Below are 124,416 nucleotides of genomic sequence, written 5' to 3'. Positions count from 1 at the left end.
AATATATTAGCTATAGAAAGATCAGCATAAAATACCTGAATACACTGCCAGAGAGGAAAGTAACATGGAAAGATTTACTTAGAATAGAAGTGAAATATAAAGAGAAAAACATCCCCTTGTGTAAGTACCAGGATCTCTGCTAGATGAGCATTGCTTTATATCGTGTCCAGAAAAAATTAATATTATTTCAAAAGAAAATTGTGTACCAACATCACCCCTGAGTGGTGATACTGACATAGCTGAGAGCTGTGCAGCCCATGAGCCTGAAGGAGCCCACTCACAGTGAGGAACCCTTGACCCTTTCACTCCAGCAGAGCCAGGTTCCTGAATAGTGATTTAAAAGCTGCAGGGTGTTTTAGCTTTTTTCCCTGATCAAATTTATGGCTATTTTCTATTGGAAAGCAATTCCATTGCCATTTGCAGGATTAGCCAGATGGTTTAGTGTGTAAATCCACTTTCATTATTGATACACTGAATGTTTCTGGAGAGAATCCCAAAAATCCACTTTTGGCCAAGACTAACTCTGGAATTACCTTGTCATGACATAGGCAGCATAAGAAATCCTGCCTCACCGTTGTATGTATAACTAAATGCTGTTTAAATCTGAAACTGGTTTCAATTTATGGTACTTTTATGATCTTTTAGTGTTCTTACTGCTGCTTTATATTCCAGCCATGGGTGGATATTATGCCTTAGAAACAGCTCAGGAAATGAAGGGACTGTCCAGAAAGCTGAACCAACAAAACCAGGCTGTCTCCAGGCTTTTTTTTCTGTGTAGGAGACATTTATCACTGCCTCAAATGTGCATATTTTTCATTGCTTCTAAGTGAATATTAATCTTCTGGATTTCCCCTTTCCAGAGCAGTTTTTATTTACTTCCCATACAGAAACAGGAATTTCCTTGTGGGTCAGATTTCAGGGTGTTTGTATTTCTACATGGACTATAAGAGGGCAGTCACAGTGCAGGGCAAGGACTCATCGTGTTTTGCTGCAGGAGGCAGTACAGGGAAACTGGATTTACTTGAAGGTGCACTTCTCTAATAACCTTCTTCATCATGAAGACATTTTGCTTGTAAGTATTAACACAGTTTGTTTTCCTTATCTTGGAAATTTTTGAAGTTTTGTAATAGCTTTCATCGTAATGATTTGAGGCATTTTATTTGCATTTTGACTGAAATGTCTCATTGCATTTCAAAAGGTTTGAAGCAATCAAATCCCTTAATGCCTGGCATACAAAAATCTGAGGGGGTATAATCATGGAATTGGCATTTTCTGTTTTGAATTAGATGTAACCTGTTTACAATGTTGCTTTCTGTTGAAAAGACAATTAGATGTAACAATTAAAAAGTTTTTCCCAAAAGGCAGAGTGAGATAGCACAACTAATCTCACATTTGTCTTCCCACATGCAAATCTTGACTTTTGCTGACATCCAGAAGAGACTTTTATCCTGTCAGGGACTCTTGGAACATTGTTCTGTAGTAATTGCACCGTTTGCCAGTTGAGGTGGCTGTCAGTCATTGAACAGAACAATACATTACCTTTCATTGCAACCCCAGGTGGGTGTCCCTACTATTGACTTTGTGTAAAGTCATTTTTAGTTTTGGAAATTACTTTTTTGTCCTTTTCTTTTTCTGGTAGGCAACAGATGAAAACTCTAGAAGCAAAATTTATAACAGTTTATCATGGCATTTGTACAACAAATCTTTCTTCCCAAAAGGCAAAAATTGCAAAGATTTCCCTAAAAAAAAAACTTAAAAAAAATGCAGACAGAAATGTACAGAAACCTCTGATGAACCTAAGCTTGCAGTGGTTCATTCCCATTTACAGCCTGGAACAGGAGGAATGAAGGTCTGTAGCTTTAATTGTGTCTCAGGAGTAAAATTCGGTGTATGACCCACCCATTCCTGACCACCCTACTCCTGACTGGACCATGTTTACTTTTGGCAGCATGGAGTGAATCACTGAAGAAAGAGAAGCAGAGGAAAGCCCTTAAATCTCTCACTGCAGCCAGGGTTCTCAGTTAAGAACCAGAGAGCAGCACTTGTAATCCTCCAGATTTTCCCAGGAGAGGCACTGTGGCTTCAGGTGGCACAAGAGGGTCTGTGTAACCTCCTTGTAGGTACAACAACCTCCAGCCAAGATCTGGTTTTGCAGGGAATGAGAGTTTTGAGATAAGGCAAAGGAAAACTTTTGAAAAGGCATTGCATTAATACGACAAACTTGCAAATTATTAAAATTGCCATAGTTTTATAATTCAATTTTCTACATATATTTTAAACTCTTTAGACCAAGTTATGCCAGTTTTATACAGGACTGATCATACTGGCAAAGCAGTGTCAGAAACCTACATGGAGGCAGTATTCCTAGGTTACAGGTATTGTGACTAGTGCAAAAGGAAGGGCCAAATGAATTTCTCTTGGCAGCCCTCATCACTTCTAGGCACATCATCTTTTTGGCCTATAAAAGTGGATAATATTTGTTATTTCTAATTTTGTGATTGTATTATAAAATAACAAATGTAGCATATAGTGTATAATTTAATATGATATAAAATTATATATAAATCAATTTAAATTAATAGTTATGGCTCTTTTATGTATTTTGATCATCAGTATGAAAATTAACAGTTGTAAGATTTTTGTTATTTTCTCAACAGCAATTGTGTGTGCAGTGAAATGCTGCTCAGCAGCAAGCAAACTGAAAGGAATTAGCTTCCACATTTTTGCTCTTTTTGTTATCTGGGTGGAAGAAACAATCAGGATGGCTTCTACAAGTAAAAGAAATTCTGCAGGTACAAAACTTCTTATACTAAAATTTGTCAGTAGTAAAGTTGTGAGATGATCTGTCCTTACCTGACTGAGTGCCATCTATGAATTTCTTTCGGGGTGCATTTCAGATCTCTAATTATGACGCTTGAGGAAACCAGACCCCAAAAGTTAAATAAGATCAGTTAAATAAGACAGCAGCTCATGATATCTTCTGAGCCCCTACATTTTCACTACCATTACTTTGCATTTTGGGCCAGCTGTCAGCATTAACACCAGGGAAGCAGGGCCTGGGTCTATATTTTATAGCCTTGATTTATGTTTGTCTTATGGCCATTTAAGCACAGAAACCCAGTGCTAAGCAACAATTTCCAGTTCAAAGAGGTCTTTTTAAAGAGATTAATTGGCAGCAAGTTAAGTAATGGTGCTCTTCATTTCTCTTTGATTAGTGAGAATTCAAAATACATTTTGCCCTGAAGGTGGAGTCTGCAAGCATGGATTCCTCATCAAATCACCACCTCTTCAACTCTTCAGCTCACAGGTATACTAGCTCAGATTAGTCATATTTCAGCAATCCCTCATATCTGCTATCCTGAATTTTAATGAGAGACAAATTGTTTTCTCTTTGGCAGAATTCCTGGAAAAGGCGTCTTTTTGTCCTGTCCAAATCCAGCACAGGGAATTACATCCTCAAGTATCTAAAAGGCCAACATGTGAAAGGCTCCATAGCTGTTGATCAGTATGTAGCTCAAATGCATCATCTTTTTTATTTTAAGTCATGTATCAGCACTCTTCAATGACCACTGATTGTACAAGCACTTGTTCCTGACTGAACAAGTCAATTGGGTTCTTGATTCAAACCCAATGAACTCCACAAAAGAGTCCCTTGGGATTTGTCAGCTTTGGGTGCAACTATGATACATACAGAAGTGAAAATACAGAATAGCTTTATTATAATTTACTTTTGTGTGAGTGATTGTTGTGATGTGTCTCCCAGCGAGATACCTGGCTTGGCTCCACGATCCCACAGGCTGTGTTCCTGCAGTAGAACACATTTTACCGTGAGAACAGTGCCATGCTTTCATTCACATGTGAATAAGGACAGGCTGTGCCTCTCTCACCTGTGGCACACACCCTTTCCCAGCTTGCAGCTTCACAAAGCGCTTTGCAGGTTTGTGCAAAGGTCTCCTGACTTTCTCATAGACTTTTGGACTGATTTTGGTTGCTCACTGCTTCTTATTCTGCCAGGAGATTGCCCTGCTTGGCTCGTTTGGGTTGGTCATTTCCTTCCTGTCAGCACATGTCTACTGCAGCAAGACTGAGTGTCCCTGGCTTTGGACTGGTACCTTTACCAGGCCATGGGTGGTATGAGATATGTGCAAAGGAAACAGAAGATGTAATGGGAAATGTAAATATTTTCAAGTCAGATCTAGAGGTTAATACTCCAGCCTCCTGGAGTATTGTTAGGCAAGGAGGTCACTCACCACATTGCTATTGTGCTTCTTCCATTAAAAGGATTTACATTGTGAAGCTTTCAAAAATGCAGTTTGCTCAGTGGTCTGTGGTTACATTATTACCATAATTATTGTTGTCATTACTTTTATTAATTTGGCTTCTTGGAAGTTAATGGAAGTAGTGCTTCAAGTATACATTAAGAGTACTTCTGTCCTCTTCCCCTCCATTAAAACACTATTAATATACAATTAGTTTCAAATCAAATCTATTGTTTTATAGTGGTTAAAAAACTTCCACAATAAATTTTTCTTATTTTTGTTTCTTTTCAAGATTCTGAATTAAACAAAAAAACCCTTTTTCCAGAAATGAGGATCCATAGTCTGGGCACTTTGGAAAAGTTAATTTTATATAATTTGCCTGGAAATTTTCTTTGTTGAAAGACCATCTCTTGTGAATGTGTGCATTTATTTTCTTGAGCAATTTTTTCTGTGGAAAAATATCTAACTCTTCCCTTGCAGATCTCATCATATTATGCTGTGCTCAGAGTAAAGTATGGACATGCACACCTACATGTGTGTGTCTATTTGTATGTAACTGTGTAGAGTTATATAGGATGTTTCATATGGTTATCTTCACAGAATCATAAGTATTCAAGCTGGCATAAGTAATGCTGAAATTATGGAAACTGTGAGGAAGATGTTCAAATGCCTTCCTGAGCGGGTGATGTCCATCAGCACTGGAAACAGGCGTTACTTCCTCATTGGGGACAGCAGGTGGGCATAGCACGATGTGCAGAAGCAGTGACAGTGCTGTTAAACTAATGTAGCACTAAGCTGTGCCCCAAGGAAGGGTCCTGCTCCTCTACCCACTCCCTCCCTTTTGTGTCTCAGCTCCTGATGGCACAGCTCTGGGATGAGGTGATTCAGCTGCCTGATCCAATGGAAAACACCTTTTTCTATGGCATTGCCTCCCCTTATTCATGGCTGGGTTCATTTTTTGCTGGTCCAGGCAGGTGAGCTCACCTTCCCTGCAGCCACCCAGTCACAGCACCCAGCATGTGAAAGCAGAGGGAGCACAGGGATGGCAGTGGGGATGGCAGTGGCAGTGCCTCAGCGTGGCAGTGCCATTTCAGACTGTGCTGGTTAGGGGACAGGAAAGAGCAGAGACCTTTGCCTTTTCACCCAGCAGCTCCTGGGAGTTAGAGAAGGTTCTGCTCCTCATGGATAAACCACAATATTGCCTGCAAACTAGGTTGTTAATCAAGGGAAGTAGACTGAAGGCAAAAATTCTCCTGAAGGAAAACAGATCCCAGAAGTGCTGACTGGGGCTTTTGCTGCAGCAGAGGGGTGCAGTCCATACTTTTCCAGGCTAGAATTGAGTCCTGAACAGGGGCAGAAGCTGTTTCTGTGGAGGTGATCAGCCAAAGCTCGGTTAGGTGAGGGAGGAGGACGTTTGTCACAGTGCTCCTGTACTGCTGGTTCCCAGCACCTCCTCTTCAGTTTTCTAGTCACGAGCATGTCAGGGGGAATTTTTTTGTTTTTGCAGAAGAGCAGCTGATGTGTGAAATCCTGATAAGAAGAAAAACACATACCTGAGTGCTACTTGAGCGTGCCACCCAACGCCTTCCCCTGGTGTGTGGCTCTCACGGCCCAAACTCGGTGGGAAGCATTCCAGAATTAATCCAACTAAATCCACTGCAAGCATGAAAAACAGTCCTTCCATGGCATATTTCTCATCCTGACAGTCCAAATGCCTTCCCAAGCCTTGTTAACTCTCTGAGCCAGACTTTGCATCTGGTTATGACCACACAAGCACTCTTTCCTGAAAGGCAGGTGCAGGGTTTTCCCTTGATCTCACAAATTTTTGTTTTGGGCCCCATAGGAAGTAGGTAGGCAAAAGAAGTGCCCTTGTGTGTTACCTGTCAGTAAGTTTTCACTCCTCTTGTTCCAACTTCAGGCAGGAAATAGACGATTGGGTCACTCTGATATCTTCAGTCTGCAGGGAGGACAAAAGAAGTGGATGCTGCCCTCAGGTGACATATTACTGTACTTTATTTAAAAAAAAAAAAAGCCATTTCTTTTTTTCATTACAAAACTGTGCAAAAGAATTTTCCTGATCTTCACCTTGCCAGTTGCCTCTGACCTTGGTTATTCAGAATTTCATTTTCATATAAATCCTGTACCTTGGCTTTATGCATCGAGCAGGCATTGCACAGTCTGTCTGCACTGGGATTGATTTTACATTGAAGAAATCCCTTTGGAGAGTAAGCTATATGGAAATGAGGAGAAGATTGATATCATGCTGCAATGAACAACACCTGTGATGCATCAGAGTGAAAACTTGTGTGTTATACTTAGTGGGTGCATTTCGGATATATTTACATGTTGTTTTACATCAGTCTGTCAATGTTATAAATCAGCTGGAAGCCCTGGTAGTTCAAGATCAAGCCCAAGTTTCTGCACCTTGTCAGCCAGCCAGACCTACCAGTTTAGACTCAGCACTAAGTACTCACATCCCTGCAGCTTCCAGACTGCTCAAAATGCAAGCAAGGCAAATTTATGTCTGCCTGAAAAATGCTATGCAGACAATGCCTCTGAGCCATTAGAAATAAAATTTGCTCTAGTGATTTGTGTCAGTACATTTTAGCCCACACCCAACAGGTGCCTGTTTTCTTATACTGCTTTTCCCTTATTTCTAGAACCAAGATCTTCCAAATCCAGAAGTCAGAAGCCGGACTTCCTCTTTGCCATTATTCCTGAGTTCTGTAGATATGACCAGCCTTCCAGACAGGCAAAGCTACCAAAAGGTAAACAAATTAATAATGTCCTTATTAATGAGCCTGCGCCTAGGCATGACTGTGACATTTCTTTTGCATAGTTGTTTTTTTTCCATCAAAAGATATTCAGAGTTTCTGCAGTGGGTACCTGGGTGGTCCGTTCTGGTGGGGCTCCTGAGTAGCACCTGGATGGTAACCACAGAGCCCCCCACAAGGGAAATACTTTTGAGCCAGGTCTGCTTGTAATAAAGGCAATGAGAGACAATACTCATTGGTTCTCTCAACTGACTGGCAAATTTTAGTGAACATTAAGTAAACTCCTGAAGATTTGCTTTGACATGCCTTGGCAGAGGCATGTGATGATTGTTTTGGCAGCTGCTAGCCACATTCCTCCTGATTTGTGATTGTGCTATTATTTCTCTCTCTCTTTTTAGGCTGTAAAGCTTAGAGGAGAGTTCAGATCCAATTCCTCCCTGCCTTACTGACTTTCCCCTCAATATTTAAATAGAAGGGAGGGAAAGCATTGCTGTTGTCCCATAGCAATTGCAGTCCAGTGTCAGAGTGAAATAGCAGCCAAGGAATTGCTGGGTTTCTGCAGTCACAAAGCTCTGTGCAACTGACCTGGGAGAGGAAGCTGAATGTGGGTCAAGCACCTCCAGTGTATCTTTATGAGGAGTCACCTTTTTTCCTTTGTATACAGGAGAATGGTTCCTCAGAAGACAAGAACAGGCCTTATTCAGATCCTGGCCCCCATCAGGTTCAGTGTGACTCACCAAGAGGAGTTTTTCCAAGCCTGGTGAGCAGAACAAATCAAACAGCTCTTTCCTTGTTCCATCTGCAAAAGTGAATATTGGATTTTTATCTCACCTGGGTATCTGTGACTATAGATTATTCACCTACTTTCCTAGCACATCGAGTTGATTTCCACTTTGAAAGCTTCCTAAGTATTTAGTCTGTTTTCTTGTTTACCACTGAAAATTATCTACAACTTGCTTGAAATACCTGTGTTCAGGGGTTTTGGAGTCAGAGCCTCAGAGTTTCTCTGCAGCAACTGCAACTTGTGGCAGCTCTCACAAACTTGATGAAGAAAGTTCTGCATTTGCACTGGCTGAGGATTTGTCCCTCCCTGCACGTTTCTCAGCTGTGCCACAGTTGTTCCTAAATGCTTTTAGTTCTTCAGCCTTTGCCAGTAGCAATCGAGTCAATATAACTAAATTACAGAGCAAGAGCTTGTTAAATTGAGGCACGTCTTAGAACTGACCTTCTGTCAGCATTAATATGTCTTCAAGTAATTTCACTTCCATATCCAGCGGGAGTGATTTGGAAAGATGAAAAGATGAATGTTATCTTGTATTAGTGGCTAAGTGTTCTGACCTGTGTTCCCTAAACTAGTGCCTGCAGTAGTTTTGCTCTGCCGTGGATTGCTGCCTTTGCAGCAGAGTCAAGAGGACAGAAGGCACAACCAAGGCTCTACCACACCACTCTGCAGCTTAAACCCATCTTTACTGACAGTTTATGCATTGAACTCTGACCTCGAGTGGCTGAGATACAGGGCAAAGAATCTGTTCTGCTATCACAGCTACCAGGGTGGTAAATCACATGCTGCAATCACCATCCTTGTATATAGGCTGACAGCAAGTATGAGATAATTCAGCTAAATTTAGTGGAAAGAAGTGAATAGTTGAAACTACATTGCAATGCCGTGGGCAGTCAGCATAGCTCAGCTGATGCACAGTACTTTATAAAGTTGCAGTAATTCAATTGTGAGTCTGAGCTCTGAAATGCACTGAGGAACCCTTGGTCGGATTTTAACCAGTCCTGCTCTGGGTGTATGTCAAGAATTTCTTTGTGTCTCTTCCTTGTGCATACCTTTTCTGTCTTATTCTTTAATTCTTCTCATACTTACAATGCCTCAGAGAGCAGGTATTATATGCAGCTGTTCAGGCTAGGACAGGCTGACCATGAGGGTTAGAAGATAAGGAATTTGGATTTTAGCTTTTTAGACTGAAGCAGAAGGAAGAGCACAAAGCTCATGTTTCTGTTTTGGCATGTGTGAAAATAAATAACCTTGCTGTATAGAGAACAAGAAACAACAATATTTGTCCACTGGATAAAAATATTTCTCTTGCCTCATAAGTTTAACATCTGCTGACATCTCCAGACCTATTCTCTGCTCAGTGATATGCAGACAACTGACATCCTAACTAATCCCTTGTATTTACATCCTTGTAGCAGTGTGAGTCCCCATTTCAAGCTTCTGATGTGTTTTGCTTTTTATTGGTGGCTCCCTCATCCAGGCCCAGATCTTGAAAAGCCTTTGTTACGTAGCTGTCACTCATGCAAACAGGATTCTCCATGTCAGTGAGTCTAGTCATGCTGGCAGGGACCCTACAGGGATCTGGGGACCTGGTTCCTTTTCAACCCACCTTTTGGAGCTACCAAAAGGTAGCTCATCTGACTCAGGAATTCAGTATCAGCTGTTTTGATACACAGCTTTCAACATCTGAAATACATCAAAATTAGGAGCCCTGCCTTGCATCACCCTATGCTGTGCATTACTGTGTTGCAGGCAGCAAGGCACCCTTGGGATCTGTTACACACCTGATTTTTTCAAAGAGGGATTACTCTCTCTAAGGGCAACACGTAATTTTCCTTAAGAAACTTAGAGGTAACAATGACTCAGTTGTTCTCCAGGTGTCATTTCTATCTTTTGCTACAGCCAATTTTCTCCAGAGTCTACTTTCTCTCCATAAATCCATATTATGGTTCCACAGACACTTGAAGTTTGTCCTGCCTCCCATGGCATGAGTTGATTTTAATGCCATCTATACCAATAAGGAAAAAAAAATACAATAATCATCCTTAATTAAAATTCATTGCCAGTTTTTTCTTGTTACATGTAAGAAAGTAAATAGTTTCATTTACTTTACCTTGAAAACGATAATATATTTATGGCATATTTAGCAACTTTTCAAATGTTCACCATGGAAATCAAGGATGCAAGTGCAGAGATTAAAAAAAGTTGCATCACAAACATGGCTCAGAGAATTTAACTGGGAGGCAGCTAAATACAAATTACCATACTCTTCACTATAGTGAAGTCAACAAAGAGACATAAATATAAATAATTTCTCTTTGCGACTTGAAAAGGTAGACTAACTTGGTGGAGGGATTTTTTTCTCCTTGGCTTACCAAATTGCTTCAAACTTAATGTTTCAGGTATTTATGAAGGCAGAATATCACTCAGGACACAAAGGATTCTATGTCAAAGCTCCAGTCTTCTGAAGTATCTTTTTGTTCAGAGAGAAGTATGAGATAACAAATTTCTCATTAGTCAGGGAAATCCCAAATTCATTCTTTATTTGATAGCAGTTAAAAGCTGCTTTAAAAGGACAAATATGTCCCAATTCACCTCTAGATTTCCTACAGAATTTTTTCCTAATGTAAGGACTTCAGAACTGATTGCAAAAAGAAAATATTTTCCACACAATAGACCCTAAATTCAAGGAGATTCATATGCAAAGTGTTCAAAACACTTGATTTTTACACAAAATAACAGGTTGTGATCATGAAATCAATTGCAACAGCCTGGTTAGCACTAATCCATCTGTGAGAGATACTAATACCAGTGGCTGGATTTTTTGTGTGCATTGAATTTCAAAAATACAGGCAGGAGCACAGATATAGAAACCTTGTTTCTAAACTAGGCTGGCTCTGAGCATATCTCACTTCAAGGAGAAATGTATCTTACCATGTTTTCTGTGAATATTTGCTGATTCTGTTACTTCTCCACAAAAAGGAAAAATGCATGTTAATCTGTTAAATACAAACCCATTCTTTCAGCAGGATACAGTTCTGGGAAGAAGTGAGGAAAACCTGCTGTTGTCAGATCCAGAGGAAAACATCAAAAAGGATGAAGAAGATTATTACCAAACTCCCAGCAATGTTTTAGCTAAGGTAGTTTATCAGCTGTGAGTTCTGCTGGTCTGTTAACAGCTCCAAGGACACAGGAGGCATTTAATGAGCCAAAGAGGAACTGGTGGGAGGAACCACTTGTACCTTGCAAAAGGAATACATAGATAAAGCAATAGGTAATAGAGTTTATATTTATACAAGAAAAAAAATACACTAGACTAATTCAAAGGATCTTCCTGCTGCAAAGTGGCATTTTGACAAAAACATTGCTGATTTTGTTGAAATCCCCCAAACTACTTCATTGTTAATGACTTTTGCCTATTGTATAATGGGGTAGGGTTGTTTTTTTTTTTTCTGAAATTGGAAGCTTCATTTAGAGAATGTAACAGTACATTAGTTTTATGTATCTTGAAATGTAATTCTGTTGAAACACCAGTAAGCTGCATAAAAACAGTACTTTTAAAACACTGCGGTACATTTTGGTATCTACATTTCACTGTGAAACAAGGCAGCAGGAGAAATCATGCTGTTAATTTAATGTAAATTTTGACACACAATTTGGGAGGCTAATTTCAGGAGAAGGTATGTGGTCAGGAGAGGTGGTCAGTTTTCTGCAGAAGTCACAGACTGTACATCTGACTGAAGGACATTAACAATGGTGATGTGGTCATATAATCTAAGTGCTCTAAATCAAGCACACCCAAAGTACAAGTCTCCTTTTTCAGCCTGCTTGAATTAAAAGACAACAATTTTTTTTTTTTTTTGGTGGTAATACTTCAGAATATAGCTGGTCATGTCCCAGTCTGGCTGTGCCAATAGTTCCAGCATTAACTTTTAAGTTTCAAGCACCTTTCTAGCTCCCAGTTTCTAGGAATTGGCTGATTTGAGGAAACCCAGGCTATATTAGCCAATATGTTTAAACAGCATGAGGACTGAACAAAATAAGGAAATTAATGAGGGTTTCTTCTGCAGGCAGGGCAATCACATTAATGTCATGTATTGCTGTGTTTCTGACAGTGCACTACTGAAGTATCAAAGCCTGACCCTACAGCTGAGTCTGATGTCCCTGTGCAAGAGAAGCCAGTGCAGAGCAGCCCAGTAAAGGAGAACATTTATATGTCAATGAAGTCACTGTAAGTAACAACTTCATTAAGGTTTTGGAAATTAAATGCGGCACAGCAATAGAGATAGAGCTGACATCTCTGGTATTTGCATAACAAGATCTAGAGGCTGCATCTTGTTTGAATGAGTCCTTGTTGGGTCTTAGTTCACAAAGTTCAGCATTCATGGGAACACTGGAGTCAAATTCAAGCTCATCAATATGAAATTTAAGCTCACACTGCAGACTCCTGCACTTACACAGGCTCTGACTGTACAATGCGGCACCTTTTGGTGACTCATACTTTTTCTGGATTTTCATGACAACAGCTCACCACTTTACTGAGTCACTGCAGCCAAACTCCAACAGCCTTTCAGACAGGTGCTCTCCAAAGCAGGCAGCATTGTCTAGAGGTTAAAAGAGAAAGGTAGAAATGGGGCATTAGCTCCCAACTTTTCCATTAAGAAGTTGTGTGGGTTAGGACACATCCTCCCTTTCATTTTGCCATGCAGAGAACAGCTCTGTTGCTGTGTGTTTTGAAGGTACAGTGTTTGCCACGTCAGAAAGAAGGACCTGAACTTTGTGTCACAGTTCTAGGTCCACAAGGAAACTTTACAACCTCCACAATATAGCACTGAATACTGAATGGAATTGTGCCTGCAGGGTAAAGCTCCTCCTGAGCCAGAGGAGTGGTCAGTAGCTGGTAGCTGTGGCTTGACACTTACAGACACTCAGATCTCAGGCCACATGGAGAGAGGCAACTGGAAATACAGACCCACTAACCAGACAATCCCCATAGATTAATTCAAGCTTGTCTCTGTCTTTGGGACCCCCCCCCCCCACCCCAGAGGGAATAATTATAAAACTAGTTATAGTAATATAACTATATAAACTAGTTATTCCTAGAGGGAATAACTATAAAAACCTCACAAGGTTATGCCATCTGAGTTAAAATATACCAAGAGCAGCTTCTGCTACTAACCCCAGAAGTCTTGTTTGGGGCACAATGAGGAGTCAGCTCCAGGCAATATAATGTTTATCAAATAAAACTAAAATGAGTTCAAGTAGTTCTCAGTTATCACATCTCCCAAGGGACAGCTTTACATCCCTGCAGAACCCAGTACAGCCAAGGCCAACAATCTGTACTCAGTTTCTTTGTCAAGGCATGCTGTTAGCTGAAATGTTTCCAGGCTTAATAAATAGTTTTTGCATACTGAAAACGTTTATTTTGAGATTTATGGTCCATTTTTAGAAGGGCTGTTTATTTTACTTAGGTTTTATTTTGTCCACTGGATATTCTACAAGAACTTGTTATTCTTTGCTTTATTGAGGGCTGCTTGATCCAGCTTCAAACACAGCAAGAGTGCCTGGAATTGTCAAACCCCTTAATTTTTTATCATCATTCCTCTTTAGTAAGCTGCTGGATGAGACATGCCAGCTCACGTGCAGACGTGATGGGCTCCCATCCCCTCCCAAATGCCAGAACAACAGTGCATGTCCAAGAGGCTTGGAAGCAGACAAAGGCACAAAACTCCCAGAAAGCAGCACCAGCATGCAGCCAACCCTCCAGAGAAGGCAAAACTCATTACCCCTCTCAGTGGTTCACTTGTCTATACTGCTCAGGTAAGTGTCTTCTCCAGCTGGTTGCAAAGAAGACAGACATGTTCATGGGTTTCCTCTTGCCAAGCCTGTCAGCATTCCAGAGGCATTTTAGTCATGCTTTTAGTCATAGCATTTAGTTTTAGGGAGTCTGCAAGGAGCAGGGAGTTGGACTCAACAATCCTTATGAGTCCCTTCCAATTTGAGCTCTTCTGTGATTCTGTGGTCTCTGATGTTTTTCTCTCACAGTCAAGTTACAGATGAGATGCAGCTGCAGAAACTGGATATTTTCGTACCCCTGGCTGATATTAACAATTACCTAAAACTTACTGAAGCAGCAGGACGAATATGGTAAGTGTAGATTCTTGTGGCAGTGCCTGTGAGATGGGAATGAGTGACAGGCACAGAAATGTTGAACTGCAGACACCCATGTGTAGTTTGGGCAGGGCAGAACAAGGCAGGGGCAGTGCTTGCTGGCACTTCAGTGATTCCTTCTGCTCTCCCCAGTTCTTTGTGAATTTGAGTTTGTATTTCACATGCTGTTGTAAAGGCCTCCAAAGAATCCAGCATGCTGTGTAATAATTAGTGATGTTTTCAACCAGAACTAGATCAAGAATTTACAAAGTCATTGAACATGTCTCATTTCCAGAGGGCAGCCCCATAAATGCATAAATGCAACTGCCTGCATATCCTGTGTGTTTTCTTTATTGTCTGCCCTCCACAGCATTTCACAGTGGGCTGGTCCTCTCAGGCTGGGGTGTTTGTTTAACCATGGAGACCACGTGGTGGCTGTGAATGATCTACAGCCCCAGGGTGTGGAGGAAGCTTTCTTCTTCATCAGCAGGTCCACGAGAAAGGAGGTAAGCTTGACTAACCTTGACTGAAATGGATCGAGCCAAATGACAAAGCAATTCCCTTTTTTGCATTTCAATTCAAACCAGTTTACTCTGGTCTAAGTTTGGCATGAATAACTCCAGCACCAGTTATCTCCTTAGCATCATTCTGATGTGGTGTCTGAGCTCTGTGGGGAACACAAGGTCAGCACTGCAGAGTTTGAAGAAGAGTTTGAGCAACACCAAGAGATGTTACTGGGCAACCATAAACTAGAGTTACTTGAGGTCTTTTTGCCTAATGCATATAAAAAATTGCAAGTTTTGGGAAATAAACCATTGCCTCCAGTGGATGTGTGGTTGCTTATAATGGTTTGGGTACTGCAGGCAGAGCCCTGGACTCCTACGTCCTATTGCTTATCAAGCACTACACATCTCCTTGTGTGACACTGTGTTTTTTGAAGAACATGGGACATTTCTAAGATGTTCTTTAACCCAGCTGTGATCCACAACGTGTTTCTGAACTCATATTTCAGTATTCAGGTTCATGACCCATTTCCAAACACATTCAAATTTGAATTCTGCTGAGATTGTTGGGGTCATGAGTTGCTATTGCCATCTAAAGAAAGGAAAGCCAGTCTCAGCAAGGAAAAGAAAATACTCATCTCTCTTAATGGAGAATTTTTATTTAGCTAGTTCAAATACAAGTCAGATAATTGCACAGATATTGACCAAATATAACAAGTTATAAAAATGTCCCTTTTTTTCTTTTTAAGGTGAAACTTACTGTGTGTAGGATTCCACATTCAGATATCTTCCATGCTAAAGGCTGCTCATGTTCCTGAAAAAAACAAAGACCTCAATGATTAAGTAAGTGCCAAAACTCAAAGGAAAAGATCAGGGAGGAGAAGGTGATATCTTGTATGTAGAGATAATCATCTTCTTGAGCTGCCAGACATCTTTTGTTGCTGAAGTACAAAGAACGGAGAATGCAGATTTCATTTTATGTCCTCATAACTTATGTATTTGGCTTATATTTCATGTTGCCATGTTTTTCTGTTACATGAAAGAAAATGAGGGTCAGATTTTTTACGTGATCTTTGCACTGTGCATACTTTTCATTTCAGCAGAAAATACTGGTTTGTGCCTCTGCTCACCTCTTTACACTGAATTACAATGGTTTATTAGTGAACTCCTAATCACTTAGAGGTGGGCAAACAACCAGCATTTGGACTAAAGCCGTGTTTTCCCTGGATTCCCCTGAGCTACAGAAAGGCTCAAGTGAGCCAAGAGCTGCAGTGTTGGAGGAGAGGCTGGTGTATAAAATGTTGTGTAGTGATTCAGTGGGGCCTCCTTTTGTGTTATGCCCCTCTTATGATACAGCCACAAAAACACATCCAAGGGATAACAGGTAGAAGAGCTGGCTGGAGAAAGAATATGTCTGGAGCACCTTTGGGTTCACTGACAGCCACGATAAGCCCTAAATGAAAAAGGAATGAATGGATTTGGGAGAGAGAAGGGCTGGCCTGCTCTGTGAAAGGGTTCCTGGTAAAGACAGCTGGGAAAACCACAGAGAGGAATGATGTATCTGAAGGCATGTGCCCTCACCCCAATGCAAACAGAGTTCACTGTTTCTCACAGAGAATGTTTTGATGCTACCAAGTAGTACCACAGGGATGTCACCAGTGCAGCAGGATTTCCAGAGCAAGTGCTTATTTGTTTCCCAAACAAGGATGTTTCCTGTAAATATTTATTTCTGGATATGCCTTCCTCGCATTGCTACCATAGAAGCATGACCAATTTTCAGCTGATAGCACACCAAAAGGAAATTGATAAGGGATTGCCTTCAGGAGTGCTCCAGTGGATGCCAAAAGGAAGTTTTGTCCTGTCCTAGAGTGACCTCTGTTGCTTACAGCACCATGGTTTGACATGGCAGAACACATACCTGTGCCCTGCATGAACACAGACACTTTGTGTGGGAATTTTTACACACCCACACTGCTGTAAAACAGATAGAGTCAATATACAGTGATGTGGCAACAGACAGAATCACCGGGTTTGAGTACTGAACATTTTATCCTGCCAGACACAACCAAAATAACTACTGGGTTTAGCAGGCACAAAATTACTCATATTAAGAGATTTATATAAGCATTGATTAAGGTGGATTTGGCTCAAAGGAGGTATTTATCCAGCCTACAACTGAATAAAGCCAAGTTGGCTACTATGGTAAGGAACTACACTTACTAAAAATCAGCATTGGTGCAACTTATTTTGGTAGCAAATTTGACAAATTTGCTGGACTTAAAAAAATCGTTATAAAATTTTATTCAGATGAAGATGAAAATAGCATAATGGAATCCAAAACTGGCAAACAAAAATATGTATATAATCTATTCAGACTCAGCTCCTGTTCAAAAGATTAATTTCCAGACTGAATGTTTCCACAGCCTGTCACTTCTGCTTTTGAGATAAGAGTGTTTGGGACATGCTTGTTTCTCAAGGTAGAAAGGATCACATTTTGATTTTTCTGTTTCAGTGGTGTTCAAAGGCCTGTTTGTGCTGAATTCTGCATAAAAACAGAGGGAACTCCCAGTTCTGGAACTACAGAGGCTGAAAATGGAAGAAAACATTCCTTGGGAGCTCTGCTCCAAAGCTGCTATGGGATTCCTTTGCTCTGCACTGCTGCTTTGGGCACAGCAAATCCATTTCTGCCTAAGGAGCCCCTGAGGGATGGGTTGGCTGGCTATCACTGTCCAGGGCTTCTTCCAGCCCTGTAACTCTGTCAGTCTGCTAGGACAGTCCTCATGGCCTGAATCCTAAAATCACAGATCACCTACTTCAAGAGCATCTACTGAGGATGTAGTCCTCAGCCTTTCCTGGCCAAAGTTTGCCTCAGCTCTTCTGAACTTTGGAAAAGGAAAGTCCAAACTTTTCTGTGTTGTTCTAAGACTGATCTCTTTAAAGATCTCTTTTTAAAAATCAGGAAATTATTTTCAAATATTTATCCTAGACAATTTTTTCAGAAAATTAACATGATTTTTTCTTGCCCTGTTCTCAGTGGGCATAGGGAACATTTGGATTGCCACTGTCTGCAGAAAAATCTTCATTATGGAAGATTCTCCCTTCTCTTAGACCAAACATCCTGCATTCTTCCATCATTTTTTCAAACATTTCCTGAAAATGGTAATGCGAGACAAATAACTTGTGTTTCCAGTTACGCATGAAAGAAGGAGGTGAGAAACTGAAATTTAAAGAATTCAATTAAAATTGAATTCAAAGAATTCAAATTTTTTTTTAATTTCATCAAAAAGAAATCCAAAGCCATGAAGCAATTTCCTAGGACTTCATAAAGAAACATTTCTCCAAAGAGGTGAATTAGTGAGGAAGATCCCCCATGGTGGTGGGAGAAGAGCCACCTCCATGGAACCTGCTGCTGAAGCAGATGTTGAGCACTGCATGCTGCACCTCTCAGCCATGGAAGAATGGTACTTTTGGACAAAACCAGGAATTGGTTAGATATAGCATGTGCAGAATAATTCCAGAATATTTTAGAGAACTGGGGGATTACTTCTGTACTTCAGTAAACAGTTACAGATGTGTTACTCCATAATTGATCATTATGTCAGTTTGCACAACGCTAAATGCAGATAATTAATGTCACATATTGCCTGACTCATAACACTTACAGAGATACAATATGGAAATGACATTGGTACAGTAAATTCTGGTAGGGTGTGTGAAGTTGCCCACATATAATTAATAAATGTCCTAACAATTTACAACACATTGTATGCTGCAAAATACCTCATTTTCTCCAAACATGGCCCCTCCTTGTCGTGCAAAGATTACCTGTAACTTCCCAGTATCTGCAGCTGAGTCACTTAACAGCCCATTTTAAAAAAGCTCCACTTAAATAAAGATTTAGGTTGTTTCCCTGGCTGTTAATTTGTGGCATGATCCTATGCTGCTCTCACTCATTAGTGGCTGCTAATATTTCCCTGTGGGTTCCCAAACTTGAATCATGCTCTTTCTGCTCCAGCATCTAGCTAGGAAGATGGCAATTGCCCAGGAGAAAAGCAAGTCCTGGAAGAGAGAGAGAAAGTAATGGTAAGGGAAGTCTCTGTATTGATGTGAGGTAATTGAAGTTAAGAAAAATAAAAAGCCCTTTGAACAGAAAGCACAAACCAGACCACACAACCTCCACACTTCCTCCCAAGGGCAACACTCCTGAGAACTGGGCTTGGAGTCATAAAGTGATCAACACAGCACAAGTCCTGCAGGAGAATGAGTCCAGCCAGGAAAGGTTATCTGTGTCCACCCTGAAGTGAGCCAGAGACAAGCTCTGTGTAATGCTTAATTCTCTTATTAGAGCCCCTCCAGCCAGGGGATTGGAAGGATACCTATATATGTAATAGGGATATCTAAATAAATGCCTACATATATAACAGGAATATCTAAATAACAACCAGACATACTTCAGCGTGGCTGGAGTTTCTGCAAAGGGATGCAAAGAGGAGCAGCTGCAATAAAGGAGAGTGATGATACCCTGCACACTGCAGAGAGAGTGGATCCGTGGTGAGCTGGGGACACCAGGTGCTTCATCTGTGTTTTGCCCCAGATATTCTGGTGACCTCAGGAGAGCCATTCCCTCTCACACACTGAGTAAGATTCAAGGAGTGGTTTCAGACACATTTGCATCGTGCTGTCTCTTACCATGGATGTGATCTCCAGCACCACATTCTATAGTAGGAATTGCTTTATCTCCCAGAAAATTCCTGGAAAAGCCTCCATCAGACCTGTATGTGACAGGCATGAGGGCGGGTTCATCGATGCCCGGTGCTATGGGGAGATGCTGGTTCCATGCCAAGGGAGAAGCCAGCCTTGATGTCCTGCAGAAACTGGCTTACCTGAGTCCCTTCAGGGGCTCTGTCCTGCGGGAACACTGGGTGATGTTCCCACTTCCCTGCAAGGAATTCCTCACAGCATCTGTGCTGCTCTTGGAAAGCTGCACAGCAGGGACTGTGGAAATCTTCTCAACCACATGGATTCCTCCAGCACTTCAGGCCCTTTAAGGGACACACTAATATTTACAAAGGTGTTTCCCTGCTGGCGCTCCCTTGGTCAGAGCAGGGGCTAGAAAGTGCATGTACTGACTGTCTGCCCTTGGGTCTCTGGAGATGACAAGGGAATCTGAGATGCTCTAAGGGCTTTTTTGGTTTGTTTCCCAGGGATGAACACTCCTTCCACGTACATACCTTGCTGTAGCCAGCCACTTCCCTCCTGCAGGCTGGCCAACAAGTCACCGTGAGGAACTTGGGGCATGCCAGGCAGTTCCTAGAAATGCCACTGTAATTTTGGATGTTCCTTTTGGCCCGTTACCACCTTCTAATTTATTGCATCCCTTAAAGAAGTGGAGAAGCCAGACAAGGTTGATAGAAATCTTTCATTCAGGAAAATCACTTTAAATGAAACCATTCCTTCACTGCGAGGACCCTCAGCGACCAGGAGCCCTTTGCTTGCTGCTGACAGCTCCTTGGTGGCTCCTTCTTACAGCAGGACCAGAACTTTGGGGGGCACCAAGCTGCTCTGGGGGCAGCAGGACTGGACTTGCCACAGCAAGTGTCTGGCCATGTTCAGTTTTTTCAGCCTGGTGTGCCTGAGTTGATCTGTGCCTGAGAATTTGTTTTGTTTGTAACCCAGCAGTGGAGGATGAAATTGAAGCATTGGTGGGAGCATTAAGATCAGGGCTATCAGTGATGCTAATCTCCTTTTAAAATGTTGGGTGTTTGTGATGTTCATCAGTAGGGACATTGCTGAGCTACATCCTTTTTTTATTTCCTGCCTCTAAGTTTTCCCAAGAAATCTGTTTCTGTCTGTGCCTATAAAACACAGCATAAAGCCATGGTCTATGCCTCAGGGCTGTTGGAAGGATACAACCTCCATCAGGGATGAGGGTTGCACAATTTTTTTAACCAGGAGAAGCCAATGTTTTCAAGTAGTTGCTCTCAGCAGCATCTACTGATCAGTCACATATTCTACACCAGGACACTTTTTGCCAAAATAACCTCATTTATATGCTAAATGTCCTGAAACTAAGTGCCCTACAGGAATTCTGGCCTTCTGTCCTCCAATTTGCCCCTCTTCTATTTTATTCAATGTCCAAAGTCATTCTTCACAGATGTCATTTTGCTTCCAAGCAATTGCCCTTGTGCTCCAGTTTCTAAGAATAAAAGTGAATTCTGGCAGCATAACATTTCTGAGAAATCCCCAGTAGTGGAAAAGCAGCTGGGGGGAGAACAAAGAGGAAGGAAAACTCAGTCATGAGGAACAACTATGAACAGCAAGAGGGACTGTGGATAGGAAAAAAAAAATATGTCAAGGATGGTAAAACAGGAGTTCTGTGCTGTAAGTACATTTTTGTTATATTAAGTCTGTTTCAGGTTATTTCCCATCAGACAAGTGGCTGTAAGTAGCACCTTCCCTCAAGGTCAGCTAAAACACTGAAATAACCCAGAGTAAATACGTGTCCAGTCTCTCTGGCACCTGGATGAAACATCTCCTGCACAGTGGTCTGGTCACCCTGGGACCTCTCCATCCATTTGTCTTTTCAAGTTCTGCCAGTGGCACAATGCTGATGATCACAAGGCTGGGAGCAGTGCAGGGGTGTTTTGGCATTGCAGCCAGGACACAGGAGGGTGTCTGTGCCTGCAGGAGGGGGTGGTCACTGCTGTCATTGCTGAAGGGGACCCACACATGTCAGTGGGCTGTGGCACCACGTGGTGATGTTAGCTGTCCCTTTGGCTGTGTTTGGTGTGAAAATTGGGTGAATGAGGCCCATTGGAGTTCCTGCCCTGCCCCGTTCAGAGCCCTCGCAGAGCTCAGGGACTCGAGAGCTGCTGCCACATCTTGAACTGAACCTCTCTGAAGCAGGAGAAGTTCATGGCAGGTTCCTGCCCTGGTCCTTAGGTGGGACAAAGCCCTGATGACACTGTCAGGGAATGGTGCCCAGCAAGGAGGTTTAGAAATGTTTAGAATGACAACATTTCCCTGAGTCACTCCAGATGGAGTGTGGGGGGCTCTGCCGGTGGTGCTGGTGTGGGCAGGAGGATGCAGACCCCCAGCTCCCCCTGATAGCATCTCCAGAGCCATTCCTGCTTGCCTCCCACCCTGCTGTTCTCAGCCTGACTTTTCCCGAGTCATCCTTTGCCAAATGAGCCCAGGGGACATCCCTGCTGCCCCCCCCACACCCCGATCTGCTAAGGCAGTTGGTAGTTCATCATTTCCTAATGAGCTGTCACTAACTGCACCACTGTCCTGCTGCATTCACCCCTCTCCCTGCCACTCCTTTGTCAGATACAGAATACTTTGGGTTTATATGGCAGAAAATCAGGAACCTTCACACACTTCTGGAAATGTTTGCCATGTCCTGGAAGGCACCAATAGTCCCTGACAGCCCTGCCATGGCCCACTGCCCCCCAGGGCTGTCAGTCCGTGCCCCAGCCCTTCTGTGGGATGCCAGCTGCCCTGCCTGGCTGTTGGCCCCACAGATGAGCTCCAAGGAACGAGCTGGGCTGCGACCACGAAGGTGTTAGTGGAAAACCAGGCTCCTGCTGTGCTGCAGAGCTCAGTTCCTCAGATGGTCGCTGGGTAGCAGCACAAAGAACAGAATTTCAGCTTTACCTCCCTTGTTCAGGCAATAGATGTGACCAAGAGCAGGGCAGAGAGCCAAGTAAATAACAAGGTCTCATAACAAGAGAAATCCAGCCTGCCTTTCTCTGATTGAAGAAGCCCTGCTGAGATAAATGCTCCAATCCATCTCTTCTCTGAAACAGGAGCTGAAAAGTGGGTCAGATCTTGCTGCTGGCAGTGCTGTATTTCAGGAGGTCTCTGCCAGGAGCTGACAAATGACTGGAGTGATCAGAAAAAAATCAACTTTGCTTCTCACAACAGAGTTCACTGAAATCATGGCTTCTGCAGGGAGGAAGATTGTGGTGGACAAGCAGGGGGGGTGGGAGGCAGCAGGAGGCAGCACATGTAGAACCCACAGCCAGCCCTGGTCTTGCTCAACTCGGCTCCAAAGTCACTGCTGTTGGCATTTGTGTCCTCGTGTCACCTTTTCCTCCAGTGCATTGCTTGTATCTTTTTCCCTGAAGTGGTGAACTTCCTTCCTCTTCCACCCCTAATAAGCAAGACAACGTACAGAAGGAAAGGTGAGCAAAGTTTAACTGAAATGCCAGATGGGGAAGCTTGGAGGTTTTTAAAACTGTTTGGTTTATATAAGAACTTATTGGAAACTGGCACAAACAAGTGCCTATCTGCTCTGAGATACCAGAGCAGATGTGACAGAGTGGAAAAGCCTTTTCCCTGCCAAAGTATTTGCTGGAGATTTGATAACAAGGTGCCATTGTACAACAGTGGGTAAAGGTCCAGGGAAGAAAGGAGAAAGAGAAGAGGCCTCCAGGCAGTGCAGGGCTCTGCCTTTGTGGGCTGCAGCTCCTCTACCAATCCTCCTACCTGCAGACAGCAGGTAGAGCTGGTTGGATTCAGTGGGAAGGCAGCAGTCAGCTCTCCTGTGCTGTTTTCCTTCTCTGCAAACAGACTCTCATCCCTTCATTTCTGTTAGAGGCTGAAATCTCCTAGATTTCTCTGCACTGCTGGGGAGAACATTAAATTCAGCACTCCAAATGCACATTTATAATCTGTACCACGATGTGAAACTTAAGTGCCAGATCTTCAATTTTTAATATTGGTACTGACAAGCTTTCAGTATTTCCTGTGAATTTCATTAATGCCGGTCATAATTCCCACTAGATACTAATACTGTGTGTGATTTACAAACATTAATACAGAATGTTTTGCAAACACACTTGGTTTAGAATGGTGGTTATTGAATAAAATTTCAAATTGCATCATTTCACTATAAATCCTTAACACATAAAGCAGCCTGTGACCCACCCTTAAAAGTAATGGCCTTATTTGTTTTGGTTCTGAAAAGAGAAGTAGCTGGTTTTCTGTAGCCAAAGGAGGATGGAAATGTTTGGGCTGCATTCTCTTGTTTTCAAAACTCACCTGCTGCTTTTTTTTTCTCTACCAAAGAGAACTCAACAAAAATCAGTCAGACACAGAAAACACACCAAAGCAATCTTTACCCTGACATGGAAATAAGTCTCCCACAATCCCCCCAAAGCAGTGTTCAAATTCAAAAGTCACGTTCAGTCAAAATCGATCCCTAATTGCGTGAAGGATGTATCTGAAATCACACTTCCTTAAAAAGAAAACAAACTTAAATGGCAATTTATCCTAACAACCTTTACGAAGCTCATGACAGGTTTGATCAAATAAGAGAAATCCATTAGCCATGCCAATGGCATCTCAGTTCCTCTCTCCACTCCAAGTTGCTCTCAATTGTTATTTCACATCAAAGTTTAGAGAGATACCAGCACCTTGAAACTCCCTTTAGCTGCCCATATGCTTTTATTCTGCAGTGTTTCTCATGTGCCTTCCCAGCAGCCTCCCCAGTGGTGGCCACAGGTCCTGGGTGCTTTCATTTATCACAGCCAGCCTGAAACCCAGTGCCAGAGTCAGCACAGCCAGGAGCTGCTCTCCTCATCTCCCCTCTCTCCTCCTGCTACCCTTTTCCAGAGTTGCTTTTAGCTCATTTATCTGCCTATTGGGGTGATATGTAATCAGAGCAGGAGTCCTGATGGGAAATACAAAGTGATCCTTCAGAGGGGCTGGCTTTGGAAGTCACTCTGGGCACCGATCAAGCCAGTGCTACAGCTGCCCCTTTCATTTGCTGTGCCTCCTGCCCTGAGCCTGTCAGCACCAGACAAACAGCAAGAGCCTCTGGGATGTTCACAGGCCCATCTTGCTTCAGTGAAATCTGGTAGTGTTTGTGTCAGTACAGGCTGACTTCTCCACCCCACTGTCCAGGGGACCCTGGTCTAGTGTTTCTATAGCAGAACAGAGGTCTAAGTCCCCATCCACTGACTGTGAAAAGGTGGCACCTTTGCTGTAGTCAGAACCCCCACACTCAAGCAAAATAATAAATGCCTTAATTCATCCATCTCTAATGACAGCACTGCCCAAAGACTGAAAAAAAAATCCAATTCTCCATTAGGAAAAGTAGAGCCAGACTCAAAGTCCTAATTAATGACATCTGTACAATAACACTGGAACTTGGTTTATCCCAGGTCTGCATTCCCCAAAGGACTTAAACTGCTGAGATCAGAAAGATGCCCCTTGGAACCACCAAGACAAGGGAAAAAGTCTTGCCACACATCTTCCCACAAAATTCTTGTTTGTTATATTCAGTTTTCCACATCTGTTTGTATGTCCTCCCACACAACCTAATCCTGTTATTAATCTCCTTATTATAAAGAGAACAAAAATAATTTATTCCTGAGTTTGGATTCTGAAAACACACTTTTTCCATAAAAAGGAGGCCAAGTAAGCAGGTAAGATGGAGATCACTCCTACCATGAAGGTGGATGAAACACTGCAGAATTCATCTACACACAAAAACCGGCTGGTGGAAGTGCAAATACAAACCAGAGAGGGAGGACTAAAAGCACCCAGTGGGCCAATGCAGGAATACCTACAGCAGAGCAGGGAACTGGAAAAAGCCTCCAGCACTAAAGCCCTTCTGCTGTGCTGACTGAAATGAGCCCCTGACCATCTGCTCCACATCAGGGCAGGATTAACTGGGTCAGTCCAGCAGATGCCAGTGCCAGTTTCTTCCAAGATATACCATTCCTGGGGTTAGTTTCAGAAATCAGTTTTAAAAGAAAAAAAGACCCAACCCCTCATTCTGGGTAACAGGATAGAAACTGATAGCAGATCAAGAGCCACAGAGAGCTAACAGGTGCCTCACACTCATCAGGCTCCACTGAAAGTTGAATGTTTTGGGTTCTGAGTTACCAGTGGTACAAACTGAGGGAACTGCAAAACCAGGAACAGCATCAGCTTGGTGGGAGCCTCCCCCCCACACACACACACTCATTCTCTGTAGGAACAGTCATTTTTGAAAAGACAACTATGGAAGCAAGAAGATGTTCAAGTTGTGACTAAGATTTGACTCTGAGATGCTTGTTCCAGCCTCTCATACAAAATTAGACAGGAAAAAGATTGAAGGCCAAAAAAAAACCATGCATAATTCCTTAATGATTCAACTGGTAAAAACAATTGCCTGCCAAATAGAATCCTCAAATTTGCTCTGATTTGTACAAGGCATTCATTCAGGTTAGGTACTTGCAAAAGTTCATAAAAGATACTTCTTCATACACCTTCAAAAAGGAGTGGAAGCCCAGGAATGAGCACTCCAATCCAAGACAGTTACCAGTTCTTGTGACAGCCAGCTAGCACTATGCATGATGTAAAACAAAAACTTCAGATTCTTTTAAATGCTTAATGTAAAAGGAAGCATTTAACAATGCCCTATGTCAGTGAAATACTCATTCACACTTCTTTTAGTACATAGAATCTTTTTGCCGTCAGTTCCTCAGTTATTTCTCTCACAAGACAAATAAAACGAGTGACTTCACATTACAGAGCTCGTCACTCAGAGACAAAGATCGGTTTATACTTGCATTGATCATTAAAAAATGTTTTTACAACACAAAATAGCACTGAGGATTCCAGACAAGCTAGTCTGAGGGAGTGGAGAATGGTTCTTTACATGTGATTCCATCCTGGAACTTTTGAACAGTTTTAATTTTAGTGATAAAATTTTACTAGTGTGCCTGCATATACCCACAGACCTCAGTACATAAACACCAGGCAGATGCAGAAAAAGCAGCACTGGATCTGGTAGGAATCAGGACAAAAAATGCAAAGTGAAATTTACCTTTTTGCTGCCAGTGCTAGTATTTGCCTTTCTTGTTTTTCCAGAATTCAGGTGACAAATCTGTATGTAAACAACCCTGCAAACCCCAATGCAGATTACATGGTGAGGAACCACTTCTGTGCTTTGAACACCTGATGAGAACTGGCACTACAAAGGACACAAGAGCAACTTTATACAAGCAACATACACAGCACATTCACCAAAGATAGCGCAGACAGGTTGTTCAGGTTAGCAACTCTGGCACTGAAAGGAAATGCATTTTGCTCAGAAAGAACACATAGGCATAAGATACATTCTTTATTTTAAAAAATATCACTAAAAAAGGAGCAAAAAATCTTGAGCAGAATGTAGAAGTGCCTTTTGTAAACAATTGTCTAAAGTACATATGCTGCAGGAGCCCAAGTCAATACTGTCTCACAAGGTAAGTTTTTTTTTTTTTTAACAAGATTTAAATCACAATAGTCAGTTCTGCCTCATGAAATGAGCTTCTCTGAAGCTTGAGTTGACAACATGTGACATAAGCTTAGTATTATCTCATTTATTACAATAACTTATTTTCAGAAATTATCCTTGAGACTGTTTAATCCCCAGCATTATATATCTGAGCATCTCCACAACCTGAGGAAAATTAAAAACAGGGGAAAAGGAGTAAGATGAAAATAACCTAAAATATAAACTTGCAAAAATGGTATATTATGGGGAAAAAATAGTAGTAGATACACAAGAAAGCAAGGTGCCTTTTTTTCTTTTCCCAAATTTAGCTTTCTTCAAAGAATGGCAGTTTAGTCTTCCCTAAAGAAAGCTTCATGGAAAAGGGAGATAAATAAAACCCACAGGAACTCAATTCCCATTCCAGCCTACTTCCTTTGAAATATGCATCCTTACTTATATTTATTTATGCCTATTGCCCTTGGTCATCCAGTCTCTAAAATGCATTTCCATCAAGCTTCTGTCTCTCCAGTCACCAACGTTGACAGTGGGGATGATTTTCTGTGGCTTCAACCACTGAACAAAACGCTTCATTTCCAGGTAACTGCTGTGTTCACTGTAAGGAATTCCTGAAATGAAAACAAATCACAGCCATCTGTCAGGCTGCTAAGCTTCCTCCAAGCCTTCCAGCTAAGAAATACTTTAGATAAAAGGGTTTTTTTCAATTCCTGTTTGGGATCTAACATTTACAGCTAAGGTAAAACACCTCCCTCCTCCAATTTTCCCTTCTAGGAAAAATACCTTGCATTAAGTCACCAAGTCATTCATCAGTGCAAGCTAAGCAACATCAATGACCTGGTTAGAGGAATATTAAGGGTTTTAGCTCCACCCACCAATAAGAACTGAGAGGAAGACACTCTCTCAGAAACAAGTAAGACACAGAATGAAATCTTGGCTCTGGAACTACACTGCCACTAGCATCAGTCAGGCCAAGACTCCACCCTTGAAGTCTCTACCTGTATCAGGTTAAAGTCTTTATTTGCATGGCAAGGACAGGTACACAATGTATGTAAAAATCTGCATTTTTAGTGTTTTCAATTACTCATTTCACAGATCTCTCCTGAAGAGATCTGTTCAGTTTCTCAATGAGTTACCAGAAAAAGCAGCAGTCACAAAAATCAGCAGGAGTTTCCAGAATAAAAATAGGAAAAGCATCCACACAAAGCCAAATGCACTGAATCCTTGTCACTCTTATACCATATATAGTGATTTTTCCTCTTGTCTGAGGCTTGATATCCTCCAGAGAAAGGCATGAATCAGAGTAGGTCCACCCCGTAGGTTTGAAAGCCAGAACTTGATCAAAATTCTCAGAAAACTTATTCAAGTGATCTTGCAAGCCCTGTGGAAAAAAAAAAATAGCATATACTTAATCCCATTAAATAGCTAATTAGACTAAAAATTGGGCATTTCATGATGGAGAGGATTCAGACTACATTTTATTTTCATGTGCTGGTATTTTTTAATTTTAATGATCATCTGCCTTGCAATTCTTAATGACAAATATTGACACTTGCAAAACAACTTGTCCCTTAGGATCTCAGTTTCTTCATCTGAATTAGGAACATATGAACAGCTATGCACTACAGATTAGAACACATAAGGAATAATCACACCTTCTTATAAATCTTGCTCCACAAATCATTAATTTCCTCCTCTAAAGTAGAGGTCAGCAGCTGAGTGGAGATAGAAGATGGTGAAATGCTGCTTCAGTGCAAAAATCATCTGGTTAATTTGCAGTGCCACAGAGGTTCTGACACCTGCTTATGCCCAGAAATAACCAGATTTAATTAACCTACCCCAAAAAACTTACAGCAAGCTAGTGCAAGAGCTAAGTATTGCTCTGAACACCAAACCATGTTTTACCACCTCTCCAAGACAGGAAGGAAACCACCTCTCATCTTCTCACTCTAAAAATTACCTTGAAAAAGTTTCCAAGTATGTACAATCCTATGCCTGCATAAAGCAAAGTCAATATTGCTTCAAGTTAAAAATAGAAAATCAATTTCATATGTCCTGTATAAAATCTTACAGGCAAATTCCTAATCTGAAAGTCCTACAAGGTTACAGAAGTCAAAACCAAACTTTATATTAGCAGGAGAGAGAGAATACAAAATAAAGGCTTTTAAAAAATTTTATTCATATAAAATAAAAAGGAGGGTAGAGGGGAATAGATGGGCTGTGTTAGAAAATTATCTAACCTGTCAGACACTTGACAACTATAAAACAGGGCAGCAGAAAGCTGCCACATTTAACAACACCTTCAGTACAATGCCCAGTAGCAACATACAGAATCCATCAAACCAGGTACATAAAACAATTTTTAAAAGCCCTACCACAGAAGACATTTAATTCAGCAACAGGAATTATGGCTCACTGCTGTGACTTTGAACACACTGTGAATGTTCAAGCCTCACTTGATTAAAGGTATAACTGTAGCAGTATAATTCTTCTTCACACTTCATTTTGGGAGTATTAACATAGATTAAGGTAATTATTCACATATTTTTCCCCCCTTGCTCTAATGAAATCTAAATATAGTACTTCAAATGCAATGATTATTATATTAACAATGCTAATCCGCTTTTGAATTTTGTTATAAATCAAGTGTGCAACATTCACATTAAGGATGCAATTTCAAGCTTATAAAAAAACTGCTTGTGCATTTCAATCACAAGCACTTCTGAAAGTTTCACCTCAATGCCAGTACAAGGCCTTGCTGAGTTAAACAACATGAAAGAGTCACAGACCCACAGAACTCAGCTCCCTGGAAATTTTCCATCACACAGTCAAGTTAGGCAAAAGCCTCAATTTTTGAGTTACAAAAAAATTGTTTGTTGCAAAAGAACCTTGCATGCATTTTGGAAAATATGGCCTCTTTCCCCAAAACAAATTACTACAGTGTTTGCTCATAACAAGTCCATTTTAAATACACATTCCAATTTCTTCATTTATTGCTTTAGCCAACACTGTTCTAAACCTTCACCCTTTTAAAAGGAAAATGTATTTCACTGCTACACCAACCTCCTTCAATCACCATGACAGCCTGATATTCAGAGTGTCACTGAAGTCAGCAGTGTACACAAACATTCCATAAGTTAGGAAACTACTCAAACATGATTAAATATTTAATTTACCACCAGCCCTAACACTACTTAAACTCATCTGGCTTATTCAAGAACAGCCATTTGTCAGTACATACAGCAATCCCTGCATTTTACTGGGGTAAAACCAAATACTGCAGTGAAGTACCACATTTCTGGGTGTTTTTTTTTTTTAATTATTATTTTCTTAATATATCTCAAATCCAAAAGTAAGATAAATGATCTCATCTTCAAGCATTTAAAATTCTCCACATGTTACTGACAGTACATTCCACCCAGGCACTCCCCTAGCTGCAGCCTCATTGGCAGCCTGGCACTCTGGAAGTGTCCCCAGCATGCCCAGCTTACACAACATCACCAATGATGGCTCTCAACTCTGCCCCTGAGGGCACAGCCCCAGCACAGAGGGCCCTGCTGTCAGACCAGCACTCTGACCCACTAGATCATTGTGCCTTTCATCTTTCCTGGCCCCTTTCAGGGTCCAGGCATGGTTTTTGTCACACTGGAGATTTGTCTGGAGCCTGCTGATTTCAGAGGTGAGACCCTGCCTGACACAACTGCCTCCCTCGGGGAAGTAAAGCTGCCCTTGAGGGTTCCTTCACCCCCTGAAAGTCCAGCTGTGTGAGTATCCATCCATGCTGGGACAGGTGACTCAGCAACCCAGAAATCTGCAGAAGAAACTAAAATAAATTCCTGTTTAAAGACAGCACAACACACTAAAAATAAATCCATACATATTTCCATTACTCATTTTTTGCTCCACCACAGAAAAACATCATGGAACAAAGTTAAAGCATTAAGATACTAAGCTCCATCTCCTGCAGCTCTATCCAAACCATATAGCCTTTTTTACTCCTTTTTAGGTCAACTCTGACCTTGACTAGTCCTGCAGCTAAATACCATCTTGGTCTGAAGGATTTGCTTGAGATGGCACAGCAGGCCTGAAGCAAAACAGGAAAATGAATCCAAGCCTGTAAGGCATAAACAGCCACTGTTTTTTTTTTTCTTTCTTCCAGGTTACTTTGATCTAGAGCCTGCTGCTTTACCTTACTGCCCTTCAGTATTTTGTCTATTTAGAATAACCTTTCCAAACTAAGAAATTCCCAGAAAAAATGCTCAACAACAACTCAGGGTCTCAAATTTCAACCAAATGGGCATTTGAAATCAACTTAGATGAAATCATGTTTTAAAATTAACTGGTTACCTGCTTTTGTGACAAATACTAGAGAACTGGTAGTTGGCCATGTTCATGGGCTACCTCAAAACAGAGGCTCACGGGCAGAAAATCCTTTTAGACTTTTCCTACGCTGGACCAGGTAAAAGACAGGCTGAAAACAGGAACTCCATGTCACAATATATTAATTGCTAAGAGGACAGATCAGGCAGTCATTACATAAATCTACTTCAAAAAGGCCTGCAAAGAGCAGGTCTTTGAACAAGCCTCACCTTATCTTATACAAGTACGACATCATGTTTGAAGAAGTTATTAATGTTTAATTGCATTTCATTTTCAATGTATTGCTACATGTCAAAGCCCCACTAAATAAATATGATCTGACAAGAGGTTAAAAAGAACCAAACACAGCGCTGGTTGGGAAGAGCCAAGAGAATTTTACTAGCACATTCATCAACAGTCCATTTTCTGAACTTACCTTAAAATTAATTTGCATCATGGGAAGAACATGAAGCAAAGTACCCTTCCAGTCCACACTGATGAGGGAATTGACAGCTGCTGACTCCAAGCACTGCAGGGTTTTGTACTTGTCACGGGACATACTTGCCTTTGAGCCCAGAACTTCAGCAATTGCTTTAGGATTCATTAGGAAGCAATCAGATAAAGAAAATTGTAAGAGTTCTTTTTTTAGCTTGTTTTGGACATAGTCCTGATTATTCTACAAGATAATTTTTACTATTAGAAAAGAAATCCATATTCAACAGGATATAGTGTTTTGTATTCTAACATTAAGAAGAGAATCCTGTAATGGGTGTTAAAAACCTTTGTCCCCTACATTTTAGCAGCAGAATTTTTTATGATAATTGGAAAAAGAAGGAAGAGTATCTTGATAAATTCTAAGTCACATTTCTTTGGTAGAATGTTACGGAGGTGAACTGGTATTTATTCCAAAGATGACAGAAATGTGCAGTTTTTGGAATATGTGACAAACAGCCCACATTGAAGACAGACTAAATTTCAGTGAGAGTAAGTCTTGTATTGATGATTTTAAATATGCACAAGTAGTGCACATCTGCCTGCTCTGAAGCAGACATTTGGGCAATCATGCTGGTTCCTGGTGCTGTAACTGAGTGAAGCATAGCACACAAGATCTTAAAAAAGATATATAATATAAATTAAAAGGAAAAACTCAAAATAGAAGTCTAAGAATAATGTCCCATTGCTGTTTCTTGAAGTCATTAACAACAGAAATGTCATAAAGACCTAATTTATTTCTTTTTTTAATTGCCCTTAGCAATTTTCTCACCACAATCAATTAAAGAGGTTCATAGAGTTAGTATATAAACTGGCCACATGTATATGCAGTGTGGAGGGAAGGTTGTAAACATGGTAGAACACTATTTCTTTCAGAAAGTTAAAACTTATTGATTAGAAAACTAAAAAAAATAGCAGGAGGATTATTAAATACATTTAATTTACACAACATCTGAACATTCAGACTAAACAACCTTTTATATCTTCAAGAAAGCCATCTTGTAGCACTAAATTAATATCTTGTAGATATTACATTAGTTATTTGATCCACTACACTTCTTTTACATACCTAAAAAAACTTTTTCTTTTCCAATGGAGTAAGTGCCACAGACAACCAGAGTCCGTGGGTTTAAAGTCACTGTCTCAAAGGCAATGTTGACAGCAAACTGGATAACCTCTTGTTGTGCAGGAAAAGTGTACTCAGGGCTACAGTATCTGGGGCACGGAAACAAAATATATCACTTTGTTACAAAAGATAAAAGACATCTGAAATTACCATGAAGGCCCTCAAAACTCCATGTACACGGGAAGTGAAAAAGACATTACTCTTCTATATAATTGTAGTCTATTAGAAACACTGAGGTGCCCAGATGAAATGGTTGCAACAAAAATCACACTGAGCATATCAGTGTTTTCTCTACAGCTATTCACCCTCTGGAACTGAATTCTACATTTTCTTCTTCATAAATACCAAATGCTCTTGGCAAGCTAGATATTTGTATCTCGTCCTGATTATATGCTTATATCTTTTTTTGCCATACGCAAACCATAATATAAGTCATTACTCATTCACAGAAACATATGGCACAGAAATGAAAGTCTGCAGCTGGGCATTAGTCATCATTCACACAAAAACAATTTTTTATAAATGAATCAGAGAAAGGTCTAATGAAAATCCCCAAAACTGATCCAGCCTTTTGGCATTCTTTCACCTTTGAATTCCTTTGAGTTCTTTTTATAATAGAGTTGAATCCATTGGAAATTAGTGTTCCATAAACCTCTTGTTTTAAAGCTGAACACCTAGTGTAGGAGTTTTGACACCCTGAATTTAATACCACCTATAAATAATATGGTGATCTGAGCAAATACTTCAGCATCTTTTCCACCACCCACTTTCATGCTCTAATGTAACAGCATAATCAATGAAAAAGCTACACATACATGTACTTTTAATAAATCTCTGCTTTTATTCAACACTAAATAGAGCTAAAAAGTGTTATCACAGCAAAGTCATTTACACTTACATGTATGTGGTTCATATAAAGCCTTACTAAACTGAAAAGACAAAGAATAAATTTTTAAAAAAATCAATTTCCAGACAACTTACGTGGTATCAAGGTACAGGGTGTGGACTTGCTGGCCCATCAGAGCAGGGTAGCGCTCCATGGAAGGGTCTGCTCTGAAGTCCCCTGTGTGCAGAATAACAGCCCCACTTGGCAGGTAGAAAAGGATCATTGCTGCACCTGGACAACTGAAACAAACAAACAAAAAAAAACCACATTCAAATGATGTCAACTCTCTATACTGATAACTACTTTAAGAGATAGATCACCCTTCAGTAGTAGAAACGTGAAGAATAGCATTTTAGATCATAGCTACTATGCAGATTATTTTAGCTAGAAATTCCTGATTTCTAAAGGAATTCTGCAGCTAATCCTATGGCCACACACACAAGCTTGAGTTCTCACCTGAGATGGAAAGAAGAAACAAAAAACCCACAGCAACAATAAAGCAATCAAACATTAATTGCCTTTTTGGGATGCCCCACCTTCTAGGCATGGCACAGATCCTGCCTCAGCTGCAATCATTCTATTATTTGATTCAAAGGGGAAACAGCACACCAAAGAGAAGCAGCATTCTTGCTCAAGAGAAACCGAACTGTATTGCTGCAGATTCATCTTCCTTCCTGCAGGACTTACTGGAGCATTTTCTTTTAAATTCTATTTGCAGATTTTAAATGTTGTTCTAGATCCAGAAGTCCCTGGTTATAAATACAACTCCCTTACTGGTGACAGTGAATCCATTGTGCCTTCTGCAGTTGCTTGCCAAAGCTTTCTTAAGGGCAAGACTGGAAAACCTGAGTGGGACTGTTTTAGATATCAGTCACCTGCAAAGGGTAAATGAAATCTCAAAAAAAAAGAAAAACTGGCATGAAATGACGTTAAAAGGACAGAATTGGTGAACTCTTCAAGAAGCTGAACTTTGTAGCTAAGGTTTGTACAGCTTATAATTGGAGCAGAGAATCAGAGGGACAAACAAGAAAAATGAGAAGTATACAAATTATATAAGCAACAAGGCTTCCTTCATTCCTAGAGGGTTCTCAGAGGACTTACTGGAGTTTTATCTTTCCAAGTATAAACAAATCCTACACTAAGCAATGTTCAAACCAGCTGTGACACAGTCCTGGATTTCAATATATGTACTGCAGGGATGGGAGTCTTCCTCTAGCCCATGGCCAAAAGAAGTACCAGGAGGCAGAGCAACAAGAGCACAGGACTGAAAGTCGGGTGCTACTGAACTTTAAATCCAGCATTGCCACATAGTGCCAGTCTAAGAGACAAAATCTCACCCTTTATCACCAAATTCAGTAGAAATCTTGTCCAGATTTCAACAGCCTTTTCTTCAAAATCCAATTTTCAAAATGTTAGCTAGGTTATGTCTCTCACAGAATCCAAAGTTCCACATTTTTCTTTAGCTCAAGATTTCCCTATCATCAGTTCAAGCTACAGAAACTTAATGTATCTGATAATCAAATCTACTAGGTTCCCAACTAGACACCAAAATCAGGAAGTGTTCAGACCACTAGAAAAGCATTCAACCTCTCAAACAAAAATTATGGAGCTACATGTGGTTAACACAACATACAAAAAAAAAAGTTAAATTAAATATTAAAAAAACCCTGTTTCATTTTTGAAGATAACTCACCTATTTCAAAAGCTAACTACCTGTAAGAAATTTTTCACAAGAAATGCAGTGATACCTACTGATTGGCATCGAGCAACAGCACCTTGATCCCATTGACCACACACTGCGTGTCCATGGGCAGCACGTGGACATACTGCTCCTGGACTCGGAGCTTGCTCTTCACCAGATTGCCAGTTATCTGCAACACAGACAGGATTTAAAACAGGAACAAAGTCTAGAAGAAGCACTGTTTGTTTTAGAAACAAAAGCTCTCAAAGCCAGACTGGCTTACAGAGCAACTGTAAGGCCCTGGGCATAAGCAATCCTCTCAGCAGCATTTCAATTCTCAAAAAGCAACCTGAGAAAAGCTGTCTTCAGATAGCAAACTTTTAAAAGCCTGTCAACAGGGTATGGATTGGAATCAGAGAGGGAGCAAACAAGGGGGAAGAAGATCTCTTGCAGACTATCAAGTCAAGAGGAAGAGGTGGGTAAATGCTTCTTTGAACAAGTAAAGAACTTTACAGGTTATAGGCCCCTGGACCTTATCATGGAGGACTGCAGTCACTCCAACTGCAAGGGCAGGACACAAGCATTCCAGGAAACTTCCAGAATGAACCATAAATAGTTTTTTTTGATGCAAGCTCTGGATGTGTTGATTGGGCAAGGTGCCCTACCATGTTACAAGTAAAGAAGAGCTGGTTGGACATACAACAGCTAATGGCAGTCGTGGCCATTCAGCAGCCCAAAGAACAGGACACAAAGCATTAGTGTAAAATAATTTCACTTGCTTAATGTGGAAAAGAGATTGCTTATGCAGAATGTATTTCAGACTTTGATCACTGAAATAGTTCAGAGAAAATGGAGCCAGATTCTTCATGATGCACACACACCAAAAAAAAAAAAAAAGCTACAGTGTCAAGTTGTAAAACCAGAAATTTCAAATGTATTATTAGGAAAAAAAAAAAACAAACAAAAAAAAACCAGAAAAGGTAAGCACTGCAACAGGTTGCAAGGAGACATAGTAAAATCTGGCCAATGTTCAAAATTTGACTGACAAAAACACTTCCCACAGTCAGATCTAACTTTGAAGGTAGACCCACACTGTGCAGGAGATTGGTCTATGTGACATCTACAGATCCTTTTTAAACCGGATTTTTTTTCCATGGTATCTAGGGAGGGAAGTTTCACTAATCCTCTTGATCAGTCAAATCAAGGTAAGGATTTCTCACAAACAAAATGCACTTTCCCCTGTACATATCCACTGACCCAATAAAGGACCCTAACCACTGATCTTCTATTTACTTCTATCAGTGCAAAAGTGAGTACAGCTGCATATAGATACAATGGTATCCAGTAATCTTGAAAAGCCTTACCTTATTACAGTAGATTGGAAACCTGAAGTTTTTTGTTAGTCCACTGTAGTGGTCAGAGTGAAAATGAGTAAGGAAATAAGCTGTGCAGCCTTCAATTTCTCCATACTGGAAGGCATCAACTGTAAAACCAGTTCCTACAGCAAAGAGGGAAGAGAATCCAGCCAGTAAACATGCATAGCTCAGAACCAGTTTCTAATCAGATGTTGCTTTTGGTTTTTTTCTTCTTTCTTCCCATTTAAAAGGTAATAGTTACTTTACATACAATTGAAGGAGCCATTTAAAGATTAACACCTTTTGTGTATCAGTCAACAGTTGCAAAAAGATATTTTCACTCACTGAAATAAAAATTTCACAAATTGCTCACAAACACGCTTTCAAAGGCATCCCAAATATGTTGCTCAGCTGCTCTCTTATAGAGATGTCAACTGGTTAAGCAAGTAAGACATATTTATCTGCACTCAACTGGTATTTTTGGAACTTCACATAATATTTTAACACTGAACAGGTAACTGCAGCTTAACAGAATTGCATATTGCAATCAAACTGCAATTCTTCAATTATTCTAAATTTAATATTTCTCTTAAACCATGCAGTAACATAATTATTAAACAAGCAATCTGGGGTTTTCAAATTCTCTGCTGAGATGAAATCTGCCTAACTTGCCATTGTATGCTTTCAGTCTTCGTATAAAGATGTTGCATAAAGACAGATGTACAGAAGACAACCCTTCTCTTTGTCAATACTTCTTTTAAATTCAAACAGTCCTTTTCCTTTGGGTTATACCTTCTTAAAACCACCAAACAGTGCACAGAACTAATTCAGCTGGTGGCACTCATATTTTTCATTTTATGTTATACGAATTTCCCAGATCTTCTAGGAGAACAAGAAAGAGTTCCACTTAATTGAGGCTAGAACTTCAAGTCAAAAAACCATAGCAGTCTGATCTAATTAAAAATCCTTCAAGTGTTTGAGACTCAAAACTAACTTTAGTGGTGTGAGCATCTGAAGCTTTTTAAGATGCTGAACCATCACCCTTTAGTTTACATAAATGCTTGAGGAGACCCTAAGAAATTCTTGGCTATTTTCTTAACTAAACTCTTCGGCTCAGTTTTCTTTGAAAAGCTGGAATAGCTGAAATAAATCATATTCCTAATACTACTGAAGCTCAAATGCAAAATTAAACTCAATTCTTTTACCTTAGTGTTAAGGAAATGATTGCTATGGGCAACACTATTTTCAGGCACAATTGAAGCAATGCAAAAAATTAATTTCAGGAATTAAGACCGTGTATTAACCAGATATATTTTAAAAATAATTTAAGAAAGTAGCTATCAAGAATAAAATTACTGAAGTCTAAAATTAGGACAAAAACACAACACTCTATGAAAAATCAAGTTACCTCTCACCTGGTATTTTCTTGTAGAAGGGGCAGTGTTTTTTTCTTGGTTCTTCACCTGTAGTAGGTAATTCTTTAAATTTTTTTCTCCACCTTCGTTGGCCACCAGAACGTACATCTGCAATGGCTTCATTTTTACTTGAACTTTCTGTAACTGCTTCCACATCTTCCACAGACCCCTCAGCCTTCCTTTTTTGCTGTCTAGGCATCTTTCCATTAGGAGATACTGAAGCAGGTATCTGCTTTTTCTCATTCAAACACGCCTCTCCTTTGCGTTCCTCCTTTGCTTTGGGTTTTAACCCAAAGAAAACACCGATGTCCATTTGTTTAAGTTCTTTGGCAGGACTGGATTTTGTGTTCATAGTAGCTAATGAAAGAGATGGCACTGATTTAGAAGAGATGGGGCTGGGAAAGCACACAGCAGCTGTACTAAGATTTCCTTTTTTCTCCACTGCTGTCTGCAAACTCTCCTGGCGAACTGTTTTTCCAATTGCACCGGCAGTCATTTTGTCTGTACGAGTTAAAATGTTACTTGGCTCCCTCAAAACATTACTCTTCTGTGTCAGAAGAGAGCCAGCATCTTCTCTGTCTAGCAGTGATGACATCCCAGTAAAACTCACGTATGCAGAATCCAGAGCACAAGCACCAGCATCTTCTGACTCTGTGGTTCCTGCTTTGGCAGCAGAGGAAATCAATTCTGGCTGTTCAGCCTCCTTGTAACTACAATCAAAAGAGGATCCACTGGCCACCACCCCTTGCTGAGCATCTAGATGTTTCAGTGCATTTTCCTCTTCACAGGGTTTTTTTTTAGTTATGAAATTTTCCATTTTTACATGTTCATACTGAGGCTTCCTCTGTAAGAGAAGTCCATCAAATGTTTTAAACATAGAACTGGAGTCTTCTTCTGACTTCTGCACTTCTAACAATTTATTCTGTGACACTTTTACTTTCTCCTCCTCTTCCTCTTCACTTTCCTCAAATGTACTTAGTGGTGAATAAGAAATTTCACAGTCATTGAAGTCCACTCCTGACTGCAGCAGACTTGGCTGACTTGTATCTTTCTCCATACACAGATGTTTTCCTGTTTCACTTTCTTGAGAGGACGCAAAATCAAAAAATTCAAATTTACAATGATTATCTGCCCTCTGTGGGAGCTGAAGTGTCTGTTGAGGTTTTTCAACACCTGCAAAAAAGGAAGTACTTCCACTAATTGTATTTAGAGACATTTGTGGTGAATTCCGTACCATTGATGCACAGTCATAATTTGGGACGTGCTTTATTTCAGTAGAGGGTTTCTCATTCCCTGAGGTTTCCTCTGCATAACTTGGGGACCAGCTGGGCTTTGCAGCAGTAGAACATGTCATCTTCATCTCCACAGTGGTTCCCAAAGGGTTTACAATATACTCCCCTGCCCTGTTTGCTGCAAGCAGAAAATGGCTGTAACGCTTGTAGTGAGATGGAATGGTGGAGGTGCACTGTAAACCATCAGGACACTCTATGGAAAGAGTCAAACAAAGGAGCAATGTGAATACCTTTACAAGTATAGTTGGCACAGTTTAAATAAAAATTTAAGAGCTTTTTCTTGTAAATACAGCTGCTGGAGGACAGAAGGCACAAGTAAAAAGTAATTTCCAAGCTACCAAGGCCTCTTGCTCTGAGCTGAGGAATGAGAAGGTTCCACCCCAAAAACACACGGTTGCTGCTCATACAGTACTATGCCTGAATTATACAGCCCATTAACAAGAATACTTGACCCTGTTTCAATGCTGTGCCCCTGTAATCACATGGCTTCTGGTTTAGAACTGTCTCACATTCAAGCAACAAGCTCAGAGAAGTAGCACCAGAAAGAGCCAGTACACTTCAAGTATAAGCAACAAATAAATACGCCAAACCTCAATTCTGAATTAACCTGAAGTTCCACTTTAAATTGTCTGATATTACACACTAAGAAAAAAAAAAGAAAAAAAGTTGTGCATTTACCTAAAAGAAGAAAACATTCAGCATTGAGATGCTAGGGAAAAAAAAATCATAGGAAAAAAATTTCCTAGGCCTTTCCCAGTAACAAATTACCAGCCTAACTTTTCAAGCTTTTAAAGTGAATGCATAAACCCACCAGAAGGATTTTTCACCTGTTAATTAAGGGAGTAAGAAAGAAACACCTGCCTTAAATTAAAAGCACTGCCAAAATCAGCATGTAAGGACTTACATGTCATTGTTCTGAAGAAGAAACTCAAGGAAAGTTATCAAAATATAAAAAGAAGAATGGTTGCATTACCTAAAACAGCCTTTACTCACGTTTCCTGACTGTATGCTTTCTGTTTTACAAAAGTTATAAGGTGTATTAAGCACATAAATTGGATACCTGAATCTGTTTAGCTATGGTATTTCCCCATGAAACTAGAATTTGGAATGTGTCAGTTTTATTCCTATTGTACAGAGCTCAAAAGAAAATGGTTGTCTTACGATACAGGAATATTAGTCTCTATTTCTATTTAAAATTTCTAAACCATAGTGGGCCACAAGTTAACATTTCAAGTAAATTAGCATTATTTCAGCTTCCAAATGTCCGTAGACAACAAATCACATATCAACATGAATATAATAACGAGATAATAAAATTTATACCTAAGGAGATAGAGGCTTCATGTCAAAAGTAGCACCCTTGTGCCTGAAGGTTCTTTTCTGACACTGTCATTGTTACAAGTTTCATTATTTTAAATATGCACCTTCAGTTTGTTCAATGAAATACTAAAACTTGATAAACAGCCATGAAACTTTCTCAGAGGTTTGCAATTAGATTTTGAAATGAGATTTCCATGTTTTTCACAAAGAAGCAAAAATTTTGTATAAAAATAGGACTGATCAGTAACAACATAATAAAACATGATAAAAATCATACCAACTACCATTTCAGATTTTGAGCTGAATACAAAAAAGGTTTGCAGCAACATTTTGTGAGAAGTTTGTAAGTTTCCTCTGCAGGCTTTCTTCTTATTCTATTCATACCTTTTTCAATGGGCCCTGGAGTTTCCAGACATTCATAGACGTGCCACTGAGGTGTCTGGACCAACAGCAAAGAGAAGGGCATCTGGCAGCTGGGACAGAATCCATCGTGAACGGGCTTTGCGTTTTGCGAGCTCTGTTCTGCCAGGCTACCCACACTTTCCTGGGAGTGCTCACTACTGTCTTCTTTACATTGATCCACATCCTGACCTGGCCGCGAGCTCTGCTTGGTTTTCTGAGGTGTACTAGTTTTTTCTGTGGAGTTCTTTTTCCTATTTCTCTTTCTTTTTGGCCTGCCTTTGCCAACACTTACTTCCTGCACAGGAGTAGAGATGCTCTGTGAATTACTCCGATGCTTTCGCTTCCTAATGGATTTGTACTCCCAAATGTCCTCTTCCAATAAAGCATCTTCAGACATGTCAACGCATGAAATATTCCCCTTTCTTTTAAGCAACAGTTCACAAACCTGCCTTTCCTCCTGCTAATATATTTTCTCTTCCCTCCACTCTTCACTATCTGAGAAAAAGCTCCTGAAGTCCATATTAAAAAAGCAACGCTGGGCCACAAACCAAGCAGCAGTCCCTGATGGGACAGGAGCATGGTCGATCCTATCCCAAAAATAATTCAACGAGCGTGTCTTTGTAGATTTGCGATTTCTCCTGTTACACAGGGCCCGAGTCTGCAAAGCCTTCCAGGGTGAGCCATTTCCTTCAGCTTCCCCCTGGCATCGTCAGCTCCACCCGGCCTCGGCGGGGGCAGGAAGATTTTAAAAATTCCTGCCCAAGCAGAAAAAAATTTTAAAACAAAACGAGGAAGAATTCAGCTACGGGATCATCGTAGGGGTGTCCCGGGGTGCTCCTCCGGAGTGTCCCCTCGGAGTGCCCTGTGATGTTCCTCCAGAGGGTCCGGGTGCTGACCCACGGTGTGTCCCAGTACCTCCGAGTGCCCGGGATGCCCTCTGGGAAGTCCCGCTGCCCCTGAGTGTCCGGGATGCTCCGTGGGATGTCCCGGTGGCCCGGAGTGTCCGGGATGCCCGCAGGGACGTCTCAGTGTCCCGGGATGCTCCGTGGGATGTCCCGGTGGCCCGGAGTGTCCGGGATGCCCGCAGGGACGTCTCAGTGTCCCGGGATGCTCCCTGGGATGTCCCGGCTCCTGCCGGTCCCGCGGCTGGCGCCTCCCGTCCGTTTCCCGCCGTGGCCGCGCATTCGCTTCCGCAGGTTCGTCACCGCGGCTGTCGCTCAACTTCTCTTCTCCCATAGTATGCCCCCCCAAAAGAGCCCCAGATCCCACCGTTTAAATTATTGGAGTCTGGTTTCGACTTTTTCCAGTGCTGCTCAATTTTTACATCTTAGAAACGGTAAAGCAGCCGGGCGGGAAACACGGGCTGTGTTGAATCTGCTGCGCGGGAATCTCCACCGTGGGCTCCCTCTGGGAATGTGCTGCTGTGGATACCAAGGATACGTGAAAACAGGGAATAAGTGAGGAGGTCCGGCTTTAAGACAGACGAGTTATTGCGTGTCTGTACTTTGTGCTTTATTTTCTTTTTCAGTCGCGGTGTTCCGCCCTGGCGCCGCGGGCGGTGCCGAATGTGCGGCGGGGAAGCGCCAGGCCGGTAAACAGCGGCCGGGTGAGGCGATGGCGGCGGGCGGGCTGGCGGGGCTCCTGCCCGCCCAGACACAGCTCGAGTACGCGCTGCTGGACGCCGACACTGCCCAGGAGAAGGAGAACCTGGTCTACCAGTACCTGAAGAAAATGGACAGCCGCGAGCGGGACCTGACGGTGCCCGAGCTCGGCGGAGGTGGGTGGCGCGGCCCGGGCGGGGCCGGCGGTCTCCCGGCGGAGGCGGCGGAGCCCCGGCTCTCCCCGTGGGGGGTTTGCCTGGAGGTGCCGCTGCCTGCGAGGACCGGGCAGGGCCGCCCCATGAGCCGCTGTAAATGGCACTTGAAGCCACAGGAAATGTCTCTCCTGGACGCACCAGGAGCGACGGGCAAGGCAAAAGAAGCCCTTTAAACATCTACCTGGTACTGGCTGCAAAAACACGTTCTGTAAAGCCTCTCTTCTAAATCTGTTCCTGTCTGTACTGTATATCTGTCGCTTGTGGTCATAGGGAGAACCTCACTAACCCCTCCCTGCGTTCTCCTGAGCTCTCTTGGTTTCCCGAAGCATCCCTTAGGATGTTCCCCAGCTCTCTGCTCCATGACTTAGCTGCGCTTGTCAATTTTCATGTCCCCGGTAATACAAACTGTGCTGGAGATGTCATTCGTCCTCCTGCGGTGATTTGCACCTCTCACACATTTCTATGTCTCTCCTTGTGGCAAGGGGGAAATCAAAGGTTAAGCCTTGTAAGATCTTGCAAGTCTTGCTCAGGGTCTTTTTAACCTTTGAGAGGCTCTCTGCAGCTATGGGAGCTCACCTCACACCGCAAGACAGAGAGCTTAGGAAGTGAACTTCAGGGTTAAAATCACCCTGGGTGATTTTAAAATTCATATCATTGGAATTAATTACAGCTTTTAACCAGTGGAGCAAAAGGAATGCTCTCTCTGTCTAGATTTGGGGCCCTGAATTGAATTTTAGCTTTTGCCATTGGTATTGTTTCAGTGTTCTGTCAAGGCTTATTTTCTCCTCTAAAAAGAGGTCAAATAAGTAGCCAATATATATGAAAGGGAAAGAGTGAAAAGTGAAGAGGAAGAAATGCTGTAAAAGGGAAAGAGTGAAAAGGGGGAAGTGCTGTCAAATATATAAACTACCCTTTTCTTTTGAAAAGTGAACAGCAAAGCTCCTACGCTGTGGGAATAATGCATATACTTGAATCATTCTCATTATTCTCACCAAAGCTAAACGTGTGTGCATCCATTTATCTTTATAAATACATGGAGATAGAGAACAGCCCTTCTCTTATTGAAGCACAAAACAAGCCTCCTGCTGACTTGAGTAGGAATAACTTCTGGATCAGTAAGAACTTACTTTCTGAAACTGTCAAAGTGAAAGTTCAAAAACTAGTTAGCTTTGCATTTTATCATAACTATCTTTTCCCTCTATAATTTTCAGAAATGCTAAGAGATAATACTGGCAGACTACATTCTAGGATTTTTATTCCTTATCTTGGTACCTCTGATGGGATCAGAAGAGGAAAGAATGTTTTCATGTCTCATGTCAAGTTAAAATAAATGACCAGGTGTACTTTTATGCATATCTGAAAAAGTTGTATTTCTTCCCATGTGACAGAATTAATTGATACCTGTCATTTCAAACTTTGAAAATCAAGATCAAACTTATAAGAACAAGAATATTCCAATGATCTCTGAAATCAGTTCTTGAGAAAACTGTTGGAAAAAATCAATAAGAGTTTAACACTTTTAAACTTTTAGGAGCCTTTATATGAGTTTTAAATAATTGATTGTTACCCAAATGGCATTGTTGGGGGTTGAATAATGTAGAAAATGTTTTAAAATGTATGAAATTTGTTCTGAAGCTTACATGTTCTTTCAAGTTAAAAGTGCCTATATAAAGATATAAACAACACTTTTATAATGCAGTGAATCTTACTAATAGTATTTTAATTTACTAATTATGAAGAATTGCGGAACATAAGGATGAGTTGCATAAATAGAAAAGTTTTTGTTTGCTTTTCTACCTGCATAAAAAGGGATGTCAAACTCTTTTTTTTTTTTTTCTTTCTTTCTTTTTTTTAATTTTTTTTTAGGTTAAAAGTACCAGAAACAGTGTGTGGTGTTGGTGCCTTTCCCTACCCTTCCCCTAACTGGTTACCACTGTTCTCTGAATTCCAGATCTGCAATGGTTAAACACTGAAGGTCCTATTTCTCTTCACAAAGACCTTTGTGGAAAAGTTGTGGTGTTGGATTTCTTCACTTACTGCTGCATCAATTGCTTGCACCTGCTGCCTGACCTCCATGCCTTAGAGCACCAGTACTCTGATAAAGGTAAAAGTGCTTTGGCTGGCTTGGAATAGAATTTCCTGGCACTGTTGCAGGCTGAGGAGCTGAGTCACTTTGTTGCTGGTTACTAAACTGCTGGCAGTATTTCAGGGGTGTCTAAAAATGTCTTCTAATCTTTTAAGTAGCCTAAAAAAAGTCACTGTGTGTACTTCCATCACATTTTTAAATGGTTTAAATAAAGTGTCTGTTGTGTCTGTGTAATTGGGCAAACAGGATATGTGCTTAAAGACCAAATCTGATACCTCTGTAAATAAGGTGACTTTCAAAAAGCTACTCAAGAATGTGAGATACGGGCTCAAAATTAATATAAGTAGGTAACTTTCTACCCTTGCCTGAGGAACCAGCTCTGAGAAGAATATAGTAAAGGTGGTAGAGTGGATACAGACAGGTGGTAGAATAGGATATAGATTACTTTTTTTTCCCATTAGAACTGAAATAACAAAATATGTAAGCTTGATGTAGAATTTTTTTGGTGTTGGCATCATGTTGTATACCATTAATAGCCCTATATTCTAGAGAGGAAATTATGGTCTTTAAAATCACATCTGAAATGAGATCTGTCTCTCACTCTGACTGAATAAAAATGCAGGGTAATTTCTGTTTAGAATGCAGTGTCTTGTCATGATGGCTTGTCAGAGATAAGCTGTAGTCTTACTCAGTGTGTGTCAGCCACTCACTTATCTGGGATATTTTAATTGGCTGAACAGGGAGGTGAAGAACAGTGTTACTTTCAGTCCTAAAATATGGTATTAAATACAATATATATGTAGTAAATAACATTATAATGTCTGAGTCTCGATTGCTGTTTCTGATTGGTTTTAATTTTGGCAGTGTTTATTTTCATGTATTACCTTTTTCACTGGAGAAAGAAATTGCAGTAACTTTGAAATTTATGTTGTGCTTTAGATAGGTTACTTAGTACTTCACAGAAGATTCAAGCTAATTTTTCTACCTTGGAAAGCTTAGATGTTTGCTTTGGAGAAATTTGAGATGCAGTGTAATGTTTCAAACAATAGGAACTTTGTCCTATAGGGAAAGACCTTCATGGCATTTTTTGGGAGAGTGTCAGTTTTAAGTGGAAGGTGAATGGCAAATGATAAGTGGACTGTTGTGGATCAGGCATGTAAGGAAGAAGGTCTAGATACAGATTTTGGAAGATAATATTGGCATAAAATGAATAATATCTTTAAATGATAACTATTTTATAGTATACTGTGAGTGTAGTAATATAGCTGTCATATCCTTAATCCATTTTTTAATGCTAAGGTGTTAAATCAGGTGATAACAGAATACTCATTTTAACAACATCACAACCTCTCCCACAAGCTTTCTTCTAAAAGTGCTTGAATATCTTTATACTAGTGTAGAAGAGGCTGCAGCACTCTGAACTAAAGGTCCACTTGGAGACATATTTTTTCCTTTGACTTGTACTAAACTTCTGTCACAGGAGTTACTACTTTGCTGATGCATGATAAGTGATTTTTGTATTTGAACTACCCCTGTAAGTTTTCTTTGGATTTCAGCTATCCTGTTCCTGTAGAAACTGGAGTGAGAAAAGATGCTTGGGGTGAAAGTGGAGGTAAAAGGCAAGAAGAACAGGTGTGTGGAACATTAATTTTAAATTTAAGCCATTAGGAAGCAAAGGATAGCAGTTGGATTCAGGAAGAGATTAAGGTGATTGATAGTTCAAACAAAAATAAAAATATGCTGGGTTTTTTCACTGTAGATCTCCCTTTTGGTTCTTTTTTGCTGTTTTAATGTCTCGATTGTAAACCCTTTCAGGATTATTTAATCTCTCTTTGCTGTGCTACGTATCTCAATCTTTACATTACAGTATTTATAAATATACAAGGCAGTAAGGGTGGTGGGTTTTTAAGTCATGGAAGAATTTTTCAGTACATGGTCTTCTATCAGTGTGCATCTTCTTCACCCAAGGCAAATGAGTTTTACTAATTACTAGGAGAAAGGGAAGGGGAGAGTTGTTGACTTGAGAAGGTTAAGAAAGAGAAAAGTTGAAAGAACAAAATATCTTGCCTGGGCAAAGCATCTGTCTCGTAATGCATTTGGATCTTCAATCTCTTGTTTGAATACTTGGAGGTATATTGCCTATTTTTTCTTAGTTACAAGAACAAACTTTGATCTAATTGATGTACATTGTGTACATACATACTCTGATGACTTTGTTTTAATGTGGTTCAAATGCCTTTACATGGAGAATGTTGAAACTTCAGCTGCGTGATCACCAAACAAGAGAAATTTAAACACAGGAGGCTATAATGTTAGGGTGATCCTAGATCATTGTAAATATTATAGTACATGTGCCATAGTTCTGTTGTCTGGAACTTCAGGAGATCTGTTTCAAAATGAAGAGTGCTTTCCATAGGATTGAATGTCACCCAGCATCTTTATCTGATATGCTCTCGCTGCTATCTGCAGTGGTGCTATTTCTGTATTTCAAGTGGCATTCAGAAAGTTATTTTAAACCCCAGTGCATATTCAGTTCATGTTATCAGCAGTCCAGAAATTACTTCTATAAGAGGAAGTACTTTTTAATATTCAGAAATAGCTTGGCATAGATCCAGTGTTGTGCTCTGCTGTAATCCTTCAAACAAAGTGTTTTAAATGGAGTTTATATTGTTATTCCTTAGCAGAGCATCCAACATTTCCACAGGAGTTTTCCTCATGAGGGAATGCTGTACCTGTTCAGGTGTTCAGGTGCTGTTCAGGTGTTGACTATAGAATTGTCTTTCTAGCTTTAATGATGTTTTTGAAGGACAGATACAAGCACTGGTGCTGATCCCTTTATAGTTAAAATATTTGACCTGCAGTTTGGACTTCAGCAGTTAATGACTGTACCACTTCAGCTGTCTGATACTGCAACATTCTGTTCCAATGCAGCTGATAAGACTGTATCAGTTATAGTGAATTTTTAAGTTTTTAGTTGTGAAATTATTATATTCAAGCCTGCCTTGTTTGTAATGAGTGTTGTTTGTCATTTTGTCATAGTTGTCAGTGCTGCCATTTTTATTTGAAATACAGAATACTGTATTGATTTCGGAGGCCTATTCATTTTATCTTTTACTGTTTATCTAGAAGTAGTCTATGTAATTCTGTTATTTTTGTGGCTTCTAGTTAACTGTGAAAAAAGAATTTTCTAGAACATTATGGCTGTGTATAGGAATCAGAAGACAAACAGGTGTCCTAAGTATCTTAAAAAAAAACCCCAAAGTATCAGTTGAACAGCTACAACTTACCCACAATTATTTTGAAAGTATTTTCAAAAGTATTTTCATACCTTAGTATACAGAGGTTCAGGAACTGAGAACAAGTCATGTCAGCCAGCTGGGGAGGTAATGGTCCTAAAATTTGGTAATTTTACCTAAGTGTTATTTCTGAGTTTCTGTATTTTCTATACATAACTATCAATATTCCTACTGAGATGTAATTGCTTTCTCTTTGTTCAAATCCTCTCTCATTCTGGGAAGCAGTCAGTCAGATTATGAGACAACTGTGGTTCATTTTTCCTTTTTTTTTTTTTTTTTTTTTTTTTTATTATTCAAAAACATTTCAGTGCACAACTTCATTTTTCTTTGCAGATGGTCTTGTTATTGTTGGTGTCCATTCAGCAAAATTCCCAAATGAAAAAGTTCTGGATAACATTAAAAGTGCTGTTCTGAGATACAATATAGTCCACCCTGTAGTAAATGATGCAGATGCAACACTCTGGCATGAGCTGGAAGTGTCCTGCTGGCCAACTCTGGTCATTCTTGGGCCTCGTGGAAATATGCTGTTTTCTCTTGTTGGAGAGGGACACAGAGAGAAACTGTTTTTATTTACTTCTATAACACTGAAATTCTACAAGGAAAGAGGACAAATCAAAGATAACAACATTGGAATAAAACTATACAAAGACTCCCTTCCACCTTCTCCTCTGCTGTTTCCTGGCAAAGTGGCTGTAGATGATTCAGGAGGAAGGTTGGTCATAGCAGACACTGGGCATCACAGGATTTTGGTTACTCGTAAAAATGGACAAATTCTACACACTATTGGAGGTAAGGACATATATGTAAGTTTATTATAGCAATTTCAGTTTAGGAGTAGAGTGTGTTTGCTGTGCCTCCTGGGCTGATTCTTTTCCTACAGGACCTGGCAGTTTGTAAGCATTGCCAGAATTTTGTTTTGTACTAAAATCACCTTTACTCAATTTTAAGGGATAAAGTGTAAGACCATCAGTGGGAGACTGTTAATGCAATTGTCAGAGATGCCTGATTGTTTTTCATTGCTTCATTGACTAAAGTTCATGTTTTCATGTGATGTCCAATATGAATTACAAAAATGCATTTTGTATTCCTCTGAAGGAGTTGCAAATGGTTTTAGATACAAAGGATGTACGTCTACATCAAGCAGCAAGGTAGGGAAAAGACCAGAGACTGTAATGCCTCTCTTCCCAATAGAAGTGAATTTTGGGTTGTGGTGGTGGTGGTGTTATGAGGAGTTTTTCATGTGTGTTTTTTGTTTGGTTATTGAATTTTTTCAATGGTAGAGCATTCCTGTTTAGGATCTCCCCTGGTTTCAAAAGCAGAGGAGAATTGCTAAGAATAGTGGCATTCCAGTAAGGACACAGGCACCTGAGAATGCCTTAGTACATATAAAAAGACCTATCTTCTCATCAAATCTGAGATGATAATGTATAAACAAGTTATGAAAATAGTGAAAATATTTTAAATTTAGTTACATTTGTTACAAAGTTTATGTAAGTTACATTTCAGCTTTAGAAAACTAACATCCATAGTTGCTTTTTGTGAAATAACAATGTGCTTTACAATGCAAAGGAAGACAATTTGCACATGCTTTGTATGATTTACTGCTTCACAATGTAATTGTTCTGGTTTTAAACCTATTAAAATGGTCAGTTACATCTTAGTGCAGCAAGGATGTAACTGTTAGGACAACCAAAATAGACAGATTTAGGAAGCAGTTGAATCCTCAGATTATTGAAAACAGTGGTTTGTTTATGTCTCAGAATCAGGACCTGTGTGCTCATGTGTCCTGTATTACTTAGTCTGGAATTGACTAATGCCTGCCCCAGGGCAGGATCCTACAAATCTCATAAAAATACTCTTCTGTTTAAAGAAAGGAGGAAAAATTCTCTATTGCTATTTGAAGTAACACTGCATTGTCTAGACAGGCTATTTATCCAAGTTAACCTGATTTATCATTAAGGCATTAGCCTAAATACTTTTCTCCTGTAGGATGTGCAAACAGAATTTCTTATAACAAATATGAGAGAATTTGATTTCTGCTTGATACGTGAGAGGAAGTCTCTGCCTCCAAGCTGCCCTTTAGTGTTCTGGGACAGTCATTAAACAGGAATTCAGGAGTGTCCTAAGCTCCAAACTGGTACCCTTCTTCCTGTGGCATTGTGTGCTGTTCCCTTCCCTGGGAATGTGCACCCTCACACTTAAAAGGGGAGCTGCTGGAATCTGAAACACCAGTACTTCACTTCTGTGTGTCTGATAAGGTCTAAATTGATTTCTGACAGGAGGTTGTAAAAGTTTGTGTATTTCAGTGACTCAGTTAAACGATTCAGTGGGCAGAAAATACTGTAATGAAGTTGATAATGCAGTAATAAATGTGGGCATGCACAAAGGTTGAAATTGTTATTTGCATCATAAATCATGGTACACACGTAACTCATACCTAAATGTCTTCTGCTGACACATCCTGCTAATGCAGTTTAAATGCTACCTCCTCTGAAGTACAGTGCTTACCTTCAGACTGTAATGTTCCTTTCTATTTCCTGACTGTTGTATGCAGAAGAATGTCACTCCATCATTCTTAGTGTTCTTTTGTGTAATTAGCTCCGTATCATCTTTTTCCTAATTAGTTTTCTTAATGAGAAAATGTTGCTAATCAAATATTAGTTTCATTTGTGATTACACCAAAATCTAAACCAATGATATGGAGTTGAGCTTTGGATTTTTTTTTTCCTACTGGCATGCTTTGATGTAGTCAAGAATTAAAAAAAAAATGTATTTTTTTAATTTTTGTCTTCCATTGTTGCTGTTGTCTTTTAGTGCAATTTAGAGCCCTATTAGGACTCCTCTAGAATAATTTAGAACCCTATTAAGACTTCTCTTTAAAATACAAGCTTAAAAAAGCAAAGAACTTGTGCAGAATGAGTTCAGAGCTTAATAGCACCAGGCTATTTTGATTACAATAGCACAATGACTAAAATGAGACTACACCAAATAGTAATAATATAAAATGTACAAGGTGCTGTGAAAGCAGCTCCTGGAATATGTAATTCTCCTAGTATGTATGCACTTTATTTTTAAAGTTACTTTTTTCAAAAATTACTTTTGAGTTTGCTGTGTTTTATTTATAGGTCCAAACAGTGGAAGGAGAGATGGAGGATTTTCAGAGGCAGCTTTCAACTCACCACAAGGAATCGCTATAAAAAATAATGTTATTTATGTAGCTGATACAGAAAATCACCTAATTAGAAAGGTAAATTTTCCATAAGGAAATTCAAAGTTTAATCTTTTATACTGTATTCTACTTTCACAGGTGAACATTTCCACCCCATGAATTACTCTCCAAATAACATCAGAAAGGAAATTTGGTCCACTATCTTATAAAGAAATACTGTTGTGCAGGGTTTTTTTAAGGGCTACATATACTTTTGTGCTTCCTTTCAAATGCAGAAAAGGTGATCTACTCCTTATAGCATAACAGGGTTTTGGTTTTAGTTGGGTTTTTTTTCCTAGTCACTCTTACTTTCCTGTTTTGAGAAACATCTATTCTTAGTACTGGAAGCAGAAACTGGTTTTGTTTCACTTCCAGTAGTATCAGATTCTTATCTAAAGTTATTGTAGTGCTGTGGTGCAGTGAATATCCAAACTTCCGTTGAGTGTTTGGGTCTCTCAAATGCAGGTAAGTGCCCTAGTACCAGAATTGGCTGCAAGTGTGTTCTTTTTGATTAAACACTTGCAAAGTTTTAGCATGTAGGAATTGGATCTTACATTAGGTTAGGTCAAATTTAGGATAATCAGAAGGTAAGTTTGGTGATGCAATATAATATTGCCTTATTATTTAAAGTGTTCTATGCATCTCAAGAAGATCTTGGACTCAAGTTCTCACCAGTATCCCATTTGTGATCAGAGGAGGTGTACCCTTAATGCATCTGATATGGAGATGGGAAATACTGTTACAGTATTTGAGTTTTTATGTCATCTTCCTCTATGAGTTTAAAATTTAAAAACCACATCCATTTTTTATTTAAGTATTTATCCAGAAATTTGTGATGCTTTCTTCTACAGCTGTCGAGCAAACGCTGACAGAGCACTGTTAATTTTTGTTGCACATGGACTAGAGTTCCACGTACATGGTTTTCATGCTGCCTGCTGCTTCCCACCCCCATACTCCCTGTCCATCAGCAAGCATTGTGGTAAAATTAATTGTTTCCCTAAAAAAACCCACAAATGCCTGATATTTGTTAGGATTTCTCTGGTTTTGACATCTATCTCAAATTATCTATAACTTTGGTCAAGATAATTTCATACACTCATTTAATGTGCCATTTTGCTTCACATAGATTGACCTGGAGTTGCAGATGGTGACCACTGTAGCAGGCATCGGGGTACAGGGTGTTGATAAGGAAGGTGGAGCAAAAGGAGAAGAGCAGCCCATCAGCTCTCCGTGGGATGTGGTCTTTGGAAGTTCAAGTACTGTATCAGTTGATACATTTCATATTTACACGTGTGACTGTTTGCTAAATGTTTTCCTGTTTTGGTATTAATCTGAGACAGAAGAAGTAAAGATTTACTGTAAAACTGAGTCTAAAACACAATAGTTTTTATTGCAAATGGTAACTGCAGCTGTGCTTTGGATCCTGAAATGTTACTTGATGGAAGAAAAATTCTTTTGTATCAAGTTATGTAGTTACTGGATCCAAACACAGAAGGAAATAATGATTGCTTTTGTTAGGCCAGTGCCTTAAGCCAGGATCACTTAAGAAGCAGGTACATTTTACAGGAAGTGAGTATTGTCTAAAAGTTCCTTTCCTTGACTATACAGACATGTCCAACCACTTGTAAATATTTGAGTGTAGGAAATAAAAATAATTTTATTGGGGGCCTCTGTTTATTCCTGTTTAGGTGACATAAAATCATTAGGCTCAAGACCTCTATAGAGTCAGTCAGACAGGAGAGGAATACCTTAGCACAAACCATGCAAGCATCACGAGGTAAAATAAATCTTTGCATAATAGGATGCAAGAATCACCTTCTGAGGACTTAAGTAGCTTTCTTTCCCAATTCACTTAGCACACACCTGAGCCTGGCATCTCATAGCTGCCACGTTTTCAGCTGTTACTGACTGTGATTTGAAACACAATTTTATCATGTTTCCATTTCAGTCTAATGTAGAAGTTGCAGATGCCAGTTTATGAACAATGCTTTGATGTGGCATAAAACCCTTAGGTTTGTATTTCAGACATGAAAAATTTACTTCCAATATTGGAATTCCTTTTCTCTGCAGAAGAATGGGGTGGAGAAGGAGCGTGATTCATTTCTAATATCTTGAAATTAGAGGTGCTTTGCAAGTTTAGTAACATTTTACTGACGTGGAAGCATTTGTTAAAATCTTGTGTCAGTTATGAGGGAGAAAAAGCCACGGAAATGTGAGGGAGCATAGAATCACAGAATGATTTAGGTTAGAGGGGACTTTTTTTCTCGTTCCTTCCTTCCTTCTTTCTTTCTCTCTTTCTATCGTTCTTTTTTTCTCATTCCTTCGTTCTTTCTTTCTATCGTTCTTTTTTCTCGTTCCTTCGTTCTTTCTTTCTATCGTTCTTTTTTTCTCGTTCCTTCATTCCTTCGTTCTTTCTATCGTTCTTTTTTTCTCGTTCCTTCGTTCCTTCGTTCTTTCTTTCTATCGTTCTTTTTTTTCTCGTTCCTTCCTTCTTTCTTTCTTTCTTTCTATCGTTTTTTTTCTCGTTCCTTCGTTCCTTCGTTCTTTCTTTCTATCGTTCTTTTTTTCTCGTTCCTTCCTTCTTTCTTTCTTTCTATCGTTCTTTCTCGTTCCTTCCTTCCTTCTTTCTTTCTATCGTTCTTTTTTTCTCGTTCCTTCCTTCTTTCTTTCTATCGTTCTTTTTTTCTCGTTCCTTCCTTCTTTCTTTCTATCGTTCTTTTTTTCTCGTTCCTTCCTTCTTTCTTTCTTTCTATCGTTCTTTTTTTCTCGTTCCTTCGTTCTTTCTTTCTATCGTTCTTTTTTCTCGTTCCTTCGTTCTTTCTTTCTATTGTTCTTTTTTTCTCGTTCCTTCGTTCTTTATTTCTATCGTTCTTTTTTTCTCGTTCCTTCCTTCTTTCTTTCTATCGTTCTTTTTTTCTCGTTCCTTCGTTCCTTCGTTCTTTCTTTCTATCGTTCTTTTTTTCTCGTTCCTTCCTTCTTTCTTTCTTTCTATCGTTCTTTTTTTCTCGTTCCTTCCTTCTTTCTTTCTATCGTTCTTTTTTCCTCGTTCCTTCCTTCTTTCTTTCTTTCTATCGTTCTTTTTTTCTCGTTCCTTCCTTCTTTCTTTCTATCGTTCTTTTTTTCTCGTTCCTTCCTTCTTTCTTTCTTTCTATCGTTCTTTTTTTCTCGTTCCTTCCTTCTTTCTTTCTATCGTTCTTTTTTTCTCGTTCCTTCCTTCTTTCTTTCTTTCTATCGTTCTTTTTTTCTCGTTCCTTCCTTCTTTCTTTCTATCGTTCTTTTTTTCTCGTTCCTTCCTTCCTTCTTTCTTTCTATCGTTCTTTTTTTCTCGTTCCTTCCTTCTTTCTTTCTTTCTATCGTCTTTTTTTCTCGTTCCTTCTTTCTTTCTTTCTTTCTATCGTTCTTTTTTTCTCGTTCCTTCCTTCTTTCTTTCTTTCTATCGTTCTTTTTTTCTCGTTCCTTCCTTCTTTCTTTCTTTCTATCGTTCTTTTTTTCTCGTTCCTTCCTTCCTTCTTTCTTTCTATCGTTCTTTTTTTCTCGTTCCTTCCTTCTTTCTTTCTATCGTTCTTTTTTTCTCGTTCTTTCTTTCTTTCTTTCTATCGTTCTTTTTTTCTCGTTCCTTCCTTCTTTCTTTCTTTCTATCGTTCTTTTTTTCTCGTTCCTTCCTTCTTTCTTTCTTTCTTTCTATCGTTCTTTTTTTCTCGTTCCTTCCTTCTTTCCTTCTTTCTTTCTTTCTATCGTTCTTTTTTTCTCGTTCCTTCCTTCCTTCTTTCTTTCTATCGTTCTTTTTTTCTCGTTCCTTCCTTCTTTCTTTCTTTCTATCGTTCTTTTTTTCTCGTTCCTTCCTTCTTTCTTTCTATCGTTCTTTTTTTCTCGTTCCCTCCTTCTTTCTTTCTTTCTATCATTCTTTTTTTCTCGTTCCTTCCTTCTTTCTTTCTATCGTTCTTTTTTTCTCGTTCCTTCCTTCTTTCTTTCTTTCTATCGTTCTTTTTTTCTCGTTCCTTCCTGCTTTCTTTCTATCGTTCTTTTTTTCTCGTTCCTTCCTTTCTTTCTATCGTTCTTTTTTTCTCGTTCCCTCCTTCTTTCTTTCTTTCTATCGTTCTTTTTTTCTCGTTCCTTCCTTCTTTCTTTCTATCATTCTTTTTTTCTCCTTCCTTCCGTCTTTCTTTCTTTCTATCGTTCTTTTTTTCTCGTTCCTTCGTTCTTTCCTTCTTTCTATCGTTCTTTTTTTCTCGTTCCTTCCTTCTTTCTTTCTTTCTATCGTTCTTTTTTTCTCGTTCCTTCCTTCTTTCTTTCTATCGTTCTTTTTTCTCGTTCCTTCCTTCTTTCTTTCTTTCTTTCTATCGTTCTTTTTTTCTCGTTCCTTCCTTCTTTCTTTCTATCGTTCTTTTTTTCTCGTTCCTTCCTTCTTTCTTTCTTTCTATCGTTGTTTTTTTCTCGTTCCTTCCTTCTTTCTTTCTTTCTTTCTATCGTTCTTTTTTCTCGTTCCTTCCTTCTTTCTTTCTATCGTTCTTTTTTTCTCGTTCCTTCCTTCTTTCTTTCTTTCTATCGTTCTTTTTTTCTCGTTCCTTCTTTCTTTCTTTCTTTCTATCGTTCTTTTTTTCTCGTTCCTTCCTTCTTTCTTTCTTTCTATCGTTCTTTTTTTCTCGTTCCTTCCTTCTTTCTTTCTATCGTTCTTTTTTTCTCGTTCCTTCCTTCTTTCTTTCTTTCTATCGTTCTTTTTTTCTCGTTCCTTTCTTCTTTCTTTCTATCGTTCTTTTTTTCTCGTTCCTTCCTTCTTTCTTTCTTTCTATCGTTCTTTTTTTCTCGTTCCCTCCTTCTTTCTTTCTTTCTATCGTTCTTTTTTTCTCGTTCCTTCCTTCTTTCTTTCTATCGTTCTTTTTTTCTCGTTCCTTCCTTCTTTCTTTCTTTCTATCGTTCTTTTTTTCTCGTTCCTTCCTTCTTTCTTTCCTTCTATCGTTCTTTTTTTCTCGTTCCTTCCTTCTTTCTTTCTTTCTATCGTTCTTTTTTTCTCGTTCCTTCCTTCTTTCTTTCTATCGTTCTTTTTTTCTCGTTCCTTCCTTCTTTCTTTCTTTCTATCGTTCTTTTTTTCTCGTTCCTTCCTTCTTTCTTTCTATCGTTCTTTTTTTCTCGTTCCTTCCTTCTTTCTTTCTTTCTTTCTATCGTTCTTTTTTTCTCGTTCCTTCCTTCTTTCTTTCTTTCTATCGTTCTTTTTTTCTCGTTCCTTCCTTCTTTCTTTCTATCGTTCTTTTTTTCTCCTTCCTTCCTTCTTTCTTTCTTTCTATCGTTCTTTTTTTCTCGTTCCTTCCTTCCTTCTTTCTTTCTATCGTTCTTTTTTTCTCGTTCCTTCCTTCTTTCTTTCTATCGTTCTTTTTTTCTCGTTCTTTCTTTCTTTCTTTCTATCGTTCTTTTTTTCTCGTTCCTTCCTTCTTTCTTTCTTTCTTTCTATCGTTCTTTTTTTCTCGTTCCTTCCTTCTTTCCTTCTTTCTTTCTTTCTATCGTTCTTTTTTTCTCCTTCCTTCCTTCTTTCTTTCTTTCTATCGTTCTTTTTTTCTCGTTCCCTCCTTCTTTATTTCTTTCTATCGTTCTTTTTTCTCGTTCCTTCCTTCTTTCTTTCTATCGTTCTTTTTTTCTCCTTCCTTCCTTCTTTCTTTCTTTCTATCGTTCTTTTTTTCTCGTTCCTTCCTTCTTTCTTTCTATCGTTCTTTTTTTCTCGTTCCTTCCTTCTTTCTTTCTTTCTATCGTTCTTTTTTTCTCGTTCCTTCCTTCTTTCTTTCTTTCTATCGTTCTTTTTTCTCGTTCCTTCCTTCTTTCTTTCTTTCTATCGTTCTTTTTTTCTCGTTCCTTCCTTCTTTCTTTCTTTCTATCGTTCTTTTTTTCTCGTTCCTTCCTTCTTTCTTTCTTTCTTTCTATCGTTCTTTTTTTCTCGTTCCTTCCTTCTTTCTTTCTATCGTTCTTTTTTTCTCCTTCCTTCCTTCTTTCTTTCTATCGTTCTTTTTTTCTCGTTCCTTCCTTCTTTCTTTCTATCGTTCTTTTTTTCTCGTTCCTTCGTTCTTTCTTTCTATCGTTCTTTTTTTCTCGTTCCTTCCTTCTTTCTTTCTTTCTATCATTCTTTTTTTCTCGTTCCTTCCTTCTTTCTTTCTATCGTTCTTTTTTTCTCGTTCCTTCTTTCTTTCCTTCTATCGTTCTTTTTTTCTCGTTCCTTCCTTCCTTCTTTCTTTCTATCGTTCTTTTTTTCTCGTTCCTTCCTTCCTTCTTTCTTTCTATCGTTCTTTTTTTCTCGTTCCTTTCTTTCTTCTTTCTTTCTTTCTATCGTTCTTTTTTTCTCGTTCCTTCCTTCCTTCTTTCTTTCTTTCTATCGTTCTTTTTTTCTCGTTCCTTCCTTCTTTCTTTCTTTCTATCGTTCTTTTTTTCTCGTTCCCTCCTTCCTTCTTTCTTTCTATCGTTTTTTTCTCGTTCCCTCTTTCCTTCTTTCTTTCTATCGTTCTTTTTTTCTCGTTCCTTCCTTCTTTCTTTCTTTCTATCGTTCTTTTTTTCTCGTTCCTTCCTTCTTTCTTTCTTTCTATCGTTCTTTTTTTCTCGTTCCTTCCTTCTTTCTTTCTTTCTATCGTTCTTTTTTTCTCGTTCCCTCCTTCCTTCTTTCTTTCTATCGTTCTTTTTTTCTCGTTCCCTCCTTCCTTCTTTCTTTCTATCGTTCTTTTTTTCTCGTTCCTTCCTTCTTTCTTTCTTTCTTTCTATCGTTCTTTTTTTCTCGTTCCTTCCTTCTTTCTTTCTTTCTATCGTTCTTTTTTTCTCGTTCCTTCCTTCTTTCTTTCTATCGTTCTTTTTTTCTCGTTCCTTCCTTCTTTCTTTCTTTCTTTCTATCGTTCTTTTTTTCTCGTTCCTTCCTTCTTTCTTTCCTTCTATCGTTCTTTTTTTCTCGTTCCTTCCTTCTTTCTTTCTATCGTTCTTTTTTCCTCGTTCCTTCCTTCTTTCTTTCTTTCTGTCGTTCTTTTTTTCTCGTTCCTTCCTTCTTTCTTTCTTTCTATCGTTCTTTTTTTCTCGTTCCTTCCTTCTTTCTTTCTATCGTTCTTTTTTCTCGTTCCTTCGTTCTTTCCTTCTTTCTATCGTTCTTTTTTTCTCGTTCCTTCCTTCTTTCTTTCTATCGTTCTTTTTTTCTCCTTCCTTCGTTCTTTCTTTCTATCGTTCTTTTTTTCTCGTTCCTTCCTGCTTTCTTTCTTTCTATCGTTCTTTTTTTCTCGTTCCTTCGTTCCTTCCTTCTTTCTTTCTATCGTTCTTTTTTTCTCGTTCCTTCGTTCGTTCTTTCTTTCTATCGTTCTTTTTTTCTCGTTCCTTCCTTCTTTCTTTCTTTCTATCGTTCTTTTTTTCTCGTTCCTTCCTTCTTTCTTTCTTTCTATCGTTCTTTTTTTCTCGTTCCTTCCTTCTTTCTTTCTATCGTTCTTTTTTTCTCGTTCCTTCCTTCTTTCTTTCTTTCTATCGTTCTTTTTTTCTCGTTCCCTCCTTCTTTCTTTCTTTCTATCGTTCTTTTTTTCTCGTTCCTTCCTTCTTTCTTTCTTTCTATCGTTCTTTTTTTCTCGTTCCTTCCTTCTTTCTTTCTATCGTTCTTTTTTCTCGTTCCTTCCTTCTTTCTTTCTTTCTATCGTTCTTTTTTTCTCGTTCCTTCCTTCTTTCTTTCTATCGTTCTTTTTTTCTCGTTCCTTCCTTCTTTCTTTCTTTCTATCGTTCTTTTTTTCTCGTTCCTTCCTTCTTTCTTTCTTTCTTTCTATCGTTCTTTTTTTCTCGTTCCTTCCTTCTTTCTTTCTATCGTTCTTTTTTTCTCGTTCCTTCCTTCTTTCTTTCTTTCTATCGTTCTTTTTTTCTCGTTCCTTCCTTCTTTCTTTCTTTCTATCGTTCTTTTTTCTCGTTCCTTCCTTCTTTCTTTCTTTCTATCGTTCTTTTTTTCTCGTTCCTTCCTTCTTTCTTTCTTTCTATCGTTCTTTTTTTCTCGTTCCTTCCTTCTTTCTTTCTTTCTTTCTATCGTTCTTTTTTTCTCGTTCCTTCCTTCTTTCTTTCTATCGTTCTTTTTTTCTCGTTCCCTCCTTCTTTCTTTCTTTCTATCGTTCTTTTTTTCTCGTTCCTTCCTTCTTTCTTTCTATTGTTCTTTTTTTCTCCTTCCTTCCTTCTTTCTTTCTATCGTTCTTTTTTTCTCGTTCCTTCCTTCTTTCTTTCTATCGTTCTTTTTTTCTCGTTCCTTCGTTCTTTCTTTCTATCGTTCTTTTTTTCTCGTTCCTTCCTTCTTTCTTTCTTTCTATCATTCTTTTTTTCTCGTTCCTTCCTTCTTTCTTTCTTTCTATCGTTCTTTTTTTCTCGTTCCTTCCTTCTTTCTTTCTATCGTTCTTTTTTTCTCGTTCCTTCCTTCCTTCTTTCTTTCTATCGTTCTTTTTTTCTCGTTCCTTCCTTCCTTCTTTCTTTCTTTCTATCGTTCTTTTTTTCTCGTTCCTTCCTTCCTTCTTTCTTTCTTTCTATCGTTCTTTTTTTCTCGTTCCCTCCTTCCTTCTTTCTTTCTATCGTTCTTTTTTTCTCGTTCCCTCCTTCCTTCTTTCTTTCTATCGTTCTTTTTTTCTCGTTCCCTCCTTCCTTCTTTCTTTCTATCGTTCTTTTTTTCTCGTTCCTTCCTTCTTTCTTTCTTTCTATCGTTCTTTTTTTCTCGTTCCTTCCTTCTTTCTTTCTTTCTATCGTTCTTTTTTTCTCGTTCCCTCCTTCCTTCTTTCTTTCTATCGTTCTTTTTTTCTCGTTCCCTCCTTCCTTCTTTCTTTCTATCGTTCTTTTTTTCTCGTTCCTTCCTTCTTTCTTTCTTTCTTTCTATCGTTCTTTTTTTCTCGTTCCTTCCTTCTTTCTTTCTTTCTATCGTTCTTTTTTTCTCGTTCCTTCCTTCTTTCTTTCTATCGTTCTTTTTTTCTCGTTCCTTCGTTCTTTCCTTCTTTCTATCGTTCTTTTTTTCTCGTTCCTTCCTTCTTTCTTTCTATTGTTCTTTTTTTCTCGTTCCTTCCTTCTTTCTTTCTTTCTATCGTTCTTTTTTTCTCGTTCCTTCCTTCTTTCTTTCTATCGTTCTTTTTTTCTCGTTCCTTCCTTCTTTCTTTCTTTCTTTCTATCGTTCTTTTTTTCTCGTTCCTTCCTTCTTTCTTTCTTTCTTTCTATCGTTCTTTTTTTCTCGTTCCTTCCTTCTTTCTTTCCTTCTATCGTTCTTTTTTTCTCGTTCCTTCCTTCTTTCTTTCTATCGTTCTTTTTTCCTCGTTCCTTCCTTCTTTCTTTCTTTCTGTCGTTCTTTTTTTCTCGTTCCTTCCTTCTTTCTTTCTTTCTATCGTTCTTTTTTTCTCGTTCCTTCCTTCTTTCTTTCTATCGTTCTTTTTTCTCGTTCCTTCGTTCTTTCCTTCTTTCTATCGTTCTTTTTTTCTCGTTCCTTCCTTCTTTCTTTCTATCGTTCTTTTTTTCTCCTTCCTTCGTTCTTTCTTTCTATCGTTCTTTTTTTCTCGTTCCTTCCTGCTTTCTTTCTTTCTATCGTTCTTTTTTTCTCGTTCCTTCGTTCCTTCGTTCTTTCTTTCTATCGTTCTTTTTTTCTCGTTCCTTCGTTCCTTCGTTCTTTCTTTCTATCGTTCTTTTTTTCTCGTTCCTTCCTTTCTTTCTTTCTATCGTTCTTTTTTTCTCGTTCCTTCCTTCTTTCTTTCTATCGTTCTTTTTTTCTCGTTCCTTCCTTCTTTCTTTCTTTCTATCGTTCTTTTTTTCTCGTTCCTTCCTTCTTTCTTTCTATCGTTCTTTTTTTCTCGTTCCTTCCTTCTTTCTTTCTTTCTATCGTTCTTTTTTTCTCGTTCCTTCCTTCTTTCTTTCTATCGTTCTTTTTTTCTCGTTCCTTCCTTCTTTCTTTCTTTCTATCGTTCTTTTTTTCTCGTTCCTTCCTTCTTTCTTTCTTTCTTTCTATCGTTCTTTTTTTCTCGTTCCTTCCTTCTTTCTTTCTATCGTTCTTTTTTTCTCGTTCCTTCCTTCTTTCTATCGTTCTTTTTTTCTCGTTCCTTCCTTCTTTCTTTCTTTCTATCGTTCTTTTTTTCTCGTTCCTTCTTTCTTTCTTTCTATCGTTCTTTTTTTCTCGTTCCTTCCTTCTTTCCTTCTTTCTTTCTTTCTATCGTTCTTTTTTTCTCGTTCCTTCCTTCTTTCTTTCTTTCTATCGTTCTTTTTTTCTCGTTCCCTCCTTCTTTCTTTCTTTCTATCGTTCTTTTTTTCTCGTTCCTTCCTTCTTTCTTTCTTTCTATCGTTCTTTTTTTCTCGTTCCTTCCTTCTTTCTTTCTTTCTATCGTTCTTTTTTTCTCGTTCCTTCCTTCTTTCTTTCTTTCTATCGTTCTTTTTTCTCGTTCCTTCCTTCTTTCTTTCTTTCTATCGTTCTTTTTTTCTCGTTCTTTCCTTCTTTCTTTCTTTCTATCGTTCTTTTTTTCTCGTTCCTTCCTTCTTTCTTTCTTTCTTTCTATCGTTCTTTTTTTCTCGTTCCTTCCTTCTTTCTTTCTATCGTTCTTTTTTTCTCGTTCCTTCCTTCTTTCTTTCTTTCTATCGTTCTTTTTTTCTCGTTCCTTCCTTCTTTCTTTCTATCGTTCTTTTTTTCTCGTTCCTTCCTTCTTTCTTTCTTTCTATCGTTCTTTTTTTCTCGTTCCTTCCTTCCTTCTTTCTTTCTATCGTTCTTTTTTTCTCGTTCCTTCCTTCCTTCTTTCTTTCTTTCTATCGTTCTTTTTTTCTCGTTCCTTCCTTCTTTCTTTCTTTCTCTCTATCGTTCTTTTTTTCTCGTTCCTTCCTTCTTTCTTTCTTTCTATCGTTCTTTTTTTCTCGTTCCCTCCTTCCTTCTTTCTTTCTATCGTTCTTTTTTTCTCGTTCCCTCCTTCCTTCTTTCTTTCTATCGTTCTTTTTTTCTCGTTCCTTCCTTCTTTCTTTCTTTCTATCGTTCTTTTTTTCTCCTTCCTTCCTTCTTTCTTTCTTTCTATCGTTCTTTTTTTCTCGTTCCTTCCTTCTTTCTTTCTTTGTATCGTTCTTTTTTTCTCGTTCCCTCCTTCCTTCTTTCTTTCTATCGTTCTTTTTTTCTCGTTCCCTCCTTCCTTCTTTCTTTCTATCGTTCTTTTTTTCTCGTTCCCTCCTTCCTTCTTTCTTTCTATCGTTCTTTTTTTCTCGTTCCCTCCTTCCTTCTTTCTTTCTATCGTTCTTTTTTTCTCGTTCCCTCCTTCCTTCTTTCTTTCTATCGTTCTTTTTTTCTCGTTCCTTCCTTCCTTCTTTCTTTCTTTCTATCGTTCTTTTTTTCTCGTTCCTTCCTTCTTTCTTTCTATCGTTCTTTTTTTCTCGTTCCTTCCTTCTTTCTTTCTATCGTTCTTTTTTTCTCGTTCCTTCCTTCTTTCTTTCTTTCTATCGTTCTTTTTTTCTCGTTCCTTCGTTCTTTCCTTCTTTCTATCGTTCTTTTTTTCTCGTTCCTTCCTTCTTTCTTTCTATCGTTCTTTTTTTCTCGTTCCTTCCTTCTTTCTTTCTTTCTATCGTTCTTTTTTTCTCGTTCCTTCCTTCTTTCTTTCTTTCTTTCTTTCTATCGTTCTTTTTTTCTCGTTCCTTCCTTCTTTCTTTCTTTCTTTCTATCGTTCTTTTTTTCTCGTTCCTTCCTTCTTTCTTTCTTTCTATCGTTCTTTTTTTCTCATTCCCTCCTTCCTTCTTTCTTTCTATCGTTCTTTTTTTCTCGTTCCCTCCTTCCTTCTTTCTTTCTATCGTTCTTTTTTTCTCGTTCCCTCCTTCCTTCTTTCTTTCTATCGTTCTTTTTTTCTCGTTCCCTCCTTCCTTCTTTCTTTCTATCGTTCTTTTTTTCTCGTTCCTTCCTTCTTTCTTTCTTTCTTTCTATCGTTCTTTTTTTCTCGTTCCTTCCTTCTTTCTTTCTTTCTTTCTATCGTTCTTTTTTTCTCGTTCCTTCCTTCTTTCTTTCCTTCTATCGTTCTTTTTTTCTCGTTCCTTCCTTCTTTCTTTCTATCGTTCTTTTTTCCTCGTTCCTTCCTTCTTTCTTTCTTTCTGTCGTTCTTTTTTTCTCGTTCCTTCCTTCTTTCTTTCTTTCTATCGTTCTTTTTTTCTCGTTCCTTCCTTCTTTCTTTCTATCGTTCTTTTTTTCTCGTTCCTTCCTTCTTTCTTTCTATCGTTCTTTTTTTCTCGTTCCTTCCTTCTTTCCTTCTTTCTATCGTTCTTTTTTTCTCGTTCCTTCCTTCTTTCTTTCTATCGTTCTTTTTTTCTCCTTCCTTCGTTCTTTCTTTCTTTCTATCGTTCTTTTTTTCTCGTTCCTTCCTGCTTTCTTTCTTTCTATCGTTCTTTTTTTCTCGTTCCTTCGTTCCTTCGTTCTTTCTTTCTATCGTTCTTTTTTTCGCGTTCCTTCGTTCCTTCGTTCTTTCTTTCTATCGTTCTTTTTTTCTCGTTCCTTCCTTCTTTCTTTCTTTCTATCGTTCTTTTTTTCTCGTTCCTTCCTTCTTTCTTTCTATCGTTCTTTTTTTCTCGTTCCTTCCTTCTTTCTTTCTTTCTATCGTTCCTTTTTTCTCGTTCCTTCCTTCTTTCTTTCTATCGTTCTTTTTTTCTCGTTCCTTCCTTCTTTCTTTCTTTCTATCGTTCTTTTTTTCTCGTTCCTTCTTTCTTTCTTTCTATCGTTCTTTTTTTCTCGTTCCTTCCTTCTTTCTTTCTTTCTATCGTTCTTTTTTTCTCGTTCCTTCCTTCTTTCTTTCTATCGTTCTTTTTTTCTCGTTCCTTCCTTCTTTCTTTCTTTCTATCGTTCTTTTTTTCTCGTTCCTTCCTTCTTTCTTTCTTTCTATCGTTCTTTTTTTCTCGTTCCCTCCTTCTTTCTTTCTATCGTTCTTTTTTTCTCGTTCCTTCCTTCCTTCTTTCTTTCTATCGTTCTTTTTTTCTCGTTCCTTCCTTCTTTCTTTCTATCGTTCTTTTTTTCTCGTTCGTTCCTTCTTTCTTTCTATCGTTCTTTTTTTCTCGTTCCTTCTTTCTTTCTTTCTATCGTTCTTTTTTTCTCGTTCCTTCCTTCTTTCTTTCTATCGTTCTTTTTTTCTCGTTCCTTCCTTCTTTCTTTCTATCGTCTTTTTTTCTCGTTCCTTCCTTCTTTCTTTCTTTCTATCGTTCTTTTTTTCTCGTTCCTTCCTTCTTTCTTTCTTTCTTTCTATCGTTCTTTTTTTCTCGTTCCTTCCTTCTTTCTTTCTATCGTTCTTTTTTTCTCGTTCCTTCCTTCTTTCTTTCTTTCTATCGTTCTTTTTTTCTCGTTCCTTCCTTCTTTCTTTCTTTCTTTCTATCGTTCTTTTTTTCTCGTTCCTTCCTTCTTTCTTTCTTTCTTTCTATCGTTCTTTTTTTCTCGTTCCTTCTTTCTTTCTTTCTTTCTATCGTTCTTTTTTTCTCGTTCCTTCCTTCTTTCTTTCTATCGTTCTTTTTTTCTCGTTCCTTCCTTCTTTCTTTCTTTCTATCGTTCTTTTTTTCTCGTTCCTTCCTTCTTTCTTTCTATCGTTCTTTTTTTCTCGTTCCCTCCTTCTTTCTTTCTTTCTTTCTATCGTTCTTTTTTTCTCGTTCCTTCCTTCTTTCTTTCTATCGTTCTTTTTTTCTCGTTCCTTCCTTCTTTCTTTCTTTCTATTGTTCTTTTTTTCTCGTTCCTTCCTTCTTTCTTTCTTTCTATCGTTCTTTTTTTCTCGTTCCTTCCTTCTTTCTTTCTTTCTTTCTATCGTTCTTTTTTTCTCGTTCCTTCCTTCTTTCCTTCTTTCTTTCTTTCTATTGTTCTTTTTTTCTCGTTCCTTCCTTCTTTCTTTCTATCGTTCTTTTTTTCTCGTTCCTTCCTTCTTTCTTTCTATCGTTCTTTTTTTCTCGTTCCTTCCTTCTTTCTTTCTTTCTATCGTTCTTTTTTTCTCGTTCCTTCCTTCTTTCTTTCTATCGTTCTTTTTTTCTCGTTCCCTCCTTCTTTCTTTCTTTCTATCGTTCTTTTTTTCTCGTTCCTTCCTTCTTTCTTTCTATCGTTCTTTTTTTCTCCTTCCTTCCTTCTTTCTTTCTTTCTATCGTTCTTTTTTTCTCGTTCCTTCCTTCTTTCTTTCTATCGTTCTTTTTTTCTCGTTCCTTCTTTCTTTCTTTCTATCGTTCTTTTTTTCTCGTTCCTTCCTTCTTTCTTTCTTTCTATCGTTCTTTTTTTCTCGTTCCTTCCTTCTTTCTTTCTTTCTATCGTTCTTTTTTCTCGTTCCTTCCTTCTTTCTTTCTTTCTATCGTTCTTTTTTTCTCGTTCCTTCCTTCTTTCTTTCTTTCTATCGTTCTTTTTTTCTCGTTCCTTCCTTCTTTCTTTCTTTCTTTCTATCGTTCTTTTTTTCTCGTTCCTTCCTTCTTTCTTTCTATCGTTCTTTTTTTCTCGTTCCTTCCTTTCTTTCTATCGTTCTTTTTTTCTCGTTCCCTCCTTCTTTCTTTCTTTCTATCGTTCTTTTTTTCTCGTTCCTTCCTTCTTTCTTTCTATCGTTCTTTTTTTCTCCTTCCTTCCTTCTTTCTTTCTTTCTATCGTTCTTTTTTTCTCGTTCCTTCCTTCTTTCTTTCTATCATTCTTTTTTTCTCGTTCCTTCCGTCTTTCTTTCTTTCTATCGTTCTTTTTTTCTCGTTCCTTCGTTCTTTCCTTCTTTCTATCGTTCTTTTTTTCTCGTTCCTTCCTTCTTTCTTTCTTTCTATCGTTCTTTTTTTCTCGTTCCTTCCTTCTTTCTTTCTTTCTTTCTATCGTTCTTTTTTTCTCGTTCCTTCCTTCTTTCTTTCTATCGTTCTTTTTTTCTCGTTCCTTCCTTCTTTCTTTCTATCGTTCTTTTTTTCTCGTTCCTTCCTTCTTTCTTTCTATCGTTCTTTTTTTCTCGTTCCTTCCTTCTTTCTTTCTTTCTATCGTTCTTTTTTTCTCGTTCCTTCCTTCTTTCTTTCTATCGTTCTTTTTTTCTCGTTCCTTCCTTCTTTCTTTCTTTCTATCGTTCTTTTTTTCTCGTTCCTTCCTTCTTTCTTTCTTTCTATCGTTCTTTTTTCTCGTTCCTTCCTTCTTTCTTTCTTTCTATCGTTCTTTTTTTCTCGTTCCTTCCTTCTTTCTTTCTTTCTTTCTATCGTTCTTTTTTTCTCGTTCCTTCTTTCTTTCTTTCTATCGTTCTTTTTTTCTCGTTCCTTCTTTCTTTCTTTCTATCGTTCTTTTTTTCTCGTTCCTTCCTTCTTTTTTTCTTTCTATCGTTCTTTTTTTCTCGTTCCTTCCTTCCTTCTTTCTTTCTATCGTTCTTTTTTTCTCGTTCCTTCCTTCTTTCTTTCTATCGTTCTTTTTTTCTCGTTCTTTCTTTCTTTCTTTCTATCGTTCTTTTTTTCTCGTTCCTTCCTTCTTTCTTTCTTTCTATCGTTCTTTTTTTCTCGTTCCTTCCTTCTTTCTTTCTTTCTTTCTATCGTTCTTTTTTTCTCGTTCCTTCCTTCTTTCCTTCTTTTTTTCTTTCTATCGTTCTTTTTTTCTCCTTCCTTCCTTCTTTCTTTCTTTCTATCGTTCTTTTTTTCTCGTTCCCTCCTTCTTTATTTCTTTCTATCGTTCTTTTTTCTCGTTCCTTCCTTCTTTCTTTCTATCGTTCTTTTTTTCTCCTTCCTTCCTTCTTTCTTTCTTTCTATCGTTCTTTTTTTCTCGTTCCTTCCTTCTTTCTTTCTATCGTTCTTTTTTTCTCGTTCCTTCCTTCTTTCTTTCTTTCTATCGTTCTTTTTTTCTCGTTCCTTCCTTCTTTCTTTCTTTCTTTCTATCGTTCTTTTTTTCTCGTTCCTTCCTTCTTTCTTTCTATCGTTCTTTTTTTCTCGTTCCCTCCTTCTTTCTTTCTTTCTATCGTTCTTTTTTTCTCGTTCCTTCCTTCTTTCTTTCTATCGTTCTTTTTTTCTCCTTCCTTCCTTCTTTCTTTCTATCGTTCTTTTTTTCTCGTTCCTTCCTTCTTTCTTTCTATCGTTCTTTTTTTCTCGTTCCTTCGTTCTTTCTTTCTATCGTTCTTTTTTTCTCGTTCCTTCTTTCTTTCTATCGTTCTTTTTTTCTCGTTCCTTCCTTATTTCTTTCTTTCTATCATTCTTTTTTTCTCGTTCCTTCCTTCTTTCTTTCTTTCTATCGTTCTTTTTTTCTCGTTCCTTCTTTCTTTCCTTCTATCGTTCTTTTTTTCTCGTTCCTTCCTTCCTTCTTTCTTTCTATCGTTCTTTTTTTCTCGTTCCTTCTTTCTTTCCTTCTATCGTTCTTTTTTTCTCGTTCCTTCCTTCCTTCTTTCTTTCTATCGTTCTTTTTTTCTCGTTCCTTCCTTCTTTCTTTCTTTCTATCGTTCTTTTTTTCTCGTTCCTTCCTTCTTTCTTTCTTTCTATCGTTCTTTTTTTCTCGTTCCTTCCTTCTTTCTTTCTATCGTTCTTTTTTTCTCGTTCCCTCCTTCCTTCTTTCTTTCTATCGTTCTTTTTTTCTCGTTCCTTCCTTCTTTCTTTCTTTCTATCGTTCTTTTTTTCTCGTTCCCTCCTTCCTTCTTTCTTTCTATCGTTCTTTTTTTCTCGTTCCCTCCTTCCTTCTTTCTTTCTATCGTTCTTTTTTTCTCGTTCCTTCCTTCTTTCTTTCTTTCTTTCTATTGTTCTTTTTTTCTCGTTCCTTCCTTCTTTCTTTCTTTCTATCGTTCTTTTTTCTCGTTCCTTCCTTCTTTCTTTCTATCGTTCTTTTTTTCTCGTTCCTTCGTTCTTTCCTTCTTTCTATCGTTCTTTTTTTCTCGTTCCTTCCTTCTTTCTTTCTATCGTTCTTTTTTTCTCGTTCCTTCGTTCTTTCCTTCTTTCTATCGTTCTTTTTTTCTCGTTCCTTCCTTCTTTCTTTCTATCGTTCTTTTTTTCTCGTTCCTTCCTTCTTTCTTTCTTTCTATCGTTCTTTTTTTCTCGTTCCTTCCTTCTTTCTTTCTATCGTTCTTTTTTTCTCGTTCCTTCCTTCTTTCTTTCTTTCTATCGTTCTTTTTTTCTCGTTCCTTCCTTCTTTCTTTCTATCGTTCTTTTTTTCTCGTTCCTTCGTTCTTTCCTTCTTTCTATCGTTCTTTTTTTCTCGTTCCTTCCTTCTTTCTTTCTATTGTTCTTTTTTTCTCGTTCCTTCCTTCTTTCTTTCTTTCTATCGTTCTTTTTTTCTCGTTCCTTCCTTCTTTCTTTCTATCGTTCTTTTTTTCTCGTTCCTTCCTTCTTTCTTTCTATCGTTCTTTTTTTCTCGTTCCTTCCTTCTTTCTTTCTATCGTTCTTTTTTTCTCCTTCCTTCGTTCTTTCTTTCTATCGTTCTTTTTTTCTCGTTCCTTCCTGCTTTCTTTCTTTCTATCGTTCTTTTTTTCTCGTTCCTTCGTTCCTTCGTTCTTTCTTTCTATCGTTCTTTTTTTCTCGTTCCTTCGTTCCTTCGTTCTTTCTTTCTATCGTTCTTTTTTTCTCGTTCCTTCCTTCTTTCTTTCTTTCTATCGTTCTTTTTTTCTCGTTCCTTCCTTCTTTCTTTCTATCGTTCTTTTTTTCTCGTTCCTTCCTTCTTTCCTTCTTTCTATCGTTCTTTTTTTCTCGTTCCTTCCTTCTTTCTTTCTTTCTATCGTTCTTTTTTTCTCGTTCCCTCCTTCTTTCTTTCTTTCTTTCTATCGTTGTTTTTTTCTCGTTCCTTCCTTCTTTCTTTCTATCGTTCTTTTTTTCTCGTTCCTTCCTTCTTTCTTTCTATCGTTCTTTTTTTCTCGTTCCTTCCTTCTTTCTTTCTTTCTATCGTTGTTTTTTCCTCGTTCCTTCCTTCTTTCTTTCTATCGTTCTTTTTTTCTCGTTCCTTCCTTCTTTCTTTCTTTCTTTCTATAGTTCTTTTTTTCTCGTTCCTTCCTTCTTTCTTTCCTTCTATCGTTCTTTTTTTCTCGTTCCTTCCTTCTTTCTTTCTATCGTTCTTTTTTCCTCGTTCCTTCCTTCTTTCTTTCTTTCTGTCGTTCTTTTTTTCTCGTTCCTTCCTTCTTTCTTTCTATCGTTCTTTTTTTCTCGTTCCTTCCTTCTTTCTTTCTATCGTTCTTTTTTTCTCGTTCCTTCCTTCTTTCCTTCTTTCTATCGTTCTTTTTTTCTCGTTCCTTCCTTCTTTCTTTCTATCGTTCTTTTTTTCTCCTTCCTTCGTTCTTTCTTTCTTTCTTTCTATCGTTCTTTTTTTCTCGTTCCTTCCTGCTTTCTTTCTTTCTATCGTTCTTTTTTTCTCGTTCCTTCGTTCCTTCGTTCTTTCTTTCTATCGTTCTTTTTTTCTCGTTCCTTCGTTCCTTCGTTCTTTCTTTCTATCGTTCTTTTTTTCTCGTTCCTTCCTTCTTTCTTTCTATCGTTCTTTTTTTCTCGTTCCTTCCTTCTTTCTTTCTTTCTATCGTTCTTTTTTTCTCGTTCCTTCCTTCTTTCTTTCTATCGTTCTTTTTTTCTCGTTCCTTCCTTCTTTCTTTCTTTCTATCGTTCTTTTTTTCTCGTTCCTTCTTTCTTTCTTTCTATCGTTCTTTTTTTCTCGTTCCTTCCTTCTTTCTTTCTTTCTATCGTTCTTTTTTTCTCGTTCCTTCGTTCTTTCTTTCTATCGTTCTTTTTTTCTCGTTCTTTCTTTCTTTCTCTCATTCTTTTTTTCTCATTCCTTCGTTCTTTCTTTCGTTTTTTTTCTCATTCCTTCGTTCTTTCTTTCTTTTGTTCTTTTTTCTCGTTCATTCTTTCTTTCTTTCGTTCCTTTTTTCTCGTTCCTTCATTTGTTCTTTCTTTCTATCGTTCTTTTTTTCTCGTTCTTTCTTTCTATCGTTCTTTTTTTCTCGTTCCTTCTTTTCTTTCTTTCTATCGTTCTTTTTGTCTCGTTCCTTCTTTCTTTTTTTTGTTCTTTTTTCTCGTTCTTTCGTTCTTTTTTTCTCGTTCTGTCATTCTTTCGTTCTTTTGTTCTTTCGTTCTTTCTTTCTTTCTCTTTCTTTCGTTCTTTCCTTCTCTTTCTTTCGTTCTTTCTCGTTCTTTCCTTCTCTCATTCTGTCTTTCCTTCTTTCTTTCTCCTTCTTTCGTTCTTTCGTTCCTTTTTTCTTTCTCGTTCTTTCGTTCTTTCTCGTTCTTTCTTTCATTCTTTCTCATTCTTTCGTTCGTTCTTTCGTTCTTTCGTTCTTTCATTCTTTCTTTCTCATTCTTTCATTCTTTCTTTCGTTCTTTCTCGTTCTTGCGTTTTTTCTCGTTCTTTCAGCAGCATTTCTTTAACAGCATTTGTTAAAATCTTGTGTCAGTTATGAGGGAGAAAAATACACTGAAATGTGAGGGAGCATAGAATCACAGAATGATTTAGGTTAGAGGGGACTTTAAAGACCATTTTTCCTGCCCTCCTGCCATGGGCAGGGACATCTTCCATTAGGCCAGGTTGCTCAACGTCTCATCCAGCGTTTTCTTGAACAATTCCAGGGATGGGGCATCCACAGCTTTCCTGGGCAACCAGTGCCAATTCCTCACCATCCTTGCAGTCAAGAATTTTTTTCCTAATTTCCAATGTAAATCTGCCCTCTGTCAGTTTAAAGCCATTTCCCCTTGTCCTATCACTGCATGCCCTTATCAAAAATCCCTCTCCAGTTCTTGTTTAGCCCCTTTATGTACTGGAAGGTGCTCTGAGGTCTCCTCAGAGGAGACCAGGCTGAACAGCTCAACTCTCCCAACCTGTCTCCATAGCAGAGGTGCTGCTCCAGCTCTCAAATCATCCTTGTGGCCTCTTCTGACCTTGGTCCAACAGGTTCATGAAGCTGCTTCAGAAATGCTCGTAGTGTAGAATCTTCTGGTGCAAATACGTTGTCAGTATAGACAGAGTACAACCAGCAGCCTTGAGTACTTGAGTGAGCAACAGGGATGTGTTTTCAGATTTAACACTTCTATTAACATGTCTTGTACAACAACAAAGCACCTTTTTTCAAAGGTCTGGTCAGCAACCCTTACAGTCTGTGCATATGGAATCCTACTTGGAAGGGCAAGGAGAAGCACCTGAAAGAGAATCTCACTAGATGTGGGCTGCTGCTAATGCAGGCACGAGCTTTACTGAATTTTGTACAATCTGATTTTCCTTTTGTGAACCAGGAGACTTGTGTGGCTAGATGGTGTTGTTTTCAAGAGATCTTGAACCAGAAAGCTGATCCCTGTGGGATATTATTGCAGAGCTGTTTCACAGATCAGCAAAGAGGGTACTAATAACTGATCAGTGCTTCAGAAACTTGAGCTGGTTAACAGAATTATTCAATGTATCCTATAATTTTACTTTTAATTTTTCATGATGCTTTCTTCTGCTTCTGTCAGTAGTTAAATATATGATGATTTTTTTTTTAGTTTTGAGAGCTCTGCTTGTTAAATGTTAATTGATATGATAATTGTTATCAACATGAACATAGTATTTACTGAGTTAGTCACCTGTAGAGGATTAGTCATCTGTACTGTTCAACACTGCTGAATTTTAATAAGCATTTGCATAGAAATCAGATCTTCTGAATGCACTTTATACAGACTGGTGCAGTTTTTTTCATATTCAATTAGAACCTGCTAGTCAGTTGGCTATTTAGATTGCCACAAAATATAATAAAAGCTGTCGGTTAAGCAGAGATTAAATCAATTAATTTTTTTTTTTGAGAGAGGTTAATAAGCCTAATAGATGAAATGGGGGAAAATATACATTACTGTAATAGCAGTAAATTCTAAAATTCTTTAGAAAACTATAGCTAGAGAGAGTTGTAAAAATGGAGAGTTATACTGAATGGAATGTTAACAGGAATCTGTCTCAGAACATGAGGAGCAGGGCTGCAGTGCATGTCTAGCAAGCATATTTTTCTTTAAGTTTGTTCAGTTTGTTAAGTTCTTCTTTAAGTTTGTTACCAGACATCAAAATAGTTTGTCAGAAATGCAGCAGGGTTTGCCAAGGGTGCATTGCTGAGTTGCAAATTGCAAAGTTGAGTTGCAACTTGCTTGAGCATAGTGGGATCTTCTGCTACCCTGCAGTATAACACTGAGTGCATTTGTGCCTCTCAGAGTGCTGTCCTACAAGCTTGTACCCTGTTATCAGACATTAAAACTGCTCTGCCAGTGTCTGCTTAAGCACTTGGATGGGTGAAGAAATTTATGAGAGTTTCAAAAATTACTTCTGTTTTCACCCACACAACAGTGTCCTTTTTTTTACATATGCTTATGTCTTTCTGTGCAAGTTGCAGGAGTTAACATGCACTTCAACAAATGTAGGTTCATTATTACAAATTTTAAAAGTTTGATTTTTGTATTAACTGGTGTGGCATGTGGGAAGTAACACCATATCTTCCCATTTTCTTTAGATCTATGTAGTTAAACTCTGCAGTTTCAGAACACAGATTTATAGTTGTTTATTTAAATATGGATTGTATATAGTTTTTAAACAAGTGATACTTCTGGGAGTTTCCTTTCAGTGTCCAAAGCTGTGCTATCCAGAACATGAAAGGGAGAAAAAGGAAGTTGAAATGTTTAAGCAAGTTATGTACTAAACTAGGTAGTATTAAACAGCTTATGTTGACCTTTTTCAAAGTCTCAAAGGAGAAAGGTGGAGAGAAAGGTTTTTCCTCTACCATTGACATTTCTTGAGTTTACTTCTATATATGATTTAGAGTGTGTATTGATCAATTGAAAAAATTATTTTTTCTTTAAAACTTTAATATGTAGGTGGTTGAGAAATGGAAAATACTGAGAAAAACTTTGAGGACGTGGATAAGTTAATATTCAGAACTGATACTATGTAGAGTTCTTTTAAGTATCCACATAGTATTTTCCTAAGTAGGCTTTTGTTGTCCTCTTCTATACAGATGCTGAAATCTGAGACAGAGATTAAGTGAGTGTGAAACACCATTTAAACCAAATTTGGCACAAATGTCTACCTTTGAGGCAGGGGAGTTAATGGAGACAAAACAGATGGTAGGATTCAGACAGAGTATTCTTCCTTGTCATCTTTTTTATTTCTTTAGTTGTGGCCACTGAGCTTGTGTTTTACCCTCCTGTTAAAATTCTTGAATGAACTCCATGGATTAAATTCTGGCTTTGCTGAGGTTGCTGCTGAAATTTGCATTGATATAGATTGTGTGGGAAGTAGAAGGGGAGGGACAGCAGCTTAAAAATACATTACAAAATTACTGTGTGCTTTTTTAGCTTTCTCTGTTGTGCCCTTCTATTTTTATTTAGTGGGTGTTGAAAGCAAGTGATACTTTAATGCACAGTTGATTTGAGCATGAAATGTTCTTGATAGCTGCATTCTTGCTGGAAGGAGCAGGACAATGACCTGTGCTTGGTGACATAACTGTGTGTTTCACATTCCAGAATCTGGTCTTAAACTGCATGATTGGAATCTATTTATAGAAACTCCCAAGTACAGTATTGACCATGCTTTCAGTAAATTTGTTGGAATTTTTCAAGTCAATTTAAGTATTATGTAAATATGATTTAAGTGAAAGTACAGTACCTTATCATACTGGTGCAATTTCTATAGCCCTTAAAAGGCAAAAGTATGTAAAATATTTTTCATCCTTCTCTGTGTTTCTGCTAGAGGGTTATTTGTTACCACTGCATTCCAGAGCAAACACTTTTTTTTCTGTATTACTCATGGTGATTCTTTCATAATGTAAAAAAAAAAAAAAACCTAAAAATCACTTAAGCAGTAACTAGCATTTCCTGCCTGAGCTCAGATCATACATGAAGTGTTTATGTCTGAACTGTCTGTATCTTGAAGGGATGCTTTCTTCTACATGTCACCATTTTTCCTTGTAATCTGGTTTCATTCTGTCATTGAGGCTGTGGCTGTCACTGTCCTGTGGAAGGCATTTTCCTGGGTAATAGCTGAAAAGAGTTGCTTTTGCTGTCATCAGGCTTTAATTTGCAATAATTTTTCTGGACAAAGCAAAACTAGAATTCTTCCAAAGATACGTTGCAAATGTGGTATCACTTCATGATGTAGCAATGTGGATTTACTTTGAATGCAAAAGACCTGCTCATCTCTGTAGCAGTTTACTGTGCAAAGTACAAGCTCAAAGATACCCCGTTTGGTTTTGCCATTTTACAAGTTTAGTTCCACAGAAAATCATGGTAAGAGACATCACTGAACCAAAACTGCATTGTCTTTATTTTCTTGTTGAACTGGATCCTAAATTACTTGTAAATAGCCATTATTTTTTTATTTTAGATTCTTGGAATTTCAAAGAAGAGGTAACTTTCATTAAAGAGAGGGGTGAAGTAAAGTGAAGGTTTTATTCCTGTGTAAAAACTGTTTTAGGTGAAAAAGTCTTTGGCGAAATAAGAAATTAGGAAGTTACAGAGCAGGATTGCAGTGAAGCAGGACCTTACCCAGTCTTATTTTGGAGTTATGAGTATTGCTGAATAGTAATAGTAACAAAATTGATTAGTATTTCACATGTTCATTATATAAACAATTTAAGAAATGAGGTAATTATGTCAATATTTTGTATAAACATGCCTGTGACATGCAAAGGCTGAAGTCTTGATGTAAAGATATAATGGGAGTCGTGACTGAATATTCAACAGTAATCTTACTCAATTTAGTTTGACAGATACTTTTCCAAGCTGGACTTCTCTATGTCTTGACAAAATGCATAATGACAGTGATTACTTTCTGCAGTAAAAAAGAAGCAGTTGGCTTAGCAGAGCTGCCATCCTAACTGGTGTCAAACTTAGAATTGTTTTGAAGTCCATGACTTGAAACTGCCTTCTGTAAAAAAAATATTATATTTGTGTATGAAGTGATGGATCTCATTCTCTTTGTTCCACAGTCTATAGTCTGACTCTATTAATTAAATTTATGTTCACAATAAAGAAGCTTAAACTACAAATCAGATTTCTAAAGAATAGTTGGCATATCAGTTCTTCATTTCAGAAGAAAACTGCTGAAAATACACATCTTAGTAAGTTTTAGAGAGGCTTTGCCAGGCATGCTGGGGTCCGAAGGAGTTTCTTAGCTGTTACCATTTGAGGCTGGAAGTGCTTTTGAATATGGAATGCAGGTGTTGGAAGTAGAAGGAGACTGTGCTGCTGAAGTGTCCTCAAGTGTGTGTGTTTGCTGTGCTTAATTAGGAATGAGTAAAACACATAACCAGATTTAGCTCCTTCTGTAGTTACAATGATGTATCCCAACACTAAATAATCCAAAGTATTCTTTCATGTTTGCATATACTGTCTCTTCTGGTTGGGATTGATTTGAAATATTTATTGCCATTACAGTTAGAAGGCCTGAGTTAGAAAACTTGGGAAAGAAATAAAAAAGTACTTCATTACAGTCATAATTTTTAGCTCCCTATTATCTCCACTGTATGAAACCCCCTTGGTATCTAAATCCAAGGATTTCCCTTAATGAGAGGGAAGGTATGTTAACTAAGGAGGAAAATTCCAGAAGCATTTTGTTTCATAATGGGTCATGCCGTTTGCGCATTTGCATGATGCAACACTATGTGAAAGAGTGCCAGGTAGCAAAAAAAAAAAAAAAAAAAAAAATTGATTTTTAGTCATCCAGAAAGGGTTACGTGTACTTGTAAAAGTCCAGGCTTCACTGATAAAGCATTCCTTTTGAGCTTTGCTGTTTGTGTCTCATTGAAGAACACTGATTCTCTATTCATCTGTCACACTTGCATTTAATTTGCTGAACTTTCACTGACTGAAGAGCAGGTGAGATGTGCATTCCCTGTGCCTGTGCCTGTGAACTGCAGGATGTGTTGTGTAACCCCTTTTGCTTCTTGAGAATTTGCAGAGGATGGGTATACCAATAGACTTGGTTCTTTTTATTTCTTCAAAGATCAAATTAGTAGACAGGAATAATATTTTCAGACTTCAGTCTATTTAGAAAACGTCGGTGGTGCCAGCCACAAAATGTAACTTTTATTCCCAGGCTTTTATTTCCCAGGCTGGAAGTAAGCATGCAGTCCCAGATAGGGAGACTGGAAGTGTGGGTAGTCCTGGGAATGGAATCCCTTCAAACAGATACTGCTCATGACTGGTGCCAAACAAAGTAATTTCTGTGCATTGAGATTGACTCACCAGTAATGGTCAGCAGTGTTCTGACTGCTTGAAGATGTGCCTGTGTACAGACAGGACTGTGAGTTCTTAACACACAGATACAGCAGAGGCAGATTCAGGAGCTGCAGCATCGTTCAATAACTGAGGCATCCTCTAATGGGGAATGTTTGTGCACTCAGAGCTGTAGTTCGCTATTAGAGAATGTTTATAACACAAGGATATCCCATTTGCAAGCCATACCTCGCTTGGATGCAGGCACAGCACAGATAAGAAAGCACATACCCTAATAAGGAGAAACTACTCTGCATTTTTAAAACAGCTCAGATTGGGTTGGAATGTGGTGCTTAGTTGAATAAATGTAAGAGAATTGCTTTTTTCTCTTACGTTGTTTTGTGATAAATTCTTTAGAAATAAATATTTTCCATTCATGGATGATAAGGAGTTATTATAATAATGGCATTACCATAATTTTAGCATTCTGGCTCTCCCTGGCCCCTTTCTCCTGTGAGAACAGTACCAGGATAACAGTGGTGATGTCAAACTGTTCTATCGTGCAAGAAAAAGTTTTTCTGCCTTTTGTGTCAGAACATAAAGTATTAAACTGTGAGAGGACTATTGTGTGATAAAATACCTCAGCTGTGTAGCATTTGTTTTAATTTTCTGGGTTTGTGTAATCTTTTTTATTAAAGCTCTGACGTATTTTCCACAATTTCAGAAAGAGTTTGTGTGATTTCCATGCTTGTATCTATTCTCTTTGTTCTAACGGGCATCCAGTAGAAAATATTTATGTTAAAATTTATGACTGTTATGGAGCTCTTACTTATTTTTTACTGCCTTATTCTCTAGTTGAAGAAGAAATCTTTTCTCTATCAATCTTACATGTTCAGTAAAATTTGAATTTAATATTGATACTTTTTTCTCATATTTCATACATCTTACTGGGTGCAGAATTAGAGTGAGAAGCCTTTTTGATTTTTCAACAACTAGCTGTCACAGGAGAGTTTTCAGTCTGTGGTATTAGAGGACTGGATAGATGAATGGAACAGATTTTTCAACAGTACTCAGTTCAAGTCTTACTCCTTCATTTAATTGGTAGATAAAGTGAATATTAAATAATTAACAGAACTTTCTGAGACAACTCAGAATGATTTGCATAGCATAGCAAGATAAAAAAGCTCACTTTCTGAATAGATCAGTGATTTTAACAGTTTTCATTCTGTGGTACTTAGAATAGTAACATCTGAAAGTGCAAGTTATGCATAATGGAAATAGAAAATCCTGAAGCTGAGCAGTTACTATATAGGAAGGAGTGAAATGATTTCATAATCTATTTTCTCAATTTAAATCTCTTAGAAAAGAGCTCTAATCAAGAAGTGATTGGGATGGGGAGGTGTTGTTTTTGTTTTTTATATTGGAGTGTTTTTGGCATTGTAGGAACTTTGGTAGCATTTCTGGTAATTTATAAAATGTGTGTTTTGCAACTCAATTTGCAAACCTTTTTTAATCAAGAAAAAGCTTTTAGACACTTTGCAAGTTTGACTTTCATTTTTGGAGCTCTACTTTATGTAAAAACATGGAGCCACAGGGAGTTGCAGAAAAGAGTCACCAGAGTTACTTTGATAACAGTCTTGGGAACTTGTATGTTTATCTAAGAAAGAGAAAATGCTGAAGAGAAGCTCTGTTAAAATCATACCAGTACTGTTCTGAAGAGAGCTCACAGTTTGAGGAAATGAATTCTGGAAAAAGAAGGATGCCCTACCATTTTTCCCCTCCTGTGGTTTGTAGTGTAGAAAAGATTTAGAATTAGAAGAATGGCAGGACCTCAGTTGGGGGAATGGTGGTAATTTCATTTTTTGGACTAACTTGTCTGATTTAAAATGCTTGCAAGCATTTCACATAACATTGCTTTTATTTTGAAACTCCAAACTATTTTGGTTGGTGGGGGAATTATCCGTGAGACTGTTTTCAGGAGCAGCTATGAGATGCACAATGCTTTACAAGTTCATGTGAATACAACGCAATTTGAAGGTATTTTTGTGTTGAGTGGCTGATGGCTATTCCAATACCTAATATATTTATTTAGAAAAAACATGTTGATGTTGTCTATAACTACAGGGGACAGTGTTAAAAAGAGAATAGTGTCCTCATTTTAATGCAGTTTTTGAATGTCAACTTTCTGTTCCTTAAGATTTTCAGGAAAGACTAAGATAAGTAAATGTCTTTTGCTTTTGGGTTGTTGGGAGTTTTTTCATTGTCTTCCACAACCTGCCTTCATGCATTTTTTTAGTGCTGTACTGTGATTACATTTAAAGCTACAGAGTACAAATATGTTCTTCAATTTCCACTTATATAATTTTCTTCGTGAAGTATTATCTGGGAAAGATGTGTGTAGTTATTTAGAGATTTGGGTTGCTGAATAGTAGTTTTATACTTCAAGTTGAAAAAAAGTAGATGCTTGACACGTGCTTGAACACTTCTTGATCAGAAGGTCACTGTTCCACAGATCTGCATCTTGCATTTGTGACACCAAATTTACATGTGCCTAGGAAGAACAACTTGGAAATTGGGTGGTTACTTCAGGGGGAAATTAGGAAATGCCCAGGTCACGTGTACTGTTTGAATAAACTGCAGTTGATGCTCTCCAGGGCAAGCATCAGTTACTTTTAATTTAAAACATGATGTCCTTTGTGTATAATTGTACATTATACACATGGTGTCCTTTGTATATAATGTACAATGGTCCTGGCATGGTTATTTCTTTCAAAACTTGTTAACAACTCACTGTAGTTTTTTGGAGTATCTTATTTTGTCACTAGTGTAGTAAAAAAAAAAAAATCAAGATTGCATCTCCCAAAACCATGCTTAGCAAAGAGAGGTACTTGTTTGGCTGGTATGAATCAAAAATAGCATGTGAAACAGACACAATAATAGAATGTTGCAAAGAGCAAATCTCACTTGAAACATTGCCTTTGTCGGGTAGGAATATTAAAATCATGATTTTAAACCCCTGGGAATAAAATAGCAAGAAGAAAAGAAGAAAAATACCAAGAAGAAAAGAAGAAAGATAGGAAGTTTTGGTAGATGAAAGACATTATCTCTCTCTTGCCCTGTTTTTTTGGTAGGGGGTGGGGGAGACAGTGGGGTTGGTTTGATGATTTCTTTGTGTTATAAAACATTTCCAAAGTGGGATTTTTTTTGTTTTTAATCTGGTTTTCTGTGACCCTTTCTAAAAGTTTCAGGGATGCAGGAAGAAGATGTGTTATGGATAGCAATGGCAGGCATTCACCAGATATGGGCACTGATGTTGGAAGGTGGAAAACTGCCAAAGGGAAGGTAAGCAACTGGACTAAGAGAAATGTGAAATTGCTGCTTGTCTTGATAAACAGCTTTCAAATCCCAAAGAGAGAGATAATCAAATTAAACTGAAAACAATATAGTTTAAAGGCTTATATGCTTAAAAGTCTGCCTTCTTTTCCCGCATCTGTTAGATGAAATGAACATAGCTATACAGCTATGACTCGGTAAGAACCATTCATATAATTGAATGTTACTTTCCCTTGCATTTGCTGAGTTATGTAGTAATGAACAATGTGCCGAGGTGATATAAAAGCACAAAGGCATTGAATAATGCTTCACTGCTGCATTACAGTTGGTTTTATAACTCACAAGTGCCTGTTCTGTAGCTTCTGTTTATGCATCTTGTCTGAGCTGTTTCAAACTCGTGATTGAAATTGGGTGCTCTTTGCCTTCAGCGACTTAAAGAAAGGAGTGTGCCTTCGCTTTGCTGGGAGTGGGAACGAGGAGAACAGGAACAATGCTTACCCACACAAGGCAGGGTTTGCCCAGCCCTCGGGGCTCTCCCTGGCCCCAGAGGAGCCCTGGAGCTGCCTGTTCGTGGCCGACAGCGAGAGCAGCACCGTGAGAACCATCTCGCTCAAGGACGGGGCGGTGAAGCACCTTGTAGGAGGAGAGAGAGACCCACTGGTAATCACCTCAAACTTCCCCACACTGCCCTACTAATATTCCTCAAGCCTGACCTGGAGGAACCACTTCTGGGGTGAGAGGGTAAATCAGTTTCCGTGGCCATCAATTTCACTGCTTGGAATGCAAATGTGTGGCAGTTGTGATGCTCAGGTTGTAGTGCAGATTGTTGCTCCTTAGATAAGAAATTACTTCACTTATTCTTAAAACAGCCAACTTGATTCAGCATTGTGTGGTCATTAAATCAGCTGGATTCATACTTACAACTTAGATGTGAGAGTTTCCATTTCTGTGGTTAGCATCCACACTTCCAGGTTTCAGTATCTTTGTTTTGAAATTGTCTTCATTTTTTTTAAAGTCAGTGAATTTCCATTTAATTACAGTCATTTAAATTCATGTCCACATTGAATAATCAAATCTATTAATTAAATAAAATAATTTTTCAGAATTTGTTTGCTTTTGGTGATGTGGATGGAGCAGGCATAAATGCAAAGCTGCAGCATCCCTTGGGAGTAACATGGGACAAGAAAAGGCAGCTGCTCTATGTGGCAGATTCCTATAATCATAAGGTAAGTGTATAGTAACTTGTTATATACAGACTTGGAAATTATTATTACTACAAAGAATCATTTTAGTAACATAGACAGATTTTGCTTGGTCCAGTTAAGCTGAGGAAATTAATTACACAAGTTTCTTTGTTCTTTTTCTTTCCTTCCTTCCCTTCTGGCTCCTTCTCTTTACCATTGTTTTGCTGTCACATTCTTCTGTACTGATATGATGGTCTCTTGGGGAAGGTGAATTTAAAGTGCCAAGTTACAGTTCAGACTTAAGACTTTCTGTGTACCTTCCCAAAGATGCTGAACTACAATAAAAGAGCTGGAAGGGCTTATTCAGGAATACTGCAGGTTTGGTAGAACTGAGATGACAAGAGGATTTGTTTTTCCCTTAAAAAGGTCACCTAAGTATTGTGGGTTACCTCCGTGGAACTCTGGGTTTTCATGATTGTTCTTATTTGATGTTATATAAGCATTTGTGTCAGAAGGTTTTTAACTGTACACTGACTACATGCATTAAAAGAGAAGTAACCTGTTTGATTTGAAGAGTAAGGTATGTAACACTATATGCTTATTGAAAATTTAAGGCAAATGATATTTTGCTTCAGATCTTGTATAAAACATTATAAACTTCTTTACTATTAAAAAAAATCTATTTGTAGAAGAAATATAATCTAGAAGTTAGCCTGCCAACTTTGTTAAGCTCTCACTGTTTTGCAGATGTTTCTAGAAAGGCAGCAAACATTAGAAAAACAAGTCATCCAGCACACTTTTATAGCTGAGGGTTAGGTACCTGCAAAATCATGGAAGGGAACCCTGAATGAGGACCAAAGGAAGAGGTGAATTCCATGAGGGAGTGGGGAGAGGGAAAGATGGGACGTGTCACTTGGTAAAGAGTGATAACACAGCATCTAGGATGCACCCGTGGTAGCTGAGATACTCAAAAAGCAGTGCTGGCTACTGGAAATGTGGGACATGAGATAATACAGAACATGTAATCCTGCTGGGTTTTCTCAGAGAAGCTTTTTGTGTCTTTGTTGATCTTAGATTAAGGTTGTGGATCCCAAGATGAAGAACTGTGCTACCCTGGCAGGCACAGGAGAAGCAGGCAATGTTGTTGGTTCCAGCTTTACCCAGTCAGCTTTCAATGAACCAGGAGGTTTGTGTGTTGAAGAAAACGGCCGCCTGATGTATGTTGCAGACACAAATAATCATCAGATTAAAGTGATGGATTTGGAAACAAAAATTCTTTCCATGGCAAGTAATACTTATTAAACAGGCTGATAGTGGTGTTTCTTGTTATAAATTACTATTTCAGACTTCAGCAAGTGTGATAAAAATGAGACAGCTAACTTTGGGTACAGTAGCTGTATCTACAGGATGTTTTGTGATGATCAGGGAACTTAACATTGCCTGCTGGCACAGTTGTTGAAAGCCTCAGTCTTCAGAAAGACAACTTTTGCATGAAAACAGGAAGTGACAACCCTCTAGAAAAGGTTAATACAGAAACTCCAGTCATTAAAATGTACAGCCCATTTTTTCAGCATGAAGGGCATTTCATGAGCATTTTGTAAAAAAAGGAAGTGAAATCAATTACCAAGCTATGCAATTACTCTGTAAGAGATGATTTTGGGAGGTCAGCGACTTAAAGCAAGATATATAAAGGGCTTTCAAGTTGTCAAATCAAAACCACTGTCAAAACTGAGCGCAGCTTTATTTGATTGTAAACAAACAAACAAATCTGTGCTCACGTCCACCTTACAATGCCACTATATTTTAATGATTTTTTAAAAATTTATATATAAATATATTTATGACATAACGATCCTAATGTTTTCTTATATGTTTCCTGCCTTTAATAATACACAGTCTTCAATCTGTGTTTAAATTTTCATATCACGTAACATATTGGTGGCTTTTCTGGGAAATTCCTCTCTATTTTACTGTGCTATGTGCATTAGTTAAAATCCTGGATTTTGTTACTGAAGCATGCAGTTTAATACCTTAAAGAATTAGAAGGAAATGCATTTACAGTTTATCTAAAGCAAAAATGTAATCCAACTGTAAAAATTTTAAATTAAGGGATACTATAAAGTAGTTGTGGGGTTTATGGCTTTAATAGTAAATATTGCTTTTATTTGGATTAATTAAGGGTTTTTTTTCATTTTAAGAAAACATTTTGTCCTTCCCTTTTGCTATTTTGTCATAGTATTGTTCATGCTGAATGTTTTCAGTAATAATAAAAATAAAAATAAATATTTTGTTTGATTTCTAATGATAGTTGCCTATCCTGAAGCCAGAAGCATGTGATGTTCCAGATAACCTGCCTGTGCAAAAGGATAAAATAACAAACCTGCCAAGACTGCCTAGATCTGCACCAAATGTTGAACTTCCTTCACTAACTGTAGCTCCTGGCCAGACAATTCAGTTTTTATTAAAGTTGACTCTTCCTCTGGATTCAAAACTGAATGAAGAAGCTCCCAGTGCCTGGTTTATCACGGCAGAAGGTAAAGTCCTGGTTAGGATGGGAAGTGGGATGGGTTAGGATGGGAAGTATCAGCACATCCTGCAGTGCAGGGGATCTCAGTCTGATGAATGAAGATGTTCCTCCCCGTCCTGTGTTCCTGTTTGACCTTGTGATGCAATACTTGATATCTAGAGTTGATGCATTTAACAGCTGGAGTGCAAAGACTGAAAAAAGTCTAACACCTGGTAGACTGCTTTTTGCTTTAATTAATACATGCTGCATTATGTTATAGCTCAATGCAATGAGTTAGGTGTATGTAGGTACAGTGGTTTTTAGTTCACATACTCTCAAATATTTCAGTAAAAGTGAAACTCAGGTTTCATTCTAACAATCAGCCTGAGCATTGCTTAATTGCACCAACCCAGCTATAAGACCAACACTGCTGTTTGGAAATGGCATCATTTTACCTACAGTTTAATGCATTTATGGCAGATATCTTACCTAGTATATTAGATCTCTGATGCAGATGTATGGTAGCTAGTAATTTAAGAAGTTTTGCTTGTGTATATCAGAATAAATTTTAATATCCTTTAAAGAGTGTATAGGAGAAACTGCAATTCCATTGCATTTAAATAAGATATACTGTATACATACACCTATACTGCTGATGCAAAGCCATGGATCTCTCCATCTTTAAATGACTGATAAAGCATTTGTAAATTACTTTTCCTTTTTTTTTTTTTTTTTTTTTTTTCTCTGTTCATGACTGGAATAATCAGGAAGGAAATTTCCTCTAATGTTGCATGTGGAAAGTCCTTGTTGTCCTACAGGTAGAATTAGTGTTTTCTGTGGCTTTCAGACATGGTGTTAAGTACCCTAATGATAAAATCTGTTCTTCCTTTGCAGATAACACCTGGTTGCTGCAAGGACAGTGTCTGACAGGAGAAATAAAGGATGTTTCCTGTCAAACTGTCATTCCCTTTCAGCTGCCTGGGAGCTGTGTGTCAGCAGAAGCCACCCTGGCCATCAAAGCGTGCCTCTACTACTGCAGCAAAGGTAGCAGTGCCTGTATGATGGCAGGAGTCTCCTTCAGCCAGCCCTTGCAGGTCACTGGCACAGACCAAGGCAGCTCAGCTCAAGTGGAACTGATACACACCTTTGCAACCAACTAACACAAAGCCAGCTGACTTCACACTTTATTTTGCTATCCACCATTTCTGTGGGAGAAAGTACAAATAGATAACTTGGCTCTGTTTTTTCCTGGAGCTTATGACAAAGCTAAGAAATAATTTGCTTGGTAAAATGAAGTAGTTTTTCTTACAGCTTAACAGGAAAATTTATCATCACAACCTCATTTCTTTACATTACAGTAGCAGCAATACTTTGTAATACTGTAGACTCTGTTGCCAATTGTGAACACACTGGATGTCTGCCAGTCTTAATAAGTGAGCAACAATTTTTAGAGTCCATTTGAAAGAGCTGGTGTTATTTTGTGATGTTACTGTAAGATCTTTGCACTATAAATAGTGTTGGACTAGATAATTTTGGACTAACACTTCAAAATTCCTTTTATGCCCTTATTGCATTTTAATAGAATGTCAAGTTTCTTTCTCCAGTCTATAAAAGAAGTATTTTGTTTATTCTTCTGTAATGACACTTATGACACGTGTAATTGAAAATACACCTTAAACTAGGTGCAGCACTAGTTTTATGCAAACTGAGCATTTTGCTTTAACTTGACATCGCCGCCTTACATGAAGAACAAAGGTTCATGGGAAATTTTCTGTGAAAGGAAGCCTTCAAGTTCCTGCAGAAAAATTTCATGCTGATTTTTAACAAAGAATGTGCCTCTCTGCAATGTGTATATGTATATAAAATAACCACCACAAAACCATGCTGGAGCTTTTCTGATACATACCAATTTACATTTTATAGAAGGTGGTAGGTAATGGTTGAATACCTACACTGCAAAAATTAAATGTCAACCATTTCAAGCAGAGTGATTTACTCATTTTTATGATTTCTCTGCAAAGACTATCCTGAAGAGTTCTGTGTTGCAGATACGTAATATTATGAAGAATATTACACTCTTGAAGTCTGATTCAGAGTCTTTTGAAGTCACTGTTAGTCCTTGGATTTGTTATATTCGCCACTGAACCAGAATTGTATACTTGATAATGGATTATTTACATTCATGTTTAGAACTTCTGATCTTTTGCTAGAAAACTGGTAACCTAATCTTTGAGTAAGATGCTTTAAAACTCTATTGCAAAACTCTGCCCTTGATGGTTAAATGTTTTGCAAATAAAAGTCCTTCAATTTGCCACAATGAGAAGGAGCAGGGTGATAGTGGTGGTGCAAGTTTATTACTTGAACTGGAAGAGTTTCCATCATGCTTAAGTGGTAATTGGTGGTAATACACTCTGATCATAATAATCACTTCTGAGAAGATGATTTTGTTTGAAGTTGAAAGATAGTACTGTCACACATATTATAAAGTGCAGTAATGAAAGAATTTTTTAATATAGTCCTTTCTGAAACAATTACTCCTGACACCTGTCAGTAAATCCCCACTATCAGTTGTTGTTTTTTCTTACTTAAAGATTGATTGAATTGTTCATCATGAACTGGAGAGGCTTTTGTTTTAAGGGAGTGGTGTGGTTCTTCCTTCCATTGAAATGCCAGTCTATCTGAAAGTTCTTTGTGGCACCAGAAATGGTTGTTATCTCACCTGTCAGCAAAGCAAGGGATGAAATGTTATTATTCTTATGATTGGTATTTAAGCAACTTTCCTAGTTCACTGTTTCAGCTCCTTTGGATAAGCCTCTCCATTTTCACATGCCATTTTGAAGAGTGAAAAAGCTTTGCTACTTTGTTCACAGATGGCAAATACTGTTGGAAGGATGAAGATAAAGAAACTGATTTGGGCATTTCTTATTTTTTACACTTTAGTAAAACTTAGTCTTTCACAATTCCTTGTTTGTCTGTTCAACTTCGGATAGTAGCCAGGAAACCTTCAATCAGCTTCTAGATAGCCTGCAGATTTTCTGTTGCTCTCTGGAAAAAACAAGCATTAGGTTCAGAAGTTCAGAATAACGAACCAAGCTGTCACAGTTACCTTGAACGTAGAATTCATCAGGTGGATCTTTTGTCTCTCATTTTGTCCCATCATGGAATGGTTTAGGTTGGAAGGGGACTGAGAGATCATCTTATTCCAACCCCCTGCCATGGACAGGGACACCTCCCACTAGAGCAGGTTACTCAGAGCTGCACCCAGCCTGGCTGTGAACACTTTCAGGGATCTGGCATCCCAGCTTCTCTGGGCAGCCTGTGCCAGTGTCTGACCACCCTCACAGTAAAGAATTTCTTCCCAATATCCAGTCTAAATCTGCCTTCTTTCAGTTTGAAGCCATTCCCCCTGGTCCTATCCTACATGTCCTTGTCAAAAGTCTCTGTCCAGCTCTTGCAGCTCCTTCAGGTACTGGAAGGTGCTAGGAGGTCTCTCCAGTCTTCTCCAGGCTGAACAACCCCACCTCAAATTTTCAGCTAGAATGACATTATATTTTACTATTTTAATCAGATCACATTATCAAATTCTGCCAGTACTCCCATATTAAAAAAAAAAAATCAAAAATCTGTTTTGTTATTGACACTTTCAATTAATGTATTGCTGTAAGCGAAAGACTGTATTCCTCACTTTATTTAACTATAGTGTATAATTTTTAATTTTCTGTCTGTGTGTTCTTTCCTTGCTCAGTCTCTGTGTTCCCTGTGATTGGTTGTTAATCCTCTAGTCTAACATAAAGTTTTGTTTGTCCAAGGCATAAGGATGCACATTCCCAGAGTCACTACTTCTGTTTCACTTGTAGTGTACAGATATTCTAATGTTCTCTGATTAGAAAAACACAGATTTTTTTACAGCTTATGATATTTAGGGATGCTGTTTCCATTTCTTCCTCCAGGGTTTACAAGCTGCTCTTATAGTTAAGCAACAAGTGCCATAAGTTTCACCAGACAGGCAAACTACAAGAAATTTACAATTGTACAAGCTACAAGAAATTTATTTAAAGACCAGAAAGTATCTTCCAAATATAATGCAGAAAAATAGGAAATCTTACTATTTTGTAAAAAAAGAATCAGATACATTGATGACTGCTACCTCTTTGTATGGGAACTAAGTTTTTTTTATGTTCCCTGATATAAAAATTCTGAGCAGATTGGAATGGCTCACCACTCCCAAATTTGTTTCTTATAGTAAAAGTTTGTAAATCAAGGCCTTTTCCAAACATGACTTTCTCCTGGCTTTAACAGGTTTTGCAGCAGACCTTAATAAAGCATTAAAAGATTATAGCAGCTCTGAAGAGTATTGGTCATGGTTGATTTGTATAGTGGAAACAAGTTCAGTGGCATTTTTAGTTGTAGTGTTTGCATTTCTGGGACAGCTTTTGGTTTTGATTGGATGTATTAATAGTTCCATTAGATGTTTTTAGTAATTTTATTCAATTGCAGTATAATATTTTTTATTAGACTAGAAAAAAAGATAAAGTGTTTTCAAAGAGGGAGGATAATTTGTTTTAATAGCTCTTTCATGTTGTTTGAATTCAGTAATATCTTCTGTAGCTTGCTCCCTTCTGTTGAAGGAAGGGTGGGGATGATGACTGTGTAAATCTGTTGGTGGGCACATATTTTATGCATATATTTTTAGTTGATTTCTTTTTGTGTTAGATTCTTACATCATTTTTAGCTTTTCTGTTGGATGCAGTTCTTCACAGTTTGTGTTTGGCATCTCATATCTTCTGCCTACAGAGCATTATAAAGCTGTGGTAGTGTGGTACCAAGCAAGAGAAAGTAGTTTTATGGCATCAGGTAAATGCCTTATCTGCTTATCCTGAGAAAAAGTGCATATGGCTTCCAGTATATTGCATATATTCTTAAAGCACTGATTTTATTTCAGTAGGAAAATATTGTAGCTGAAACCATGGGTAAAACTTTTGTTGAGAGAACATCAAGAAAAATATATTCCTTACCTCTCAGTCAGAGGAGGGGGATGATGAAAATGAAGAGACTTTCCTTCTTACGTAGGGCCATGTCCTTTCGTTCCTTTAATTATTGACTATTTATTTTAGCAAAGATAGAGGCATTATTGACCACAAATTGTCTTGAATTTTTTATTCCTAACAAGGTTTTCTATGTACATGGAAGCTTTAAATGTCTGACTTTGTAGAGTTATGAGTGATAGATCTTATTTTAAATGGTTGTCGTTTAGCAGAAAATAGCAGAGATTTATTTACATTCTTAAGATCTGTAATTTTTTTAAATCGCTGTTATTCATTAACTTACCTCAAAGACATGTTGGGGCTACACTCTCACAGAAGTGTGAACTCAAAATTAAGTTTTCTTTGTTGTAGAATGTGTGAGATGTGCTGTGACACATTGTGTTCTCCAGGCTGCAGTTGTGCTACCTAAGGAGAATTTTCCACTCACCACTCAGCTCATCAGTCACCCCCAGTAATTCTCCACTGAAATCTGCCAGGTCACTTGCTCATATAACCAATTAATATTACTGATTTAGGTTAGCAAACATTTAGCATTCAGAATTTATCATTACGATTTTCATTGAAGTTGGTTTGTCAGGGATTAGAGGAGCTTCTCTGTCCCAGGCAAATGAAGTATAGGAATGGTGACAAGTAATTGGAGATAATTTTTGAAAATGTGAGACCTGGTTATTTTTTAATTAAATCACAACATCTGTTTTTGCATTCAACAAGAGATCATTAATTTAGAACCAATATTCTAATATTTTACATTCCATTATGTTCATGTAAGCAAATTTGACTACTGTCTTCCATTAGAAGCAGCAGATCTATATTTTATAGTTTTTGTACTCTTAAAGTCACTACTCTCACTTAGGATTAGGATTCATTCCTGTTCAAGACTCATCACACCTATGATTGAGTTTCCAAGTTTCTCTTAGTTTGTCACACAATTTTGGGGGATTTTGGTTAGGATTTTGGGTCTGTCCTTTCCTCCTGTAGTTTCCACAGTGAAATGCAGCCCATATCTTGTTATCATGGAGGGATCCAAGTAGGAAGGATAATTCCCTCCACCAGCTCCTTGCCCCTCCCCTGCTTCAGGGATGGGGATGTAAACAGCAAGTAATTCTAGATAGCATTAGAATAAGATGATGTCCTCAGGTCAGCTTCATCAAGCTTTGCACAGATGCAGCTACTGTCAGAAGTTTTCCCTTTACCTCTGGCCCTGCCCACTGAGGTCCTGCAGTTGTTTGTGGCTGTCCCAGAGCATCCCATCAAACTCGAGTAGCCTGTGCAGGGATTCTGACGGCTCTTGGTTGCAGGAAACATTGGTGCTAGAGATTAAATACTTTAGCTGCTACAGGTTAAATATTTTAGCTCTTAAGTAATTTGCTGTCTTGTTGGAGGTTGTTTAATTATTGTCAGGTAATGCACTCCTGCTGTAGATGAGAAGCTGGAAACCTGGGTGTGAGTTGAGGAATGTTTGTGTAGCTATAATTAAATATTGCTTAGTTTACCTCTTTGGTGGTCCTTTGCTTTCAGGCATACCAGGGAACTCTGTCCAATTGCAGGATCTAGGGCTAAGCAAAAGAATTGCAAGTATTTTTTAAGTCTTGCCTAGTTCCTTTGAAACATGGACAATTTTGAGCTAAAGAAATCCTGTTTGAAGAAAACCTGTTCATACATCTGCCTTAACTTAATGCTCTGTACTCAACATGCCTCAGAAGAGAGACATTCCATACTGTATTCTTTCCCATTTTGACTAAGGATTGAGAAATTCAACCCATCTGGCCATTGTCAGACTTCATAGAAAGCAAAACAGCAATTCCCAATTTGATTTTACATCCATTAAAAAAAAAAAAAAAAGAGCCTATTTTCCAAGCTTTTGATTAAACTGAAATACTGAGTTTGAACCATATGTTCAAGGAATCTGTCCTGAGAGTTACTTGAATCATATTTCCAAATCTGATTTCCAGATTTTAAAAATTAATTGCAAAGAAACAAACTGCTAAATGTTTTATCTATTGAATATTTAACTTCAGAAGTCTTCAATTTCACTTTTAAAATAGGATTAGAACAACTAAAGCATTCTCCTCTCTGTCATTACCATTAATGTACCATTAATCATTGTATCATTAAAACCTGTGATGGATCGATGTGATTTTGTAAGAAAATCAATAAAGAAAAAGAAGGTGATTGTTAAACAGTGACTGGGTGAAATCCAGGTGCTCTAAGGTTAATGGCAAATACCTTTAGGACCAGGAGTTCAGCCCAATGTGACAGAAATTCTGTCTTTTTATTACATCTTGATGGCTGAAGGAAAAAATCAGTGCCTTTTGTAACAATACTTGAAAGTGTTTCTTTACAGAAATACTGGAGTACTGATTGAAATAAGCTATTTGACCTTCATGGTTTGCAAGTTTCAGAAGGATTTAATTCTACTAATTCTGAAACTCTGAAGAATTTTCCTTCTCCATCATGTTATTGAATTAATTGGAAATTAAGGTGCTTATTTGTCAAACTCCTTACAAAATACTTCAAAACAAGGTTGTTTCTCAATCTTATGAGCTTACTTCTGAAATTATTGTTACCTCTTTTGTACACTCCAGATCAAACGTGGCAGGGAGACTTCAAACAGCTTGCTGAAATTGTGGTTTGAGTGAGGTGGAAGGCAGAACATGCACTGATCTAAAGGGGCAAAGGTGACACTTCTTGGTATTTGAGGGATGGAGAGTTGGTCTTTGTTTTGGAGTTGTTTTCATCAGCAAAGATGCTTTACACAGCAGAGGGCTGTGTGTAGGGGCAGTGAAGTCAGGTTATGTCACTGTGAAAACGTGTAACTTCATTTACGTTCTGCTGCTGGGATATCTAAAAATCCCAGCAGTATAATGGTAGTGAGGGAAGTCACATTTGAGCACTTAACACCTTAATAAATGTCTCCAGGTGGTTTAAGGGGAAAGACAGGAATTGTATTTTCTTTCTTGAGAATTTCAGTGTTGCTTTGTAGGCATTGGAAAATTTTGTCTGTTCTTTGAGATACTAAACCTTTGTTTCTCCATTACATTTGATGCAAAGCCTTCCACATATCTGAATATTTTAAAAATGTGGTTTACATTTGTTGTTACAGAATATGAGAAGAACTAAAATGAAAGCACTTAATCTAGAGCTGATCTAGGTTGTGTCAATTCTTCACTGACAGTGTTGCCTAACTGTTCTTAACAATATTCGTAGATGATGATCCTTTTTAAATAAAGGGTAAATATCCTGTAATATTATGAGAACAAATAAATACACTGTAGAAGAAATGTCAGCCTTGGCTATCAAACCAACAGATAAACAGTGATTAAAGAATGTATGCTTTCTCCTGTGCAGCCTCTTTATCCTTGTAAAGCTTTTTCTTGGAAAAATAAACATTAAAAAATTGTATGTTTTCTTTCATGGCTGCGTTTTTCTGTCAATCTTCGTGTGAACATAGATCTAGAAGTTATGAAATGTGTCTGCTGTGAGGGGTTGCAGCTTGACTAAAAGGCTTTAATTAAGAAGAACTGTTTGTTTCCCAGTCCCTTTGCCACAGGCTCTGCAGCCGTGGGTGTCAATCGGCCCTTCGGTGACCAAGGGTCTGTAAAACAGCATGAGTCGTGAGGGCTCCCCCCTCCAGGGCTCTGGGAACAAGAGATCTGCTTTTATTTTCATTTCTGCACATTAGAGACATTAGAAATGCTGCACTGCATGAGTCACAGGCTGCCTGATTGTGTCCTTCAGTTTATTGCAGAGATCCCAGAGCAAATTTAGCTATGGGATGAGATCCCTCTGCATGGAGCTCCACTTGACTCAGTGTTTGTTACTGTGGCTAGACTGTGCCACACTTTGCAGCATGTGGGTGCCTGTTTAATTATTATGGCTGAACTGTATTTTAGTAGCAACATCTAAAAAACGTAATTGTTTTACTCAGATAACAGTTTTGCTGCTTTGACCCAGAGCCTGTGGGTACAGGGCAATATTACAGCCTCTCATGTGCTCCAGTAGAACTGGAGATGGACACCAACATGCCTACAGAGATGATCTGTTATTTGTGCTGCTCATCATTGTTTTTATTGATACAGTGATTTTTCACTAATGAAAGCATTGTGTGACAAAAATTCTGGAATGTCTACTGTAGGTCAGCCTCATAAATTGTACTGTAACCATTGAATTTGTGTCATTCCCACCACCCCACTAAAGATTATTCCTTGTGTTCATTCCTCTATTGAAATATTTAAAATATTTACACACACTACTTATAAAACTCAGCTAACTTTCTTTGATTTCTATGCAGATGCAATATATTCAGCATAGTGTGATGCAGCAAGTCTAGATTTGACAGACACTCAAATTCGATTGTAATTTCTGTGTTTTACTAAAAAGTTCATCAAAAGCTTCTGCCAAGCTAAACTCAGCAAGTTTAGGCCAGGTCACACAATCTCTCAGCATCTCAGTGAGCGTTTGCCACAGGTCACAAAGCTGAGCCTTGACTGGCTTTGGATTGTCACTTCTGAAATGACACCTTTACCCCCAGCTTTTGAGTGTTCTTAAAGCAGAAATGCTGTGTGAGCACAGACCTGCACATTCTACGTGCAAACCAATCTATGATGTTTTTGTGTCTCATGGCACTTGTGGGACTGAGCTGGGCTGGTGCATTTTGCCAGAGCCCCGGGAGGCACTGCCTGGTGCAGATTTCTGTGGTCACAAAATCACTGCTCTAGGAAACTATTAATTAGCTTGTTTCTAAAAGCAAGGGAAAGGAGCCTTTCAAGTTAAAATCACTAACAGGGCCAAGCTATTTTCTTGTTATTGCAAGGGATTCTGCAATCTCCTGCCAAGAGCAATTTATCCAGAGATTGGGTAAATGGGGCTTTAAACAGCTCCTCTCCCTGCCCTGTCCTTCCCATCTCAAGTAGTTTCCTGTAGCTGTTCAAACTCAGGACTCTGCTGCACCATCTGAATTTTATCTTTTCTGCCTGTCACCCTGGTATTTTGTGCACACAGTCCCTCCAGGAACTGAAAACAATACCTGATGGTTATTTTACATGCCAGTGCAGGTGGCAAAGTTCCACCCTTGCTGTAACTGAGCTTTCTAGAGTAGGTTTGTGCTCCTCTGCCCTCTGCTTTAAGCACAGAAGTCAAAGCAGAGGTGAGGATTTCAGCCTTTGCGTGTAAAGGAGTGGCTTTACAAAGTGTTGCTGGAGCAGCACATGCTGTTTCTTTTTTTGGAAAAGCATTAGCAAGTTATAACCCTTAGTTAAATCTCTCCATAATTTTACTATCTCAGACATTCCCTTAAGCAAAGTATGTGGGAATGCCAGTGCTCAGAGCTCCTAGCTCAGGCTGTAAATTCTGGGTATATTTTCCAAACACTGAACAAAGCTGTAATATTAAGGCGTAGTTAGATATTAATGAAGATTTTGTTTCACTAAAACCAAATACTTAGTCAAACTTACCCTTGTGCTGTATAACTTTTGAAATCCATTCACCATGGAACTGCAATGTTATTTTTGAAGCTATCATTGCAATTACTGTCCTTGAGAACTAAATAGTTGTTCTAACACCATCTTTATTTTCCAACAAGAAGGCAGCACATCAGGTTTGATACCCGCTTTGGACTGCAGGGCTTGGGCGAGCACATTGCTTCTGTAGTGAAGTGAACCCTGTGTCTGAGATGACAGCACATAAAGTGTGACATGTTTTAATCAGAGCAAAGCAGACTCAGCAGTTTATTGATGTTTTTATTGATACAATGATTTATCATTGATGAAAGCATTGATGTGTGTCAGCAGCAGGAGTAAGCAGTCGTTTCATCAAGGTCTGTGTGCCTTCCCTCCTCCTCCTTGTGCACACTGACACACCTGACTAAAGCTGTGATGTTTCCAAGTTATCTGGGGTTGATACTGAGACACAGAGATCACCAAGAATGAGAGATAGAACCATTTTTTCAAAATCTTAATACATTCAGCAAGTGGAACCACAGGGTAAAATATAACATTGAAATGCACCAAACACTGTGTAGGTGCATCAATGCTTAAGTGGCAGTTAAATCCAAAGGAAACTTGCTGGGGGCTACTGAGAAACCCATCATTTAAATTTTTCTTTCCTTTATGCAGTTGAGTGAAGAAGATGGATTTAATTTGCATTTTTGCCATGCTGTTAGCAGTGGAAGTGCTATAAAGTGCTGTTGTTATCATAGACTCAAATCAGACGTGCATGTGGCAGAACTTCTGAGAACTTATGAAGAAGATGCAGAGGGTGTAATGGAGTCTCTATCAGAGAGTGACAAAAATTTGCCTCACAAATTCACTGCTAAGTGTAAAATGAAACATTTACTGAATCATAACTGGATTAGTTATGAATTTAAACTATCAGGGGATTAAAATTCTTATTTACTTGAGGCTGCTGAACAGAATAATTCTCTTTACAGGAGGCTTAGATTACATGGAAGTACACAGTACAGAGAAAAAATACAGAACTTAGCCAAGAGAAGTGAAATAGGATGGATGGTATATTTTATATAGAAATGTGTGTCTTTTTTCCAATATATAGCAAGCTTGCTGATTTTTAAATAATGCTTTTGTTCAAATGTTAGTGACAGTTACTCAGTAGCTTTGAGACCATTTCTGGTCTATGCGAGTGCATCACCTGTAATCACAAGATTGTATGTTTTTCTTACACACTTGGTACAGGGTCTTTCACTTGCAGGGGTGGCCTGATCACCCTGACACCCTCTGGGACTCTGCATTTCACAGCTTTTTGCTTGACAGTATAAGAGGGACTGCCTTGCTACAGGCACCTGACAGCAGGCATGCATCTGTTTTCCAAGAACAGCCTAGCTCAGATGAACCTGTCAGAGTGACTGTTTTCCACGTTCTCCTAACATGCAGAAAGCTTATGGAACACCTTGTGCAGTGACAAGCAAAAAAATGACCAGGATTTAATCCATACTCAACTTCTCACAGTCTCACAGGGAAGTTGTATTTACAATTAAAGTGCTCCCAGGAAAGAAATAATTTGCTGTTTGCAAAAAACCCCTACAAGTTAATCTAGAAAACTTGTATGTTTTAAACTCAGAAATGTTTGCAGTCAAGCAAAGAAATTTTCAGGAGGAACCAAGTTAGCCCAAAGCAAATCTGACTTGTCACTTTAACACTGTGAGGACTACAGAAAGCAATGACACATCCTGGTGGAAGGCGTCCCTGCCCAGAGCAGGGGGCTGGAATGAGATAATCTTTAAAGTCTCTTCCAACCCAGGTCATTCTATGATTCTATAATCCCATACTTCCTCGGTTTTGATGTTGTTGGGGCTTTGTTTGGGGTTTTTTGGTTTTGTCAGCTAAGGAAATGAGTGAGGAAAATCCACTAGAATTACATTCCAGCACAGCTCAGCATTAAAGCCTACTGAGTTCTCCTCAGTTTGGGAAGAGACTCAATTGACTGGTAAGTTTGACTTAGTGATGTAAACCACATGAAGGCTGAACTCTCAGGTGGAATCAATTTTCCTGCTTCTAATTGGGCCATGGAGTTTATACATTTCTCTCAGGCAGCAAATAGATGCATTTATCCCTGCATTGCTGTGCTCCTCTTGTTAATCTCTGCTGAGTTTTTTTCTTAATGACCATCATGTGACCTTTTTCACTCTCCATTCATCTCTGTAATTAGTTCTCCCAAGGCTTGCAGCCCAGTATTTTGACATTTTCATTTTGTTTGCCTCTGTACTTCTCTTTATTCCAACTCTCTGCATACTTTGGACACTGCTCCTTCATCATGTCCTTGGTTGAATAGTTCTGTTTTCCATCTCCAATTTTTGGTGGGAATTCCTGTAGACTGCTACCCTTCTTTCCCTGCTGCCTTTGCACATTTTGTCTCTGGAAGGTACAAAGTTCCTCAACCACCCATACTGAGGAGTCAGAGTCCTCCCTCTCTCCCCCAGAATGGTCTCTTTCTACTAAAGAAGTCTCACTATTCTATTAATTTTCAAGATATCAGCCCCAGCCTCTGCGTTCTTTCTGCACCATTATCCACTATTATTCTTGCAAATATTGCACAGCTAAGCTCTGAGGCTTCCCTTAATTTTTCAGAAGGATTTCCTCATCATCACTAGCAAAGCTTTTCTTACAACACTGAAATGTCATCAACTTGTAGGCTCTCCTGGACTAAGATCACTCATTCCTACACCAATAATATCTCATTTTTTGCTGTCAGACTCTGGCTCTTCTGTGCCATTTGGTGCCAGGTGTTGTCCATCAGTTGTAAAATCTCAGTGTAAGCTCTCCATGAACATGGGACTTTCTTCTCCTCATGTGTTTACACAGCACTCAGTGCCATGGCATTTTTCCTGAGAACTGTGGTAATATAAATGGTAATAACAGTTGGTATGACAGGTTTATTTCCCTGGCAGTGCTTAATCTTAGCAAAACAGCTTTTAAAATCGATTTGGGACCCAGAAAAATAAAATAGGTGACTTGTACAAAATTTTAATTTCTGCTTCCATCATTCCAATGTCTTGATTTTGCCTACTTGTTTGTAGATAAATCTCACATTGCTTGTCCCACTGAAGCTTAGGAAATGTATAGGAAAATAAAATTTAAAAAACTTTCCTGAACTGGGGGAATTTTGTCCTTAGTCCAGGAACTCCAGAAGGGCACATGGAGTTCAGCTGAGCTGGATGTCTGTCTAGGTTCAAATCCTAAAGGATTCAAAGATTTTATCATGCTTTTTATAGGGATGTTTAATCACATACTGAAAAAATGTTGAAATTGGCTAGAGATGTATCTGCCTCCATGATATTTCTTGGCTTTTTTTCTCCTTTAGTGGATGAGGAGACGATTGAAACAGATAAAAAACACAGGAGCATGGCACATGGGGTTTGATCCTGCGATGTGACCTCTGCCTTCCTCCAAAACACAGCAGATCCTACACATGTGAGGGAAGGGATGAGCCTTCCCACTGTGGGCTGCTGCAAAGGGCACATTTGCAGAGTCCTTGGGAGGGAAGTTTTGTAGCTGTGTTCAATTCCCATAGAACTACAGTCCATGGCTTTGGAAAAGCCAGCAGGCTGTCCCCTGCACTGCTGGTTGTTACCCTGATGTGGAGATCTGAGTGACTGATCAATCATTCATTATACCTACCTAACACCTGTTCATTCTTAACACCAACCTGACTTTTTGGCACTGAACATCTGGAAGGTCACAAGCAATTTCCTGGATTTAATTTAAAGGATTAAGATTGGGGCAGAGGGATTCAATCTCCTCAGCCACAGACCTTCTCTTCTGTATAAACTGTTCTTTCCACACTTCTCCGCACTCAGCATCAGAAGCTGCTTCCCATCATTCCCATGACCTTTGCTGCGTGTGCTCCCACTGCTCCTGCAGAGGGTTCAGGCTCTCAGGTCCCTCTGGCAGGGAGAGGCCCTTGGCAGTTTGGGGCACAGGCTGTTTTGGGCAGTTTGGGGCACAGATTGTTTTTGGCAGTTTGGGGCACAGGCTGTTTTGGGCAGTTTGGGGCACAGATTGTTTTGGGCAGTTTGGGGCACAGATTGTTTTTGGCAGTTTGGGGCACAGATTGTTTTGGGCAGTTTGGAGCACAGGCTGTTTTGGGCAGTTTGGGGCACAGGCTGTTTTGGGCAGTTTGGGGCACAGATTGTTTTGGGCAGTTTGAGGCACAGGTTGGTTGTTCTGAGAAAAGGCAATAGTCAAAGCCCTGTTAGCACCAGTTAGAGGGCATTCTTCCATGGGAAGCCTTTCTCAGCAGAGAAGGAAGATGTGGTGACCTCTCATTTGCTGCTGTCACTGCCAGGACTTTGCAGCAGTTCATGGAATAAGTGATGATTTCACCTTCAGCGTTGCAGAGTTGCAGCCCAGGCAGCAGGAAACAAAGGCATTTATAACTGAGAGCAGCAATCTGCCAGGTTTGATGTCTCCTGGTCAATGAGAGGAGGTGGAAAGCCTTGCCCTGAGATGGAGCTGTGTGATCCTTCCATGTCAGTGAGGAATCATGGAACATTCCAGCTGCACCACCAGTGGAACCACCCTGACAGATGGATGGTCAAAAGCCCTTTTTTGGGGGAAGTTCTGCAATGATACATAAATCTCCTGGCCTGGCCTGGTTTATTTTTACCTTTAATCCTGAAGAATTCCTGTCTCATATTCTAACCTTGTTTTCTGATATTTTATTAGAACTAACTTGCAAAGCCTATTTCCAGTATGTGTGGAATCCTGAGCTCAGCTCTTCAGTAAAAGCTACCTTTTTAACTCTTTCACACCTTCTCTTAGTTGAGTTTTCTATTAAGGTAATAAAGTATCTAAGGAAAATATTGGAAGGAACAATATGCTCTTTTTCCTTTTCTGTAAAATGGAAGGGCTTGAAGTGTAAAGCACCTAATACAGGACATTAACCTAGGAAAGAAGCATCTAAGACCCATGAAACTCAGAAACAAAAATTAAGATATTATCTTAGAATCTTATTCTTTTTTTCCAGATTCCCTAACTTTGGCTTATTTCTTTTACAGTCTGAAGAGAGTCACATATATACCTTTCAAGATTAAAAAAAATAAACAACCTATAATTAATGCAGCTAATATTCTAGTCAAGAATGTAAGGCTGCATAACCAAAGCTGTCATAACACACAACAGAGCCCAAGTCAGGTCTTGTCCTTTATGGCAGTGGGAGAAGAGAGTACTCAGTGATTATATATCAGTTTCCTACCCTCTCAACCATCCTTGTTGGTACTGGCTTACTAATATACTACTTTCTTGTATGGTTGTCTTTCCTCTGCCCCAGAATATCTATATTCTTTCTTGGATGTCCATTATAGAAGTTTTAAAAATTCTGCACTGCCTTATTTAAACCCCTTGACTGCAGATCCCCCCCTCTCCAAGAGAACTGACAGCGTGTTATAAGCAGGCCTCTATGATGACAGATATGTGATTATATTTAAATAGCCCTGTCATAAAAAGCATTTTCTGGATTTTTTTTTCCTTAGCTTGATATTTAAGAGGTTGCACTATGTTTTCTGTGCTGTTAATTAAAACTTTCTGCAGCATGACAAAGGAATTAGGAATTAAAGGAATTAAAAGCCCCAAATTAAGCATGTAGGTACCACTTATCCTGCAAAATAAACATGCAAAAAATGGGGGGAAAAAATCTGTAATGTGTCTATGAGAGCTTCTCATTGTGGCAAAAAAAGTCCTAGTCTGTTCAAAGAACAGATGAATTTGGATCTGACTTCCAAAGAAAGGCTCCTGCTGCTAATCTCTGTGTCCTGCCGTTTGAACTCATCAGCTTCAGAGATGATAAGAATATGTTGTTATGCAAACTATCAAAGTTTATTTACACAACTTCTTAAAACACATTCTTTCAGTGGTATGGCCAGGTGGTTAATGCTGATTGTCAGATTTTTTTATGGATGCCAGCTTGGTAGTACACATCCTCCACCCTGTAAGCAAGATATTGTCTGCTGTACAATGCTCTGTCATCCTAAATCTCAGGGGTTAACACACTCTCATCTTTAATCTCTTGGAATTCTTCTTTTCCTTTGATTTTAAAACATATGAACATTTTCACAGAGCAAATCTTCAATAAACACAATGAAAAAAATCAAATAACCTAAGCAGCTTTAAGTTCAAAATTACATTATGTATCAAGCAGGAATCTGGCAGTGCAGTGCTAGTCTACCATAAAGTCTTTCATCAATGCAAATCCTGTGAGCACTTTACTGCTCCCAGATTGCCAGGTGAGCTCTCTGTTCTAAATATTTTTAAGTGGCTTAAGCACTTAAGCACTCAATTCTGGGATTCCCAACTTAATGTTTCCTCAAAGGAGCTAATTTACAAAGGATGGCTGTTCATCTCCTGCTATCTATAAACTGAGGCAACAATTTAACTGCAAACCCTTTATAACAGCTGGGAATTGTCAGGTCTTCTTTATTTTAAAAAACTTTGCTTCTGCATGGGATATAAATCACAGAATAAAATGTATGAGGGAAAATGGGAAATGGAGATACCACCTTATAGGCAAAGGAAATACTGAAGATTTATCATCAGGGATTTTCTTAAATCTGCTTTTACAGCCAGGACAATAGTTTCCAGAATGGATATGGCTGTAGTTTTTCACATTCATAGGTCAGCAGTTTGTGGGGGACCTTTGAAGAGCTCAGACTCGAGCTAAAGGGCACTGACAGTAATGAAATGTCTCCCAGTGAGCACCAAACTGCCAGGGGCTGCTGGAAATCACCACCACGGGGAGGGTTTGTGTTGGAACCCTGGATGCTGAGAATTTTAAACTTTCTGTGCTGAAAGGCACAGACCCACAAGAGAATACTATATTTGACCTGAGGCCGTGGAGAAGGCTTCCAAAATTAAATGATAGCACTGGCATTATGGGTGTGTAATTTGAATGGAAGTGTGTAATATCGCAGGGTGGAAAACTTAGAATTCAAGGTTTTAGAATGTAGCAATATATAGAGAGCTCACATGGAGGTTTTAGGGCACTGGCTGGTCCTTCTTCACCTTCTTCTTCATGGGTTTGGGTGGTGTTTTGTAATTGGACAGAAAAGTCTGCATTGCAGGACATGAGCGATTGGTTATTGGGTTAAAAGTGAAAATAATTTAGGTGTAATTTCTTAATTGGAGAGTTTAGCCTTAAAAGACTTTGTAGAGAAATATAGCCATTTTGTAGCTTGTTAGTAGAATGCTGTAGAACTCACGACTTGTGGGACTGTAATATAGATAAGAAATAATAAACATTTGAGTCTGAACACAAAATATCTCAAGTGCTTCAATCCTGACCATGACAGAGGCAGAAAAGAAGTTAAAGAATTGACAGGTTTGGTGTCACCCTACCCCTCACCGAAGTGCTGAATGTGACAGTGGGAGCTCTGGTGAGCGTTGAGAACATCTCTGAATCAGTGTCACAGGGATCAAGCATTAACTGGAGCCCTCAGCACATCAGGGCAGCATTTTGGAAAGAAAAAATAAAAAATTCTTATGTCTAAGTCAAGTTACAGCAACCTAAAAAGATCAGTTGGACATTTTGTGGCCTGTGTCACCAACGGGGTTATCTGAGCAAAGGTCGCAGTAACTCAGATTACTTTATGTTTGCTGTGAACTAGAAAACCACAGCCTCAAGGGGCAGGAATAACAGAAACAAAGTCACCGGAATGGATTTGTGAATTCTAGACACCTTGGAATCCAAAAATTATTTTCACTTCACTGTCTCTTTTGATATTACTTCCCCTAATAATGACAAGTGCCTCAAAAACTGTATTGCTTTAAAGCTAAAGCTTGACCTTTGCTGCCTTTCTTCTTCAACAAGTGACACCGATAAAATTATACAGCAGACAAAAAGGCAAATAAATAATCCAGCTATGAAATACTTATATTGGAGCTGTGGGAGAATATATATTGGATATGACATTCAGGAATTGATTAAATCACCACACTTGCAATTCTTGAGTGAAAGACTACAAACAAAGTCTGCAGAGACTTTGCAGCAGATATGTAGCAATAACCATGAACAGTAAAACCAAAACTTCTGAGAGTGTGTGTGGCACTTTGGAGGACAGAAACACTCACAGAATATTAGAATATTTCAAGTTGGAAGGGATAATATTGTGATTTTCATTCATACAGATACCATTCTCACTCAGTTTACATCTACCAAAACTCTACTTGTTCAGAAACCAGACATTTGTTGGCCAGAAGGTTTCCAAGTAGAGAGCAAACAGGAATTGTCCACTTCATAGCTATATAATACCCTTTATAGGTAGTGTCAGTCTGTTCTCAGTGGTCATGCAGCCCGGCTCCAGAAATATGTCATCAAAGCTGACTGGCATTTGGCTGAGTGCAGAAAGGAGAAATGCTGAAGAAATTGGGAAGGGAAGTGCCTCCCAGCAGGTCTTTCCAGAACTGAGTTAAAGCATAGTGCTGAAAAGACAGTAACAGACATTTGTATGCAGTAAATTTCATCCCCAGATTTGGTTAATCTTGAATAGCTGCTCTCACAACTGGGGCTGTTCTGTGGATGAGAGGACTGTCCCTCTCTATTCTGAACTAGAAAGAATGTGCAGAAAGAAGAGATACACAAATTAAATCCAGCCAACGTTTTCATTATTTATGTTGGGAAGGTGAAAGACAGAGCAGACTTTCTAGGCTATTTTAGTAACTGGAATGATTTAAAAACGTGGCTAGGCAACAGTGTGTACAGACCTTAGGCTGTTCTGCCAGCTCATCTAAGTCATCATCTGCAGCATCATTTGCTGTTTGGTTACTAGAAATCCTCGGGGCTGAGCACTTCAGTCATGCTGCAGCATTCCAAATCATTTCAGCTGGGTTTTTCTGTTTAGCACCCAAGGACATATGCCCACAGAGAATACCATTGGATGAGCAACTTCATTTGCCTTTGTGCTCTGCTCCTGGGGCTGGACTGAGGATGCAATGCCCAGCCTGTGCTGGATGCACATCAGCTGCAGAGAGGAGTCACTGGAGCTGCAAGGTCCTGCAGCTCCTTATGGCTTGGGTGTGACACTGGAAGCTGAAAATCTTGGCTACTGTGACAAAGGAATGAGCAGCAGAGAGGCAAGAGCCTGGGCTCCTGATTTCCAGATCTCCATACACTTTTAGGAAAGGCCAATGGTGCCTAAGTGGGACCCTCTCCTCGAGCAGGGCTGGGCTGTTGGGCCAGTGCTGCTGTCCCAGGACGAGGGGAGCTCCATCACCTCAGTGCTGTGGCCCTCACAAACACATGTGGGTGCCTAAACTTGAATGTAGAGATTTCTGCAGCCAAATTTGGACATGGTGTTCACATTCCTCTGGGCTGGGCGCTGGGGTCCAGGCAATCTGGTTGCTTTCCAAGGCCAGACTTACACAGCACCTGGGTCACAGTCTGAATTTCACCCTTAAGCACAAGTCCTCATTTCAGTGTTCTCTGAAGTCCTCCTTGAGCTTTTAAACCTTTGCCCTGAAAAGATATTATCTTGATAAGTTACATGGTTTAATAACCCTTTTAAAAATAATAAGGAAGAAAAAAATTTGAGAACCCAAGTTGTGCACACTAAGGTCAAATACTCAGCTCCTTCTCCAAACTGAGCTCATCACACTTGGAAAATTCAGGACATAGCTGTGTTGGTCCAGCTTTCTTTTGAAGCATTTTAATCTGATGTCCAAAACAAAGCAGTAAATTAGATGAACCAGTCAGCTGAAATTCGATGTCTTTAGCTGAAACTTGGCATGTAGTTTTGCCAGCTCAGTTATAGATTTTTTTGGGGTTTTATGACTATTTGGGTTTTTTACTTCTGTCTGTGCCTTTTTTTCTTCTTTCTCCTTCTTTTCTTCCAAAAAATATACTTTCCATTACAAGGAGCCCAGGAAAGCAACACGTTACTAACTTCTCTAATGCAGCCATTTTATTTAAATATTCTAGACACTAGAGACATTTTCTATTAAACTTAGTTTTCTTTCTTTCTGTCATTGGAAAATGGTTTTAAATGTAAAAGTATTTTGTTTCTGAGGTGTATGGAAATGAGTGTAATGTGGAAATTCACTTTGCTGAAATGAAGCTAAACAAAGCATTAGAAAAGATACAAAAGAACATGATCCTGATCAATGCAGGGCCATCTACCTCATTTCCATTGCTGAGTTCTGACACCAATGAAATTAGTTTTTCTCCAGGTAAGACCAGGTAGGTCCTACTTCTAACAGTGAATAATATAGTATATTTTGAAGATTCAAGTTTTACCAGTGCATATTTTAGGAGTCACTTCACATCAAAGTTAGCAGTACATTTTTTAGGATTACCAAGGAAGTTTTTATGCAGCTGGTTTGTTCCCTTTCCTTTTTCACCTGGGCCCCATAGTGATGATACCAGCACTTTAATAAGCTCTGTGTGCTGTTTACTCATAACATTTGGAATATTACATCTTCACTTTACTTGTGGGTCATTACCACCTTGAGAGGAATGGCATGGCCAAAGGTTCTTGGACTGTCACTCTATTCTCCATCCTCAGATGGTTTGAGAGCAATGCTGACTGCCAGGGTCAGTCAGAGCTGCTAAGAAATTGTGAAACTGCTGCTCTTTCTCTGGCTTCTGGATTTGCTGTCTTGTTGCTAGCAATTCCAAAGAATCCATGGTTCTCCAGCCCAGACAGAAATATTTGCCTCTCTTCTTGAACTTGCCATTATTTCTTCTCAAATTTCCTTCAATGTCAGTAAGGGAAGCAGAAACAAACAAACCAAAAATATTAACTTTACAACTTTTCTAGGGAGGAAAAATCAGCTAAGGCAGCTTTCTAAAGAAGCAGAAACCAAGCTATAATTGACTTTCTTAAATTCAGCTTTAAGGCTTGACCTTCAGTTCTTAAGTCACATGAACACCAAAAATATTTCTATAGACATTTGGTTCCAAATAAAAACCCAAAAGAATAGCAGCATACAAAGGAATCATCATGTGGCTACAAAGGAAAGTTTGAATTTCCCAGAATCATGTGTTTGAAAGGTTTCCTGGGAGTGATATTATTCTAGTCTTATATCTGTATATCGAGTGAATGAGAATTCGATGTTGTATCCTTTCATTCTTACACTCATTTCTTAATCAAGATGGAATTTCAATCTTATTTATTACAGTGAAAATACACAATAGCCCCACTAAACAAAATAGTACAAATACTATTCCTTTTGTATACAAAACATAATAATCACTGCAGTAATGGTGTGTATATGTCTTAGTTTATATGCAGATGTGTCTTTCACATCTCTTTTACATATTTCTTCAAGTATTAGTGCATCAAACTCCAGCTGTATCCTGGGTATGGCTCTCTCAGAGGGCTGTACCTCGGGCACTGAGCTGTGGAGGGAGAAAATAACTGTCTCTCAAAAAGAAAGGTTTTAACAGAATTCAGAATGGAATCCTTATCTCCTTTCCAGCCCTTCCTTTTATTGTTGCACTTTTTTTCTTTCCCTGACTCATGGAACAAAAGCTATATAGCTTAATGCAGATCTTATCTTCTTTAGAGTAGCTGTGAAACAGCAGCTCCACAAAGCCACTGTCCTTTACACAGCCCAGAGTGACTCATTAGCTGTGCCAAGGGCTGTTTGCTCTTCTGATCTGCTCCTCCACAGAGCTGCATCCAGAAGCCTGTTTGCACATAGGATTCCTGCCCTCTGTGTATTGATTGCTGCAGATAAAAACACTTCCCCCCCCTTTCTCTTGCCTGCCAGAGCTGGTGTGCTCCAGCTGCGAGGTTGTTCCTCTCCCTGCTGGTGGCTCACCAAGGCTCCAGGTGTTCCATGAAGGTGGGAGGTTGCAGTGCCATTTCAGAATATCAGCAGTTATAAGAGATATCTGACATCCATTTGGGACCTGGGACAGGCCCATCCCGTGAGTTTTCCATCTTAAAGCCATCTGTAACTTTCCAGAGTGAGCTTTAGTTTTCCTGGGAGAGCATCCAGCCCATGCCCACGCCAGGGCTCCTTGGCTCATGTCTGTGTGTTTGAGGGGATGGCTGCTTCCACCTAAAGGAGCAATCCCCCCACTGCCATCACTGGACATCATGCAGTAAATGAAAGTGTTGAGGATAATCTACCAATGAGGAAATGACTCCATGTTTTTGCCCTATCAGTCTTTTTACCAGAAATTTATGAGTCCACGTGAGGAAAATGCTACCCTTTGTGTCAGTCATAGAGAATGATAAAAATCAGATTTTTTGACTGAGATGCAACTCTATAAACGTCAACAAAATGGACAAGAACAAGTAGAATTTGATAGGAGAAGAGAGACCTTCCTCTTTCTCCATCACACTGCAACTAAACTTGGTTCAATTGTTTCTACTTTATCAAAGTTCAGCCTAAGGCTTTAAAAGTTCAAACTCTCATATGATCTTTCTCCCTTCTTTACTCTAAGAAGTCCAGACTAGTTATTACATGCTATTTTTGTTCTTGGTCCATGTCTATAGAGTTTGAGTGGGAAACCTGCAGCAGCACCAGATGGATTATTTCTCCTTTTACAGCTTTTTTTCTGTGTACGTGTTTGGCGACTCCAAAGTTTGAAAAGGAGAACTCAACCTCCCATTACACGGCAGCAATTTCCAGTGGGCAGACTGTGAGAGATGAAATAGCAAATCAGAAGCACTGTACTGAGATTTAAAAGAGGAAAATTAAAAGCTGTATCATTTGATTAACCTCTGTGTCTCACATTTGAAAATTGAAGATAATTATGTTTACTTTCGTGTAAGCCTAGGAATAATTCTTTGAGAATTTGAAAGCCCAGAGCATTGTCATTTACTTAGAGCTTAGATTCCTCTATGCAGTTTTTAATATGTTATACACAAACCCATGTATTAACTGATTTTGGATATCTGCAATATAGATCCTTATTTTTACCATACCCTTTTCCTCCCACTGTTCTACAGCTTCACTGTTGAACAAGCCTGGGATGAAAAGCTGATGGTTTAGTTCCACACTATAATTAAGTGATGGCTAAAGTCAAGTCCCTGATTTTCCAGACACTCGTCATTTTTTTTTTCCTTTTCTATTCTTTCCTCTGACTATGAAGAATAGAAATAGAAATCTGTTCCAGGTGAACAGAATTGTCTGAAACAAATTACTTTAATGATGATGCCTTTTCCACGAATCAATGATGCACATTAAAGATTCAGCATGCACTTTAGAGCAATCCAAAATGTGGAAAATAGCAAGATACCAGTGTGATCCCCCTTTAAATTATAGATTGAGAATTAGATTCTACTTCCAACCATGCAGGTGCAAATCCATTAATTTCAGAGCAGCTTCTGCGGGTTGACTTTGAAAAATATGTGAGCAGTAGTTTAGTTCTCTTTTTCTCCAGTCCATATTTATGTATTTGTCTGTATGTTGGAAAACCTGTATAAGCTTTGACACAGTATTCAACCATTCTGATAGACCCCAAAGAAATTCTAGGTAGTTCTTAAATGCACACTGGAAAATCAAATCTGTTCTTAACACTCCCTTCCTGCATCCTTCTGAATCGATGAAGCATAGAATTTTTTACCTTTTTTAGGCACAACAGAAGGACACACCTAAATGATGCATTGGTGGTGAAGGAAGAGCTGTAACAAAAAATTTTGACACTTCTTTGGACAGATCGTCAGCTGTGGTAAACTGAGAAAATCAGTCAGAAGTACCTCAAGGGGAGATCTAAGTCACATGCTTTACATCTGAGGTCAATGTACAGGGTAAAAATGCATGCTGATCTATCATTTCAGAGGTAATAAAACTGAGTTATAAAGAATTTTAGCATTTCCTTTCAAAATTAAAAAGTGGCTAGAGGGAAGAAAGACCAGGTGTTCAATTTTTATAAATTTAGAGCAATTCCTGTCATGAGAATTAACCTGGTGTGGGGTTCATAGACCTTATTTTGCCAGACTTTACCTCCATGAGTGCAGCAAAGGGAGTTTTCAAGCAGCTTAATGAGGTTCCTGGCCTGCAGCTTCTAAGGAAATAAAACCCATGATTTTTGCATTCCCTTATGTAGTGAGTACCAGACTCCTCCATCCTCAGACAGCACAGTCTGTATTTGCAAGAATTTGCAGATAGATTTAGATAAATTTGTCTGAGTAACAAAATAACATGAGGATTAAGAATTGCCTATAAAATGTGAGCTTTGGTAATAAACCAGGATGTGTGGGAGTTCTGCTCTAAGGCAGCAGTATGTCTTGAGTCAAGGAGTCTCAGTGAATAAAACCCTCTCAGCATGGTATTAAATGAAGTTCTTGCTAATTTTGGCTTGGCTTGTGATAGATGGGAATACATTAATTTTCCATAAGCAGGAAAGCCCTGTGTGTTTTCTTTTCAGTAGTAATGGAAGTGAAAATACTTTTAGAGGGCTTTGAGGAGGCAGAGGGAGAGAACAGAGATCTGCCAGCACTTTTTCAGCTGCCCCTTCTGCTGAAAACTGCCCAAGTAAAAGGATGAAGTTCACAGAAATGAATGGAAAAGACCACTACAACTGTGTTGTCTTGCACAAATTTTTTTTTTTCCTCTGAGCGTCATCCTTCTGCTATCAATGGAAGCATTCCAGATAATGTGATTTTAAAGGGAAAAAGATGTAAACATTTTGCTCTGGTATGCCAGAAATAGGCTTAATTATCTGGAGATTTGCTGGATATGTCTGCAAACCATTATAGGCTGAACTAAATTCTTTTGAAAAGCCAGGTCTCATTCTTCTTTACTGTTCTTTGCATCTAAACACCCTGATAAAACATACATATTTGTGTTTATAGGCAAGTTCTGCAATCTCTTTGTTCCTTTTTTTCTTCGGCCCTTTGTACTCAGGGTGTGCGTGTTTGATGAAGCGACACTGCCCTGCTAATGTTCCTCCAGTGGCACAATCGGCTTCTGAAGAGTCCAACTGAAGTAATTATTTACATCCTTTTGTGTTGTAAAGACAACCTGAACATAATGGAGGGGGTTCCTCCTCCCCAAGGTCTATCTGGGCAGAAACACTGAAGTGGCTGAGCGCTTGATGAGAAGAAATACAACTTGAGAAACATGAACTGTCCCACTCCACCTCAGCCAGGCATGGATTCTGAAGGTTAATAAAACTCCCCTTTGTGTGGGGGGTACTCTGCTGGTCACAGATGAATGGAGCTTTCTGCTCCCACCTGCTCTCTTTAGGGTGGGGGTCTGTGTTATTGAAGCTGAAGAGCTCATCCAATCATTATCCGTATTTTCTTCACAATTTCTGTCTGGGAAAAAGAAAGTATAACTGACAATAACATTTGTAAAACCTGAGGCTGAAAGCAAGTGATACTCAAGCTCAAGTGAGAAATTAACCTGATTTCTGAAGGGCTGTTTCTGGGCTGCTCCTGCTGCTGCCTTTCTCCTGCATTTCACAAGACATCTTATTTCAGGAGAATTCTCACATTGATGAGCATCTGCAGAACAGTTTATTTATGTCAGGAACCAGACAAGGATGAACTTGTGCCCATCTCCCTATTTATACCCCCATTGATGTTCTAAAGAAGTTCTCAGATCAGAAGATGAGCCTTTATCTTTTTTTTTTTCTCTTTCATTACAGAAAGCAAATTGAAAAGAAGGTCAATATAAAGATTAAGAAGTCAGGATCAGTCTGAGATCTCTTCTTGAAATCAGTTTATGCCTGCATTACTCTGTACATATGAAGTGGTGTTTAAATTCCAGGGTCCTATTAAGGCTTTTTAGAGAAAACAATGGAATTTCACAAGCTTTGGAGCTTGTGCACTCCCAAATTGCTGGAACCTGACAAACTAAGAGGTGGAAACCTATTCCTGGATTTGTAGATGTGGATTTGAGGCTGTTTTTCTATCAGGCACCAGCCAAGCTGATGGTGCTTGGTGGTCTGGTTCAGGGCTGTGTGCTATGCAAGAGTCAGGAGAGTGCACACTCTTCTCTGGAAAGCAGACACCAGTTAAAAGAGACTCCTTTGGTTTCTGCTGGAGAAAGCCACACTGTCAAGTAACCACAAACTGTTCAGCTCACTGTGATTTAATTCTTTTGCTAAGAAAAACAGTTTGGACCATCTATATTCCTACATAATGACTACTGGCCGTGCTTAATTTTGAATTTTAGCCATGTGCTATTAATTTTAGTACCATCCTAGATTTCCTGGTCTGTCACTTACTGTTCTCACTGAAGTGTGCCTTGCACAGCAAGCCAACTAAAATGTGACTGTGGCACAGCCAGGCTGGCTGACTCCCAGGATTTCCCTGGCCTTGCTCAGGTCTACTCCACTGCCTTCAACTTGCAGGTTTCTCTTCATATTATTTATTGCTGCTAAGGGTTAGTTAAAAGGCAATTTCTGCTTAGGTCTAACTCTCTGAATACACAGTTAAATCTGGCATAAACCTTCTGAGGTAAGTTAGTAAGTTTAAAAACAACACACAGCTTTTTACATCCCTCTCCTCCCCATGTACTTTACAAGTCAGCTTCACAACTACAGTAAGTTTTTCAACTATATGAAATCCCAGAGAGTGAAGCCCTCAGCACTGGCTGTGTTGATTAACACTTAGCTTGGGAGGAGAAGAGAGCCCTTGCAGACAGAGCCTGTTCTGCAGGAACATTTTCCATTGCTGATCTCCTCCTGCGTGCTCCTACTGCCAATGACACACTGCACATCATCTTTCCAAGCCATTTTACTTTGTTTTCCTCAAACAAAATGATCTAAGAGTGGCAAGGGTGTGCTTTTGCAGTAGTCTCTGGAAAGCTTATTGCTGCCATCTGTCTCAGCTCAGCTTAACCTCCACTCATGCTCTGTAGCATTTCTGGTGCCATTTACTCTGTCGTGAAATACAAAGTCTTTTCACCCAGTATCCCAATTCTAAAAGAAAGTTAGAGGAAAGTGGTTTAATCATGGGCAAAATAAAGTAGTAATATTTTGGGTATGCAAACATTTTGTTTCATTCCCCTTTGAAATAGTTTGTGAAGAATTGAGTTTATTAAATTTTCTCTTTTGAGACATTTAGTTTTAAATACAGTTTTAGCAAAGTAGGCTTTTTCAAAAATGGTGAGTTTCATTTGGAAAACATCAAACTAAAAAAATGTTTCACTACTTCCAAGAGGAAATATTTCATTTAAAAACCTGTCAAAGGAAAATGTGGTTACATTTAGTAAAAAAGCCCTGGTCAGCTTTTTCAGCTGTGAGATAAAATCTAAATCAATACAAGTTACAGTCCCCCTAAAAGTCATCTGCTTCAGAAATAGGCGCTGTCTGATACCTCAGCCACCATCCTCTGAAGCTTTACACCTCTTGTTTTACAGCTCTCCCAGGTGTAAACCAGAAGTAGGGACACACTGGATCCCTGCACTCCAGGAGGTTTCTTCTCTTTCCCTCTCTCCTCAGCCTTTGTAAGCACTGGCACACTCAAGGCAAGTGCCTGCCCTCCCTCAGCCTCTCTCTGTGCCACCAAGGCTCCGAGGTGCAAATTCAGTGTCTCACACTCCCAGTGGGTTGTGCAGGGAGGAAATTGGGTGGCTGCAGTTACTGGAGGAGTGATGAGTGAGCAGCCGTGGAGGCACAGGTCTGCTGCTCTTACACCTGCCTGGGATGGGACCTCCTGGCAGCCCAAACCTCACTCCTCTCCTGCTAGCTCTGTCTGCCCACCCTAATAGGAGGTGACAGCTCCGTTTTCCTGCCCTTTTTCCTTCAGCTCCTCTGCTAAAAGTGCATGTTTGATAAAAATCTTCTGTAATACAGCCAGCCAGCCATTAAGAATTAATGTAAATCCAACAAAGCCTCAGAGATGAAAACAACTCTTGACCATAAGGAAAGGGGGTGGCATCCAAACTGCTGTCCTGGCAGCACAGTCTCTGGGAAATGGGAGCCTTGTTTCCCAGGTGTAGTGACTGCATGGCCACCAAATGCCTTCCTGCTTGAAGTATCTAAAGCCACCTGCTGCTGCCCAGTTGCTGGAGGGGCAGGATAAGGGTAAATAAGTATGATGGAAAAATGGGCTCTGAGGACCAGCAACTCTGCTCCTTTTCCTCTATGGAACAATTTTTTCAGTTAAAATGAAAAGACCAGACTTGTTTTCTTTTTCTTTTCTTTTTAACTAGCAAGAATCTCAACATGCAGCAGAAAGTTTCTCACCCTGACCCCCGGTGCAATCAGCCCCTTGCCATGGGGGGCTGGGTAGGCAGACACAGCATCATTCCAGGAAATTTCTCATTAAGAAGCAGCTAAATGTACCAGGTCTGCTTGAAATGCAAATGTCTCTGTGATTCACTGACACTGGTGACAGTTTTCTCTCAGCTCAGGTTAGGTCTTCCCACTTGTTCAACTCATACTGCAAGAACACTCAAAGTGAGCTACAGTCAGCTGAAAACATCAGAGCTGAATAAAGTCTTACAAGAAAAAATTAAATAAAATAAAATAAAATAAAATAAAATAAAATAAAATAAAATAAAACAAAATAATTTTAAAAAATGGATTTTAGAGGAAGAAGTAGGGTCTACTGAGTACTTGAATTCACCCATGATCCTACCATACTGCACAGCTCACATTTGTCCACTTCTTTTCCTTTATCTGCCTCGTGTATGTAGATGGTAAGAGCTCCAAGACAGAGGGGGAGTTTAAAAGCTGAGGGTGTGGTACCTGCACGGGGGGCTCTAGTTTTCACTGGTCCAGCAACACTCGTGGGGTGGGGGTGACTGAAAATTAAATCAGAAAAAGTGAGAGGAAAGAGATTGGGCATTTAAGAATGGTGAAGTGCTGGCAAGCACATGTGGAGTTGAGTTCTAACTTTGTTAGACTGACTAAAAAAGCCAGTATTCATACAAAAACACAGGAAGAAAAGAGGTAGCTAAGGACTGTAGAAACGTTGGGCATAGTGAGTCTGTTGTTCCATGCTCTTATCCTTCACAGCACTTGAAAACCTATTCTCCGAGTTGTTTATCCACAAGAAATAAAATATTTTGTTTAACGGACTGATCAGATCTTGGACAACATAGAAATGTGGGTGGGATTGGGAAATCAAAGAATGAAATGAAGGGCTGCAAAGAGGACACTGTTTTTTCCACAACACCTGGTTGTCTCAGCCCAGTCCCAGCCCATCCAGGCACTTGCTGTTCACTTTGCTGGAGGTAGGAGAGCAGGACCATACCTGTTTCTGTTTGAAGTTGCTAAGTTATGAAACCACAGGTTCCACAGCAGACTCAGGGATGAGTAGGCTTTGCTTCCACCTCAAAAGAGCCATGCAATGGTCACAGGGAGCAGCAGCTCCACAGTGGCCTTGCCAGAAAAGGTAAAGGAAAAAGAAGAATTCAACCACACCTGGCCGACGTGGACAAACCTGTGCATCTCTGCCTGAGCAGTCTTTCTGCCAGCAGATATATTTGTGTAGAGCAGTTTAGATCAAGAAAGCATGGAGACATTAGAATCAAAGAATCATGGAATTGTTAAGGTTGGAAAAGACTTTTAAGTTCATCAGTTATTCATGTCCATGTTCACCACTAGCGCACATCCTCCAGCGCCACATCCACACTTCCAGGGATGGTGACTCTACCACTTCTCTGGGCATCCTGTTTCACTGCTTAACAACCCTTTCTGTGAAGAAATTTTTCCTAACTTGCAATCTAACCCTCTGCTGGCACAGCTTGAGGCCACTTGAGAAGTGACTGACGCCCACCTTCCTACAACCTCCTCCCAGGTAATTGTAGAGAGCAATTAGGGATCCCTCAATAAAAGTGCCCATAAACACTGAGTCACAGAGTAGCCTTTTTGCAGTTCCCATAGCTTTCTATCATATCAATTTTGATTCAAAGTGACTTATTTTTCATAATAATCCATGAGAAGGAAAAAAGACAAGGGCAGATTGTGCATTTTAAAATCTATCTATGTCAGATAGTTATTTTACACTTTTTCTAGAGATTTCTGGAAGAATTAAATAGTTCTTTTTCATCTGTGGATGTAGTTGTCCTTCTAAGAGGAATCCAGGTGCCACCTCCCTAAGAAACAGACTAAAGATAAACCTAGCCTTATACTCACTGATTTAACAACTTTCAGTCCATTGCCTTTTTAGAGGATTATTACCACCATACTTAGCTTAATTTAAAACATTTTTCAAATTAAAGTCGAATCAAAGTGTCTTTGCATCTAACCAGAATATTCTCTGCAGGAAGCTTGCTGTTTCAGTACCTGGAACAATGGCAAACATTTAAACTGGTACCCTTGTTTCACAATGAGACTGCTCTTAGGTCTGGTGTGCAGAGTCTTCTCAGGAGAGTTGTAGCAATGCTCTGGTAATAAAGAGGGAAAAACCCTGCTGAAGCATCTGATGGTTCTGGGAAGAGCTGCATTACATAAGTTGTTTTCTCCAGACCGTTTCAGTCTCTCCATATTTTTGAATGACTGAAGAGATTTATCATGTAAGAAAGTTTCCTGATAAGCTACTCAACAAGTTATCACACTCCTTCAGCACGCTATTAGAAATGGATGGTTCACTTCTACAGTTCACTGGCATTTGCTGCTCCTGCTGAGAGATTTCTGACAGTCTTGCAATAATAAAAGACTCGTGTGGATGTTCAGCTAGTGTAAGATAGGGAAATAGCAACTTTTAGCTGAGACAAGCTTAATAAAGTCACAGTTTTTCAGGTTTCAGAGCAATTGGATATCACATTACAAACTGCAGCTAGAGTCTTATCTAAAATTGGGAATGGGGCACCTTTCTGGCAAGTTCTGCAGTAAACACTCCAGTAATTCATTGGTGCTATTCTGGTCTCTTGGTGTGAGTCACCAGGCACACTGGTCATACCTCTGTACACGAGCAAAGGTGAAGCAGAATACTGAATAACTGAATAACGTGCATGGTTAAATTTAGTAAAAGATTCCATTTCACGCTGTTACTCAGAAAAACTCCTTTACTTTGACAGCAATCTTGGGAGGCATGTCCAGAATTTAGTGTATTCACTTGAATACCTGCAGGTGAAAAACAAGTGACCACACCCGGCAGTGCTGATTCACCTCTGTGATTCTGTGTTCTCCTTTAACTAATTTAGACATGCAAAGAAGTGCCTCATCTGCATCCAGGCAAAGCAAAGGTGTTTGGACACCCATTTTTTGAGATCTGTGGGAGTTATAGCATGCTAGGTAATGCACCATCACATGAATTGGCACACATTGCCCAGGACTTTGAGTGGTCTGGATCAGGTTAGGCATCAGGGGCAGGCAGATTAGGGGGTCTCTCTGCCTTAGAAGAGCCTTTGGTTCATGATTTTTGGACAACTAGTATCTTCAAATTGAGTAAGAATGTGAAGAAATTTTGACTCATATCATGACCTTTAGAATAAAAAAGAAGAGATGTGTGGGATTCTAACAGGATTTATGAATTAAACCTGTCTTTTAATACCTGTGTTGACCAAAAGATAGTTTCCTGGGGAACTGTTACGTCTCCTGCTTCATGTTAAACAGTTGCTGCATTTTTTCCTTGCTAAGAGAACAGGTATTGCTATATTTCTTACAAGAGAACAAGAGGGTTTCAGTACGCTTTATGGGTTTATGAATTTCTGTGTGCAATATTTATTGTTGCTAAATATAGATGTGAAAAGCACCGATCCTTTTCATGGTATTTAAAATACAACGGCTCTTCAGCCTCTTCAGTTTTCATCTTGTTTCAAGTGGGGAAAAATATTCAGTGTGCTGTATGTTTTCTGCCTCTGAAAGATGTATGTATCTACAGTAACATCATAAATGCTTGATTGCCTGAAACTGTATAAATATTGTGCTTCTGCCCAATGCAAAAGTGATTACTTCATTACCCCAAGATATACAGCTGAAATAAACATGATATACAGTGAGGTTGTTCTGATTTTGGCTGGATTCTCAGTCTGTGAGACCCTTTTTACTCTGGGAAACATAAGATATCTTTTTCTGTTTGCAGAACTAGTGATAACTTGCTCCACAGAGAACAGAAGGCTTACGTTGAACTTGATTTCAAAACACTGCCTAATCTTGAGGCACTATCTAGAATGGTCTCTGCTTCAGCTGAGGTTCAAGTTCACATCCCTTTGATGCTGGAAATGGAGCAAGTTGGACTGGCTGACGCAGAATTCAATGTTCTGTGTGCTTTTATAAGAACAAATTAACAAATTATCTGAGGGCTAGCATGCTCTGCTTTACATGCTGAAAATTCAAAGGTAATGACTTTAAAAGCTGATTTGTGTTTTCTTTCATGTCCTAAAACAGCATTCACATGCACTGTCATTCTTGTTCCTTCTGCTGATCTAGAGCATCAGATTATCTCAGCAGAGTTTATAGACAAATGGACCAGAAGCCTCAAGTGAGAAACAAGATGAAAACTCTTATGCTGGTATTAATCCCCATCACAGAAATTCGTATGGCACTTGAAGCAGAGACTGGACATGTTCCTGGACAACCTGCTCTAAGGGAGTCTGTTTGAGCAGGGGAGGTTGGACAAGGTGACCTCCAGAGTCCCCTTCCAACCCCAACCATTCTGTAATTCTGTGAAGCCCCCCTTTCCCCAAGAATCTAAGACTTGTGCTTATTCTAGTATGATTAAAAGTTGCAAGACTGCAGTGTCAGATATATTTATGTTCTGGTTTAGTAAGAAATTCTAAAGATATGCATGAATTTTTAAATTATGTTTTAAAAAGAGAAGGAAAATGAATAGTATCTCTGTAGTTCTTCACTCCTCCCAGGCATTCATTGGATCAGTTGAAGGTTGCTCTCTGCTTTTTCCAATTATGGTACGCTTTTAAATTTCAGTAGGAAAGTGTTTTTAATATTTCAGGATTTGGCTTGTTCTTTGCTGCCTACAGTTTTATTTTTCCACCATATTTCCACATGATATCCCTTTCCAGTAAAGGAGAGGGAATGCCAAGCCTTTCTGTGCTCACTGCCAGGGTCGGTGTAACTCCAGCATGATGGCATCCGCAGTGCCAGCCAAGCAGACAAGGAGTTGTTCACATGGGACTCTCTGTTCCCAGGCTGCTTGCTTTGATACCTGCCTTTCTGTTCCTCCAAAGCTCCCTCCTTCTATCTCCAGATCTCTTTAGGCTCTCGTTCTTCTCATAGATCATCTGCAGCACTGCACATGCTGCCTTCATCGAGGAAACATCCCGCTGCACAAACTGAAGTTCTTTCTGTGTGCCCATTTATAGTGTTTCTGGAGTGATTGGATTTTATTTTTTCACATCCAAAACATCCCAGTGACAGGCAAAAAATTGCATCAAATATCAAGGAGGTGTTGAATTTTCAGCAGTAAGTCAAACTCTGTGTGAACTTTTCTCCATGTTTCTAATGCTAAGAAGCTAAAGGTTTCCCAGTTACCACAAGAAAAGATTTGTCACCCTTTGGAGAATTTTCCCATGTGTAGCTGGTTATATATGATGCTGTGGGAGGACTAAATCACAAATTTGCTATAAATTCTCTCTTAAAGACAAGCTGTACTTTTCAGTGGGCTGAAATATTAGAACCCTTGTTGAACCAATCTAGTTCTTGTATCAATTAATCCACTTCTGCCATTTTTAGGAAGTGTGATTTTGTACAGTTTCAAGGTAATATTTAATCCAGGTAGGAAAACTCCTGTGGCTGAAAACAGTGTCATAGATCAAGGCACACAGATGAAAAGATCTAGAAAATAACCCAGGTTATTGGCATGGCAGAGGTCTCAAAAATAAAGATCCTTTCTTTCCCATCAAAGACAGCTCATGTAGCTGATTTGGGATGGAGTGCTTTTGAATTTCATTGCTGCCCCATTAAAAAAAAATTGTGTCCTAGGAAAATAAGATAACATCCAGACTAATGCACTGAGTGCTGAATTGTGGGGTCCATTCCCACTCCTATGTGGATTCCTTGTGTCATCCAGAGGAGTAACTTCATTCCTCTGCACCTTTAATTTTTCTTGAAGGAGGAAGAGAATTATTCTATGTCTGAGAGGGGTCAGAGAACACCTGAGGATGTGTTCATACAATTATAACATGAGGACTCCCTAATGACACCCACTCCCAAAAGTGTTCAGAGAACCCTAAAGAAGCAAGCTTAGCTGCATCTTCAGGAAGTTCATCTGCAGAGAACCCCATTAGGATTTAAAAACCTGCTTAAATGCCAAAGAAATCTTCAGTCTCTGGCTCCTTCCTGTTCTGGAGTAAAATGCAGTACCAGAAGAATATCATCTGTAGCCATAAGGTGTGTTGCTTTTTATGTGTCAGGTTTTTATGGAGAGGTTTAAGGAGACCAGAGGGAGCTTCTTGAATTATAATGAGCAATCCAGGCAATATCAATTTGGGGTTATTTTCTATTCTTTTCTACTCCTTAATGCCTAAGCCCTACTGCTGATCTTTCTAGCAGGCAGATGCCAACATAAATTTCTATTCTTTTTTCTTTCTTTAGTTAAGTCTGACATACCAACAATGTAATAAACTCAGCAGATTCAACATTATTAATGCTGCCACAGAGTTGGGACCTTGCCCTGGTAGGATTAAAGAGCTGCTGGGATTGACTTCCCTGTCAGCCCACTTGACAAATTAATTTTCTTTTAATTGGTACAAACTGATTGCCTTTTAAGCCCCTAGGAGTTTGCCCTCATTAATATTACCATACAGGGTAAGTAAGTGAGTGGTGAAGGAATTAGGACACTTGGTGGGTTTAGAGTAGTTTGGGGCAGCAGCTGTTTTTCTTTTGTTATTTAGTTTACTGTATTAACTCCTGGCAAAGATGGACGGAGCAAACAGGGGAAAGAAATAACTCCCAGATGGGAAAAGCACTGAACAAATACTGCTTTGTCTAGTACAAATCCAAAGAAAACGGAATTCTGGCACCTTGGATGGCACAAGGTTTACACTGGGGGAGAGGAGGATTTGGCTCCTCTTTCCTAGGGATTTGTGTGTATACAACAGTACAAGTGCATTTGGAAACTGGAGCCTTAAATCACAAAGCTTAACACCCAGTCAGTCTGACTTGGTCTTTTAGCAACACGAAGTGGCAAGGAAATTACTCCTGGTTCCTACTGAAGTCTTGTGGAGAGGCACAACCTGAGGTGACACTGACTCAGCATGAAAGCTGATATTTCCTCTGGCATCTTGGGGTTGTACAGGACTGATACAACCTGAGGGGCTGGTGTGGCCCTTACACAGAGCCCTGGACTGGAATTACAGCTTGTGGTGATGGAGCCTCAACTATTAAATGTGTCAGAAGCTCATGTGAAAATCTGTGTTGAAGTTCCTTCAAGTCTTCAGCTCTCCAGCCAGCAGAAGCCATCCCACGTGTCAGCACAACTCAGTCAGTAACAAACCATTGGGAGGCCAGGCTGTGAAATGTTTATGTTGAAGTAAAGGATCTCACTGTGCATCTTCATATGATTTTAGTTGTGAGTAATGGCAACTAAAAGACACCATGAAGCCAACTACAATTAAAGAAAAGAGAAGGCAGTCTCCATCTTGCAAATGGAAAATGGAAAATGAGTACTTTGGATGTCAGGTAGCCAGGGTGAGAACAAATTTCTCTATTCAACATAAGTGGGTGAGCACAAACATATTTTCCACATATGTTGAATCATGCATTCACAGCCTCTTTTTAGTTTTATTTGGCATATAGACATAAGAAAGAACAGAATAGAATAGAATAGAATAGAATAGAATAGAATAGAATAGAATTGTTTCAGTTGGAAGGGACCTACAACAACTGTCCAGTCCAATTTCCTGACCTATTCAGGGCTGACCCAGTTAAAGTGTGTTAAGGGCATTGTCCAAATGCTTCTTAAACATTGACAGGCTTGGGGCATCAACAACCTCGCTGGGAAGCCAGTTCCTCTCTCTAAAGAAAAGCTGTTTAATGTCCAGACTAAGCTCACCCTGATGCAGCTTTGACTCATGAAGGAGTGGGTCCCTATCAGCTCCCTGTGATGCCTCCCCACAGCACAGTGAGAGCTGTGTGCATCAGCCAGCTCTGCTATCAAAAATGCCTTTGGAACCCTTGCAGCTGGCTCAGCAGTTGTCAGCTGTCAGAGCTGAGGTGAGTTAATAAAAAGCTTATCCAAGGGGTGGTGAGTGGGTGAGAGGCAAACAGAGGTCCAGGGATTTGGCACAAGGACTGCACAATACAGCAAGGCCACAGGGTCAGCCACGGGTTTTATGGTTATTATGAGTTTTCTTGAATTTATCATATTAGCCTTCCAACAATACATCCTGAATCCCTGGAGACCTGGCAGCAGACCCACGAAGCTATGGAGTGCCAGCATGCCAGGCTCCCAGGCTCCTGTTTGAATGCAAAAGAGACCCAGGTTGCAAAAAGAATCACTGAGATGAAAATAGCTCGCTGCAATGTTATAAACTCTCTTATATCCTGTCTGCAGGATATAAATTTTGCCCTGCACTTCAGTGAGTCATGTGAGATTTTTATAAACTCATATTAACATTTTTTTTTAAATTGGAGAAGGGCACTGGATTTTGGTTCTAACTTCTCATGTCTCGCAGTTTAAATATTGTGATGGTGATATTATTGTTACTTCACACAGACCTTCAGATTTCCCTTTGAAGAAGCACTCAGGATACCTGTATATTTTTAAATATTCAGGCAGGCAGTGACATTGTAAAGCTTTTCAAAGTCAGTAATTAGTGAAATAAGTGATATTTTAACTTTGCAGAATGCAACATCCATGCCATCAATTACAGATTAGGTGTAGCAAACAGTGACTAGCTAATGAAAAGCAAAACCACAAATTAACTTCCTTTTTTTTGTAGTGGGAGGAGGTGAGACAAAGACCAAAGGCATCTCCCTGATACCTTATGGGCTTTCCTGCACTGCTTTGTGCTCCTGTGCTCTTCTGAGGATTTTGCCAATTCAGAGAAGCTGTGTGAACAACAGCCACTTGGGATCCCAATTAAGGCTTCTGAATTATGTTCTAATTTTGCTTCAGTGTTGCAAGGGTGGAAATAATTTAGCTTCCTGCAGCACCACTCCAAAGACTCAAAATCCTCAGCCAGAAAGAAGAGAATCAGTCCTGTCACACTCCCACCTTCAAAATGCCCTCTTTGGTTTAAGGAAATTAGTTTTCCTCCATCATTTCCTTGGAACAAATGGCAGAGAAAGGATCAGAAAAGATTTCCCACTCCCTGCCTTCATACTCATCTATTTCACAGGGTACAAGTGAACAGATGCAGCTTCTGGCTCACAGCATCTCTGTGGCTTGTCAGGATTGCATTTAGCTGCTGTTCACAACTTCTGGGGCAGTGTGAGAGACACAGACTTCATTTTTCACCAGCTGCTGCGTGTTTTTATAAATAGAACTGGATCGGAAAAACACACTTGCTGCTTTTCTAAGATCTACAGGTTGTTGTAACTCAGTTTCTACTGCACAATTCACAAATTCAATGGAAATTGCAAGAATGTTTCCAAGAAGACTTATATTCTATGACCAAAAAAAACCCTAATTGCACAGTAAGTATACAGACAGCACACAGACAAAATATGCTGCCTTTCCCCTCACACTTTCTGTGCATCAAAAATTTGACATAAAATCAAAATGTATTATTAGAAGCCCTATATTTTGTCTTCACAGATGATGTTTTTACCTTTCTCAGCAATCCAAAAACTCACAGAAGTAGTTTTTTGGGGAAGGGCTGTGACTGCTTGTTTTTTAATGACTGTTGTGATCCTTAATACCAAAGGTTCTCAGCCACACTTTGCTAAGAGTGACAGCTGAATTCAGTTCATTCTCCTCCTCCTCCTCATTGTGAGCTGGCTTAAGGCAGAAAACTATTTGGGACAGACTTTTTTTTTTTAAATTTTTGTGCACCAAAAACATCTTGCATGATTGCCACTGCACATTTAATAAAAATATGAGCTAAGGCTGCTAATTCTCAGCCATTAGCCCCACAACAAGTGTGGCACCTACTTCCTTCCCATGGAAAACACAGACCAAAAGAATATCCATGGTACTTTATAAGTGCTTGGATCTAGATTTACAGTTAAAGATTCATGGCTTCTACTTTTGCATAGAAACAGCCTTAATCCTTTGTTAATCTTGCTTAATATCTCTAGACCTGGCTATTATTCATTATTCTTATTATTGTTATATGGATCTAAATATGTGCCAGAAACTACTTCTTCATTAACAGAAGAGAGTCAGGCAGAGTTCAGCATTAGGTGGGAAGTGCTGCAAGAATGGAAAATACATATGTGCATTCTTAGAACTTCTATGTTTGTAGACTTGAAGAGTATCTGACTTACCTCTCTACCAAGTCCTGCTTTTAAAAATTTCAAGCTCCTTTGTAAAGACCTGAGATTGCTGATGTTACATAAACTTGTATAATATTTGTTCATGAAAGAAATTAAAAGCTTAACATTATGTGAAGAACAACTTCAAGATACCAGCAGCAAAAACCTATTGTAAAAGGGGAATTTTGAGTCCAAATTTTGAATTTTTTTTTTTTTAATTTTTTGAAATTTTGAATTTATTTTTGAAATTCGGATGTTTGGTGCTGGCAAAAATGTCACCACCCACATAAACATTAATAAACAACACACTTTTCTGCTTGCATAAAGTGTTGTTTATGCAAAGACAGTGTGAGTGGAGGTGAGATAACTCATTGACAAGGAATCTTGTGTTTGGTGGAAGAGTTGTGTTAGCAATGACAGTCCCCAGCTGGGTCTTGTGGCCCTTTTGTTTTGGGCTCTGTGGAGGCTTGAAATTGGAAGGACCTTCCACACCTTTCCCTACAAATCTCTGTTGTGCCTCTTCATGTCTGACAGCATTTATGTCCTATTCCAGTCCCCACTTTTAAATCTTATCTTTTCATCTTCCTAAGTATTTTCTAGTTTCTGGTGAGCTCTCCTTTTCCTGACTGACAGTGCAGTTGTGTTCTGCTGAAAGCACCTGGCTTGCTGATGGATGTGGAGCTACACAGCACTTAGGGCTAATGAGCTCTCAGCATCCTCTGCTGCATGTGCTGCACAGGGGAAACACCTCCACTTTGTGAGCTAACTTGAACAAAATGTCGAGAGTGAATTGCTTTAGGGAAAAGAATCCACTTAAATGTAATGGGGCCTAAAACAGATAGCTCCTTCTGTCTGTAAACTCTCTGATACCATTTCTGCTATTCTGAGATTATGTGGGTTTTATTTTTTAATGCTGTTGAAACAAATGGAAAGTGCCAACTGTATTTTCCCCCGTTTTCTCCACACAAGTGAGTTCAGAAGTTCAGATAAGCTGGGAGATACAGCAGGAAATCAATGATCTGTCATGGAGCACTCCCAGAAGTTCCCTTACTGTATCCCACAGCAGCAGACAGCACCATTCCCCATGGGCTCTGTGAGGATGTCCCCATCCCAGAGCTCTCTGCAGCTGCTGGAAGTCTTGCCAGGAGCATGGGCTTCGTGTCACACCAATTTTTGCTGATTTTAGGAGTCTCAATTTCTTCACATCTATGCACAGCATTTCACAGAAGGCCCATTACGTCTCTGAACTATTCACACACACCAGGATATCTTTGAACTATCTTTACCTTAAAGGAAAGGAAAAAAATATATGTCTGGATCACTGTAATGCCCCTGTTGTCTAGGAAGAGCCATTTCTGCAAGGCTCTTTGATTTGAATTACCTGAGTAGAGCACCAACCATTGCAGGTCCCATTTCCTTTCACTCAAAAGGCAGATGGTGGTTATTTCCAGATATTTAGGAGGCTTTAGCTCTTAGGTTTATCTACAACTGCAAATAGTAGGATTTGCCTGTATTACTCATGTCTCAGAAGAAGCTTTGAGAGTATTTCATTATTAAGAATTACAGCAATGCTATCCAAGGAAGCATTGTCTGGGAATAAAAAGTTTTCCAAGTATCTGTGACCAGTGTTTAGGACAATGTCAGCTCTTTACTTGACTGGACAATGAAAATAAGAACATGAGAAACATACCTGGATTTTGCCCTCTTGGTAATATGTTAACAGAGATTTTTTTCCAGCAAGTGGCTAATGACCACAGTATTCACCATGAAAGCAAGTCTCTGAGTGCCCAAACAAACTACATTTGAGAGATGCAAACTCCAGATTGCTTACTCATTGGGTTAACCAAATGTACAATCTGTTCCATTAAGCTGAGAAATAATGAGCCTAATTTCTTAACCAAACCCTGTGAGTTTTAAAAGAAACATCAGTATATTTTTTAATTAGCCCAGAAAAGAAAGGTTAGATTTTCCTGGGCAAAGCCATGGTTTCTCTCTGCCACAACTCTCTAGCCTTGTGTGGGTCGCTTCAGGGAAAGGATGATCTCCCAGCTGTGTAGGAGTAAAATGAGAATTTCTATTCTGTGGGAGGCTATGGGAGCTGCATGGCCTCTGCTTGCTCATAGACTGAATTGTTTCTGGCCTTTTATTGCCTTTGAAGGGCACTGTTAGATGGAG

At 38.9% G+C, this 124,416-nt stretch overlaps 3 protein-coding genes across 5 annotated transcripts; 2 read left to right on the top strand and 1 right to left on the bottom strand.

Annotated features, from left to right (window-relative positions):
* The first annotated feature begins 2,722 nt into the window (after positions 1-2,722).
* Positions 2,723-17,523, top strand: PLEKHS1 (pleckstrin homology domain containing S1). Of its 2 annotated transcripts, none has more exons than XM_053983985.1 (14): positions 2,723-2,792; positions 3,216-3,307; positions 3,399-3,505; positions 4,860-4,994; positions 6,178-6,253; positions 6,920-7,027; positions 7,698-7,793; positions 10,844-10,954; positions 11,930-12,045; positions 13,425-13,634; positions 13,860-13,961; positions 14,335-14,470; positions 15,217-15,310; positions 16,980-17,523. In XM_053983985.1, the coding sequence occupies exons 1-13, from the start codon at positions 2,762-2,764 to the stop codon at positions 15,283-15,285; spliced, it is 1,389 nt and encodes a 462-aa protein (XP_053839960.1). In that variant the 5' UTR covers positions 2,723-2,761; the 3' UTR covers positions 15,286-15,310; positions 16,980-17,523. The 2 variants fall into 2 exon arrangements, with proteins under 2 accessions (XP_053839960.1, XP_053839959.1); XM_053983984.1 differs by having other exon boundaries at positions 10,841-10,954.
* A 4,187-nt stretch (positions 17,524-21,710) lies between these two features.
* DCLRE1A (DNA cross-link repair 1A) lies at positions 21,711-42,084 on the bottom strand. 2 transcript variants are annotated; one of them, XR_008438207.1, is made up of 11 exons: positions 41,046-42,084; positions 38,050-39,534; positions 36,644-36,777; positions 35,351-35,469; positions 33,694-33,837; positions 32,656-32,801; positions 31,531-31,685; positions 27,975-28,116; positions 27,174-27,346; positions 26,289-26,435; positions 21,711-22,622 (listed from the first exon to the last, which is right to left on the bottom strand). XR_008438207.1 is itself a non-coding variant. In XM_053984310.1 (9 exons), exons 1-9 carry the CDS (start codon positions 41,458-41,460, stop codon positions 27,180-27,182), a joined length of 2,907 nt encoding a protein of 968 aa, XP_053840285.1. In that variant the 5' UTR covers positions 41,461-42,084; the 3' UTR covers positions 26,573-27,179. The 2 variants fall into 2 exon arrangements, 1 of the variants encoding a protein (XP_053840285.1); XM_053984310.1 differs by lacking the exons at positions 21,711-22,622; positions 26,289-26,435 and having other exon boundaries at positions 26,573-27,346.
* A 593-nt stretch (positions 42,085-42,677) lies between these two features.
* NHLRC2 (NHL repeat containing 2) lies at positions 42,678-91,977 on the top strand. Its single transcript, XM_053983773.1, has 11 exons — positions 42,678-42,840; positions 44,831-44,983; positions 48,595-49,050; positions 51,387-51,508; positions 52,596-52,725; positions 79,738-79,837; positions 80,257-80,488; positions 80,932-81,054; positions 82,087-82,296; positions 83,321-83,546; positions 84,413-91,977. The coding sequence occupies exons 1-11, from the start codon at positions 42,678-42,680 to the stop codon at positions 84,676-84,678; spliced, it is 2,181 nt and encodes a 726-aa protein (XP_053839748.1). The 3' UTR covers positions 84,679-91,977.
* Positions 91,978-124,416: the final 32,439 nt, after the last annotated feature.

This window comes from Vidua macroura, chromosome 8 (assembly GCF_024509145.1).
Source record: "Vidua macroura isolate BioBank_ID:100142 chromosome 8, ASM2450914v1, whole genome shotgun sequence".
In the NCBI taxonomy this organism is placed as follows: Eukaryota; Metazoa; Chordata; class Aves; order Passeriformes; family Viduidae; genus Vidua; species Vidua macroura.
The sequence above is the reverse complement of the archived record's forward strand: the minus strand, read 5'-3'. Positions and strand labels throughout refer to the sequence as shown.

Bases quoted from the DNA above. Each gene is read 5' to 3' on its own strand.
- PLEKHS1 (XM_053983984.1), top strand. From the start codon at position 2,762: ATGGCTTCTACAAGTAAAAGAAATTCTGCAG. The intron at 2,793-3,215 runs GTACAAAACTTC...CTCTTTGATTAG, and splicing joins AAGTAAAAGAAATTCTGCAG to TGAGAATTCAAAATACATTT. The intron at 10,955-11,929 runs GTAGTTTATCAG...TGTTTCTGACAG, and splicing joins CCAGCAATGTTTTAGCTAAG to TGCACTACTGAAGTATCAAA.
- DCLRE1A (XM_053984310.1), bottom strand. From the start codon at position 41,460: ATGTCTGAAGATGCTTTATTGGAAGAGGACATTTGGGAGTACAAATCC. The intron at 35,470-36,643 runs GTAAGGCTTTTC...TCTGTGTTGCAG, and splicing joins TTCCAATCTACTGTAATAAG to ATAACTGGCAATCTGGTGAA. The intron at 27,347-27,974 runs GTATAAGAGTGA...TTTTCATTTCAG, and splicing joins AGGAAAAATCACTATATATG to GAATTCCTTACAGTGAACAC.
- NHLRC2 (XM_053983773.1), top strand. From the start codon at position 42,678: ATGGCGGCGGGCGGGCTGGCGGGGCTCCTGCCCGCCCAGACACAGCTC. The intron at 82,297-83,320 runs GCAAGTAATACT...TTCTAATGATAG, and splicing joins AAACAAAAATTCTTTCCATG to TTGCCTATCCTGAAGCCAGA. The intron at 83,547-84,412 runs GTAAAGTCCTGG...CTTCCTTTGCAG, and splicing joins CTGGTTTATCACGGCAGAAG to ATAACACCTGGTTGCTGCAA.